The 144,179-nt window shown below is 38.7% G+C and overlaps 4 protein-coding genes across 8 annotated transcripts in view; 2 read left to right on the forward strand and 2 right to left on the reverse strand.

Annotated features, from left to right (window-relative positions):
- Nucleotides 1-8,908: 8,908 nt before the first annotated feature.
- Nucleotides 8,909-50,872, reverse strand: MRPL22 (mitochondrial ribosomal protein L22). Its single transcript, XM_081285433.1, has 7 exons — nucleotides 50,808-50,872; nucleotides 50,679-50,727; nucleotides 26,309-26,444; nucleotides 19,905-19,970; nucleotides 19,111-19,188; nucleotides 17,664-17,733; nucleotides 8,909-9,202 (listed from the first exon to the last, which is right to left on the reverse strand). Exons 1-7 carry the CDS (start codon nucleotides 50,833-50,835, stop codon nucleotides 8,991-8,993), a joined length of 639 nt encoding a protein of 212 aa, XP_081141559.1. The 5' UTR covers nucleotides 50,836-50,872; the 3' UTR covers nucleotides 8,909-8,990.
- A 1,502-nt stretch (nucleotides 50,873-52,374) lies between these two features.
- Nucleotides 52,375-96,823, forward strand: GEMIN5 (gem nuclear organelle associated protein 5). 2 transcript variants are annotated; one of them, XM_081304323.1, is made up of 28 exons: nucleotides 52,375-52,634; nucleotides 53,442-53,602; nucleotides 54,304-54,485; nucleotides 57,367-57,518; nucleotides 57,730-57,849; nucleotides 59,035-59,167; nucleotides 61,353-61,518; nucleotides 62,342-62,554; nucleotides 63,569-63,654; nucleotides 65,168-65,250; nucleotides 66,154-66,290; nucleotides 68,072-68,145; nucleotides 69,169-69,350; nucleotides 72,169-72,308; nucleotides 73,300-73,471; nucleotides 75,669-75,896; nucleotides 77,712-77,825; nucleotides 78,445-78,567; nucleotides 79,963-80,058; nucleotides 80,901-81,038; nucleotides 83,053-83,200; nucleotides 86,292-86,411; nucleotides 86,926-87,136; nucleotides 89,126-89,377; nucleotides 91,381-91,543; nucleotides 92,117-92,615; nucleotides 95,532-95,628; nucleotides 96,168-96,823. In XM_081304323.1, exons 1-28 carry the CDS (start codon nucleotides 52,469-52,471, stop codon nucleotides 96,333-96,335), a joined length of 4,524 nt encoding a protein of 1,507 aa, XP_081160449.1. In that variant the 5' UTR covers nucleotides 52,375-52,468; the 3' UTR covers nucleotides 96,336-96,823. The 2 variants fall into 2 exon arrangements, with proteins under 2 accessions (XP_081160449.1, XP_081160450.1); XM_081304324.1 differs by lacking the exon at nucleotides 89,126-89,377.
- Nucleotides 96,824-99,902: 3,079 nt separating this feature from the next.
- Nucleotides 99,903-116,806, reverse strand: CNOT8 (CCR4-NOT transcription complex subunit 8). Of its 3 annotated transcripts, none has more exons than XM_081304391.1 (7): nucleotides 116,687-116,806; nucleotides 111,236-111,354; nucleotides 109,567-109,760; nucleotides 106,948-107,109; nucleotides 105,778-105,922; nucleotides 104,726-104,836; nucleotides 99,903-101,085 (listed from the first exon to the last, which is right to left on the reverse strand). In XM_081304391.1, the coding sequence occupies exons 2-7, from the start codon at nucleotides 111,350-111,352 to the stop codon at nucleotides 100,936-100,938; spliced, it is 879 nt and encodes a 292-aa protein (XP_081160517.1). In that variant the 5' UTR covers nucleotides 111,353-111,354; nucleotides 116,687-116,806; the 3' UTR covers nucleotides 99,903-100,935. The 3 variants fall into 3 exon arrangements, with proteins under 3 accessions (XP_081160517.1, XP_081160516.1, XP_081160518.1); XM_081304390.1 differs by having other exon boundaries at nucleotides 111,236-111,381; nucleotides 116,682-116,764; XM_081304392.1 differs by lacking the exon at nucleotides 116,687-116,806 and adding an exon at nucleotides 110,796-110,917 and having other exon boundaries at nucleotides 111,236-111,367.
- A 9,240-nt stretch (nucleotides 116,807-126,046) lies between these two features.
- FAXDC2 (fatty acid hydroxylase domain containing 2) overlaps nucleotides 126,047-144,179 on the forward strand; it is a 35,470-nt gene continuing 17,337 nt past the window's right edge. For both annotated transcript variants that reach the window (XM_081285965.1, XM_081285966.1), the window contains exon 1: nucleotides 126,047-126,179. The gene's annotated coding sequence lies outside the window, so the exon portion shown is untranslated. The remainder of the gene's footprint in view (nucleotides 126,180-144,179) is intronic.

Raw genomic sequence — 144,179 nt, forward strand, 5'->3', positions numbered from 1 at the left:
CAGCTCCTCTCTGTCCTTAGAGGAGTTTGTCTCTTGAGGTGACATGGTTGCCTCACAACTTCATCTATCTCATGGGCTCAACAAAATTAACGATTTTACTATTTGTCATTTTTCTTGTAGTTGGGGTGGGAGTAGTGCATTCTTTAGTTTCCTATATCCTCAGCAGAGTGTGAGTACATTTAAATTCTGCCTTTATCCTATACCAGTTGTATTGACTTAAGCCTGTCTTGGGGCTATTGTTATTCAATAGCCCCAAATTATGCTACTTTATAATAAATCTTCCCTTCCAGCTGTGTAAATCACTCCTTAACCTTCCAAAATTTCTTCATCCTTCTGGGATGACCTTAGAATTATGCTGTCTAGATGGTGCACGCCTGTAATCCCAGCATCCCAGGAGGCTGAGGCAGGCAGATCATGAGTTCAAAGCCAGGCTCAGCAACTTAGCAAGGTCCTAAGCAACTCAGTGAGACCCTGTTCCAAAATATAATACAAAAAGGGATGGGGGTGTGGCTCAGTGGTTAGGCGCACCTGGTTCAATTCCTGGTACCAAAAAAAATATATATATATATATATATATATATATATATATATAGAATATGCCATCTAACCAGAAGCAGTGATACCTGCCTGTAATCCCAATGACTCAGGAAGCTGAGGTAGGAGGATCACAAGTTCAAGACCAGCCTCAGAAACTTAGTGCATTCCTGTCTCAAAATTAAAAATAAAAAGGGCCGGGGATGTGGCTCAGTAGTTAAGTGTCCCTGGGTTCAATCCCTGGTACAAAAATAAATAAATAAATAAACACACACACATACATACACACATATAGAGGTTTTTATTACACCTGAAATGACATAATTACTGAGTTATCCCACCCACAAGTGCCCTACACCTTATCATATAGTCAAGCTTTCCTTCAAGCTCCCCGATAAGGCTTTACAGTTTTACTTATACGGGCCTTCACTTATGTTTGTTTATTCCTAGATATTTTCATCTCTTATTTTAATGCCTTCTTAAAATTGTGCTTTTTGCTGATTATTGATTTTAAAAGATAAGCATCAATTTCTACACACTGATTTTATAACTAATTGTCCTACTAAATTCTCCTTCTAATAATTTTTCTGTTGGTTTTCGTGGGTTGCTAGGTAGACAATTATATGCAAGTAAAAACTTGTTTCTTCCTTTCCAAAGATTTTTTTTTCCTTATTTTTTTTGCTTTACTGCTTTGACTGAACTTTCAGAAAATATTAAATGATTGTGGACGGCGGGCACACTGTACCTGACTTCAGCGTAACACCAGAGCTTCTCCATTAAATGTAATGTGACTTGCAGTAGATAGGATAAATTAGCTTATTCAACAAGCCCCTTCAATTTGAAATAAGTCAATAGATTTGCCCCATTTTTTGACAGCATGCAATCCAGAATGAACCCCTGCTTCCTTAGACTCTCCACAAATCACCCAAACAATGTCCAAATCTGGCCATCGGTTCTAATGCCCTCTCAATAAGATACCCCAAACCCCAACTCCTCATGATGTATATTCTCCCCACCACAAAAGCAATAAAGCAAACTGGCTCAACTACAGTTGAATTCATGCAGAAGGATATCCCTGGCTGGAGGATACTGGCATGCTTATAAAACTAAAATACTAGCCAGGCACAGTGGTGATGCATGCGTGTAATCCCAGCAACTTGTGAGGCTGAAGCAGGATTTGAGTTCAAAGCCAGCCTCAGCAACTTAGCAAGGCCCTAAGCAACTCAATGAGACCTTGTCTCTAAATAAAATACAAAAAGGGCTGGGGCAAGGCCCTAAGCAACTCAATGAGACCTTGTCTCTAAATAAAATACAAAAAGGACTGGGGATTGGCTCAGTGGTTGAACACCTGTGAGTTCAATCCCCGGTACAAAAAAAAAAAAAAGACTAAAAAACTAAAAGGTACTTTCTAGACTCCTTACAGCTAAGGTTCAGCCATAGGTGATATATAACAATTACTTATCCAAGTTTCAAACATGGGAGGAGAACAGAATGAGGTCATCACAGACCAGGAGACAGTACATTCCAGCAAGACAATGCAGGGGTCCTTTTGTGCAGCTATGGCAGAATCCTGGTATCAAGTCCACAGCATCATGGGTGACATTTTCTCTAGAACTGTCCCGTTGTGGGGAGGGAGGGTTGTGCTCCTGGCTATGCAGCTTTAAAGCCAAGTTCTTGGGCCCTCTCATCAATTCTTTGAGCTATTTATTATTCCTTATTAATTCACTTTATCTTAGATTACTCTTAGAAGATACTGGAATGGGATGCTGTGTCACCCCTAAAACAAAGGGGGACAGTGTAACATCATGTCCCTGAATGCTCCCTTTCTGTTCTCCAAAACCCAGCCAAGTTAAGGGAACAATGAGAGCAAGCCTGTGCTTAAGTCCAAGCACCTGTAATGTTAAAGGACAATGGCTTTCTCTTATGCTGGTAACTAGGGCAAATTAGTGTCATCTGTAGGAAGAGATTTTCTTGCTCCTTGGAAGCTGTCAAAAAAGCAAACTGAAGTAATACCAAAGGGTACCATGTGCCAAGTGATTGCACCCTAGCTCCATTACTTTAAAAATGGGGTACACAGTGACTTCTGAGCTCATCATTGAGTCAGTCATCATTTAGTTTTCTTGGGGATGGAAATACATGTATACACATACATATATGAGTATATGTGTGTCTAGGTCTTATATATAAAACCTTATCTACTTTTTATATATAAAATTTATATATACACATATATCTGTATATACATGTGCATATATTTTCTATATTTGCATATATAGGTAGAGCTCAAGTGTTTAAATGTAGACGTTGATATTATGGGTTGGGATTAATGGGAGAGTTGATAAAGTCTATAAGAATAATCTGAGGCTGCCAATTTTGCAAAGCCAAAGAAACCTTGGGAAAGGAGGAAGAATAAAAAATAAAATAAAAAGCAAACGGAGGTCTGGGGTTGTGACTCAGTGGTAGAGTGCTTGCCTAGCATGTGTGAGGCACTGGGTTCAAGCCTCGGCACCACATAAAAATAAATACATAAAATAAAAGTATTGTATCTATCTACAACTAAAAATTAAAAAAGCAAACCGAGCAAGATAATGCTGATGATGCCACGTCTTCTGAGGCCTAACAAATAAAACTCCTGGGGACAGTTGTAAAACTGAGGGCACTGTGGAAAGGACATGTGACACTCATCCAGTCAGCTGCCACTGATCAGAGCACAATGAGGGAGAAGCGGTGGTGCCTGGCAGAGCTCAGATGCTGTCAGCCTCTGCACTGAACTCCCACTGGAGCAGTCGCTGGTCTCTTGTAAGCTTACCTCTCCAGGGTAATTCCCATACTGTCTCTGGGCACTTTCTTTGGCTTGTCTGTGACCTACCCACTGCCCTGGCATAACCGGGCTGAAGGACACAGACTCTTGCTGCTTTGGGGTCTTTGAGGCACCACTATATTACATAGCAGGATGCCACAGCGACAGCTAGAGCATTACTTCCAACTGCTCGCTCTTACTCCAGTTCATCTTTTGGCCAACTCTAATCCAAAACCAAATAGGAAAGGGGGTTCTGGGAAATGTACTTCCAGGTCAGCCAAGCTGACAATAATGATCCAGCACATTCCAACACAGGAGTCATAATCTTTTCTGTATACCCTTTTCCCACTCCTAATTTTTTCATTTGTATTTCTTGATTGGTTTCACAAGTCTGGGCATTTCAATGATTATCCTCCAAAGAACAAAGAGTAAGGAGAGTTCTATTATCCAATAGCCTGAATAATGTTTAAACTTTATTAAAACAGAACAACTTAATATTTTTAGGACAATATAAATTTTAAAAGTTGTCTACCTAAATTTGGATGACTCTCTGTGTGATAAGCTTTGGATCAATTTTATAGACTCTTACAGTCATTTGAAAAGGACAGACTATTTCTGTAGGGTACAAACTTTGAAATATTTACCAGAGCAATTACTGTTTAACAAACCACCTCAAATCTCTGCAGCTTAAACGATAAGCTGTTACTATTGTTCATGAGTCTATCATCAGTGGCGGGGGGTAGGAGAGTTCTAGCCTCAACTGGGATTTTCATGTTTCTGTAGTCAATTCTGGTCCCATAGGCCGGCTTCTCTGCCACTGAGGGACTGGCTGGCTCTCAGCCAGGGGCCCACGATTCTCTTCCATGTGGTCTCCCATCCTCTAGCAGGGGAGCCTGGGCATATTTACACAGCAGAAACAGAGATCCAAGAAAGAAAAAGGAAACAAGCAAAGTCTCTTAAGCCAAGACTTAAAATTGGCAATAGTCACTCCTAATGCAAAGCTAAAGAAGTCACAAAGCCAGCCCAGATTCAAAGACTCTTTCCTCCAGAGCAGCTGAAAAGTCAGTGCAAAGAGCAAGGACATAGGGAGGAGTGAAGAACTATGGCTAGACACACTTAAATCATTAAAATCACAACTACTTACTGTAGGGTCCACCACGGGCACCTGGAATTTATAAATGATCTTTTATTTATATATGACAGTGGAAAGCATTACAATATTTATTACACATATAGAGCAAAATTTTCATCTCTCTGGTTGTATACAAAGTATATCTTCATACCTGTACTTTGGATAATAATGATCACCACATTCCACCATCATTCATAACCCCATGCTCCCTCCCTTCCCCTCCTACCCCTCTGCCCTATCTAGAGTTCCTCTATTCCTCCCATGCTCCCTCTTCCTACCCCACTATGAATCAGCCTCCTTATATCAGAGAAAACACTCGGCATTTGTTTTTTGTGGGGATTGGTTAACTTAAGTTGGCATTATCTTCTCTAACTCCATCCATTTACCTACAAATGCCATGATTTTATTCTCTTTTATTGCTGAGTAATAGTCCATTGTGTATATATACCACATTTTTTAATCCATTCATCTACTGAAGGACATCTAGGGTGGTTCCACAGTTTAGCTATTGTGAATTGTGCTGCTATAAACACTGACTTGGCTGTGTGCCTGTAGTATGCTCTTTTTAAGTCCTTTGGGTGACCTTTAAGAGGTTTAGAAATTTTCTCAAATTGATTGCAGAATATATTCCTCCACATTTACATTAAATAACAGTCAGTTCATTTAACAATTTTTCTTTAGATTTTCCATGTTGCCATCCCTTGCTTTCCAAAGTGGAATAACAATGATTTGTTCATTCAAATCTCTAATGAAGAAGCAATAAAAGAAAAAAAATTAGTATACAAGTAAAATTCATCTACCAGTATTTCCTCTTTTATTCAAACTATTTACACCACTGTAATAGACATATCCTAAAATTATACTTTCCCCCCTCATGACTGGAGATTGATGCCAGGGCCTCCCACACCAACACTGAACTATAAAGCTCAGTGCTCACTTCTTTTCATTTTTTGAGACAAGTTCTCACTAAATCACCAAGGCTGGCCTAGAAATTGCAATTCTCCTGCCTCAGTAGCTGAGATTATGGGCGTGCACCATTGCACCTGGCTCTAAATTATACATTAAGAGAATTCACACTAGGTTGGTTTAATATAAGAATAAAGCATAGACCTTTCAAAAAGAAATCTGATCCTGGACAGTTACACCAGGAACAGAGGCCTAAGAGGTGCCAGTTTTCTTAATGTCATGTCACCTGTGTCCCTTCTCCTGCTTAGGAATCTGTCTAGATACTCACATGCTCCAAAAACATTTCATCTTAAAACTACATGTGATTGAGGCCCTTGTAAACAACTAAACTGTTTTTGCAGCCTGGGTTAAAACAAAATGAATGGAAAAGATCTAATTTATCTTAACTGTCAGATAAACACATTCATTTTACTTGCAATGTTTGTGGTACATTTCACCTGACTTTCTCTGGGATTTAAACCTTATAAAATTTGCTGAATCCAACTAAGCTACAAAAATAGTATATATACCATACTATATCCTATATCTTGTGAAGGAAAGAAATGAGCCTTATGTTCATACTCTGAACAGCAAAATCTTTCCAGTCAATATAACTCTTCACTGATTCATACATTGGCTGTTTTGACCCTTGCCTCTTATTGCATCTCTTCAAGTAACAAACGAACAACAAAAAACTGTTTTCCAGATCACCAGTTAAGTCTGCTCCCCTGTCTCTGATCCCTTCATATTCGTATGCAACACAGCAAACACTTGCTATGACTGATTTACAGTCTTTTCCATCACAGTGTGAGCTCCACTTGGCAGTGGTCAGCTTTACTCTGTTCACTGGCTATACCTCAGCACAACAGGTATGATGATTTTCCAATGAATTTTGCCAAGTTGAAGAAAAAAAAAAGCTGACAACTCAGAAAAATATACATACCAGGTTAGAATAATGGTTACCTTTGGGGAGCAGAGAGTGGGCAGTGCCTAGAGGGGGCAGGAAGGGTATCAGAGTCGCTATGAATGTTCTTTTCTGACCTAGTGGAGGTTACATGGGCACCTTCCTTCACCAGCTGATCACTGGTTGAATTGTATGCTTGTGGGGTCTGTGTGCTTCTGAATGTGACCCACTCAAGCAACAAAAGTTTAAGTCTGTCAAAATTTTTTGATAAAGGAAATTACAAGGATTCAGTGACTGACATTAATCAAGAATATTGGGCATCAGTTCTGAAAACTAAAGTTAAACTTCGACTGGGGACCACAACGCTATTTTATGTCAGTCAGTACATGCTCAGCCATGGAAACTCACCAGATGTTTTCTACCACATCACAGTCACAATGGGAAAAGTCCACTGAGACAATACACATAAGGTGCTTAAAATGGCACCACATACATGGTAAATGCTACGTTAGCTATAAATACTTCAAAACACACCACAGTAGTTCCAAAATCTAAAGCTTTAACCTTAGATCACAAACAAATTTTCTTCATTAGAATCCAGGGTGAGAGGTCTGGGAGTGAAGCTCAGTGGTAGAGCATGTGCTTATCATGCAATCCCTAGCACCAAAAAAAAAAAAAAAAAAAAAAGCTCAATTTTTCCCCTACCTTTTTCAAAACAGCTTTCATAGCCTGACTGAAGCAGTACTTTAATTTACATAATTTACAGTTATGGCATTCACACCACCATCTGGTTTATTTCAGTCAAATCTGAGGAACTCTAAGCTCCAAGGCTGAGAATCATGGAGTACCTATGCTGAAACAGAACAGGGATCCTCTGGCCCAGTCTTTCAACAAGCAAATCACTGGGACAGGTGTTTCCTGGTCTCCCACACCAGAGATTCTGATTCACTTAGTTTCAGAGCAGAACCCAGGAATTTGCATTTTTTAACAAATTCTTCAAGTAATTCCTCAGAGAACACTAAGTTTCGTTTTATAGATGAGCAAAATGGAGACCAGCAGGGAAAGGACTTGCTGAGGGTCTTCTTTGTAGGTAAGGAACACCCAAGGACTAGAATGAAGACTGGCCTTTACACACCAGTGTTATTTTCATGACTCCATACTGTAAGGCTCAGGATCCAGAGGGAGTCCACCCTAAACTTTGGCTTCTTCCATTGAGCCCTGAAGCCTTTTACTTTAACTGGAGAGAAACAAAAACCCAGCTTTTGTTAGGAATGCAGAGCCAGGTTCTTTGGAAACCTAATTTAAGTCACAGCACCTATATATATATAGGTGCTCTGACTTAAATTATATATATACATACATACATATACATACATATATATACATACATACATACACACACACACACACACACACACACACACAATACACACACTGTGTGACTCTGATAGTTATTTGTATGCTTTGGTTTCTTCCTTTATAAAGTGGCAAAACAATATTTAGGTTTGCAGGATGTTGTGAAGAGTTACTACAAAACTAGCACAGAGCTTGGCCAATAAAGGGATTGCAGTAAGTACTGGCTAGTACTGATTCCAAATGGCACTAAACTACATTCTTCGTTCTCCTGCAGGAGTGTTCTCAGAACGTAGTCCCCTAAAACAGAATTGCCTGGAAGTGCCTGTTTAAAACATAGATTTTTGGAACTAGCCCCTCCATAAGACCTAATGAATCAGAATCACTGGAGTAGGGCCCACAAGTCTGCATTAACAAGCAAGCACCTTAGAACCTTTCTCTGCCTACAAAAGTATGAGATACATTATCCACATAGCTATGGACAAAGAGTGACTCTTGTCAATGAAAACATGCATATCAAAGGAAACCAGGTAGTGCTGAACATTTTAATCTGATAAGATCAATTTTCTGCTAAAAAGGAGATGAGTGAGTGCCACCTACTGTTTCATTTTAGAATGCAATGCTGAGGTTGGTTCAAGTCCCCTCTCGGCAATTGAATTCACCTTGAAAAATAAATCAGTCTTGAACAAGATATCCAAAGTACTGTTGCTAGGAGAGGAAAATGGGCTTTATTTAAACAAGCTTGAAATTTGAAGAGTTTATGGAGTTTTTGATTAGTATACTTAACTCCTCTAATTTAAAGTTACTGCTAGAACAGTAAAGGAATATATAATCATTCCCACACCAGTCTACACTGAGGGTGAAAGGAAAACAGAACTGCTGAAAGTGCCCTAAAATACTGTAAAGAAGCAACATGCAGCCACACTTACCCCACGACACCCTCCTCTGGCCCCAAGGGGAAATCAAGTGAATTAGGACGAGCTTCTTAGAACATTCTATTCAATCCCTGTACAGAAACTGCCATCTGCAGGACACTGGTTGAAAAGCTAATATTCCCTTCAAAAGACACTCAGAAACCCTTATGAAATACAGTCTGCGACTGAAGTTGAAAGCCAACTTCCCCTTCGAGCTTCCAAATGCACAAAACATACCCAGAGGCTCAAGAGAGATGGGCAAGACCTTATAAATATTCATATAAAATATGCAGTTATATACCACGTTTCAATAATTCCACGACAAATCGTAAAAAGCAGTTGTCTTTAATTTTTATTTTTAAAAAATAAATGACAAAATATATACACTGTGGAGTCTGAATTTCACCATCACAGAGTGTGAATGATGGTCCGGTTGCGAAGCTCCTGAATGTACTCCTTGGCATGGGCGACTGCTGTCTTCGGTGCCTCAGGTGGAGGTGGGGGTCCTTCCACCAGCTTCACAAAATAATGGCAATAAACCTTCTCCATGATCCCACAGCGACCCCTGCCATGGTAACGGATGCGTTTCAGGCACTGGCCTCGCCCTGAGGTGGACTGAGCTACAAGGGAGGAAAGAGAGTTAGAGGAAATGACTGCTCCCCACAAGACCACAGCTTGATCAGTGGAGCAACCCGTGACCTTTCCTCACCTAGATCCTAGCATTCATTACATGAGCCTCACTGGCTGGCTGAAGTAGGCTCATCTCTACACAAGTACTTCCTGAGCACCAAGGGCCAAGCACTATTCTAGGTGCTGAAGAAACAAGATAAGGTAAGGCCCCTACCTCCACACCACTCACATTCTGGAGGGGGAAAACACAGTCATTCTGGTTGGTGGCAAGTACAATGAATTAATTAAATCAGAGATGTGACAGAGACTGATGCGATGGTGGGGGCAACTTCACATTGAGGATGTCAAGAGGCATCCCTGAGGAAGAAACATTTGATCTAAGGTGAGAATGAGTCATTCCAGCAAATGTCTAAGGAGAAAGTATTCCAGGCAGAGGGAACATTTGGAAGGAATGTACTTGGCTTGTTTCAGGAAGAAAAAAAGACCAGCATGCTAAACTATATTAAGCAAGGGTAAGTGTGGCACAAAAAAGAGAAAGGAATCCGAGATGAAGACAGGGACAGGTTACACAGGGCCCTACAGGCTGGGGTCAAGAGTTCTAATTGATTCTTCTATACTTGTGATGACAAGCCACTGGAGCCAGGGGTTCCCAAATTTGCCCCTAAGACTACACCAGACTAACCTAGGGAACACATTTAAAATATGACACTGATACCCCCATCTCTGGGGATTCTAATTTAGTATATTTAAAGTGGGTCTTCGAAATCAAATCCCTAGCAAATACTCCCATCTGAAATTTTGATTCACAGCCAGTTTTAGGAATGTGGATAGCACCTCACCCTCAGCTCCCCTCTGTCATGTGGCCTATCAAAGTCTAACCTCGGAATTCTGAAGAAATCTTTTAAATAGTTCGTAAGAGACTGATCACTTGTTCACTCTTAGTAGTAGCCACCTTCTACTATTTCCTAAATATATTTAGTCAGTTACTTTTTGAGTTAATAAGCCTTTTAAGAAAGTAAATTTTACAGAATGTATATCAACCCATCCATTTCAACACTTGGTATTCCTACATTCTTACTGTAATCTAACTTTATAAATACAAGGACGATATCTAAGTAATATGGACAACCCTGTAACCACAACACCCTGTTCTGGAGTGGGTTCCAGCAGAAGCTCCTCCAAGCTTTGCCAGAGAGAAAGCTAAGGATGAAAGTGATTAAGAAAGCTGCCTAGGGTCTCAGTGAAGTGTCACTCGCCTTTACACTAACTCCATCTACTCAGAACTGAAAACATTAGTAAGAATTTTCAGAAAGAAAACAGCTTCATGAAATTCATTTGGAAAAATAAGAGACTCAAAGAGCCAAAGAAATCCTTTGCAAGATGAGTGAAGCAGGAGGCATAACAACACCAGACTTGGGCTGGGGATGTGGCTCAAGTGGTAGCGCGCTCGCCTGGCATGCGTGCAGCCCGGGTTCGATCCTCAGCACCACATACAAACAAAGATATTGTGTCCGCCGAAAACTAAAAAATAAATATTAAAATTCTCTTTCTCCCTCTCTTCTCTCACTCTCTCTTAAAAAAAAAAAAAAAAAAAAAAAAAACACCAGACTTTACACTACGCTACAGAGCCATAATGACAAAAACGGCATGGTACTGGCACCAAAACTGACACTTGGCCAATGGTACAGAATGGAAGACACAGAAACAAACCCACATAAACACAGTTATCTCATACTAGACAAAGGTGCCAAAAATATACATTGCAGAAAAGACAGCCTCTTCAACAACTGGTGATGGGAAAACTGGAAATCCACATGTAGCAAAATGAAATTAAACCCCTATCTCTTACCATGCACAATCAAAACTTAAAGTAGATCAAAGACTCAGGCACGAGAACAGAGACCCTGCACCTAATAGTAGAAAAAGTAGGTCCAAATCTTCACCATACCAGCTTAGGAACTGATTTCCTTAACAAGACTCCTAAAGTGCGAGAAATAAAATCAAAATTCAATAAATGGGATGGAATCAAACAAAGAAGCTTCTTCTCAGCAAAGGAAACAATCAACAACCTGAAGAGAGAGCCTACAGAATGGGAGAAAATCTTTACCACATGCACCTCAGATAAGAGCATTAATCTCCAGGATATATAAAGAACTCAAAAAACTTAAGACCAAAAAATTTTTTTAAATAACCCAATCAGAGGGCTGGGGTTGTGGCTCATGGGTAGAGCACTCGCCTCTCACATGTGAGACCCTGGGTTCGATCCTCAGCACCACATAAAAATAAATAAACAAAATAAAGACAAAAAAAAAAGAAATAACCCAATCAATAAATGAGCTAAGGAACTGAATGGGCACTTTACAGAAGAAGAAATACAATCAGTCAATAAGTATATGAAAAAATGTTCCACATCTCTAGCAATTAGAGAAATTCAAATCAAAACTACTCTAAGACTTCATCATCTCACTCCACTCATCATCTCACTCCAAAAATACAAGCAACAATAAGTGTTGGCAAGGATGTGGGGGAAAAGGTACATTCATACCTTGCTGATAGGACTGCAAATTAGTGCAGCCACTCTGGAAAGCAATATGGAGATTCCTCAGAAAACTTGAAATGGACCCACCATTTGACCCAGCTATTCCACTCCTCAGTTTATACCCAAAGAATATAAAATGAGCATACCTACAGTGATAACAGCCTCATCAATGTTTATAGGACGGACCTCAATTCAACAATAGCTGAACTGTGGAACCAACCAAGGTGCCCTTCAACATATGAATGGATAAAGTGTGGTATGTATACACAATGGAGTATTACTCAGCCTTAAAAAAAAAGAATGAAATTACAGCATTTGCCAGTAAATGGATGGAGCTGGAGAATATCATTCTACACGAAAAAAAAAAGCCAACCCCAAAAAACTAAAAGCCAAATGTTTTCTCTGATAAGTGGATGCTAACTCACAATAAGGGTGTGAGGGACTAGGGAAGAATAGAGGTACTTTGGATTAGACAGAGGGAGTAAAGGGAGAAGGGGTATGGCGGTAGGAAGAACAGTAGAATAAATTGGACATTATTACTGTATGTACATATATAACTATATGATCGGTGTGATTCTACATCATGTACAACCAGAAGAATAAGAAGTTGTACTCCATTTATGTAGGACATGTCAAAGTGCATTTTCTACTGTCATGTGTAATTAATTAGAACGTATTTAAAAACAAACAACAGCCTTACACACTTTGAGTAAGCACTAGGTTCCCTGGATCAACCTGCCTGGTGGAAACCTACAAATAAGAATGGTGAAACAGAAGTGAGCAGGAGATTTCTAAAAAGCATTTTACAAACAAGATGGCTACTTCTATCTAAAACTGCTACTGCACCCTACAAGAGCACCAATCTCCAAATACACTGAAGATAAGGAACACAACTCTATCGAAGAAGCACTGAAACTAGTCAACTGCACACACTATACGATCCATCAAAATACAATGATCAACCCTACAGATGTTTAAACTCCCATTTTCCTTCCATCTCCCCACAAGCACAAACTTCAGAGCGGGTCTGCACAAGAACAAAAACACAATACCTGCCAAGTACCAGCCATGATTCCATCACAAAGCCATGAAAGGTCACCTACCCATCTTTCACCACACAATGCCATCATTTCTTTGTGTCAAAACAAATTCTTCTGAAAAGCCAATATTCTTTATTATCCAGTAACAGGAATGCTCACAACAGCCACTGCTATGGTTTAGATCTGGAATGTCCCCCAAAAGCCCATGCATGTTTAAGGATTAGTCCCCAGTTTGGTGCTCTTGGGAGGTGACAGAAACTTTGGGAGATGAAGCCTAGAGGGAGGTTTTCCCGTCGTTGGGGGCGTGCCCTTGAAGGTACTGCAGGAACCTGTCTCATCCTTTCTTTACCTCCAGCCCTGAGGTAAAAGGTTTCACCACATGCTGCTACCATGATGTTGCAGGTTTACAAGTGGCCAAAAAGCAATAGGGTCATGGCCTGATGACCATGGCCTAAAACCTCCAAAACTATAGCTAAAATTAAACTCTCCTCTTTTTAAACTGACTGGTCTCAGATGTTTCTTACAGTAATGAAAAGTTGACTAATCTCTCCTCTACTAATCCTCTATGTTAGGGGGTTTCAAACTGCCTTTGTTATGGAACCACTGCAACTAAAATGGCACAATATAGAGATAGACACCACTGTCATGTGAATCTGTTCTCATTGAAACAAGTGGGGAAAGACTCACAATGGTGCCACTCCACTTGACAAATATTTACTGAGTACCCACTGGGTACCAGGCTCAATAATGGGCTCCAAGGGTATAACATGACCAAGATATCATGGGCCCTATCCCAAAGGCCCCTCTGAGGACAATTTCAAAACCACTGCTTATAGTTAACAGTCTCAGTGAACTTAACTTTAATAACATAAATCTCTTGCCCAAAAACTTCCTGTGATTCCTCTTCAATGTAGCTTCAAGCAAATGCCACAACCTACCATGTTCAGCCCCCTAGAAACCTGGGCCTAGCCTACTCTACTCTTCCAATTACATCTACTCCACCTCCTTCACTTTGTCCCACTCATAGTTATATCACACAATTTCTGCTCCTTCTAGTCTATGTGCCTTTGCTTAAATGGTTACCCCACTTAAAAAATATGCTCTTCTCCTAGACCCTACTCCAGTTTCCCAAAACCTACCCACAAAGGCCAAACTTTCCTGGAAAATATCCATGACTACTCTAACCCATACTGATAGCATGTCTCTGTATTACTCTTTTAGGTCCCAAATCAAACACTATCTTTATAAATGCTTATTTTTCATATGTAGAAATCTCTTCCTCAACCACTTACATTCCTTTTGTACTACCGCCAAAAAATCCACAAAGAACAGAAATTATTGTGAAAATCATCCTCTGCTAATTAATATCATTATTAAATAATTATATCCTATAGATGAATGGATAAAAAAAAGTGGCATCTATATACAATGGAGTATTATGCAGCACTAAGAAATGACAAAATCATAGAATTTGCAGGGAAATGGATGGCATTAGAGCAGATTATGCTAAGTGAAGCTAGCCAAGCCCTAAAAAACAAATACCAAATGTCTTCTTTGATATAAAGAGAGCAACTAAGAACAGAACAGGAAGGAAGAGCATGAGGAAAAGACTAACAGTAAACAAAGACAAATGGGGGGAGAGAAAGGGAGAGAGAAGGGAAAGCATATGGAAATGGTAGGAGACCTTCAATGATACACAAAATTATAAGAGGTTATGAGGGGCAAGGGGGAGGAGGGAAAAGGGGAGAGAATTGAACAACAGCAGAGGAGGTAGAGAGGGAAGATGGGATGGGAGGGGAGGGGAGGGGGGATAGTAGGGGATAGGAAAGGTAGCAGAATACAACAGTCACTAATATGCCATTATGTAATAATGTGAGTATGTAACAGATGTGATTCTGCAATCTGTATTTGGAGTAAAAATGGGAGTTCAAAACCCAATTGAGTCTAATGTATGAAAGATGATACATCATGAGCTCTGTAATGTTTTGAACAATCAATTAAAAATAAATAAATAAATAAATATATCCTTAGAAATTTACTCAAATTCTGATACAAGTTTCAAAGTTTTCCAAAATACATATAATGCTAATGGTATATATGGTTTTGTTCCAACTTAGAACTTATGTATCCTTCCGAAAGAATATTACTGTAAAAGAACAAAATTACATGTGCTAGATGTTTTAAACTGATATATAAGGTTTATCATTACTAATTATGTAGGTGGTATGCACAGTTTAAGTATTCAAATAATTTTTAAATGAAAGAAAACATTAAAACATCACAAAAATGGGAATGACCTATGCTTCTAAGATAATACCCAATAGGTATCATATATTTAAAATATTGTCAATGTTTTGATTGTATGTGAATCTAAACATTTTAACATTAGAAGCCCTCCCAACTCCCATTTCATCACTCTAATCCCAGAAGACTGATGTACAAAGGCAGCTGATCACTTTCTCTAAAGTGAATCATTTTAGATGCCATGAATCACTACACAGTGACATCAGTCCACTTGTTAAGTTCTGTTCACAATGTCGTCAGTCATCATTATAAGTTTGAAAAGGAAATGAACTTTCTAAATCTGTAGTTGTGCAACACCAGATATCAGCTTTAGAACAATGACAGACATCTGAAGGAATCACCTTATAACGAGAACCAAAAAAGCATTTTCCTTTAAATATGTACACTTATTTCAGGGCCCTGAAAGAGCACTAATAAACCAAAATGGCAGCCAATAAGTAATTAGTCTTTCAAAATTCTAAGAGAAGTCTATGAAATGAAATGACTATACCTTTCCAAGAACAAAATGAAATAACTGGTTTCCCACATTTTATAAGAATCACTAGGGTGCTTATTAAAGTTTCCCAGGTCTGCCCCCTAGGGTTTCTGGTTCAGTAGGATTGGGGCAAGGTCTGAGTATGTAAGAACCTCATAGGATTCTTATTAATAAGTTTGGCAAAAAATAGTGATAGAATGTCTACATGACATGGAAAAAAGATATTTCATCTGCCTGAGGGTATTCATCTCTTGATTATGGAAGTAGGCATATCAAAAGACTTAATAATTTTTTAAAATTTTAAGACAAATCCAAACTTCTTAGTCCTAATGAAGAAAAATTATTTATACACAAAACTCAACAGACTGTAGGTGGGGCAGAGATTTTCAGCAGAATTAAAGGCCCATCTGTATAGGACTAGTAAAGTATATTTTTGCTTAAAGGCAACACTGGACTTTGCTCTTTCACTTAAGCTCCTCAGCGCACCCCTCTCTCCCCTGCCTATCTTTTCCCCTCCCTCCCTCTCTCTCTCTTTACCATAATTATTGAGACTCTCTTCACTATAATTATTGAAAAGGATTTAAAGAAAGTTTGTGAAAAAGATTTAAAGACAATCCCAATTTCATTTGTATCTGAATCCATTACAAAGTCTAACTGCTAAGTATCTCATATCCCTATGAAATTGAATAAAATTAATTAAATTTGATTTGATATTCAGAATCATAGAGCAGGAAAGGTCAGTCACCAAGGTTTTAAGCAAATGGGTTGACTCCTTATCCTTTTCATCCCATCTAATGATTCTGGGCTCTTTCCTAGTATTTATGCACGCTGCTTCCAGAAGAAAATGCTCATGATTTTGAACTATTGTGGCCCTGCATCTTCTGAGTTGCCAATTTGATTTCCCTCTACATTTGTGCATGTATCAGAATAAAATTAGTTATAAAGAAGTCAGCTTTAAAGTAAGACATTTCAATTGAAAACCATAACTAATTTGAATTTAAGGAGGAGGTGTGGTTGCTAGCATTAATTCTAGGGTAAGCAGAGATGAGATTTTTTAACTTAAGCAAAATATCTCCAGTAGGGCAGAGATTATGTGACATAGTACATTTTAGATTATTTCTTTTTAATCTAATTGCTGGAAAAATTAAAAGTACAACTAATTCCACCTGTAATGTATCAGCCCTCCAATTTCTAAAGAATAACAGTTCCCAGGATCTGAATTAGAATATCTTTAGATAAAATAATCCTTCTTTAATATGTAGGTTTGACAGATGAAGAAAATTCTGCCTCAAGAGCAACATATTTGATCAGAAAACTGCTGATGTTAGGAGTAACTGCTGCTGAACTGAAAGGAAAAAAATAAGTCCAGCTAGTGTCCATTTTACCAAGGCTCTGTCATAACTGTTGATCTCCTCATAAGACAAGAGCTATGTGAAGGTATGCTGCAAAGAATCCCCTACATTTATTTGTATAGCACATCACGCTTCCCAAACATTTCCATCTACACTTATCGAATCTGATGTGGAACAAACACATAAAAGCAGAGATAATGGTTTAGGACATAATAACAAAGGGATACAAACATCTGGGTCAAGTGAACCTTCCAAGTTCCCTTGGCTTTGACAGTTCAAGAGATTTTCCATCCTGATAACTTGAAGGTTAAATTATAGACACTTTTATGGCTTAGGAACCTGGCATGGTACATATAAAGATATTTTAAGTCCACATGTGATTACTCACTGCCTTCCAGTCGACAAAGAATTTAATGGTTTTTTTTTTAATCACCTATGTTCTTTCTTAGTTTTTGTATGATTAAAGGATCATGCTAGTACCCATCTTGAAATGGGTTATTTAATAATTATTGGCAAGAGATTTCATGATCTAGTCTCATTCAGAACAAGAATAAAATAGTAGTTAATATTACTTATAACAGATTAGCATCGATATGTTTAAGGTTGAAGAATAAGCCACTGGCAGCAATTTTCACTGTCAAAGCAACCTAAGTAGTTAGATATCAAATACTGTCGTTAGATAGGGAATATGGCATCAGCACTGAAAGACACTTTTAATGCTAAGATTATTAAAAATCTTACCTATATATAAATTGGATCTGAATTCCACATTGTGGTCTCTCACTGCCATATCTTGTGCTTCTAAAAGAACCTTAAACAAGGAAAAGAAAGGCATTCTCATATGGCTAATCCTGAACTAAAACAGAATTAAATTTCTCATCTCTTGTTATCTCTGTTAATATGACTGCTAATCACAGGCCTCCATTTTATAGTCAGTTTTAAAAAGAGAAAATCAAATGATGAAAGTACTAAGGATAAGGGATACAGTGAGCTTTCCCTCCTCAGATAAGAATAGCTATTGCAGGAATGCAGTCTATCCTGCTGGATTTTAAGTGATATGTGTAAGCCATAAAGGAACACGGCAGTGCTTGTAAGCAGTGCTCGTGACAAGGCACACGATGCCTTTCAGTCAGGAACTCGTCAAAAAGTCCAAGAAATTCAAGAGCTACATCTTATTGAAAATTCTAAACTTTGGATCCAAAGTAAGTATAAACAACATCAGTTCACAAAATCAAAAAGCTAAAATTATTTTTCAAAAAAAAACTAAAATTATAAATTGATGCTCCATAGATATTTTCAAATAAGTTAACTTCCTCACATTTTTTAAAAAATAGGACAATTTGTCAGAAATAACAGAAACTAGATCTTTTACTCCTTTAAAGAATGAGGTCCAATGCTGAGCAACAGACACTTGGCGAATGCATTTTGAACTGGTTCACGCAAGACCAAGCTCTACATGGGAGGCCTGAATCCACCAATCTCAACTAGTCAACTACAACCTGAAAAGTAAGAACTGACTTTAGAGGCGAATTAACTGAAGAGAGAAAAAATAATGCTGAAATACCTATATAAGGGATAATGGTGACTCAGCTTTTTGAAAAAGGAACATCAGGGCCTAGAATGAGTCAGCACCACTGCCATTGGCACATTTGTACCTAGTGAATCAGCTACACTAGGAGTTGGCATGATCCGTATAAACCACCAGATCCAATTCCACTTAGTGTACACAGGCAAAACAAAACTGGACAGGATAAATGTCTTGTCCAAGGTCACAGGAAAAATATAAGAGAAAGGACGAGATTCCAATTCTCCACAGTTCCATTCCACTGCTCCTTCTATTCAGCTAGTTATAAAATCATAGGCTCTCTCTTGGAATTGGTCCCCTCTCCCAAAAGAATCTTCTAAAAAAATCACACCAAATCATTAAAAATAAGGTAATCACTTCATAGACTAAAAATAAATAAATGTATGGTGCAAATAAAAGCATCTTAAGAAAAAAAATGCTTAAAGCATACCACATTCCTGAGGAAAAAATTAATAAAACTAAGTTTAAATCTAAATCTGTATTATATAGAGTGAATACTTACACGAGAAGATTCAGGAAATTCTGGACTTGAGCTGAGTTTACTAACACCTGAAAGATAGCTGCATGTCCTTATCTCCTCCATTCCCAGCCTGACAAGCTTACCTCTTTAATTATTTGGGCCCCTTTTTTATCACTAAATTCCAACTGAGCCAAAGCTTGGTCAATGGACATTCCTCGTATCTAGAATTAAAGGGTGACAGACCAGAGAGAATAAATAAATTAGTTTATAAAATCAATGTTCCCTTTTCAGTGAAAAGCAGAAAGGCTTACAATAATCTGAATAACTTCTAGAAACAGTGAATTAAATCCACATAACAAGAAAACAAGTGTGAAGAGGGATACCACCCATCTTTAAATCAAAAGTGAACTTAAACACCTTAACTGTAAGGCCTGGGATGTAATAGTTTTAAGTACATTAAAAGAGAATGGCATGACAAAAAGATCACAAATTGGCAACAACTGCAATTAGCATTAAATGCATCTCTTCCATCTGCAGGATAAATTGCAACTACATTTGCTGCTTTTCTCTCATTTATAAATTTCATGTCTTGGGGAAAAAAAACTTAAAATCAACAGTATTAAAACGGATCAAATCAACTTTTACAGATAAGCAAGTAAGCTTCCTGTATGCTCTGGTTACAGCCAGCTCCTGGTGCCTTTGAAAACTAAATCAATGCGATTTAGTTTCTCAGAAAAAAGATTAAAACATGCAAAAATCATACTTCTCTGAACAATCACTTTTTAAATTATCTTCTTATTATCTGAACATGTATTATGCAGCTATATTCCTCACTGTTGGGGAAAATCAGGACAGGTATGTATTTATTGTTCAAATAATGGGGGGGATTCATGGCTTTGTTATTAAGCATTATATAGTAATAGTTATTTTAGCTTACCAATTTTGCCAAATACCACATCTTGTCTTTGCTATATTTTATTTGTCTTCGACAGTGGTAGACTTCCTTAGGGAAGAAAAAAAAAAAAAAACTGTAACAAGTTTATCAAAATGACATAAACTGTAGCAAGTTTATCAAAATAACAGTGATATACGCTGATCAAGTTTCTGCTTTCTATGCCCAATACAAATGCTGCCATTAAGAAATAATACATTCTAAAAATTTGGAGATTCTTTCTCCCTACAAAGTTGGATTTTTCTTAAATCACACTATGTTAAAAGATTAAAGAAACCAGGATGATGGTGGACACCTGTAATCCTAGCAACTCAAGAGGCTGAGGCAGGAGGATGGCAAATTCAAAGCCAGCCTCAGCAACTTAGCAAGGCCCTAAGCAACTCAGGGAAACTCTGTCTCAAAATAAAAATAAAAAAGGCTCAATGGTTAAGTACCCTTGGGTTCAATCCCCAGTCCCAAAAAAATAAAATAAAATAAAATTACTAAATAAGAAGTAGAAACTCTAAAAATGGTTAGTATGTGCCAACATTTGCAACATCTCTGTTCAGAAGGACAGTAAAAGGTTTGAATGAAAGTATCTTGAAACATTTTGCTGGTCAGCTTTTTTAATTTTCTGTTTCAAGTAGTGGACATACCTCGTTTCTTTTCTTTTAATCAATCTCTGTTAAACAATTTCTAGTTCATAAAGCACTCCCAGTATTTCATTTAGTCTAACTCTATGACTTGGGAAAGGAAACATTTTATAATCCTTTTGTAAATTGAAAATTTGAGAAATCAAATGACTTCTCTAAGAACACAAAACTTATAAGAGAAAAACAAAGTAAAAAACAGGGAAGTAACTCGAATGTGTACCTTCTGAAGTTTCCCTTCTGACTCTAATATTCACTTTCTTTCCACTATTTTCCCTACTAGCTTTTATATATATATATCAGAAAAGATTTAAGGCATACAAGAGTGAGAAGATCTCACAATTTTTTAACATTCTGACTCCTGCTGGAAATTTTCAAATGCCTTAGAAATAGCAGTTTTCTCAAGTAGTCATCTTTTAATATCGTTATGGTTTAGATATTAGGTGTCCCCCAAAGCTCATGTGTGAGATAATGCAAGAAGGTTTAGAGGAGAAATGATTGGGTGATGAGAGTCTTAACCCAATCAGTGAATTAATCCCTGATGGAATTAATTAAGTGGTAGCTGAAGGTGAGTAGGGTGTGGTTGGAGAACTGGATCACTGGGGGCATGCCTTTGGGGTATATTTTGTATCTGGCAAGTAAAGTCTCTTTCTCTCCTTCTGATCATCATATGAGCTGTTTCCCTCCACCATACTCTTCCACCATGTTCAGCATCACCACAGCCATGAGGAATTGAGTCAGCTGTCTATGGATTGAGACCTCTAAAATCTGAGCCCTGAAATAAACTTTTCCTCCTCTAAAATTGTTCTTGTCAGGTCTTTTAGTCACAGCCAGCAGAAAAAGCTGACTGAAACAAATATATAGCAAATTTCATTTCAGTTGCAATAGAAGCTGACAAGTTGAAAACTATACCAATAGCCTAATGACATTTTCAGCAATAAAGTATCCTAGGGGTGGCATGCAAGAGAAGTGTCACGACTGATAATACTAATCTGCAAAAATTAATCCACCTGATAAAATCTTTTCTATAAAAGCTTTTCAATTAATGGATTCCCATGATAGGATATTTTAAACCTGAATTTTATGTTATTGTCCTTAAATTTTTCAAAAATAAAATATAATAATAATAATAATATAATAATATACACACGTGTCTTTAAAACTAATCTAAAATATATCTTATTTTCAATTATATATATATTTTTAATTAATTATCAATAATTAGTTTAGGGGCTGAGGTTGTGGCTCAGTGGTAGAGCACTTGCCTTGCACATGTGAGGCACCGGGTTTGATCGTCAGCATCACATAAAATAAATAAATAAATAAAACAAAGGTATTGTGCCCATGTTCAATGAAAAAAAATTAAAAATTAAAAAAAATTAGTTTAAAAATAATCTAAACATAAAGATAGTAATCCTAGCAAGAGCAAACATGTACTCTACATGTACTTTGTAAAAGTGAAATGACTAATATTCCCCCCCTCCTTTGTTTGGTGCTGGTGAGATTGAACTCAAGACCTTTGACATGCTAGATAAGCACTCAATCTCTCAGCTACACCCCCAGTCTAAAGAACACTTTCTAAATATAACAAGACAAAGTCGCAATATATACATCTATCATAGCAAAAAGAGAACGTGACAAAGTTGGAGTCAGAAGACACAGTTATAGGTCACTGCATATACACTATATACTAGATAAATATAGTATACATATATACTAGATATAGTTGAGTGAGGATAGATGCACAAAACAGTTATTCAAATTAAGTAAAAGGAAGTCCAAACCATGAACTATCTAAACCAATAGCTTTTTCAAAAATCAATCAATCTATCTATCTATCTATCTATTTATTGTATGTGTGCGCATGTATATGTATCTTGCCAAGAATCAAACCCAGGACTTCATGTATGCTAGACATCCTACTACTGAGCTATACTTTACCCCCAACCCCAAAATCAATTTATTTTTAAATGCATATAATGATTCAAATAAAAAGTGCCACATAGTCCTTACAAAAAAGTTTTATGGTATTCACATGTGGCTTATTATCAGTATAGTGATTAATCCATACATTAAAATCATGTCTGTTAAAGAGGCTGTTCAGTTTTGATATACTCTCACTATAGTTTTAATTTATTTCACATGGATCTTTTCTAAATTCTGCAAAAGAAAACTCAAATCCAAGTAATGTATGACTCTCATGAACAAAGCCCTTTTAATTTCTCTCTTATTTTCTTTACCATAATGAAGCCACATATAAGTCTAAATAAGAATCTACTTTGTTTGAAAATTGGTACTAGCCATATTAGGAACAGTCCTCTTAAAAATATTGAGAGTGGCCTAAAACATGCCTACATAGGTGACATTCATTTAATTTACAGCTGCAGAATTTATTTACTACCCCTATTTATCAGCTATTAACTAAGTATTCCAAAGCAGAATATCAGAATTAAGTAGAGTAGTAGATATTATCTCTTTTAAACCAAGACAGAATTAATTTTTACAATGTTTACAGCAAGGTGCAATGGCACATGTCTGTAATCCCAGCTACTCAGGAAGTTGAGGCAGGAGGATCACAAGCTCAAATCCATCCGATAATTCAGCAAAACCCTATCTCAAAATAAAATAAAAAAGGTTGGGATGTACTTCTTGACTAGCACACAGAGGCTCTGAATCAAATCCTCAACAGAAAAAATTTGTAAAGTTTTCAACTAGCGGGCTGGGGATGTGGCTCAAGCGGTAGCGCACTCGCCTGGCATGCGTGCGGCCCAGGTTCGATCCTCAGCACCACATACAAACAAAGATGTTGTGTCCGCTGAAAACTAATAAATAAATAAATAAATAAATATTTTAAAAATTCTAAAAAAAAAATAGTTTTCAACTAGCACCTGAGCAAGTCTAAGGAACACTATGCATAATGGTACAGTATTATAAAATTTGTAGCTAGGCACTATAGTGCACACATGTAATCTCAGTGACTCACGAGGCTAAGGCAGGGGGATCGTGAGTCCAAACCCAGCCTCAGCAACTTAGCAAAGCCCAAAGAAACTCAGTGAGACCCTTTCTCTCTAATAAAATATAAAAAAGGGCTGAGGATGTGACTCAGTGATTAAGCACTCCTGGGTTCAATCCTCAGTATCAAATAATAAATAAGTAAGTGTATGTATGTGTGTATATGTGTAAGTGTGTGTGTGTGTGTGTGTGTGTGTGTGTATACCTGGGTGAGTAAATAATTCCTTGTAAGTAAGCTAGGTAATAACAAAAGATATTAATATTTTATAGTCATAATAAATGTAATTGATGCACAGGTTTAACTGGTACATCAACATCAATTTACCAAACATTATTTTTCTAAAGTCATAATTTGTCTCCAAAAGGATTATGGAATCAAATCAAATATGTTCACACTGGCACTTATATAAAGGACATGTGGGGGCAGGGTGCATGTAAGCATGTGTGGTGAAATATAAATACAAAACAAATGACTAGCCTGACATTGTTCTTCATTTCCTGCAGTTAAGCAGATTAAATACTATATCAACTATCTGAATTTTGACATTTGGGATTTATGCTGAAGTACTATTTTTTAGTAACCAAAAAGAATGGCACTGCACAGTACAAAATTCGGCTCAGACTCTGGACCTGATGATAGATACTATTATCATGATATAGTTCCAATTAATGTCTAAGTTCAAAGAACTCAGGTAAGAAGTAAAGAAAGTACATTAATTACATAATATTTTATGTACAATATTTATCAAATATGTAACTGTCTAAATTTTGCTTAATTATAAAATGAAGTCAATACTTTATAGCTCAGATTCTGTAACAAATCCAACCTTCAAATTCTGCTATCATGATAAAATATGAAAGTTTAAAAGTTATTTGTTTAAATTATTAGCATCTTTTTTCTGATTTCTTAACCAAGAGAGAGCTCTTTTAAAAGTCAATAAAGTAACTCTACCAGATTAAAAAAAAAAAAAGTATATAAAGCAGTACTAATGCAGACCAACACTTAGCAACTCAGTCTGTCTTTATTAAACATATGCTGTCTAGAGTCCAGTGCACTGGCACACACCTGTAATTCCAGCAACTCAGGAGCTGGAGGATCACCATTTCTAGGCCAGCCTACACAACATAGCGAGACCCTGTCTCAAAACAAAATAACGAAAAGTCTGGAGATGCAGGCTCAGTGGTAGGGCATCCCTGGGTTCAATCTCCATTACAAATAAATAAATAAATTTTTATGTTTTCAAGTCCATATAAAAACTAAGCTCCTTAATAACAGATATCTACTAAACTGAATAATCTATAATTAATACAACAATTCTATTTCTAAAGTACTTATCACAGCTTATTGTCTTAAGGATTTAAATGTTCTCATCTTGTTTATGCTTAGACTTTTTAGCAGCTGTGTATGTACGCCACAATAAATACACATTAAGATGTTAAGTTAGTGTTTTATCTCAAACTAGAATAATCTCTAGCAGTTTGGAGAGGGTAAAATTATTCTGAACAGCTAAAAATAGGATAAATCTCTGGTAGGAATCCAATGATTAATTCAACATTAAGTTCAAAGGTTTGTGTACTACAAAAAGAAAAAAAAAAGCATGTCTAGTCAAATATATAACATTAGAAAGCCATATATATTTAAATATTGGCCATTGGTTTAAGTCTTTTTTTTTTTTTTTTTGTACTAGGGATTGAACTCAGGGGCACTCAACCACTGAGCCACATCCCCAGTGCCGCAGTCTGGCTGGGCACAATTCAGGAGCCACTTGTCAAAAGAAACTAACTTTATTTTTAGAACTACAAACGCCAAACAAAACCGCTCCTCAGGAAAAACCCCTCAGAGCCCAACTGCCACCACCGGCTTCCCACAAGCCTCTCACCCCCACACAACCCTCACCACCTCCCACAATCCTCCTGTTCTTGAGGCTGATTTGCTGGGTAGCGTGGGCGAAGCCAAAGAAGTCCCCCAATCAGCAGCTCCGTGGAGGAGCCAATCAGCTAGATGTTGCTGGGGCCTCTGTGAGCCAATCATCAGCTGGCAGTCTGAAGGGCAGGGAAACAGCCCAATGAACATCACCGCAGAGGAGCCAATCAGCTAGATGTTGCTGGGCCGCTGTGAACCAATCATCAGCTGGCAGTCTGAAGGGTGGGGAAACAGCCCAATGAACATCACAGCAGAGGAGCCAATCAGCTAGATGTTGCTGGGGCGCTGTGAGCCAATCATCAGCTGGCAGCTGGTTGCTGGCAGCTGGAAGTTTGCTGGGGCCCCTTTGGCTGTGGCTCTCAACACCCCAGCCCTATTTTGTATTGTTTTTTAGAGACAGGGTTTCCCTGAGTTGCTTAGTGCCTCGCTTTTGCTGAGGCTCGCTATGAACTCATGATCATCCTGCCTCAGCCTCCAAGGTGCTGGGATTAAAGGCATGAGCCACCGTGCCCAGCTGGTTTAAGTCATTCTTGCCAATTCATCATGCTCCATCAAGAATTCATCAGCAAACCTCCTGGAATCAAAATCAGTGTGTCTTAAACTTTCTGCTTAGTTTTAGAGCTAAGGGCCTATCAAGAGGTTTATTAAAGGCAAACAAACAAGTAAAGCAGTGATGACCTTTGTAAATTACAGAGAGAAATCTGATATATTAAAGATCTTGCAAATTGTTGTATAATTTTTTCTTTTCTTGTCATGGAAGAATAAATCTTGTCATGGAATAATTTTATCAAAATTTAAGAGATTAGTTCTACCCACAAACTTACTGCTGGTCTCCGAGGTTCTCCAGGCAGTTGTGGAGGATAAACTATTTTATTCTTCTTCTCCCATTTTCGAGAAATGTCAAGTGAAGCACTTATGTGGATGGAAGACTGGGGTAACACACTGTGAGATGAAAGCAGCCTGCAAGACAAGAGAAACTTAGAACCTTTCTGCAGAGTTTATACATCTTCTTTACTACTTTAGCTAGCTCCATTTTGTTGAAAACGATTTAAGGATCACAAATGGAAACATTCTAGAAGTAATCACTAATAGAGACCACTTTTACAAAAAACATCACAAAGATCTGGTTTGTGTGAGGCTACTTTTCTTTCACTCTTCCTTTAAGTTTTTACTTCTATTTTTTCTCCTCTCTCATAACCAACACATTCTACATCACCATTACACCCGCCCTATTCACCCCTCAAAATTGCAAACACTTTTCTACCCTCTTTTCTCTTCTTTCCTCTTGATCAACTCTATCCTTAACACCTCTTAACACTAATTGGTTTATATACTGCCAATCCCCACTACTGCCAATGCTATAGCAATAATTAATATGGCAGAAATCAAATACAACACCTACTATTTGGTTTTATACCAGACATAATCTATGATTATTTACTGTTTTTACTGATGGAAGTTGCTGACCCTACTATTTGGCACTGCTTATTGTGCCAATTAATATTGTAGACAACAAAATAGGAACAAAGTACCTAGGCTACTGCTATATATTACTTGCACAGGTTGTTGCTATTATTGGATTCATCCCTAATCTGAGAGGCATGAGAAACCTACAAAGATACTATAAGCATGTAGGGTAAAAATTCCACTGCTTCAGATCCATCTGGATAGATAGGTAGACATACAAACAATATGAAAAAGCAAGGGAACAGATCATCACAAACAACACAGAATACCTCAACAACAGATCCACTGATAACACATCGGAGGAAATGTCAGAGATGGGATTTAGAAAGTTTATAGTTAAACTGATTTATGAGGTAAAAGATGATGTAAGGAGTGAAATCAGAGAGAAAAAATAAGTGAAAGAACAGGAGATAGAGATTCTGAAGTAGAATCTATAGGAAATCCTCAAAATGAAGGAATCAATAAACCAAGTTAAAAAGTCAATGAAAAGCATCACCAATAGACTAGAGCGTTTGGAAAAAAAAAGAGTTTCCAGCAATGAAGACAAAACAAGTAATCTTAAAAATAAAGTTGAATGTAGAGAAAAGATATTAAAATACCATGAACACAATTTTCAAGAAATATGGGATAATATAAAAGACCAAATTTGAGATTCATTAGGATAGATGAAGGCTCTGAAATACAAACTAAAGGAACACACAATCTTTTCAATGAAATAATATCAGAAAATTCCCCAAACCTTAAGAATGAAGTGGAAAACCTAATACAGGAGGCGTACAGGACTCCAAATATACAACAGTCATTCCAAGACATACTATTATGAAAATGCCTAACACAGAATAAGGATAGAATTTTTAAAGCAGCTAAAGAAAATGACTGATCAAATTTAGAGGGAAACCAATCCAGCTCTCAATTGATTTTTTCAACCCAGAACTTTTTTTTTTTTATTGGTTGTTCAAAACATTACATAGTTCTTGATATATCATATTTCACACTTTGATTCAAGTGGGTTATGAACTCCCATTTTTACCCCGTATACAGATTGCAGAGTCATATCAGTTACACTTCCACTGATTTACATATTGACATACTCATGTCTGTTGTATTCAGCTGCCTTTCCTATCCTCTACTATCCCCCCTCCCCTCCCCTCCCCTCCCCTCTTCTTTCTTTACCCCCTCTACTGTAATTCATTTCTCCCCCTTGTATTATTTTTCCCTTTCCCCTCACTTCCTCTTGTATGTAATTTTGTATAACCCTAAGGGTCTCCTTCCATTTCCAAGCAATTTCAACCCAGAACTTAAAAGCTAGGTGGTCATGGAATAATTTATACCAAAGTCTGAAAGAAAATGATGCCAAGCAAGAATACTATAATCAGTAAAATTAAGCTTCAGATTTTAAGGTGAAGTAAAAACTTCCATGAAAAACAAAAGTTAAAAGAATTTGCAACTAGATAGCCAGCACTATGAAACACACTTAATAAAATATTTCACTGGGTTGGGTTGTGGCTCAATGATAGAGTGCTTGCCCAGCATGTGTGAGGCTCTGGATTCGATTCTCAGCACCACAAATAAATAAATAAATAAATATCTAGCAACAACTAAAATAAGTATTTAAAAATAAATAAATAAAATATTCATGAAGAAGAAATGGAGAATAAAAATTAAAACCAGCAAAGGGTGAAGCTACACTAGAAGCACAGTCAATCAAAGAAGAATCTAATTCAACCAAAAAACTAGTAATAAATCAAAATGATAGAAAATGAAAAGTATCTCTAAATAATAACATTGAATGTAATGGTCTAAATTCAGCCTGCAGACTGAATTAAAAAAACAAGAATCAACAATGTGCTTTCTCCATGAGACTCACCTCGAAGGCAAAGACATCCACAGACTGAAAGTGAAAGAATGAGAAAAAACATACCACTCACATGGATCTTGTAAACAAGCAAGGGTTTTCCATCCTTATATTAGATAAAATGAACTTCAAGCCAAAATTAATAAGAAGGGACCAAGAAGGTCATTCACAGTGCTTAAGGGAATCATACAACAGTAATATTTATTTATGAAACAAATAATGGAGCATCTACAAACAATAAAGAATCAAATAGATCACAACACAATAATACTGGATAACTTTAACCCTCCTTTCTCAACACTAGATAAATAATCCAAACAAGAACTAAATAAAGAAGATACAAAACTAAAAAGAAGCACAGTCTAGATCTAATGGATATACATACAATATTTCATTTATCAATGACTGAATACAACTTCTCTGAGCAATATATATGGAACATTTTCTAAACTAGACCATATTTTAGGCCACAAAGCAAAGTGCAAAAAAAGAAAAAAGAGAGAGAGAGAGAGAGAGAAAATGCCCTGCATTCTGTAAGATCGTAATACATTAGAAATTGAAATTAGAAAGCAACAATTAGTCAAAAAGTAGAAACTAATACCTAGAGACTAAATAATTCACAATTGAGTGATGAATGAATACATAAATTAGGAGTGAAATTAAAAGTGAATGAGGATAGTGAACGCTATGAAGGCAGTTCTAAAAGGAAAGTTCACAGCATTAAACTCATTCATAAAAGAATAGAAAGATGCCAAATAAATAATCTAACATTACATTTCAAGAGCCTAGAAAAAGAAGAAGAAATCAACAACAAAATCAATAGATGACAGGAAATAATTAAAATCAGAGCCAAACTCAATGAAATGTAACATAATTAGAATGGAATATAAATAATAATATAAATGTAACATAATTAAATAAATAAATAAATTTATAAATATATAAATTTATATTTATAAATATAAATAAATTTATAAATAATAATATAAATGTAACATAATTAGAATGGATATACATCACATAAAGAACCATATGATTATCTCAATAGATGCAGAAAAAAATTTGAGAAAATACAACAGCCATTCATGTTTAGAACACTAGAAAAAAACAGGGATAGAAGGAATATTCCTCAAAATCCATAAAAGCTATATACAACAAAGCCAATGCCACATCATTCTAAATGGACAAAAAAACTGAAAACATTCCCTCTAAACTCAGAAACAAGACAGGAATGCCCACTTTCACCACCTCTATTCAACATAGTTCCTGAAACCCTAACCAGAGCAGTTAGGCAAAAGAAAGAAATTAAAGGGATACAAAGAGGAAAAGGAAAACTCAATCTATCTCTGTTTGCTGAAAACATGGTACCCTATTTAGAAGACCCAAAACACTCCACCAGTAAACTTCTAAAACTCATAAATATTCAACAAAGTAGTAGAATATAAAATTGACACCCATAAATCAATTGCATTCCTATATGAGCCAAGCACAGTGGTGCACGCCTGTAATCCCAGCCTCAGCAATTTAGCAAGGTCCTAACAACTCAGTGAGACCCTGTCTCTTAAAGGGAAAAAAAAAAAAAAAAAAAAAGATCTGGGAATGGCTCAGTGGTTAAGGAGCCCTGAGTTCAATGCGCGGTACCTGACCCACCCAAAAGAAAAAAAAAAAAAAAACACGATATTCCAATGAATTAGCTGAAAGAGAAATTAGGAAAAACATCCCATTCATAATAGCCTCGAAAAAACAATCAAACTTAGGAATCAACCTAACAAAAAACTACACAACACTAAAGAAAGGAATTGAAGGAGACCTTACAAGATGAAAAGATCTTCCATGTTCTTGGATAGGCAGAATTAATATTGTCAAAATGGCCATACTACCAAAAGTGCTATATAGATTCAATGCAATTCCCATCAAAATTCCAATGATATTCTTCATAGAAATAGAATAAGCTGTTTTGAAATTCATTTGGAAAAATAGGAAACCCCAAAGAGCCAAGAAATCCTTTGTAAGAAAAATGAAGCAGGAAACATCACAATACCACACCTCAAATTATACTAAAGAGTTGGAATAACAAAAACAGGCAAGAGGACCAATGGAACAGAAGAGAAGATACAGAGACAAACCCAAAATACAGTTAACTTATACTAGACAAAGGAGCCAAAAACATACACTGGAAAAAAGATAGCCTCTTCAACAAATGGTGGTGGAAAAAAGGGAAATCCATATTTAACAGAATGAAGTGAACCCCTATCTCTCACTCTGCACAAAAACCAACTCTAAATGCATCAAAGACTTAGGAATGACCAAAACCCTGCACCACTAGAAAGAAGGCAGGCCCAATGCTCTAACATATTGACTCAGAAACTGACTTCCTTAACAAGACTCCTAAAGCACAAGAAATAAAATCAAAAATCACTAAATGGGATGACATCGAACTAAAAAGATTCTTCACAGCAATGGAAACAATCCAGAGCATGAAAAGAGAGCCTACAGTTGGGAGAAAATCTTTTCCACCTGCCCCTCAGATAGGGCATTAATTTCTAGGAATCCAAGAAATTTAAAACTAAAAAAAATAAATAACCCAGTCGATAAATAGACAAAGGAAATGAACAGACCCTTCTCAAAAGAAGAAATACGAATGGTCAACAAATATATGAAGGGCTGGGGATATAGCTCAGTTAGTAGAGCACTTGCCTCACAAATATATGAAAAAATGTTCAGTATCTCTAGCAATTAAAGAAACACAAATTAAAATTACACTGAAATTTCATCTCATTCCAATCAGAATGGCAACTATCAAGAATACAAGCAACAATAAACATTGGCTAGGATGTGAGGGAAAGGGTATGCTCATACATTGTTGGTGCGAGTGCAAACTGGTGAAACCACTTTGGAAAGCATTATGGAGATTCCTCAGAAGACTTGGAATAGAAACACCATTTGACCCAGTTATGTAACTCCTCGGCTTTAAAATCAGCATTCTATAGTGATGCAGCCATATCATTGTTATTTTTTTTCCTGTCAAACAGCTAAGATTTATTATAAATTTGTTCATTGCCTTATAATTTTTGAATTACTTAAACATTTGTCATGACAAATACTCATGATTCAATATAAAAAAATTAAAATGTTCTATGAAGATGTAACATCCTAATTATTTTCAAAATACAATGATTAACCCCCTGAAATTTGGAATAATTGAGGGAGTATTTGAAATAAACTTAATTTATATGCATGATTTTTATTTTTAAATGAAATTTAACATTTTAATCAAGCATATGGAGAAATCTTAACTCATGGCTAAGTGATTGTTAGAAGTTTATAAGTGGAAAAAAAAATCCTGTTTCCAAATATCAGTCAAATCAGCTTGTTACTTCAACATCTGCTTTAAAAAAGACACAAATGAAATATCATCAGAAAAATTACATTTGAGGGCTGGGGATGTGGCTCAAGCGGTAACGCTCTTGCCTGGCATGAGCGAGGTGCTGGGTTTGATCCTCAGCACCACATAAAGATGTTGTGGAAAACTGGAGAATAAATATTTTTAAAAAAAGAAAAATTACATTTGAGTATTTGATGTTAGTGTTCTGAGGAGATTGTCCTGAAAATAATAGTGTCATAGTCTTTTATTTATTTATGGAATAAAGAAGATATTTTTCCAACATACTGAATATATGGTCAAAATAATGTCAGCATTAATTTTTTTTCTTTTTAAAGTCATGTTTGTTGAGCTATAATTTATACATGGTACAATTTTCCTTATTTAATTTTATAGTTATATGAATTTTGACAACACAAATATAAAAAATGATAACATATATATGTATATATAATACTACAGTCAAGATACAGAATGTTACTTTGTTCTTCTTTAAAAGAAAATTATTTAAGAAATTAATTTTATACATTTTCATTTAATCCAATGGATTACGAACACATAATTTGCAAAGAAAATAATTGTTAATAAGATATTTCATGTTCATTTTGTTTGTCCTAGTAATTCTTTGGAATCTAATGTCTATTTAACACATACAACACCTCAATTCAGACTAGACACATTTCAACGCAGTAGCCTCATGTAACCAATGGCTCCTTTCTCCATCTTTCACCTTTTGGTGAGACATATGCTATAGGCTGCATGATAAGTCCCCTTGTTATGTGGTTTCTTGTTGAGTTCCATCAGAAAGGAACACCAAAGAGATGAACTTAGAATATACAAGAATAGAGCGAGGTGCTTTATTCATCCCTATCAGACCCTATTAGACTGTGAATTGGTTTCTTCATGCTTTTGGAGGGAATAACTTCAGTTAGGTCGCCTTCTCCTAGGAGGTTTTCATAATGGCTCTCTCTTCTTCCACCTCCTCCTGCTCCAAGTCTATGGAAGAAAAGGTGCTTCATAAAATTTGTTGGTTTCCCTCAATCTTGCCCTTACCTTTATAATTACCTTATTAAACAATTTTTACCCTGACTGGTCTTTTTCATTCTTGAATCTTGAATAATTTTTTTTTAATTATAAGAAAGTAAAATATACTTCATCTCATATCACAGGCAATGTATATATACACACACCAGATTAATTATATATTAAAATATAACATATAAAATGCTAAAACTTTTAAAGAAAATATTTGTGTAATTTTGTGAAAAGAAATGGAAAATTTAAAAAATACGAAATAAACAAAAACCTGAAAAATTAGATATTGTAGTTAAAATTTTTATGTGTAAAAATTTATCAAAACAGGTTGAAAGAGACATGAATTGCATTACCAGTCATTTTTGTTTATTTTTGGTATTTAGCTTGACTTGGTTTCTCCTTTGGTTGGCTTTTCCTTTATTGTAGTTCTTCCCTTTGGAGATTTTCATTGTTTTTCACTTCCTCCTTGTGGAACATTTTGCCAAGAATGTTCTGTAGTGCAGGCTTTCTTGCTGTAAATTCTTTTAGCTTTTGTTTATCATGGAAGGTTTTCATTTCATCGTCAATTTTGAAGCTTAATTTCCCTGGATATAAGATTCTTGGTTGGCATCCATTATCTTTTGGAGCTTGGTATATGTTATGTTGTTCCATGATCTCCTGGCTTTGAGAGTCTGGGTTGAAAAATCTGCTGAGATCCGAACTGGTCTTCCCTTATAGGTAATCTGATTTTTCTCTCTTGCAGCCTTTACAATTCTATCCTTATTCTGTATGCTAGACATTTTCATTATAAAGTGTCTTGGTGTAGATCTGCTGTAACTTTGTACATTTGGTGTCCCATAGGCCTCTTGCATTTGATTTTCCAGTTCTTCCTTCATGCTTGGGAAATTTTCTGATATTATTTCATTGAAAAGATTGTGCATTCCTTTGATTTCAATCTCTGAACCTTCCTCAACCCAATAAATCTTAAATTTGGTCCTTTGATGGTGTCCCATAATTCTTGGATATTCTGTTCATGGTTTCTTACCATCTTCACTGTGAGGTCAACTTTATTTTCAAGATTGTGCATTTTTGTCTTTATTGTCTGAGGTCCTGTTATCCAAGTGATCTAGTCTATTGGTGATACTATCTGTTGAGTTTTTAAAATTGGCTTATTGTTTCTTTCATTTCAAGGATTTCTGTTTGGTTTTGTTTGTTTGCTTACTTGTTTTTTAGTATCTCTCTTTCTTGAAGTAATCTTTTGCAACCTGCATTTGTTCTCTTATCTCTTTGTTGGTGTGATCAATGGTCACCTGTATTTGTTCTCTTCTCTTTGTTGGAGTGATTGATTTTTGCCTGTATTTGCTCACTTAGGTTGTTGTTAATTCCCAAATCACTTCAGTTATGTATATTCTGAACTCCTTCTCTGACATTTCACCATCTGCGCTATCGATGGATCCTATTGTTGTAGTGTCTTGGTTTGTTAAGGGCACTTTCCTCCCTTGTTTTTTTTTATAATGTCTATGTGTCTTCTTCTCTTGCAGTGTATTACATGGTATTACAGCTTCTGCCCTATTATCTTATAGAGTCCCTATAGATTACCTCATTTTTAAGAGAGAGATCAATATTACAACACTCAATGTACCCAACATGCAGCCATATATGAGTTAGCTTCTATTTTTACATTTACAGTTTTGTCACTATAATTAGAAATGATGAGTTCAGTTATCTTCTACCATATAGTCAATAGGTTTGCTTAATGGTTTACAGTTTCTAATGGTGGAAGGGGGTTTCGGGAGTTGGATGTGAGAATATGGAAGTATTAAATTATATGACTAGTGAGAAGGTAATCCTAAGAAGTTGGCTGTTGGGGCTGGGATTGTGGCTCAGCAGTAGAGCGCTCATCTAGCATGTACGGGGCCCTGGGTTTGATCCTCAGCACCACATAAAAATAAATAAAAATAAAGATATTGTGTCCAGTTACAACTAAAAAATAAATATATAAAAAAAAAGAAGTTGGCTGTTAGTATGAAAAACAAGAGATAGGCAACTCCATGCAAGACTCCTTGTTACCACATCTACTAGAGATCCTCTGGTGCAGCCAGGCCCACAGGGACGTTTTATCAGGTCGTCATTGCTGTCCCTTGATAGAAGTATCGATATTCCAGTTTTGTGGTGGTGGCAGTCTCAAGCCTATATGTACCCTGACATTGGGCTGTGGAGCCATGCTTTGGTGAATAAGGAACGCCAGCGCAGGTTGGCTCTCCACAGGGCGCAGGGTGGGCTGCTCTCCGGATCTCTGGATGTGGTACAGTCAGGCCTCTCCTCCAGATCTCTAGGCCCCAGTGTGGTGGGATAAGGTGAGCAGTCCTCCCACATCATTGTTTATAGCAGCACAATTTACAATAGTAAGCTATGGAGCCAACCTAGGTGCCCTTCAACAGATGAATGAGTCAATCAAGAAACTGTGGTGCATATACACAATGGAATATTACTCAGCCATAAAGAAGAATGACTTTATGACATTTGCCAATAAATGGATGGATCTGGAGACTGTAATGCTAAGTGAAATAAGCCAATCCTAAAAAACCAAAGGTTGAATGTTTTCACTGATATATGGAAGCTAAACCATAATAAAGGCAAGTAGGAGAAGAAAAGAAGTTCAGTAGAATAAACATTACGAAAATACGTAAGTGAATCCGACCATCATGTACATCCACAGGAATAGGTCCTAATTAAAATAAGATATAATCCATGCTTATATAATTTTATCAAAATTGTCATGTAAAACTAAAAAGAATCAATAAGGGTTGGGGTTGTGGCTCAGTGGTAAGCGCATTTGCCTAGCATGTGGGAGGTACTGGGTTCGATCCTCAGAAACACATAAAAAAATAAATAAAGTTATGTCCATCTACTACTAAAAATATTTTTTTAAAAAAAGAACCAATAACTCATTTGAGCCAAATAATAAAAATGTATTAACCCAAGATCTTTTGCCCTGACTGGCCAATAAATGTTGACTCTCTACTGTAAATCAGCTCAGACCCAAGTAAGATTGAAAAAGGCATAATGAGTTCCTGACTGAACCTGTGAAGTTGCCCAGCTTTGTTGAATCCACAAGACAAATAAACAAGACAATTAAAGGTCAACATAAAACCATACATAACTATAACACAGGGAATAGAGGTAGAGGATTTCATGTGGCTTCAGGTTAATCTCAAACAAGACTGCAACAAGCAGAGGACATACATTCCCAACAATGGCAAAGGCATGTATCACCTATGCAGAAGTACAGAGATGAGAAATAACAGAAGTCTAAATAAATCAGAGAATCTTGTTAGGTACTGGAAAATATCAAAAAAGGTAGCCAAGGGTAAAGTCTCAGTCAAACTAATATACTGAGAGACTTGATAACGAAGGCCGTAAGTTCACTATTCCTTGATCTCCCCAACTCCAAATGCTCATCCACCTCACCCATCTTGCAGCACCTTCTGCCCCTCCAAACCACTACATGGAATTATTCTTGAATGGTCCCCTATCTTCAACTTCCCAAACATTATCCTACCAGAGCCACCAAGTCTTACAGATGTTTCTCATGAAATTTCTCAAATGCTTTCTCTCTTCTCCAATCCTGCCACCACCCTGGCTCAGGACCTCTTCTCTTTCAGAACTACAGCTATAGCCTCTACATTGCTCCCTCTTCCATCAACTAACCTATTCCATACCATCTTCCTTTGCCTGAGCACAAAATTAGTTACCCTTCTATAAAATAGAGCTGTTCGTGTCATTCTTCAGCATAGACACCTTTGTTGGGATAAAGCAAATGCTAATTATGTAATATACTAACTCTAACATTTTTTTCAGTGCCACTGAGAACTGAGATTCTTGGTGTGGGAGCAAGTAGATACACAAACATATATAAAAAAATGAAAGGTTCAAAATGCTCTCCAAGATCTAAGCGTTAGATCTCTCCACTGAAGAGGTCTAGAAACAATGACCAACCTAGTGAAGCCACATTTAAAGATTTCAGACCTTCACACCTTTACTCAAGCTGCTTTCTCCTCTCTCATTACCTCCAGAATGAAATGCTTGTCCTATGTTAACTATGCTGTAGTTAGTGTCGTTAAGTAAATCAGATCTAATATCGAGTAAGATAAAGAAAATGGAGTCCAGAAAACCAGAACAACACCAGGGGAAATTGAAATGTTAATGTCCCCAGGCCCCAATCCATCCTAAGGAACTCTTAATGAAGTAGCTCCCAGCAAAGGGTGGGGGGGGGGGTGCTAATCAAACCACCCCAGGCCCTTCTGGCCCAGACTACTCTGCTCCAGTCCCCCATCTCCCACCTTTTGGCCTTCCCACCTACATTCTTGCAGGATAGAGGGAAACAAAGGACAGAAATGTGGGGGGACATTAAATATAAAAAAAGAAAGACCTCCCCCTTCCACAGATCCCACCTTTCCCCTTCTTCCTCTGGGAGGAAGTCTTTTCTGCTGTCCTTTAATAAAGCCTTCCACTTTCCGCTCTCCACTTGCCTGGGAGTGCTTCTCTGGTGTTATACTTCAGCACTGGGGATGCAAGGACTCCTCACCGGTAAACAGCGGTAACACTAAGAACAATGAGCACCTCTAGTATCCAGATTATGACTCTGAAATCTCATTTCCCATTGAAAAGAACTAAACTTCTGGGAGAAATAGCTGATTGCAGATCTTGGACAGAAAATGTATAAGATGAGCAAGGAACAACTCATCACACCAGAAAGCAAGGAAGCTACCAGACTACCAGGAGTATGTCAAAGCCACTCAGGAGCTAATTTGTGCCAAAAATGGGATAATCTAAGCATTAATAAGAATAATAACTACAGCAAGTTAAAATACAGCAAATGTACTCAAAGCCATGAGATCATAATAGAGCTTAAAAAAAAATAGTTACCATCAGAAGATGCTAGTGAGTCAATATGTTTTAAAAACTGGTGAATGAAGAGACAGAATCAAGCATTTATCCTTTTCTCTAATCAAACTATATCACTAAGTGGCCAAGCAATATATGTAGAAAAGTCTGATTTCTATGGAGTTAATAATGAAAAAGTAGAATAATTATAATAGCATTTTTTAATAATCCTTAGTAGTGAATTAATGGATAATGGAGGCATAAGTGCCTCCTGACAGAAGAACACACCAGGAACTCTCCCTGACTTTGTCATTCCCACAAAATATGAACCTGTATTGATCAAGACTCAAGATTCAATACAGAAAATACAGAGAAAAGAGACCATGTTAAATAATACAGTACAGAGACACACAGCAAAATCCAGCCAACAGAAAACTCTTTAAAAGACAAACCATCCATTGTCTTCTACAAATAAATTACATGAGAAAAACAGAGAGTGGAATAAAAAACATACAGATTAAAAGACTCAAGAAAAATGTCAATTTTAATGTGTGAACTATCACAGTTTCAAAAGTATGACAGTTAAGCCAATGGAAATTTAAATATCAACAAGATATTTTATACTTTTTTTAAAGAGACACACAGTTAAATATTTATGGATGAAATCATATAGTATGGGTAATTACTTTAAAAATATGATGAGGAAGAGTAAAAATTACAGACAAGGTCGGTCATAAGTAATTATTGAAGCTGGATGTTGGGTACATGGAAGTTCATCATATTGTCTACTTCTGTGTATGTCTGAGTGTATACAAGTAAAAAGTTAACAAACACTTTGACAGTTCCATACTATCTGAAATACAGAGTCCAAATTCCTTAGCAAGACACAGAAGACCCTTTATAATCTGGCCCCAATCTGTCCTTCCCAGCCTTATTCACTTTATGGCTCATCACACAGATGTTCACTGTTTCCTAAATAAGCCGCATACTTTCAGACCTTCACACCTTTACTCAAGCTGCTTTCTCCTCTCTCATTACCTCCAGAATGAAATGCTTGTCCTATGTTAAGTTCCAGCTCAAAAGTCATGCTACATGAAGCTCACTTGATCCCTTCCCCCAGGGAGATTCCTGTCATTGTTTTAATATTTCATTCTTGCTAGCCATGCAACAGTGACTTGACCACTGTACTGTATGCAGCCTAGTACAGCCACTTGGATCATACACTCAAATAAAAACAAATACTCATGTACTAGAATCGTATGCTAGAATGAGAGTGCAGATGTTGAGCAACTTGAGGCAAGTCTAACATTCTTGTATTCTACCACCAAGGACTCTGTCTGGCACACAGACGCTGAATAAACATTTAACCCAGTTGTGTACTGGCAGATTCTCACTCTACGACTTGGATGATACATTTGTCAAAGTTGGTTTTTTTTGTTTTGTTTTGTTTTATTTATTTGTTTGTTTGCTTGATCCTCAAACCATTCAGACTTAAAAATCAAACAAATCTGTTCTGTTCCTGTAGATCATTTCTTCTACTTCACCTCAAGTTTGCCATCTCATAGCCTAATGTCAAAATTAGTGCCAGCAAAATACCTACTAAAATGTGTACTTTTGCCATCCACATTTAGATTCCACTGTTTTAACTAAAAAAGTTCAAAATAAGAATACATGATTCTGGGGGCTGGGGATGTGGCTCAAGCAGTAGCGCGCTCGCCTGGCATGAGTGCGGCCCGGGTTCGATCCTCAGCACCACATACCAACAAAGATGTTGTGTCCGCCGAGAACTAAAAAAATAAATAAATAAATATTAAAAATTCTCTCTCTCCTCTCACTCTCTTAAAAAAAAAAAAAAAACCGCAGCTCCTCCACTCTGGCTGGGATTTAACCCATTATATTTAAAAAAAAAAAAAAAAAAAAAAAAAAAGAATACATGATTCTGCAGTGCAGAAATATCCTAATGAATCTATAAGGTGATGAGGGCAGAGGCTAGATCAGGGCCTTAAATCCTAACTCTAATGCACTTGGAAAATGACCTTGGGGAAGTCATATAAATTTATAGATCTCAATTTTCCCATCAGTAAGTTACCTCAAATGAAATATTGCAAGTAAAATACTTAATCTGATACTTTAAAGGACTCAATAAATTTTAAATATAATTATTTACAAAATGAGAAATAAAACCTACCTCCTTGTGAAATTGATGGATATGATGCATCTTATGGTGTCTAGCATGATAAACAGTAATAGCTAGTATATTTTAAAATTAAGCACTATGAATACTTCTCTCTCCATCACCCCCAGAATAAATCCTCTCAAGTGTGAGATTTACATTACACAATTTCAAGCTTTCTTCTTTAATTTGTAATCATGAGAATTTATATTTTTATGTAGTTGCAATTAGTGGGTACACTATGTTTGTCACCTCCTGGAGCCTGGTTTCTTTGTTTGTAAAAACAATGTATCATTTCTAGTTCTCTCCTAACCTTACTTCTATCTCATTACTGACAGCATGATGGCAGAAATACAAATCTTGGCTTTGATTTCAATTCTTCAGTGACACCATGACTATACTAATCAGAGATTTCTTGAGGGCAAGGTCCTTGCGTTCTGAACCCCAACCTGTATAGCAGCAGAGTGCCTTGCACTCCTTAAATCTTCAATACATATTTGGTGAATTAAGTATGACGCTTAATAAATTTAATGTTATGAATTAAAAATAAGAAATTTTCTTTCAAGGTTCAAATGTTCATAAACTGAACTATCAAGTAAATGCTAATATACTGCCATCAAATTAAAATATTATTCCAAATAATAATTAATGTGTATTGAATCAAAAGTTCCTATGTGCCCTCTCCTGGCCAATTATTAGAATAACACCAAATTAAAGCATATAAAATGAAACAAAAAAAAAATTAAATAAAAATGAAGCAACCTCAAACTTAAAAGATACAAACCAATTCAAAATTGTAGTTCTGACAGATAGGCATGGTAGTGCATGTCAGTAATCCCAGCTACCAGGGAGGCTTAGACAGGAGAATCACAAGTTCAAGGCCAGCCTGGGCCACTTAGCCACCTGTCTCAAAATAAAAATAAAAATGGATGGGGATGTAGTTCAGTGGTAGAGTACCCCAATCTCCAGTGCTAAAAAAACAAATCAACCAAAAAGTAAAGATCTTATAAGACATTTTACATGAGTGAGCCTGAGAAGAGTCAGTACAGAAAACAAACTCAAGAAAAGGAAGCTGGTGGAATTAAATTTGATGGCAGGGATTACTGTGATTTTTTTCAAACAAAACTTCCAACCAAGTTTTAAGTCTGCCCATAGCTCTAGTTCACTGCTACTATTCTAACAAAACAAACAAGTGAAAGTTAAAAAAAGAAAAAAGAAAGAAAATAAAAAAGAGAAAGAAAAAAGTACCAAAAGACAACTTCATAAAACACCCAGGATCAACTTGGATCATTTTAAAATTCAAATATCGTTATCATAGCCACTAACCTTTCATTCACTAGGAAACTCAGGTCCTTGAGTTTCACACTATCTTTGTAAATTGGGTTTAAAAAAAAGAATCAGGTCTCCAGGATGACTGTAACACAGCACACACACACACACACACACACACAGCGGCCAACAGCAGTCAGGATGCCAGAGCACCTGCCAAGACAGTGGTACCTGTGAACTCCTATCTGGATTTCCACTCTCAGTATCCGGGTGTTTCCCACCTGCCCACACGGATAAACTTAAGTATCATTTTTTAAGTTCTGCCTGCAGTCATCAGGCAATGAAGAATAGCAGATAAATCAAATTTTAAGACTAATAGTTAATTCAGATAGGACAGTGTATCTGAGGACTTTCTAAAGTCACAATTTGAGAAAGAGAAATAATACCTCCTATATATTGCTGAAAGTTTCATTTTGAAATTCACTACAAGGTATGCCCAAGCCCCAAGTGAAGACAGTAAGGGCCTCAGGCTCAATCTTAAGAATACCGTGCTATTACACTCATCAAAGTAAAAGGTTCTTTGTTCTGTATTTACTTATCAGAACAATAAGTGAATCATACACTTGAGACTGAATAAAAAGAACATCCTCCCTCTTGTCTCAATTAAAATCTGAAATAAAGAGACTGAAGCAATATGTATATTCTCATAGCTCAATATAATTTTACTTTGGGATAGTCAAGGACAAACAAGGAAATAACTGTTTAGCAAACTTTCATAAAAATGAAACTCCAGAAACTTTGAACAAAAATACACTCAGAGTTTCTCAACCTCTGAGGTATTGACAGTTGGGGCAACATAGGATATTTAGCACTTACATTTACTAGATACCAAAAGTATTACTGCCTGACCAAGTCGTGACAACAAACATGTGTCCAGACATTTTCAAATGTTCCCTGCATGAGGAGGGGCAAAATTGCCCCCAGATGAAAGTCCCTATTAGCAATAGTAACACTAAAATAAATAAAGTGGTGCTGTGTTGCAGAATGAGAAGCACAACCTCTCTGTTCCAAAAGGTAGACATCATCATGTGGTATTCATATGAATGGTTAATAAGTCATATTTCCTCAATGGGTAGGCCAAGGATAGATAAATGCTTAAATTTTACAATTGTGTTCATAAAGCCAAATGGTCCTTAAGGCTGCCCAGCAGTCCTACTATATTTTATTTCCCTAGGCCATTTATTTTCCTAGCTCCTACAGTCTAGGAAAATAAATTCCACCAAAACTGCTTCATCAAGCTCCCTGAAGATATCTGTTGCAAAACCCATTGGTTAATTCTCAGTCCTCAGCTGAGAGAAATCTAAATATCTCTGGTCATTCTCCCTTCCTTAAAACTTTATCTTTAGATGGGTTCCAGGACACTGTGGGTTTTCCTCTCACTTCTCTGGCCACTACCCCACAGTCTCCTCTGTTTTTTCCTCATTTCTCTGACCTATCATAACATTGATGTCCCAGGCAAGAATCAGCCCTTGGACTCTTCTGTTTCCCATCTACCCTCACTACCCATCGCAAAGCTTTAAGTACTATTCATGCACTGATGACACCCAAATTTACATCCCTTCCAGAATTCCAAACTCCTATACCCAACTGCTAACTAGACATCTCAGAACTAACAAGCCCCAAAGTAAGCTCCTGATATTCTCCCTAAGACCTGCTCCTCTGGCAGTCTTCCCACCTCAGTAAATGATAACTCCATCCCTCCAGTTGTTCAGGTCATAAAGTCTGGGGTCACTATGCTTTCTCATATTCCACCAGCAAGTCCCACCAGCTTCTGTTAACATACTGCCAGAACATAGCCATGTACCCAATCTATACCTAAAACATCCGATGATCTCTCCTCTTATCCTTGCTCCCTGTCCCCACCCTAATCTTAACACAGCAGCAAAAAGACCCCTCATAATCCTAATTCAGATCATATTACTCCTATATGAATTTTCTCATCCCGCTCAGAATAACCAAAAGTATTCTCAATGACTCCCCAAGGATCTCCAGGATATCCTACTCTTTCCTCCTATCCCAGAACTCACCTCCCACAACTATCCCCAGCCTTGCACTCCCTGTTTTTGACCACCAGACATGGCTCCTCTAAGCTGTTGCACTTATGGTCTCCTCTGTCTAGAATGCTTTCTGCTCAGATGTTGGCACAGCTTCCTCCCTTACACCCTGCAGATCTGTTCCCAAACATTATCTTCTTAGTGAGGCTTCTCTATCCAAACCTTCATACTCGGGCTAGGGATATAGCTCAGTTAGTAGAGTGCTTGCCTCGCAAGCACAAGGCCCTCGGTTCAATCCCCAGCACCATTTAAAAAAACAAACAAAAAAACCCTGCATAATCCTATCCCCACATTTCCAAACTCAGCATGCATGTTCTCCTAAGCAGGTGTCACTAATATATACTATACTGTACTTATCATTTGCACCTCTCACAAGATTCTATGCTCTATATGCTGCTCTAGGGATTTCTGTCCAGTGCTAGGATATCATTTCTGGCAGACAACAGACAACAATACATATGTGTAAAATGAATGAAAGAATATAGGCAGCCGCAGGTAAAGTAGGAAGGCTAGGTATGAGTAACGACAAAAAATTTATACATGGCAGAAAAACTGTGGAAAACCAAAGGGTACATGACCCATATGAAGGCAGCATATCCTTCAACTATATAAAATTGTTGCCATGCCTTGCAATGGATAAAAGAATCTAGAAACCTCATTTTTTATGGAAAATTTGCCTTTTTTCTTTCTTTCATTCTTTCTTTTTTTTTGGGGGGGGGTGGGTACTAGGGATTCAACCCAAGGGCACTTAACCACTGAGCCACATCCCCAGCCCTTTTAATTTTTATTCTGAGACAGAGTCTCACTGAGTTGCTTAGGGCCTTGCTAAGTTGCAAGCTGGCTTTGAACTTGTGATCCTCCCGCCTCAGCCTCCTCAGTCACTGGGATGACAAGCAGAGCCACCACATCTCATTTGACAAAACTGCCCATTTTTAATGTCAATTTAAAAAGAAGATTTTGGGCTTGGATTGTGGCTCAGCAGTAGAGTGCTTGCCTAGCACGTGTGAGGCCCTGGGTTCAATCCTCAGCACCACATGAAAATAAAATAAAGATATTGTGTCCAACTACAACTAAAAAAAATAAATATTAAAAAAAATTAAGGGGCTGGGGATGTGGCTCAAGCGGTAGCGCGCTCGCCTGGCATGCATGCGGCCCGGGTTCGATCCTCAGCACCACATACAAACCAAGATGTTGTGTCCGCCAAAAACTAAAAAATAAATATTAAAAAAAAATTCTCTCTCTCTCTCTCTCCTCTCTCACTCTCTCTTTAAAAAAAATTAAAAATAAAAAGAAGATTTTATACGGTGCAGAGCAAACTACACATATCTGCAAGCGTGATTTGTCACACAGATCTTCAGTCTGTTACTTCTTGAGACAAATCAGCATAGCCCTAAAGCAACAGTTTAAAGAATGTCCCATTCTTTCCTGCCCCTATGTTACTTTCCTTTTCCATGATATAACGTATATACCAGGGATTTTGGACCACCATAGAGGATTAAGAACAAATCATAAAAATCAGTATCAACAGAACAATATTAAGAAATAATCTGAGGGGGCTGGGGATGTGGCTCAAGCGGTAGCGCGCTCGCCTGGCATGCGTGCAGCCCGGGTTCGATCCTCAGCACCACATACAAACAAAGATGTTGTGCCTGCCGATAACTAAAAAATAAATATTAAAAAATTCTCTCTCTCTCTTTCTCTCTCTCTCACTCTCTCTTTAAAAAAAAAGAAATAATCTGAGACTAAATCAACAAGCACATACATATATTCTTTTTTTCTTTTTTCAAGCACATACATATATTCTTTTTTTCATTTTTTTCTTTACATATTAGCCTCTTCATTCTCAGTAGTGGAGATTGAACCCAGGTGTGCTATCTCACAGAGCTATATCCCCAGTCCTTTTCATTGTTTATTTTGAGATAGGGACTTGCTAAATTGCCCAGGCTGGCTTTGAACTTGTGATCCTCCTGCCTCAGCTTCTTGAGTAGCTGGGACTATACACAGGTGCCATCATGCCTGGAGATACATATATTCTTGATCAACTTCCTATTTCACAGACCCACAATATAAACAAAGAGAAGGCTTTGGTGTCAAATATCATTTGGCAATAAGACATTATCTCTTTCAGATCACTGGTATATTATTCAGAGTATTAAGTCATTTTCTAATCAGAAACTTATAGCGTGGGTAGACAGAACTTCTAAAGGCCTCATTTAGTTCTAAAGAATAGTTGAAACAGTGAAAACCATTTGGAAAAGCACACAAGCTATGCTATTACATAAAGCTGAAAATCTGTACTAGGCTGAATTTGCAATTAATATTCCTTTTTGGCAATGGAAAAGAAAAACATGAATCCCAATTTCTGGTAACCTTCCAGAGTAAAACTTGGATCTCTTCAGGATGGCTTACATTTTATCAACTTATACATATACTTCTATTTCTTATTATACTATAGGTACTATTCTAGGTGATAAGAATGCAGAGAGATAAAACATTTGCAACCCGCAAGTGATTTAAGATTCAGTTAATCAACCACATATGTACATTTGGCATTCAGATGCCAGAAAAAGAAAAACATAAGGGCTGAAATTAGGAAGACTTTAAGGAAATGGGACTCAAGCTGAGTGTTGAACAAACCACAGACTTGCACAGAGACCAAGTGAAGTACACTCTAGGCTGGGGTAGTAGCAGAAGTAAAGGTGTGACTACAGGGCATCTTTCTGTGGGGGGAAAAAAAATGCTTTAAGATGATCCATAGGACCTCTTTTGAAAGAGAATGCAGTTGGGGCCGGGGATGTGGCTCAAGCGGTAGCGCGCTCGCCTGGCATGCGTGCGGCCCGGGTTCGATCCTCAGCACCACATACCAACAAAGATGTTGTGTCCGCCGAGAACTAAAAAATAAATATTAAAAATTCTCTCTCTCACACTCTCTCTCCTCTCTCACTAAAAAAAAAAGACAAAAAAAAGAAAGAGAATGCAGTGGGCAAAATGATGTGGCCCTAAAGACATGTGAACATCCTGACCCCTGGGATCTGAATGGCAAAAGATGTGACCCCATTTGGGATCTTAAAAGCAAGGAGCTTATCCTGGGTTGTTATTTTGCCCTAAACACAACTACATGAGCCTTTATGCAAGAAGCAAAGGAACTTTTGAGACAGACACAAAGAAAAAGACAACATAAAGATAGCAGATAAAGATTGGAACACAATCCATGATGTCTACATGGAAGATTATGAAATTATAAGCAAAACTAGAAATGCAATTATCACAAAGATGTTTCGTCGATTTCCTTACACTTTTAAAGAAGTGTATGACTCATATTTAAGCACCATTTTCCTATACAACTCATCAGGTCATGAGGTAAGATTTAATTAAGAGGACACAAAATCATTGTAACTGTCAAAATTCATTGATCATGGCAATCAAAATACTAAAAGCACAGATAAATGAAAACTAAAGGTAAACTTCTACCCTCTACTTCAGAAAAGTCTTTGAAGAGTAACTTGGCTCAACAGAAAAGTAGACTAATTTATGTCCCAGTTCTTATCATCTTGCTAACTGTTCTATGTAAATAGGGCTAATAAAGACATGCAATCTCTTGTAAAAGAGTACAGAGTAGCTATTGATGGCTTCAGCATAAAGTCTGGTTCCTTTAAAGAACTTCATAGCAGTATCATCCCCATACCACATCTCTACAGGGCCAGATACTACAGTAGACATCTTTACATATTAGCCTCTTCATTCTCATTCTCACAATATTCTCTAAGGTAGATACTATTTCATTCTTTTTTATTTTTGAGATAAGGAAACTGAGCCTCAGAGAAGTTAAGCAAATTACCCAAGGCCACAACATATGTCCTAGGCATACATATGAAATCCAGACCTACCTCCTGCAGCCCAATGGTTATTCGAATATATCATACTGCTATCATCATTTTTCCAAACTTTAAATCATGTCAATTCCAACCTGGCTTTCATTGTGGAAATTTTTAACCTATACATAGCTTAGACACTAGACCCCTCACACTTTTACACCAACCCTTTTATTTTGAAACCAACAAAATATACTATTTCATTCTTTAAACTTTAAAATCACCCCTTGCAAAAAAGATCCACCTGACAAATTCCTTCTGAGCCCATCACTTTGCCATCCCTATAATGTGATGGAATACAACTTAAGGCCAGAAATTTTTTTGTTTAAATATTAACTTTGCCTAAATTAACTGTGTAATGTTCAATAAGTCACAAAACTTACTAAAAGCACCCAACGGTAAAATATTAGACTTTAAATTAAAAGACTAAAACCTGTCAGTCTGCTACTAAACACAGACTATAGAAAAGCTTTTCTTGGCCAACAATATTATTTTCTTAACCAAATAAACAAGGCTGGGGATGTAGCTCAGTGGTAAAGTGCCCCTGGGTTAAATCCCTGGTTTAAACAGTCATGTTTATTTTTTAATAATAATAAAAAAAATTTTTACACGATTAATGTGAGCATTAGTTACACCCTTTTACTTAGTTTTCATATAGTCATTTCCCTGATTAAAAAGTCCAGAATGAGGATTCATAAAATTATATAACTTCAGAACTGCAAAGACCCATACAGATTACCTAAAACATTATTGTATCATGACATGAATGGAAAAACTGAAGTCAAATTGCTCAAGTTATTTACTCAAAGTTTTAGTATAAGCTAGGTTTGGTGACACATACCAGTAATCCCAGAGACTCAGGAGGCTGAGGTGCCAGGTTTCTGTTCTCGCGACTAAAAGGCTCAGGGATCGCTCCAGTTGAACTGGGCTAACTGGGCTAACTGGGCTGCATGAAATAACTACACAAGAGACACAAATACCTTTTTCTTTGGGGTCGCTGTGACGGCTCCTCTGACCTTAAGTGTCCACAGAAAGAGAGAGAGCGAGAGCACCCTTTTTATTGAGGGAAGCTATTCAAATAAGGCAAGGGGTCAGGTTTCAGGGGGCTGAGTATCTTCATGATGTCCACTGTCAACAGGTTGACTGACACCTGGGTAGGCCACACCCAAGGGCACAGTAAGAGAAGGGGACACACACAAGGCACTTCCATGGAAGATTCCATCCTAAACAGGGCAAGGGGTTATATTATAAAGGAACAGGTGAGCGTAGCCTCACCCATGGGGCTGTAGCAAGACACACCCATGCACGAGACACTGACCCTCGAACCCAAGAAGAGTGGGGAAAGCTCTGCCACATTTCTGCAACTGAGCGCCTCAGCACCCAGCCAGGGAGTGTACTCAGTCATGTGTAAAGTTGGTCTCCCACACTGAGGCAGAAGGATCTCAAGTTTGAGGCACGCTTCTGCAACACAGTGAGGCCCTAAACAACTTAGTGAAACCCTGTTTCCAAAAATAAAAAAATTAAAAAGGGCTGGGGATTGGCTCAGTGGTAAAGCCCCCTTGGGTTCAATACCCAGTACCAAAAAAAAGTTTCCTAGTATAAGTCAGCACAAAACAATTGAAAATGACAAACATTACCAAAATATACTTTAAGATCCTATATAAGAATTACAAAGACAAACAAGTCAACTGTCCCTACCACTCTTATATACAAGTTAGTAAAGGCACAGAAATACACACACACACTTACACGTAGCCATTAAACAAGGCACACATGCTAAGAGAAAGGAAAAATTAATTTCTCCAGTTCTAGAAAGATTTGAGAAAACTTTCTGAAGGGGAAATATCTGAACAGGGATTTGAGTAATGAGTAGGCCTGCCATTATAGACAAGAAGCGAGAGCACAGCATGAAAAAGCCAAGAAGCAAGTGGATGAACAGAATATTCAGAAAATAGCATAGTTGGGGGGCAAAGTAACAGAAGTAATCTAAGAAAGCAAAGTATGGCAAATCCTAAGAGCCGGTGCTTCTTATTCGCCTTTTTTAGCTTACCTCTTCATCCACCTAGGACTCATGAGCCTAGGACAGAGTTAAATATAATAAAAACTTAATAATAACTTGTAATGACAATATTAATGGCAGCTAGGACTTAGGGTGGGATTATTACATGCACTGTACTAAAAAATTCATAAGCACTATCTCCTTTAATCCTCATTTTAAAATATTACAAGGGCTGTGGGTGTAGTTCAGTGGTGGAGAGCTTGCCTAGCATTCCAATGGCCCTAGGTTCAGGTATCCTTGGCAAGGGAAAAAAAAATGTATGCATTAGGTGATAACATCACTCATATCACATAAGAGATAATTGACACAAAGAATAAGTAACTTTTTTCCTAAATCACACAGTTAATAGGTGGATTCATACCTAATTCATACCCAATTCATCTGTCTCCAGAACCAATGAACTAATAAACATGAAAAAATGAACCAATCAGAAAATTTACAATCAAATTATCCATCTCCAATATCAATTCTGTACTGCAGAAGAGACAAGCAGAAGAGGACAGGATTCTTCCCAGCTCCCAATTCCATGACATTTCCTCACTTTTAAAGAACATTTTTGTCCTGAGGTTACAGAATGCTCTACGGAGTACAGTTCAAAGCTTCAAAATTTCCCATATCGGAGTGGCCTTGGGCAAGTTGTCACGTTTGAAAGCTTCAATTTTTTTCTCAGAAAAAATGGGTAAAGCTGTACCTACTATGTATGCAGAAAGTTAGGAGGAAGTGATAACGCATCCAACGCGTCACAGCAAGTCGGGTACCCTGAAAGCCAAGACTGTCCACAACAGAGCTCCCGCCCACGTAAGCAAGTGACCAGAGAGGTAAGCAGAAAGGTTAGTCTCTCCCATAGGTAAGAGGGGGGAAATCACATGGCGTTCAGAAAGACCCAGGCGGCCGCTAAAAACACACATTTAGAACAGCCTGGGGCAACGAGTAATCCTGGTCCCCGCGGGGCTACGGTGGAAAAACGGGGCGACAGGGCAGACTCAGTCTGTCTAGTTCACCTCTGTGGCCCGACTGCCTAAAGCACAGACTGACCCAGAAGCAGACACTGACTAGTCAAGTGGCCGTGAGCCCCAGTGAAATGCCAAGGCGATAGACTTACCCCAAGGCCAGCTTCCCCCGGCTCCTCAGGCTCTGTATCCATGATGCACCTGCAACATTAATACAAACTGTCAACTCGGACTCCCCTATTAACCCTTCTCCTGCCCCTGAACCACTAAGCAATTCTTACCAAAGTCTGCAAGGAGGGCCGCCGCCATCTTTCCCCTCCCCCGGCGAAAGCCTCCGAGTTCAAAGGCCAGCGAGGCAAGGCGCATGCGCGATACTCACCCGGAAGCAGTGTTGCCATGGAGACAGCAAAGACGCGGCCCAGGCTTAAAGTATAACCAAGCCAGCCTGACTTGAAATTGAATGACTTAATAAAGACCCAAAGCTAACGGGGCGAAGTGGCGCAAGCCTACAATCCCAACGACCGAGGCAGAAGGATCGCAAGTTCACAAGCCAGCCTCAACAACTTAGCAAAATCCTTATAACTTAAAGAGATCCTGCCTCAAAATAAAAATGGTTCGGATTGTAGAACAGTGGTAAAGCGTCCTGGGCTTTAGCTTCAGAGCCAAAAAAAAAAAAAAAAAACCCGAAACATGGTGGATTTGTAGAAACTCACCAGGATTCAGAAAAATCATGAAGCCTCATCTCACAAGTGGTCTGAAAGGAGTAAGGGTGCAGAGTCCCCGAAATAGACCTGAGTTTTCTTGTCAGAAATAACTCCCTGTGGCACAAGTTTGTAAAGGTCATTGGAAGTCGTGTAAAGCCCTTTTAAAGAACAGATACCTGAAATACGACGTATGATCTTCTAACCCCTACTAATCAGCTTGCCCTCCAAGAGATGAGTCTGTACTCTTGGGCACTTACCGCCAGATGTGCCTGGCCGCCGCTTCACTAAACCTCGTGTATTCATCTCAGCAAACCAACAAGGCAAGGATTAACATCTTCAAATGGGAAACATACTCTGGAGAGGTTAAAGTCTCGCCTAAGCACTGGCAAAGCTAGTGATCAATGTAGGGTTCTGAGCCTCCAAAGTTAGTGCCCCTAGACATCCCAATACATTTGACATCTCTATTCTGAGGATAGGTATTTCAGGTTTCTGTTTGCCACCAGGTACCCAGTGCAAACAAGCAATAAACAACACAGTTGTGGAACACAATATGAGCGTTTTGGCATGTTTGAGATGGAAGGAGTTCCATTCTTTTTCCTCCACAGAATTTAACCGCATACAATTCCCTTCAGAGTTGGCGCACAATCAAGCAAACCAAAAGAGGGACTCCATTCCTCTTTAATCTTTGAATACCAAAATCCCAGGATCAGGATCCCGACCCAGATGCAAAAACTATTCCTTCTCTTTCTGATTTCTGATCCATATTTTAATTTTTCGTTGACTACATTCTTACAGATGTCTTTAAAAATATGTCTGGAACTAGTAAAGTACCCTCGCACGGGCCAGTGATCGCACAGGGCCAAAGAATAAAGCAGGAGTGGGCGGAGGTGGCTCCAACAGTCTAAACCGTTAATTAAATGGTTTGCTATGGGAAGTGAAAATAGCTAACCTCAGGGCTGAGCTTAGGCAGGACAGAACCCTCCAACCGGATTGGGCGTACTCTTGCCTTCCTCGAGGCTGGGAGGACTAGCGCAGTGAGTGCGGCGCGGCCCCGCCCTTCCCAGCCCAGAGGTAGCGGGAAAGGAGCGCGCGATGCCGTGTGGACCTCGGCGCGCGCCGTAGCGGCGGCCCGAGGAGGCGGGGCTTGAAGTAGACCCCGCCCCCTTCCCGGCTGCGGCGTGGAACTGTGAAAGATCCATCCTTGTAGCTGCTTCCTTCTGCCTCGGCTGCCGGTGATTATGGGGCAGGAACCGCGGACGCTGCCGCCCTCTCCTAACTGGTACTGCACCCGCTGCAGCGATGCAGTGCCCGGGGGCCTCTTCGGTTTCGCGGCCCGGACCTCCGTCTTCCTTGTGCGCGTGGGCCCGGGAGCAGGCACGACCCCGGGGACTCCCGCGTTTCGAGGTAACTCCCCCCACTTCTGGGCCGCAGCCCTCCTGCTCTCCCCCGGAACACCGGCTGATCGTCTCCAGTCACCCCTTTTCCTATAGTTCCAGATAGTCTGCGACTGCGGCAGAGAGAAGGGGTCTGCCAAAGTCACTAAGATGAGTCGCGATGAGTCTCCAAGAATGATCCCCACCACGCTGTGGCCGAGCGGTCCCGCCTCCCGACGCTCGCACGTGGGACCGCTAGCTTACTGAAGTTAGCAGTGTCCAGACCCAGGCATTTAAGATGTCTTGGCTTGCCTCCCCGACCCAAGTGCGCGCTGGTCCCCTGGGAGCCTTCTAGGAGTTGGGGACTGCTTGCAGCTGCAGCCCCTATACAAGATCTGCAAAATTGTGTGACACTCTTGGTTCCGTGTGATAAATGGGTAGAGTCAGATGCTTTCAGCTCCGAACTAGGTTTTGATTATGCTTTAGAATATGACATGCCAGATATTTATTCCATTCCAAACTACCTGTAGCCAGACTGAAGTTGAATGGCTTTTATATTTCTTATTTTGAGTTGCTCCCCAGCCTGTGAACTAAGCACAGCAAGGGATATCAACATTATTTTACAGTTGAGAATACTGAAGTTCAACGGGAGAAAATGACTTGTCTGAAGAGCCAGTACAAGCACCTAGGATTCTGGTTATAAGTCTGTGGGTATTTTAAGTATACATAGATTAAGTAACTCCAAAGCATTTGCTAACTTATCATCCAACAACAGGATGATTCTGTCTGGAATTTGGGATAGCAGTTTAATTAACCTAAAGTGTAATTTTACCTGAAGTCATAGGAGAGTTGGTGGGACACACTGAAAGAGTCTCTGGCTTCACGTTTTCTCATCACCCTGGTCAGTACAACCTCTGTGCCACCAGCTCCGATGATGGGACTGTGAAAATCTGGGATGTAGAGACAAAAACAGTTGTGACAGAACATGCACTCCATCAGGTACCATGGCTTGCTGATTTCTCATAATGTTGTTTATGTATATTTTGGGAGTTCTTTTGTTTCAAATAGTCTTGGTAACTTATCATTGCAGGGTAACTTATGAATGTACTCATTAATTAAATAAGAAGCCCTATATTGTAAGTTGTCTCAAAGCTTTTTTAAAGAGGCTGCATATTTTGTTTATAAATCAGAAGTTAGCAAACTAGTATGCCACCTGTTTTTGCAAAGAACTATTAGAATACAGCCACATTTAAATCCTTTCTACGGCTGCTTTCATATAGCAAAATTCTGTTGCGAAGGAGACAGTATGACTCGTGAAGTCTAAAATATTCAATAGTTGGTTGTGCATTTAAAATAGACACCTGGTATAAACTATAAATGAGTGACTGAAACTCATTTATAAAACAGATGATTACATGATGTACCTGCCTTTTAAGAGAACAAAGGAAAGGAAAAGACCTGCTTAAACTTTGTAAGAACTTTGCATTGAAGGAAGGAAAAAAATTAATGATTCTTTAATTCCCCAGTAGTCTAAATTTTTCTACAGTTAATATAGTGTTGCTAAACAGGTAGCATTAATAAGTATTTATGAAGTACCTATATCATGCCTAACATTATGCTTATTTGTGAAACAGGTTAAAATAAGTAAAAATTGGGCATTGACAAATCAGAAACAAATATTTTGTTGTTTTGTTTTGAAGCATACAATATCAGCGTTGCATTGGTCTCCTCGAGTAAAGGACTTAATAGTATCTGGGGATGAAAAAGGAATCGTTTTCTGTTATTGGTTCAACAGAAATGACAGCCAGCACCTCTTTATAGAACCCAGGACAATTTTCTGTCTTACTTGTTCACCTCATCATGAAGATTTAGTTGCCATTGGGTAAGTGCTCTGCCATCTGTATGGATAGTTTACTTTGTTTTTGCTCATATTTTTCATTTGCATTACCTTCTCCAATGCCTTTACTCCTTGAATACAGATGTTAACTGCTCCCCTGAGCCCTTGGGATCATTTATTCCTTTGATCTCTAGGTCTTTACTATCTCTCTCCCTCCCTCTTTATTTTCTTCTTTTCTGCTGTACTCTGCTTTCCTTGTTCTTCTTATCTGATTTTTCAGTCAACCTTCAAATGTTAGAAATGTCCTCTTTCACTTTTTTCTCACTATCTTTTATGATTCCCAGAGGACTGCTGTCTCTGGTTCCAGTCATTCCCATTAGGTTGGGGAAGTGATGTGGCCTTGGGATCTGTGTTCTTCCTGATCACTGAGGTTGTTCCACATGAGCTGCCTGAGTGGGCATCCCCTTCCCTCTCCAGTCCATGTACTTCTCACACAAAGATATTTATTCCCTCCGTTTTGAAGATTTCACATAAGTATTTCCACTAGTATGTTAGAGATGAAAGTCTGAGGGAAGTGGATGTTAGAGACTTGTTTTGGGGTAGGATAAATTAATGGAAATAAATTTTTCTCAAAGTGTGAAAAATTTTATTTCTATTAACTATCCTAACACACTTGTACAAGTGTGCATGGATATGAAGGCAGAGAGGAGGTATGGAATCAAGAGAGTATTAAATGAAAGATACAAGGACATGTTGCCATAATGGGGCGGGGATGCAGCTTATTGCTGGTAAACTGATAAATACGGAAGATTGTTATGGAAAAGTTGAGATTGGATTTAGATAACAAATAGAATAAAAAACAGTTGAAAATATGGAAATAAGCTGGGTGAGGTAATGCATGCATTCCAGAGACTTGGGAGGATGAGGCAGGAAGTTATCAAGTTGGAGCCAGCCTCAGCAACTTAGTGAGGCCCCACTAAGGGCTGAAGAGGTAGTTCAGTGATAGCACGCCCCTTGGTTCAGTCTTCGGTACTGAAAGAGAAAATGAATATGGAAATAATTACAGGTAGGTTTGGAAGTAGAGAATATTCCATTCTGTGGCTTCAGATTTTCTCTGTGAAGCATAAATGAAAGAGGTAGAGTCAAGTTCAGTGTCAAGAAGAAGGCATGAACACTCCAAAGAATAGGAAAATGAACTTAGGGAAATTGGTGGTTCAGTGTTCACTGCTGAGTGGCCAAGCTAAGGACCATGGTCATGAATTTAAATTAGTCAAACCGATTGAAAAAGGAGATCTTTGGATTCAATAAGGTTTGGGGTTTTGTGGAATAAATAACCCTGAGGGAGAGAAGAAAGGGAGATTGTAGTGTTTTAAAGAGCAACTATAATTATGGATCCTGAAATCTGTTCTGCATGAAGGGAAGGGTAGGAAGATGGGTGAGGGCAAGTGGTAACGAAAATATCGGGGGTCTGTAGATGGGCAGTCTCAGGAAGTGGGAGCATTGTTGTAGTGAGGGTACTAGAGGATGAGCAGAAAGGGTAGTAGTGTCCAGGGGTCAAAGAAACTTGAATCAAATAAACCTTGAAAAAAGCAGCAATTCTTAGAAGTAAAGTCTGTAAGGAGGAGGGAACTGCATCGTCAGGCACAGAAGATTGGCTCAGAAGCATTTGTTTATAGACGATCTTTAAGACATTATTCCCAGAAAGCTTAACTCAAGATTTCAAAATAGCTAGATCTCTTGACAGGTAGTATAACTTGATGATCTTCAAAGTCCAGGTAGTCAAAAGATTGATATATTCTTGGGGTTTTTTGCTTGTTTTTTTAATCTGCAGTATTGTTTTTTCCCTGTAGAATTATCTGTTGTATAGGGAGTATAAGTAGATACAGCCACTTTGGAAAGCAGTTTTGCACTATCTAGTAAAGCAATGGTGCACATATCTTACATTCTGGCAGTCTTATTTCTAGGCATCACATGTGAAATTGTTATAGTACATTAGTAGCAGCTTTTATGTTTGTAATGCCAGAAAAAATGGAGACCCTTCAAAAGGACTCTGAGTGAGTAAACTGTGATGTAGTCGTATAATACAGGATTCATACATACAATAGTGTGAATGACTGACCACGAACTAGAATTACATGTATCAACATGGATGATTCAGAAACAGAATGAGTGGAAAAAGCAAGCTCCAAAAAAAAAAAAAAAAAATTAGTAAATAAACCTGCATGATATCTTTACTATGAGGTTTTTAGATATACAGACTACTTCTCTTTTGTATTTAAAAATATATACCCAAAAAAGGCTAGCAAAGTTAAGAAATAGTGATTTATCTCTGGGAAGGGGAAAAAGAGGTTTGATCTATGTGGTAAAGCAAAGTATTTCAGATGTTTTGGTAATTATTTTTTTTCTTATGCTAGGTAGTAGATACTCTGTTATGTGTCTGAAATAATTCATATTTTTAAAGCTCTTAGAATGTCTCTGTTTTTTTCTAGATTTATAAAATGGCAACCATGAAACATACAGATCTAGAATATTGAGTGCTTTGGCTTTTCAGTTTCCAGTTAGAAAAGTAGTGTCATTTATGAAAAGGAAACTTTTCAGAGAACTAGAATAAATTCATCTCTAATTTAGAGGAGTTGCTGGACTTCTATCAGAACTGGAACTCCTGTCAGTTCCCTTAGAATAAAAGTATGCTCCACTGCTGGAACTTTTGAAAGGCAACATGGAGAAGGGTGTTAACAAAACTAGGAAGCATCAAACACTTAGGAAAAACAACAGAAGTATTTCTTGTTCTTTCTCCTTCTCCCCTACCCCAAATGCACCTACATAACTTTTAAAAGTTCACAGTGATAAATCCTAAGCAAGAATATTTACTAGAGAGACTATCTGTCTTCATTTTTCACTAATATTTCTAACTCTTGTTTTTTAGCTATAAGGATGGCATAGTGGTTATAATTGACATCAGTAAGAAAGGAGAAGTTATTCACAGGCTTCGAGGCCACGATGATGAAATCCACTCCATAGCTTGGTGTCCCCTGCCTGGTGAAGACTGTTTATCCATAAACCAAGAGGAAAATTCAGGTAGAGATGAATGAAAGGAGAGTATTCTTTAGACCTAAAAAAACAAACTAGGTAGACTTGCATTGTCTCAATTACATTTAAAACTTGAGATTTCACATACCAGACCTATGAAAAGTGATCGCTAAGTTTTAGGAACCCTTGGAAACTAGTTTTTCTTTCACAAGTACATGTTTAATGCAAAATAAAAACAAAATTACCCTCTTTCTTTTAGAAGAGCCTGAAATCCCCAATGGGAAACTTATAGCTCAAACTCCAGTAACAAAAGGCTGTTACTTAGCGACTGGAAGCAAAGACCAGACCATTCGAATCTGGAGCTGCTCTCGAGGCCGAGGTAAAATTGATGTTGGATGTTTCTTTTGTAATATAAGCTATGTTGATCCAGTGAAATTAGCTGTTCTTTTGTTCTGTCTTCTTAGGTTCTGAGAGTGCCTCATCTGTCCGAAATTTGTTTTTTACTTTCCTGTGTATAAAATCGCTGCCCTGGTTTAGCCTGGGCTAGAACTCTGTACTCTGAAATTTTTTGAGTGTTAGTTTATGATGCATTCTAAGAGAAGGCAGGGACCCCTGCTTTATAGAAGGGTCACTATTTGCCACGGAGGGAAAGACATTTAAGGACATGAATGTTGGTACTTGGCAAGACCTGGGGCAAAGGAATGAAAAAGATCTCTACTGTATAAATGCAGAATAAATAATATATTCTGGGAATATGGCTTAGTGGTAGAGAGGTTACGTAGCTTGTGTAAGGCCCTGAGTTTGATCCCTGGTACCACCCAAATAATTAAATAAATAAGTGTGTGTGTTTGTGTGTGTGTGTGTGTGTGTGTGTGTGTATTTCCAGCATAGATATGTATTTCCATACAAACACTTTGTCCAAAGGAGCTAAAAATCCACATGTGGGTATCTGGATGGGAATCCCTCCAGCAGGGTAACCTCTAAACTTACAGCTGTGTAATACAGTAGCCTTCAGTTCTGGTTGTGCAGCAGAATGAGCTGGAGAGTTTTGGAAAAATATAGGCTCCTAGACCCCACTTCAAATCTACTGAATCAGAATCTAGGTGCTGGACCCTGACACATGTATTTTTTAAAACTATACCTGTGGTTCTAACACCCAGTACAAATTAGGAACCACCAGCTTAGTGCTGACAGAGATGCTCCCCTGTCACAATGTGTTGTCTGCCAAAGGGATTTATGACCAACAGGAGGAGGATTCCTGTTCTCTGTCCTTCCAGCTCTGAATTTGGGTTGCATTACCACTTGAGTTCTCAGTTCTAATTGGGAGCTCATTTTTCCAGACCAAAAGAAATATTCTTAATGTGTTTGGGTTGCCAAGACAGCCTGAAGATCTTGCTTGACCTAAAGGTAGGTGGGCTGGTATTAATCACCATGTATAATGTTTCCATGGGAAAATAGTGTATTCATTGTCAGTAACTAACAAACCTTTAAATCGCAGATCATGTATTGTCTTTAAGTCCGTGGTTTCAGTGTCTTTGGTGCTCACTGGCCATTTCACCTACAGGAGTGATGATTTTGAAACTACCTTTTCTGAAGAGAAGAGGAGGGGGTGTAGACCCAACCGTCAAAGAGCGCCTATGGTTGACACTCTACTGGCCCAGGGATCAGCCAACGCAGCTGGTGTCCAGTTGTTTTGGGTAAGTCTGCTTTGGTCATACTTTTTCTGATAAATTTTATTTTCTTGTGTGGCCTCAAGATTCCTAGGCCTCTCATTAGAAACACAGAAGATGGGTCTCACACACACAAGTGGTCCATTATGACCCAAGTATTGACTTGTGTTATGATGGGCCAGTTGAAATGTAAAAATCATGAGACCTGTGCCCTGCAAACAGAATTGTTTAAAACACACACACACACATAACAAACCTGGAGTTAGAGTATCTGACTCTGAAGTCAGACACATCTGAATTTCAGAATCAGCCTGCTGCTTACCTGCCTTATGTGTGCAAGAGGCAGAGAGGGTGATACTATTTTTTGTCCCTTAGTAAGGCTGTGACCACTCGGTAACAAAACTGATTGAGCACTTTCCATGGGAAAATACAAACCATTTTTCCTCTGCTTTCACACCACAATTATCAATCCAGAAGACTTCTGAGACTCCAAAAGGCGTGGGGATTTCTCCTGCCGAGGAAGCAAGTGATTAATTCTGCAGCTAGGTATCTTCCACTTCAGTTCTGGCAGAATGTCATGCCCCCCAGTTGAGAGTTTGACCCCCAGCTCTCCCACACACACTTTATATGCTAGTTGCAAGCCCCAGGTGGTTTTGCATGGACTTCTGCCCCACTAATCAGGGCCCCCCGACCCCCTCCTTTGGTTCAGTTAATTTGCACATGTTGCTCACAGTTTATTGGAAGGACATTAAAGGAAACGGATGAAGAAATGCATAGGGTGGGATATAGGAGAAGTTTACAGGCCCTTTGGGCATGCCACCCTCTAGAACCTTTCATATGTTCAGCTGTCTGGAAGCTCTCAGGGCCCTGTCTTTGTGGGTAAGGGGTTTATAGAGGCTTCATTACATAGGCATGATAATTAAATTCTTCACTATTGGTGATCAACTTAACCTTCATTCCCTTCCCTCTCCCTGGAGGTTGAGGATAGGGCTCAAAGTTCCAACCATCTAGTCCCACGTTAGTCTTTCTGGTGAGCAACTCCTAACATGAAGCTCTCCTAAAGTCTGCCAACCATTAGTCAACTTATTAGCATACAAGAACATATATTTGCCTTTGGAGATCTCAAAGCTTTTAAGAGTTATATGCCAGGAAAGAACAAAGACCAGATACATATTTCACAAATCTAGTTTGGAGCCTGAAAGCATCTGGCTCAACGTATCCAACATACTGAAACAAGAGTATCACATAATTCTGCAGGATCTGTGTAAGGCCTACAGGTGCAAGCAGCCCTCAGCCCCTGGAAGGCTCCCAGGGGACCAGTATGCACTTTGGGTGGGAGAGGCAAGCCATAGACATTTTAAATACGTAGTTGCTGAAGATGATAAATTAATTTAATAGACAAGTTCTTGCCTTTAAATGAGGTGATACAGGTAAAACACATAGAGTCCTTCCAAAATATTAACCATGACCCTACTTTCCACCAATACCCAAAAAAAGAGATTGTTTCTTGAGCTTTGAAGCTATTCAGATTATAGTGGTATTTTATAATTAAAGCTGGTAGAGAACTCTGTTCAAAAGTTAATCTAGAACATTTATATATTTCAAAGAAGAATGAAAGCATGCATAATAAAACACCCCTTCCACTTCTCGTCCATGTTACTTGCTTCTCTTTCTGTAGGCATTCATGATTTTCTATGTGTTCTCCAAGAGATATTTTGTGAATATGGCAGAAAATGCAGCTTTTCTCTCCTTAAAGGTGTGAATCAAGATCACAAACAAGGTTAAAAGAAAAGTAAAACTACTTTTATTCAGCTGCAAAACAGATTTGCAAATTGGAAATGCATGGGTTTATACTTTCTAACAAGAAGTGGGTACCTGCCACTTAGCATTGTCTGGGGGATTGAAGCAGGTCTAGCAGTTGGAAACTGTCACAGAGCAGGGTTGTCAAATGTTACCAGTCCTTTGGAATGTTCAAGTCAAGAGGCAAATAGGCAGTCAAGTATTTTCCCTCTGGCAGATTCGGTTTGTGACATTTCTGCATGGCAGCGAATCTCTTAAGGCTCAGAAAAGGAAGATGGCTCTCTTTTTGACCCTTCTGCAGCCATGTTGACTTTTATTTTATCAAAGGACCAAAAATAATTATTTTACAACTGTGAACTCAGACTCTGACTCAATAATCCTTGCTTTAGATTGCTTGTGTTCTTCTTCACAGGGGTGAACTGCTGCTTTGGGATCTCACTCAGTCTTGGAGACGGAAATATACCCTCTTTAGCACTTCATCAGAAGGACAGAATCATTCCAGAATCGTGTTTAATTTATGTCCTTTGCAAACTGAGGACAACAAGCAGCTGCTTCTTTCCACATCAATGGATAGAGATGTAAGAACTGCTTAGATTTCATCAGCTTTGTAAAATAGGGATTTGCAATCTGGGTGGGATTAGAAAGTCTTGGTCCTCATACCACCTCCCTACTTAAAGTTTTAGAGGTGCTATTGCCAGTTGGCACTCTATATATCAGCAATGCACAGAGAGGAGAAAGGTGAGGAACCACCAAGATGCTTTTCTGCTAAAGTGCCTATGATAAAGATGAGTAGAAGTGTCCTCAGAAGGGCGCATAAGATCATCATGCTTTGACTTATCCCCATCTAGTTTAAGAAGCAGAATCATCTGCTCATGGTGAAATCTCTCTGAGGGAGAATTAGCTGTATTTAGAGCCCATGACCTTGCTGTTCTGCTTCTGAGCTGGGCTCATAAACTTCATTTTCTCTCAAGTCTCTCTATTTAGGTAATAACTAAAAACTTTCTACTCCTAGACTGTAAGCCATTTTGCTTTTTAGATTGCAACTCCGATCTTTCCACATGCTGGAGCCATGTTCCTCCTTATTTAGTTTGCTGAATGAGGAGGTTACCAGGAATGGAAAGACCACTGACCTCTGGGAAATGGGAGGTCTGGGTTCTGGTTTATTCTATGACTCTGAATTCACTGGACATCTCTGGGAATAAATATATTCCAAGATCCTGTTGAGCTGTGTGATTATTGCTGATTTTTTTCCCCTAAGAGATGCTTTTCCAGTTCCTACTGAATGGTTAAATTACATTGTCCTTGCTCACTATGAGCTTATCCCATTTGGAATATTGGAGTCTTTTTTCCTATTTCTCTGCTTTTTTGAAATATTTAGACCCTAACTTTTAATCTTTCGAGGTAAAATGTTGGGACCTGGCCACACTGGAGTGCTGCTGGACCCTGCCTTCCCTCGGTGGGTTTGCCTACAGCCTAGCTTTCTCTCCTGTGGATGTGGGCTGTTTGGCTATAGGCGTTGGGGATGGCATGATCCGTGTATGGAATACTCTCTCCATAAAGAACAACTATGATGTGAAAAACTTTTGGCAGGGTGTCAAATCCAAGGTTACGGCGGTAAGGATACTTTCTTTGAATTTTTTTTTTTTTTTAAGAATATCCACTCATTTAAGTGAACTCTGTTATAAATCAAAAGTTGTTTAAAGGTATTTTTGATGAAGTTTGAAACTAGGAAAGCAGAATCCTCCAAACAAACTCACCATCCCTAGATTCAGAGTTTGAAATTATTAAGGCTTTGTTTTACTTGTCATGTTTTCTAACAGAAATAAATTGATTAAAAACAACCTAAATGTGTGTTTATGGGAGATTATTATTATAATATAACTACATATTAGAATGGTATCAAATTACTAAAAATAGTAGTGAGTTTTTTTTAACTGTGGAAGGATGTTAATCATTTATAAAAATTATAAAATGGAATGCAGGGTAGAAAACATGTTTTAATTTTTTGTTTTCTCTAAAATGATACCTCTGTGTTGGCTATTTACTCTAAACCCAATAAATATGAGTGATTTTAAAAGAACACTAAATAACGAAGTGTAGAAAGTAGACTTTCTTTTCTACAATACCCTCTACTCCATGCCCCCATTACCATGACCCAGAGAAATAGTCTTGACAATTTGAGATACATCATTCCAAATTTATTAATTATTAATTAAACTGTATTTTCTAAATTGTTTTAGAATCTTTTTCTTCTTTTTATAGTGCCAGGGATAGGTTTCTATGCATGCTCATTCTATCACTGAGCTGAATTCCCAGCCCCTATTCTAGAATCTTTTACCCTAGTCTACAATATGTCATGTTTTTTCTATCATAAGTATTTAAGTTTATTCACAAAAATGTCTGAAAAGAAAAATAACAAAATTGGCAATTATTTTTTGTTTTGCATGGTGAAATTACAGATGACTTTCACTTTGCTGTTAATCCATCTTTTTTTTTCTTTTAAACAATGAAAATTAAAAGAAATCAACAGCAAGAAAGTCTCCCACTTGAACGCTTAGATGCTTGAGATTCCCATAACAGTGTGTCCCCTTTCTCATGTATTTTCATTTGGAAACTCTTTTCTTATAGCTGTGCTGGCACCCAAACAAGGAAGGTTGCTTAGCTTTTGGAACTGATGATGGAAAAGTGGGATTGTATGACACCTACTCCAGCAAGTAAGCAATACTTGATTCTTGTTTGGCCAATTCACCAAAATGTCAGTGATGGATTTAATTTGAGTTTATACACATGATGTACAAAAAATTCTAACTTGAAGAATGAGGTTCAGAACTCAGAATCTTATTTTTAAGATTTTTTTTCAGGTGATATTGATTCAGCCCATCTGATTTGGGGGAACCACTAACATAAATCATTTGCTTTTATTTTTACAAAAGTTTTCGTGCAGACATGAAAGTTGAAAGACAAGTAGAACATCTGTGTGCCTTATCTCAGTTTTTAGCCATACCATTTATCTGTGTGTCTCTGTATTTATCTCATCTAAAACATGAAACAAAGTTTCAAACATAAAATTGTGATACTCCCCCTTCTCAAGAAACAAGGTCGCAGGTTTCGTGACACTCCTCTGCAGGTTTTTTGGTTTTGATTTTTATTTTTTTTTTTTTTTTAACCAGGGATTGAACCTAGGGGTGCTTGACAGTGGCTCACTGAGTTTCTTAGGGTCTCATTAAGTTGGTGAGGCTGGCTTTGAACTCTCAATCCTCCTGCCTCAGCCTCCTAAGCCACTAAGGATTACAGGCGTGTGAGGCAAGAAAGACCTCTACCACGGAGCTACAGCCCCAGCCCCTAGATAAATAGATTACTCCATATCTTGTACTTGTCTAGTTATTCCCTTAACGTGATTTCTAACTCATTTATGTATTCCTATCATCCCTATTATATTTGCTATCAACTGCAAGTCATAGGTGACTAGTCAGCACCAGAAAAGTGCTAAGTCCAAGTTGAGATGTGCTATAAGTGTAAAATATATTGAAGTATTAGTATTAGAAAAGAATGCAAAATATCTCAAAAATATTTTAGTTTTAAATTACCTTTTAGCCTGGTACAGCGGCATACACCTGTAATCCCAGCGACTCAGGAGGCCAAGGCAGGAGGATTGCAAGTTCAAGCCAGCCTCAGCAACATAGCAAGGCCTTAAGCAACTTAGTGAAACTGTGTCTCAAAGTAAAAAACAGGCTGGGGATGTGGCTCAGTGGTTAAGAGCCCCTGGGTTCAATCCCCAGTCCAAAAAAGAAAGAAAGCAGGAGATATGAGAAAAAGCATACCAAACTTGCCAGATGTATTGGAGTAATATTTTTTTTTTAATATTTACTTTGTAGTTGTAGTTGGGTACAATACCTTCATTTAATTCATTTATATGTGATGCTCAGGATCAAACCCAGGGCCTCGTGTGTGCTAGGCAAGTGCTATGGTAGTAACATTTTTATCTGAGTGAAATATGTTTAGGGCTTAATCGTTTTGGTTATGATGGGATATTATTATGTTGTATGTTATTTAAATGTTTGCTTTTTTTATAGTTGAATATTTGGAGAAGAGTAATGCTCAATAGTTTTTCTATAATACAGCAACTAAATTTATAAATAGGGAATTTTGAGAAAAATATGGTGTATTTTTCACCGTGACTTTTAGTTTAAATCTTTGTTTGTTCTCCACCTCTCCTTACCCGCAAAGACCTCCCCAGATTTCTAGCACATATCATAAGAAGACTGTGTACACGTTAGCTTGGGGACCACCCGTACCCCCAATGTCACTTGGTAAGTGTCTGAGCCATTCTTTAACAAATATAATTTCTTTTCTTCAGTTTAATTCTAGGATATGAAAGCAAGAAAGAGTCATAAATGTTCTAGTGCAGTGACTGCTTGGTTGTCTGCTAGTCCTAGGGGTCCATGAAAGCAGTAGTGGCAGGTTACAGATTAGAATTGCAGAAGAAAACATTTACCTATAAGTTTCCCCAGACTGCCCCCACAACTCTTAAGCATTACTGTCTTTGAACTGAACTTTTTCATTTTACGTGGTTTTCTCATGCTGGATCGTGGCCTTTGACTACTACTTTTCACCCCTTTCCTCAGTCTTGTCTTTCCCATAAGTGATGGGTCTTTCAGAATATCTTTTTGAGTATATTCAACGAAAATCTTTGATACACTTTCCTTAACTACAATGAAACGACTGTAAATTTCCATAGTAATCACCTTACTGTGGAGAGGATAAATAGTATCATCAGAACTCAAGCAGCATTGGAATTATATTCCGTTCATCCAACAAGAGGATTACTATAATACTTAGAAAATCACTCCTTTGAAGATACCTCCTTATAGCTAGTCCTGGGAAATCCTGTAGCTTCATGTATTTAAATGCCCAAAGTAAAGTACTTATTTGTAGAAGAAAATGTGAATTCTCTAAAGCTTTGAATGTTAGAAGAATGTTTCAAGTGAATGTGTTCCATCATAGAATTTAACATAGAATTAGTATACCTTTTTACTTCTCCCAATAACTCTTCAGATGGAAAGAACAGTAACTTTATTCTCATGTATTAGAATGCTTCAAATGCATAATTCTTTTTAATTCTTAATTCTCATAGTAGGGCATGGTCAAATCTGTAATAACAAATAGTTAAACTGGTGAAGTTCAAGACTGATAAGCTTTCTTATCTCATGTAGGAGGAGAAGGAGACAGACCTTCCCTCACTTTATACAGCTGTGGAGGGGAAGGAATTGTCCTACAACATAACCCTTGGAAGTTGAGTGGGGAGGCCTTTGACATCAACAAACTCATCAGGGACACCAATTCATTCAAAGTGAGTTATTGTGATCTGGAGTTTCCTGTTGGATTCCTCTGGTTTTTCCATCTTGCATACTAAATGCCATTCTTAGAGAGAGGTGCTTTGTCAAGTCAGACATTGCAGATACTGTGAAGCAGGCTGTGAGTGAACTTGTAGGTTCTAATATATATCTTAAGAGTCTTTATCCTTGAATCCCGCCCCCACCCCCCCCCAAAAAAAGTGTCTCAATTGCAATAGTGATTTATGATTTTCAGATCTCTCTCTCTTTTTTTTTTTTTTTTTTTTTGGCGAGGAGGTATTGTTGATTGAACTCAGGGGTACTCGACCACTGATCTACATCCTCAGTCCCATTTTGTATTTTATTTAGCAATAGAGTCTCACTGAGTTGCTAAGCACCTCACTCTTGCTGAGGTTGGCTTTGAACTCATGATCCTCCTGACTCAGCCTTGTGAGCCACTGGGAATACAGGTGTGCTCCACTTGGTTTTCAGATCTTGACAGTAAACATCCTTTTTATGCCAACCACTTCAACCAACATGATACTGTGGCAAAAATGGCCCTGTCATATGGTTTCTAAATGCGGCTACAGATTTTTTTTTTCTCAAGACTGAATTGGAATTTTGTTTTTAAAGGAAATAATTTCAGAATTACAAAAGCTGCAAAAACAATACAGACAATTTTCTTGTGTCCTTTTCCTAGATTCCAATATTTATAGTTTTAGGTGGACACAATATATTTTATTTTTATGTGGTTCTGAGGATCGAACCCAGTACCTCACACATGCTAGGCAAGCGCTGTACCTCTGAGCCACAACCCCAGCCCCTCAAATGAATATTCTTTTTAATCACTGCTCAATATTTTTGTATGGCTAGAATGAAAATATCACTTAATCATAAATTAATTATATTTAATTATATTCCTTCATTGTCTAAAGTGTTATCTATACATTAACCTTCAATAATGAAAATAAATTACTGTTCTGACAAGTTTTTAGTTTAGTGGCAATTGGTTATATGCACCAAAAGTTTATACAAGGAGTCTGGACTGGAAATAGAAATTTTGAATCCCTTCACATAAATGATAGATGAAAAACCTCTGGGTGTGTGTAAGATAGGATTAAAAAGAAAAATAAAGGGGCTGGGGATGTGGCTCAAGTGGTAGCGCGCTCGCCTGGCATGCGTGCGGCCTGGGTTCGATCCTCAGCACCACATACCAACAAAGATGTTGTGTCCGCCGAGAACTAAAAAAAAATAAATATTAAAAATTCTCTCTCTCTCTCTCCTCTCTCACTCTCTCTTTAAAAAAAAAAAAAAAGAAAAAAGAAAAATAAAACAGTAAGAAAAGAAGAGGACCCAAGATGTCTTAGGGACCTACAAAATATAAAGGTGGCAAGGGTGGGAATTCTGGAAAACTGAAAGGTTAAGAAGAAAACAAGAAAAGCTTTTGTTAAGGACCAAGAAACCTTCTGGGAAGACTAGTGTTCACATTTCATTCTTCACTGTGGGACAAAAGTTGCTCCAGTTAATTTTATTTCACAAGATTAAACATTGTAGATGTTTAGTTGTTACTGGCCTCTCTGTCCCATTTAGGAAGTCATAATTAGAATTTTTGTTCTTCGTAATTCTTGAACTAATTAAGAAGACTGTTTAGGAGAATGGCTGTTGTATAATTAGAACATGTTTTAACTCTGGGGACTCCCCCACACACACACACACACCATCCTGTCATCGCTGATTTATAAGATGTGTGGAGAAAAGAACAGTGTTTATAGTCAGGATTGGTTTGTTTTGCTTCTAGTACAAATTGCCTGTACACACAGAGATCAGCTGGAAAGCAGATGGCAAAATCATGGCTCTTGGCAATGAAGATGGGTATGTATTTGTTTCCTTAAAAAAGAAATAACTTTGCAGTAGTACGTATTTTGAATCACAAGCTGGCTGATGCCATCTGTAATGTTAATGAGGGAAACCCCATTGTAATTTATATTCTGATTTATCATTGATATCTTTAACTCATCCAGGAGCTCTCTGCATCTTTGAGAACAACATAATTATTTAGATTAATTTTAGTTAAAAGATAGCATTTGCCTATAGTATGTTTAGGCTATTTTATGCCTCACAAATGGTCATCTCCTTTATTAAACTGCCTTCATTACACTCCATTTTTAAGAAATAATACTAACTTGGACGCGGTGGCACATGCCTGTAATCCCAGCATCTCTGGAGGCTGAGGCAGAAGGACCTCAAGTTCAAAGCCAGCCTCAGCAAAAGTGAGGCGCTAAGCAACTCAATTAGACTGTGTCTGTAAATAAAATACAATATAGGGCTGGGGATGTGGCTCAGTGGTTGAGTGCCCCTGAGTTCAATCCTTGGTACCAAAAAAATATTTAATAATAATAAGCTGGGGCTGGGGATGTGGCTCAAGCGGTAGCGCGCTTGCCTAGCATGCGTGCGGCCCGGGTTCGATCCTCAGCACCACATACAAACTAAGATGTTGTGTCCGCCAAATACTAAAAAATAAATATTAAAAAATAATAATAATAATAATAAGCAGAAATCCTTTGTAGATCTCACTCCTTCCATTGTTAGTCACAATGACACACATAGTCCAAGTTCATACAACAGTCAGTAATTCTTTTAGCTTCCCACCACCATGTATTATTTATTAATGCCTAACAAATACAACTTTCCAGACAGTGTTAGAATTTTTAAATGCTGAATATGCTTATTTTATAAAACAACCTTTTATATCTGGTTCTCCATGAGAGAATGGCCTTTGCAGTGAGTATTATCTCATTCTATTTCACCTTTCTTAGACTGATGGATAAGGGAGCTGATTGTTTGCACTGCACTGTAATTTGATTATCCCTCTTGTCTTGGTGTTTCTTATTCCAGATCAATAGAAATATTTCAGGTTCCCAATTTAAGACTGATCTGCACCATCCAACAGCATCACAAGCTTGTGAATACCATTTCCTGGCATCACGATCATGGCAGCCAGCCTGAGCTGAGCTATCTGATGGCCTCTGGCTCCAACAATGCTGTCATTTATGTGCACAATCTGAGAACTGTCCTAGGTAACTTTGGTTTCTTCCATACTTGGGGGGGTTATATTGCTCGTTCACCTACTTTCCATTCTGTTCTTTGTATGTTTTTACTTTATTTTTGGCTTTTTTTTTTCCTTTCTTTTGTCTTTTTTCTTTTTTTCCTTTCAAATACACTGTATTCATCTTACTCTAAAAGTCTTACAATCATGACAAAAATGTTAATTTAGAGAATGAAGAATACATACACATATGTGTACACATTATATATTATTATATTTATATTGTGAATTTTCTTGTACAAATTCAATACATGAAAATTTAGTATTAGCAAATATGTATTCATTCTGTGATATGAATACACCAGAATTTATCCATTCACAGTTGATTATCGTTAAAATTATTTACATTTTTTCAGAAGTAATATTACTTCTGAAATCTTCAGGAGCATGACTAGTTTTCTTACATAAAATTTCTAGAAGTAGATGTGAAGAGATGTGGACATTAAAAACATGGTTTTTTTGGGGGGGTTGGGGTTATGGCTCAGTGGCAGAGCACTGAGTTCTCAGCACCACATATAAATAAATAAAATAAAGGTCCATTGATAACTAAAAAGATATTTTTTTAAAAAACAGTTTTTTAAATAGTTAATGCTGAAAGCTGTCCAAAAAGCTGCCAGTTTATACTCCCTTCAGCAGGGCTGCTGTGTTATATACACCTTCGACACACAGCCCATTCCCATCTTTGATGACATCTAAAGCTCATAATCTTGTGAGATGGCTGTTGTTCTCCTCACTTCACTCATGTAGAATCTGAGGTCCAGTCCAGAGAGGTTAGCTAACTTCTTCCACAGCTAGTATACGACAGAATCGAGACCCAAGCTCACAGCCTCATCCCAGGGTCTGCATGTGTTCTAGGAAATACTGTTCCTGCCTGGTAGTTTAACTTTTTCATGAGTGATTTACCTCTGAAGGAACCTTAAACAGCTTTGAGCCCCTTTCAGCACCTACTGATAACCACAGTTCAGAAGGTCAGAAGGGCTTTTGCTTTTCGTTGTTATTGTTTTATTTTGTTTGTTTTTGCAGTATTGGTAATTAAACAAAACCCAGGAGCACCCTCACTGACTTACATATCCAGCCATTTTTAGACAGGATCTTGCTAAATTGACCAGTCTGGCCTTGAATTTGGGATCCTCCTGGCTCAGGTTCCCAAGTCACTGGGATTACAGGCGTGAGCCACCACACCTAATGGATCTTTCTTTATTTTTTTCTTTTTAGTTATCTTTATTTATTTATCTTTAATTTATTTGTTTTTAATTAATTTAATTTTATTTATTTATATATGGTGCTAAGAATCGAACCCAGTGCCTCACATATGCCAGACAAGTGGTCTGCCACTGAGCCACAACCCCAGCCCCAATGGACCTTTCTTTTTAATATCAGGGAAATGGGATTACATTTTCCCTAAATATATAGAAATTACCTATCACTAAACTGTTCATAGTGTTGCAGAGTGATTTCTTTCAGCAATAGTGAAAACAGTTGATTTTTAATTTCTGTTGAACTAATTTTTGTTTTCTGAAACAAAAACAAAAAAAATTTTTTTATTCTAACAGTCACTCTCCTGAATTAAAAGCAATGTGGGAAAAGTATTAAAGTTTAGACACATTAGGGTTGTAATAATACATAGTAGATACACTATAACTAAGGAGCATTGTTAAAGAGCCAATCCTATCCTTGTGATTATCCACTTTGGCAAAGGACATTAACTTATTTTTCATAGCAGCACAGATCTTTGTTTTTTAATTATTTATTTATTTATTCATTCATTCATTTTGGGTACCAGGAATTGAACTTAGGGACCCTTACCACTGAGCTACATCCACAGCCCTATTTTGTATTTTATTAGAGACAGGGTCTCACTGAGTTGCTTAGGGCCTCACTCTTGCTGAGGCTGGCTTTGACTCATGACCCTCCTGTCTCAGCCTCCTGAGCTATTGGATTTATAGGAGTGCACCACCACACCCACACACCCAGCTACCATCCTAGTTTTGATATTTTTATCTTTTTTTTTTTTTTTTTTTTTTAAAGAGAGAGAGAGAGAGGAGAGAGAGAGAGAGAATTTTTAATATTTATTTTTTAGTTCTCGGCGGACACAACATCTTTGTTGGTATGTGGTGCTGAAGATCAAACCTGGGTCACACGCATGCCAGGCGAGCGCGCCACCGCTTGAGCCACATCCCCAGCCCCTTCTTTTTTTTTTAAATAATTCAGTTTTTAAAGGAAGTTGCAATAAGAATTCAAAGATTTTCATCTACCTTTTGCCAGATTCATTTAGCATTTTTGCTATGTTTGATGAATACTGAACTTTTTTTTTTTTTCTTTTTGTGGTGCTGGGGATTAGAACCCAGGGCCTTATGCATGTGAGGCAATCAATCTACCATCTGAGCTATATTCCCAGCTCAAAACAGTTGTTTTTTACAAGTTCCTACAATTTGGTTTTATCTGGGATTTTCTCATAATTAGCTTGAGATTATACATTTTTATCTAGAATACTATACCATTAAGGATATGTACTTCATAGGATTACATCTAAAAGGCATCATTTTCATTATGATGGCTTCTGGAAGAAAATAATAATAGCTAACACTTTTTGTGTTAAACCTGTATTTGCCCAAACCCTGTTAATAGGCCCATATACTTAGCCACTAACAGTATTATCTGCTAAAAATCAGATCTGACAAAATCTTGACTCGTGCATTAACAAGTGTTAACACCTTCATCTAGTCTGTTTTATTTTGTTTTGTTATTGCTAGTAACGGTAGCAGTAACATCTTTCTCTTACCTTTTAGAGAGCAATCCTGAGGCTCCAGTGACCATTACAGAGCCCTACCGGACCCTCTCTGGACATACAGCCAAGATCACTAGTCTGGCATGGAGCCCACATCATGATGGAAGGCTGGTGTCTGCTTCCTATGATGGTACAGCCCAGGTACTGTTTTGTCCTGGCCCCTTGGGTTCTCACTAATTTAAACTCTGTCCTCTTCCCCCTCCCCCTCCAGTTGTGAACATGTTTTCCATCTCCACTGTCACCCTCTACAGAAAGAGATTATCTGAACTCTAGAAGGCATTTTAGTTTTATCTGGACCCTTAGCAGGCCAAGCCGGGTGACATACCATGAATATGGTAGGATAAATTGATGTGAAAAGTTCTCTTTCTTCAAACCCAAAAATGAAAATAAAGATGAGCTGCCAGGCCAGAGCTATGTTGAAGGAGTTTAGGTGTTAAAACCAGAATTGACCATAGCAGCTAGGGAACTAACATCTGTGATTAGTGTCTGTCTCAGTATTGAATTGTAATTCAGTTGTTTGCACAAACTGGGAGCCATGAAGACAGGCCTGCTTTCTGTGAACTGGACAGAAAGATAACTAAAGAAATAACACAGCAGCTAATCATTTGTCCAAGGACTTGGGAACAAAAGAATTACCTATGGGAAATTAGAACTCCAATTTCTAATGTAGGTATGGATTATTTTTTTCATGATGCCAGAAGCCCCAGGCCAAATATTAGCAGATGGATCCGGTTTGGAACAGTGTGATCCATGGTGCATCAGTAAAAGCCCATTCAGAATCTCCTTAGGAATACCTAAACTCACTGGAGCATATAAGCCTCCCACGTGAAATAGTACTGTGAAATTGAACTCCTAAGAGAGAAATTACAAACCACATGAGGAAATAAAGAGCCCACAGGTTTTTGTTTTTGTTTTTTTGTTTTTTAGTTGTTGATAGACCTTTATTTACCTAGTTATATACGGTGCTGAAAATCGAACCCAGTGCCTCACACATGCTAGGCAAGTGCTCTACCACTCAGCCACAACTCTAGCCACCCCCCCACCAACAGATTTTTTAATTGAATAAATTATGCCCCCCAAACAATAGAATAACCAGAAAATTTATTGTCATGTATGTGACTTCTGGTTTCAGGTATGGGATATTCTCCGAGAAGAGCCTCTTTATAATTTCCGAGGACATCGAGGCCGACTGCTTTGTGTGGCATGGTCTCCTTTGGATCCGGATTGCATCTACTCAGGGGCAGATGACTTCTGTGTATACAAATGGCTAACTTCCATGCAAGTTCATTCCCGGCCTCCTCAAGGTCAGTAAGAACATGGAACCCATACAATGCTTGCCTAATTCCCTCTCTCTTGCTCTCTTAATTGAGTTTATAAGAGACAAGCAAGGAAGACATTCATGCAGGGAAGGAGCACAGGATAGTAGGGGTCTGCAGCCCACGCAAAGCAGGCAGGCTTTGGGGGCTGAGAACAACACCCTCAGACAGTAGCAAGTGTGCCTAGGGGTCAGATCTTGGTTGCTAAATATGAACCTAGAACCTTCCTTTATGCCAGAAAGGAAAGATGAACTCAAAGAATTAAGGAGACACATCAGAAGGACACAGAAGGGGCTGGGGATGTGGCTCAAGTGGTAGCGCGCTCGCCTGGCATGCGTGCAGCCCGGGTTCGATCCTCAGCACCACATACAAACAAAGATGTTGTGTCCGCCGATAACTAAAAAATAAATATTAAAAAATTCTCTCTCTCTCTCTCTCTCCTCTCACTCTATCTTTAAAAAAAAAAAAAAAAAAAAAAAAGAAGGACACAGAAGCCAGCTTGACCAAATCTGAGAGGATTTGAACTTGAAAATAAGTAAAAGGAAAATTCCACTCTGGCCATAAGCAACTGGAAAAATTAGAATATATTAAGCAACTAGAAATTTCTCCAAAGGAAATGAAATTATGTGTTCACATAAAGACTTTAAGAATGCTCATAGCAGCATTATCTGTGGTTGCCAAAAACTAAAAACAGCTCAAATGCTGATCAGTAGATAAATGAGTAAATCGTGTAGTATCCCTGCAATGGAATTCCACTTGGTCATAAAAGAGAAAGTAACAGGCGAGATACAGCTTAGTGGTAGAGCATGTGCTTAGCACGAGACCCAGAGTTCAGTCCCCAAATCAAAGAATAGAAAGGTACTGATAAACAACAAAATTAGTGAATCTCAAAAAAATTATGCTAAGCATAAGAAATTGAACACAGAAGACTACATACTATATAATTCTAATTATATGAAGCTCTACACAAGGCAAAACGAGTAATAACAGGTCAGTGATAGCTTGGGGCAGGGATGCATTTCATAGTGGTGGGTTACACAATTATGATCTGTCACAGGTGATTTTTAAAATAAGAATAAAAACTTAAAAAATGAGTAACACTAACAAATTATAATCTAACGAAGAAATTCATGCTGATGTAAATAAATGAGTGCCTAAATAAGTGGGAGGCAAGACTTCCTTATGCCACCTGATGACTTTAGAGTGAATCATGGGATCTTGAAAAGAAGCCATCCCCACAGGAATGCCTGCACACCCCAAAGCACAGCATCCTCCCACAGGACGTTGCACCTTCTGAAATTGAACTCCTCAGAGAAAAAATGCAGATTGATATTCAGCAGTCATTGTAACAATTTTTAGTCAAGAAACATCAGCGGGCTTGTAGTTCAGTGGCAGTGTTTGACCTTAGGTTTGATTCCTAACACTGGGGAAAGAAAAAAGAAGAAAAAAAAATCCATGGATGCTTAATAATAAGCAGGAGTAGTTTACTTTTTCAGTGGGTAACCTACAGTATGCCCTATTAATCTAAAGTGATTAAACCAAAGAATGGAACAAATAAAAATTATATGCTACCTCATAGGTTGCCCTGAAATGAACACAGCTTCACTTCTGTGTATTCCTGCTGAAAATGAATAACCTGAATCTTTAAAAAACAGCAGGCAGACCCAAATTGAGGGGAAATTAACAAAATTACTCTTCTGTAATCTTCAAATTTCAAGTCATAAAAGTCAAAGAAAAGCTAAGCAACTCTTCCAGGTTGAAGGCATGGACGGTCCAATGCAGTGGGTGGTCCTGGTTCATTTGCTTTTGCTGTAAAGATATCATTGGTGCAGTTGGAAAAAGTTGATTAATGAGAGTGGGGAGTAGATAGTGATAGTGTAGCAGCATTGATTTCCTGACCTCAGCGGCTGTGGCATGGTGATGTTGGAAAATGTCTTTCTTAGCAGGACACACACTGACTTATTCAGGGGTAATCAGGCATTATATTTATGATTTAATGAAATCTCAAAAGGCTTGGTTTACATTGTGATAATAACACTATAAAACTTCATTGGGAAGAAAAGAAAGTAAGGCGAGTAAGGCTGTCAGAGCAAAGAGTAATATAATGATGTACTAGAGATGACCACCAGGGCACTTTTAACCATGAATGTGTAGTTCAGCCTATGTTTTTTTGTGATTTTTGTAGGCAAAAAAAGTATTGAATTAGAGAAAAAACGGCTCTCTCAACCTAAGCCAAAGGCCAAAAAGAAGAAAAAGCCCACCTTCCGAGTGCCGGTAAAGCAAGAGTCATTTGACGGGAACGAAGAAGAGGGCATAAAGGAGAACTCAGGACCTGTTGAAAATGGAGTGTCAGACCAGGAAGGGGAGGAGGAAGCACAGGAGCCAGAGTCACCCTGTGGCCTTGCTTTAGTGGGTGTGTGTAGATCTGGGTGCCACTAACTCTTAAGATTTTGTCATATCTAGGGAACTAATCTGGATTCTTACTCAGTCTGAAATTTCTGTCTCTGACTTGCCTTATTTCCCAACTACTTTCTTTCCTCATTTCCCAACTCCCCAGCAAGCAACCTTGGTTGGTGTCTTTGTGGTTGGTGTCTTTGGTGCCTTTGGAAACTATTAGTTTTCTTCAAATCTTTTAAAGTCTCTAAAATAAACATCTTTGATGAAGGAATAAAGGAAATAGAACCCTGTAGAGGATACCAGGAAAAGGTCTTAACAGTATGACGTTATTGGTCATATCTATTCAAAGAAGCCACTGTCCTTTAAAAATCTGACTATACAAGCCACTACCTCTCTGGGAACTTAGGAGTTCCCACCCATCCTCCCTGGAGCTCATTCCTACCTTTCTGCCTATCAGAGGGAAACTGAAGATCAATTGTTAAGTTCTTCCATCCAGTTAAGTTATATGGCAGTTCTCAGATTTTTCACACACAAAAAAAAATTCTATCACTAATTTTCAATAATGTATTCTAGTTCATGTTTGAAGAGAAGTAGTTGTTAAGGATAAGTAAATTGTTGTGGGTAAGTAAAGTGTTAACACTTTTATCCTTTTATATACAACCTTAAATATCGGATGCCTGTTACCAACTAAAAAATATGATTAGGTAGAAGACAGTATAAATAGAACTGATGATTTATGTTTAATTCTAAAACACTACTTTTAATGTGGCAGAATCGGTGCAACCAAAATATATAGTATAGAGGCATCCCTGAGTCATTGTGTCCCAAAGAATGGCTGCTGGACCCGTAGTTTGGGTTAAAAAAAAAAAAAAACTAAAAACGTAATTTGTATTTTAGGTTCATCAGAATGTCTTCATATCACCTAATGGCTATACAAAATGTTCTTTACTCCTATAGGTCAACAGGATTTTTTGGTTTTGTTTGTTTTGGTATCAGAGATTGAGCCTAGGGGTCCCAACCACTGAGCCACATCCCCAGCTCTTATTTTTTATTTTGAAACAGGATCTCATTGAGTTGCTTGGGGCCTTGCTAAATTGCCAAGGCTGCCTTTCAACTTAGGATCCTCCTGCCTCAGCCTCTTGTGCCATTGGGATTAGAGGCTTGTGCCACCCTGTCCAGCAAGTTTTGTTTTGTTGTTGTTTTTGGATTTTTTGGTTTTTAAATATTTATTTTTTTTGGAATAGTTGGACACAATACTTTCATTTTATTTATTTTTTATTTGGTGCTGAGGATCGAACCCAGGGCCTTGCACATGCTAGTCATAACCCCAGCCCTGGTTTTTTTTTGTATGTTGGTTTTGTTTTTTGGTTTTGCTTGTTTTTTAAGGAAAAAAAATATATGTTCAGGATTATGGGTTGTGATTCTGTAACATGTATACTTAATATTCTCTAATAGTTAAGTTATTCCTTGTTTACATAATAAATGTTATTACTATTTAGTGACCTAAATATATGGAAAGCAACTTATCACCTGAGTAGAGTTTGAGGATAACGTAGTTAAAGAGGCTAGAAGTCTTTTTCTTAGCCAAAAGTTCTGAATAATAAACGTACAGGTTTCTGAAATAGCCAGTTGGTGAGGCTGAGGAGAGACCACCCATACGTCCTTTCCAAAGCATGTTTTGGTAATAGATAAAATTACATTGCTAGGCCTAATAAAGCTCTTAATCAAATATATATATATATATATATATATATATATATATATATATATATACTGAATTCTACATTATTCTTATCCCAAACATTTTTCCTGTTTTTCCCTTGTGGTGCAGTTTCTAAAGAACCAGTTATTAGTACTCCAGTTTCCTCAGGCTTTGAAAAGTCAAAAGTCACTATTAATAACAAAGTCACTTTACCGAAAAAGGAGCCACCTAAAGAGAAGCCAGGTCAGTATCTAATAATTGAAATACTTTGTTAGACCATCCTAAGATATTACATGCAACTGAGAACTCAAAAAAGTATTTGAGGTTGATTGGTTTGTTGAGTTTTTAAATATTTGTGGGTATTCTGATTGTGTTTCCATCGGGTTCATTCTTTTTATTTTTTTATTTTTTTTTATTTTTTTTTTTTTTTAAAGAGAGAGTGAGAGAGGAGAGAGAGAGAGAGAGAGAGAGAGAGAATTTTTAATATTTATTTTTTAGTTTTCGGCGGACACAACATCTTTGTTGGTATGTGGTGCTGAGGATCGAACCCGGGCCGCACGCATGCCAGGCAAGCGCACTACCGCTTGAGCCACATCCCCAGCCCGGGTTCATTCTTTTTAAATATTATTTTAGCACTTGATGAAACGTTTTGGAGTTGATAGTTGATACATTGCTTCATAAATGTTACCAAGGGCATTTTATACATGGTATGCACATTAAATATGAAAGTTTGTTTATAGGAGTAAGAACTTGTGTGTCCAGTAGTATCCCTCTAGCTAAGGTTGCAATCCCATAAGAGGTAATCATTCTGTTGTGTTTCTGATCTGCTCTTGAGACGGTCTGTACTTTGATTACATTTCAGAAGCCTTAATCAAAAAGAGGAAAGCTCGTTCCATGCTTCCTCTGAGCACAAGCCTGGACCATAGGTCCAAAGAAGAGCTTCATCACGACTGTTTGGTGCTAGCAACTGCAAAGCACTGCAGAGGTACAGAAATACATTTCCTTGACCCATGTGTAGTCTTCTGGGAACTGGCATGTATCGGGTGCTTACTATTTGTTAAATTAATGAGCACACAGATTCTAAAGTTGTTTTCTGTGTTTCTGCATTCTTTGGCATCCTTTGCACCCACTTTCACCCCCATATCCTGCTGTCAGACTCCCTGTTCAGTTCCTTTTATATGTAGTGCTGTGCTTTAATTATTCTCATCTAGCTGCTACCAGCCATCTCTGTGCCCAAACCAGGATTTTGGCTTTAATATCTCAGCATAAGTCAACTCCTTCCACCATTTTCCCCGATTGAACAGTATCTTAGGTGCCATTTTTCCTTATTGGAAATACACTCATAATGTGGCAGTTCCTTTATTTTATTTTTGGTTTTTTTATTTTTGGAAAAATGAGAAATTACACCTTATTTGATTCAAATGTATGGTATGTCAAGATCATTGTATTGTCATGAGCAACTAATAATTTAAAAAAAGCCCTCATTTAATGCCCATTATTTTGATATCTGAGCAACTTTATTTTTTTTTTATTTTCAATTTGTTGAGTTGTAAGAGATGTACATGATAAAATGAGACTCTAATAGTCTAAAAAGAAAGTAAATCTTCCCCCAAAACCCAATTCTCCTCTTTTCCTCCCTAGAGGCGACATTATCATCAGTTTCCTATGTCTTGCCAGAGATATTTTATGCTCTTTTTTACTATACGTAGCCTTTGGATCTTTGCAAAGACTTCCATTAATTAATTAATGATATAGTTTTACATTGTTTCCCTTATTGAAAATCAGAGAATGAACCTTTGCAGTAGGTCCCAGTGTATAGTTTTGTTTATTTTGGTACTAGGGATTGAATCCAGAGCTACTCTACCACTGAGCTATACCCTCTACCCTTTCAATTTTTTATTTTGTGACAGGGTCTGATGAAGTTGCCAAGGCTGGCCTTGAATTTGCCTTGAATCCTCTTACCTTAGCCTCCTGAGTATAATAGGCATGCACCACCACACCCAGCTGTGTGGCAGTGAATACGAAGGACACTCTTTGCTTGTTAGTTTTGTTTTGCATGCTTTTTATTTAGATGTAGCATTTAAATGTTGAATTTTAGGTTTCCTTTAACATTTTTTCACCAAAAATTTTGTTCTGAGCAAACTACGTTGTCTCTGGATTTTGCCCACCTGAGCTAAAAATTTTAGATATATTTTCATATTTTACTACCTTCACAATGAGCTAGGGTCCCTTTTGGAGTAAATTAAGGTCACAGATCTGTTTTGTTCACTGTCTAAAGTGGGTGTTTTGAAAAACATTCAGAAGTTATTGGATAGGAAACAGTAAACTATGTGATGATTTAATCTTATTTTTTTTTCCTCTATTTATTTTGTATTAACAGAGCTAAATGAGGATGTGTCTGCTGATCTTGAGGAAAGATTTCACCTGGGGCTTTTCACAGATAGGGCTACCTTGTACAGAATGATTGAAACTGAAGGTGAGGCAAATCCAGTCAACGTAATCCCTTCCATATTCATCCTTCCCTAACATTTATATGCACCTCTTTTTGTGACTGCTATTCTCTGTTGTTGTCATTGTACGCGCAAAATGAGGGTTGCACACCTCAGCAGATTCATGGAAGCCTCAGCAGATTGAGAGAAGCCGTTTATTCATTCGAGGATTCAAGCACTCGGGCACTGTAGGGGCTCATTTAATGGATGCAACAGTGGTCTTCAGTTATAGGGAAGATTTGGGGTTTATAGGATACAATTAGTGTGGTTTCATCATTGGAACTTGTGGGTATGCCGGTCGGATAGTCAGGGGCTAGTTATTAAAAGATCAAAAGGCTGAAACTCATTGTTACTTAGAGAGATAGGAACCCAGATTGTGAGGAATGGGTATTTTTGCCTCCTTCCTTCAGTGCCTGTTGTAATTGGAAAAGGATTCCCAGGGACATTGATGCTTGGCTAACTTCCCTCCCTCCTCCAAAGCAGCATTTGCTTCATTTTCCTTTGGGGGCTATTTTGTAAAAATATTATTTTCCATAACTCCATGCTTTTACATATTTGCAAATATGCCCCTGACTTGGATATTTGTATCCATCCCCTGCATTATCATAATGCCCTAAACATGTTCATTTTGGGTGAGAGGATGCACGTGAAAATGGTTGAGTGGGCAACTCATCACACTGGTTCCAGGCCCCCTTAAAATCATTCTGGTAGGTGACTAATTCATAAGTGAGTGACTGTTTAATTTCCTCTTTTATTCTGCCTGTTTTTAGAAATCAATGAAGACAGATTTTCTGAAACATCTTTCAAATACTGTCTCTCTTCCATACAGGAAAAGGTCACTTGGAAAATGGCCACCCAGAATTATTTCACCAGCTTATGCTTTGGAAAGGAGATTTAAAGGGTGTTCTCCAAACAGCAGCAGAAAGAGGGGAGCTGACAGATAATCTTGTGGCTATGGCACCAGTAGGTATGTTCTTTCTGACAAAAGTACTATCATCTAGTATATAACCACTAAAAATGGCTCACCAGGGCTGGGGTTGCAATATTGCAATATTCATTTGTATTTACACAGTAATGTAGCACTCAATGGTAGAGCGCTCGCCTAGCATGCATGAGGCACTGGGTTCGATCCTCAGCACCACATAAACATAAAATAAAGATATTGTGTTCACCTAAAACTTAAGAATAAATATTTTTTTAAAAAAATGGCTCACCAGTGTCAACCTTAAAATCACTTATAAATGCAGTTAAATACAATATGGTACAATTCCCTACAATACAATAGGCTAATACCTCAACTCAGATCCCACAAAAGGGCAGGAAATTGACACATTAATGCCAAAAGCATAATTGGTGACACATTAGTCCATTCTGTGTGACTGTAACAAAACACCTAAAGAAAAGGAGCTTATGTAGCTCATAGGATAGAGATTCAAAAGCATGATGCCAGTGTCTCTTTAGCTCTGGTGAGAACTTTCTGGTCAAAAGCATCATAGTGGTAGCACTGTAAGCAGAACAGAGGCAGACAGTAAGCCAGAGATCAGGGGAGGGTCAAGCAGCTTCTTGAGGATTTTTTGGTTTTGGTTTTGGATTTTGTTTTTTCAGCACACACACTGAAGATTAAACCCAGGACTTTACACATATTGAATATACATACGAGCTATATCACCAGCCCAAGGTTTGCTCTTCTCTAAGAACCCACTGTCATAGGAATCAGTCCATTCTATACAATCAACATCTTTTCCAAGTGTGGCCCCCCTCTTAAAGGTTCTAACACCTCTTACCACTGCCACAGTATAGACCAAGCCTCTAGTACATGAACAGGTACAAAACATATCTAAACCATAGCCAGTGAAAACTTCTTGAAGGACAGTTTGACCATTAATTAAAATACACACAACCTTTGGCTCAGCAATTCTAATTATAGGAATTTAAGTATATTCAGATACATGAATGACTTTCATCAAAGTGATGTTTATAATAGCAGAGATTGCAAGAACCTCTGTGTCTATCAGCATCAGTAAGAGACTGATTACAGCAGGTATATCCATACATTAAGTCTATGTACATACTAAAAGAATGAGGCAGCTATATGCATTCTGTCATGGAATGGACATCCAAAATACAGACAGAAAAGAATCAGGGTATAGGTCCACAACGGAATATTGCAGTATTCATTTGTATTTACACAGTAATGTAGTTACATATTCATAGACTGTTCCTAAGTTTTGGTAATGGATATTGCCTAAAGGGAAAGGAATTTGGGCAAGACATGATAGAAAGGTTCCAAGATAAAAAAGAAACCTTTTATGCCATCCTATATAGTTTTGTTTTATACTTTTTATCCAGTTATGCTATATATGTAGAGCAAGAATCTTGAGTATACAATAAATTTCACAAATTGAATGTACTCTCATAAGCAGCACCCACATCAAGAAATATATCCTTACAACGAGGCATGATGGTTCATGCCTATAATCCCAGCGACTCCAGAAGCTGAGGCAGGAGGATCACAAGTTCAAGGCAAGCCTCAACAACTTAGGGAGATCCTGTCTTAAAAATAAAAAAAGTGTTGGGGATATAGCTTAGTGGTTGAGCCCCCCTGGGTTCAAACCTCAGTACCAAAAAAAGAAAGAGAAAAAAGAAGAAAATATACCACTAGATAAACTCTGGAAGTTACCCCATGGTACCTTCCAGTTGCTCTTTCCCTTAACCCCAAAGGGGGTAACCACTTTCCGGAACTTAATACTTTTTTGTGTCTCTTGAATATTATAAGCAAAGGAACTATTTATGTTTTGAACATGGAAGTGAAAAGAGGCAAAAGAAGCAACTGATCTGTAATGGCAGTTGAATCAACATCTGAATGTTCTGCTTAATGCATTATCTGGGGAAACAAAATTTTCAGCCCAAATGTACCTGCTCCCTCCTCCCCTTCCATAAACCTTTTTTTTTTTTTAACCACTATCTTTCCTTTTTTTCAGCTGGCTACCATGTATGGCTATGGGCTGTGGAAGCCTTTGCCAAACAGTTGTGTTTCCAGGATCAGTATGTCAAAGCTGCCTCTCATCTGCTTTCTATTCACAAAGTATATGAAGCTGTGGAGCTGCTCAAGTCACACCACTTTTACAGGTTTGTATGGTCCTAGAATTTATCCAGTAGTTGTACATAATATAATCTAAACTTCTTTAAAGCAATATAAAATGAAGAAACTACACAAAACAGGTAATAGATGAACAAGTTATTACAGTGGGAACTCCCTTTTGAAGCCCACCTGTGAAACGAAACAGGATCTTGTGAGCCACTACAGAAGTTCTCCTGACACCCCCCCCTTTTTTTTTTTAATAAAAATCTAACATTCCACATTTAGTTGAAATGCCTTTCCTCTATTCTCTCCTAATTCCCTCTTCTCTAGAAGTAACAACATTCCTGAGAATGATACAAATCTTTCCCATATATATTATGTTTCACTATAATACTTATGTAATTACCAAAAACAATATGAGAAAAAAATAGTTCTTGTACATAGCATACAATTGGGTCTTGTTTTTTTCCAGTCTGATATCACTGCCATTTAGTTGGAAGATTAGACCATTTATATTTAAAGTAAATATTGATGTGGTTGATTTAAATTTACTGCCCTGCTATTTGTTTTCTATTTGTCCCATTCTTTTTTTTTTTTTTCTTCTTTTCCAGCTTTCTTTTGGATGAACTGAGTGTTTTTAATTTCTAAGTATTTTTTTAATTTATTTTTTAGTTGTAGTTGGACACAATACCCCCATTTTTTATTTATTTTTAAATGCAGTGCTAAGGATTGAACCTAGGGTCTCACGCATGCAAGGCAAGTGCTCTACCGCTGAGCCACAACTCCAGCCCCTTAATTTCTAATTTAAAACTGTAATACTGACTTATTAGCTGTATATTCTTTATTTTTTAGTGGTTGCTTTGGAGTTTGTATTGAGCATTTTTAATTTATGACAATTTATTTTCAAGTAATATTATACTATTTCATGTGTATCATTGTACTTCCTTCTTCCCATCCTGTCTGCTATTTTCATATGATATTTAATGTTGTACACGTAATAACCCCACATTACACTATGAATATTTTGCTTTAAATAATTCTTTACCTTTTAGTGATTTATTTCCTAGCATTTTTCTTTCTTCTATGTAGATCCAAGTTTCCATTTGCTGTCAATGTCTTCACTTGAAGAACTTCCAACACTTTTTTATACTATGTTCTGCCAGCAACAAATTCTGTGTTTTTGTTGTTGTTGTTGTTGTTTGTTTGTTTGTCTTATCACTGCTTCAGCAGTTCTATTTTTCTCCTTTTTTGAATTGTTCTTTACTTGACTGCTGAATTTATTTCTCTCTTTGCAGGAACTGTGGGTTTTTCTCATTTTAGGACTTTCCTCTCTCATTAATTTGCAGCAATTTGATATAATGTGCTTTGGTGAGATTTTCTTTTGCTTATCCTGGTTGGGTTTTGCTCTCTTCCTTCAGAGAGTGTTGAAGTTTGTTTTGGCAAGTTGAAGACATCTAGATTTTTTTCATGACATGGTCTAAGCTTTTTTAGGGCAGGATTAGAGAAATCCATAACCCAGAAGTACTTTAGCTCTTCTACCTTCTGAAGTCTTCACTGAATTGCCTTGTGTTATTCAGCAACTCACAAATCTGATGTCTCCAAGCTCTGAATGAGCTCTGGGATCACTCAGCTTATGGTTCTTCCCTAAATGTCCTTTGTTCAGCCTTAAGGAATGTCCTACACATCATGGCTTTGTATTTAGCCAGAGACTAAACAGAACCCCATGCAGAATTTTGGCAGTCTTTCTCTGGACAGCTTCTTCCTTTCTAGTATCCTGTCCCTCAAATTCCATTTGTTCTGTTTCTCCTCAACTCTTGAGTCTGCTGAATCTCCACTAAGATTCCACTTAGAAAGTGCTTTAGATAGGAAGTCGTTGTCACAATAGGGCTCACATTATCCTTTTCTCTTAGAAATGACAGCTTTTCACTGTTGAAAACAATTGTTTAGGGCTGGGGATGTGGCTTAAGCGGTAGCGCGCTCACCTGGCATGCATGCGGCGCAGGTTTGATCCTCAGCACCATATACAAAGAAAGATGTTGTGTCTGCCGAAAACTAAAAATAAATATTAAAAAAAATTCTCTCTCTTAAAAAAGAAAACAAAACAATTGTTTCATACAAATTCTACTCAGTGTTTAAAAACGTTTTATGGCAAGGGAGTAATTCTGGTCCCAATGCTCCATTTCAACTATAAATAGAAGTCCCGAAATACTTCTTAAATATTTATATCATTTAATCTAAAACACTTTTATTCCAGCTATAACTTTATTTTGCCGCAACTCAGAATTTGTACGCCATTTAGAAAATATTAGTTTGCTGAGTTATACAGATCTTCCAAATGTTGGCACAGTTCATTATAAAAATATTTTTTTTAATCACATTTCTCTGTAATCACCATCAATCTCATAAGAAAAGTCTTTATCTTTTGGGAAGCTATCAGGTTCCCAGTGTTTTCTAAAATTTGAATCTTCACTAGCAAGCTTAGATTTTATCATTGGCAATGGATACTGTTGATTTCCCTACAGTAATAGGCTTGCTTTGTTCTTTTTTAAGAAAACATCTTTCAGATACCCAACTTTAAAGAAATGGGGTGCCATGAAGAAAGCAGCTTGTTCAACTTGCAGTTCAGGTTTTTATTAGAGACAGTCATTCTTTGGAATACAGCAAAGAACATAAAATGTTCTTCCCATTTTGTCACATGAATTTTAAAATGTTGACTTGAGGGGTTTAGTAAAATTAGTAATGTTTAATTAATATCACTTTCTTGATTCCTGATCACATGACACCGGTTTATCCACCATAACTTTTCACAATCAGTGCAAATGTCAGCACACTTTTTAAGAGGCACATAACCTCTTTGCACTATTATGAAAATAGTTTTGACCTCATGAACCCTCAAAAGGGCCTTGAACCCCTAAGAAATCCATAGACCATTCTGTAAGAACTTCTGGCTTGATGAAGATTGAACAAAATCATGTGTTTTTAACTTGCTAGTGTAATGGAGGAGTTCGGTTTTTTTATAGGAAGTTGGAACATTACAGACAACATAAAAGGGACAGTTTATTCTTCCCTGTGTCCCTCCTAGGACTTCCTAGAAAGAAACCTTTTGGTGTTGGCTAAAGTATCTCTTCTTGCCTTTAGGGAAGCTATTGCAGTTGCCAAGGCTCGGTTGCGCCCAGAGGACCCAGTCCTGAAGGACCTGTACCTCACCTGGGGAACCATCCTAGAAAGAGATGGGCATTATGCCATAGCAGCCAAATGGTAAGCTCGAGGGAAGCATGGGTGACCCAGGAACAGCCTCCACCGGCAAGAGCAGGACAGAATTAAAGTACAAGTCTAGAAGTGGAAGCAAAGTAGCTAGAAAATGTTTAAAAATGTGTATTAAACCCAACTTCACAAGATTTAGAAGGATCTGCCTATTTGGTATTATATAAGTCATCATAACATCTGTAAACCTCAATAGCAGGCCCAGAGATTCTGCCATTTTCTAGTGATGTTTTATACTTTTCCCAATAAGGAGAATGGAGAGAATGACCCCTCTGTTTGATTCAGATTGGCTGTCATCCAGGTTCCCTATATTCTTAACTCAAGCTATTGTCTGTCACACACCATGCTGAGTTACACTGGCCTGAACCTTCACAAAAACAACCAGACGCAGTGGCACCTGAGGCCATAGCAAAGTGGACAGAAGGAAGTAATGCTACTACCCTGGGGGGGGGCGGGGATAGGTGCTCTGATGACAATGCCCTGTTTGGGGTTTGCCTTCACATTACAGCTATTTAGGAGCCACTTCCCCTTATGATGCTGCCAAAGTTTTGGCCAAAAAAGGGGATGCAGCATCACTTAAAACAGCGGCAGAGCTGGCTGCGATCGTAGGAGAAGATGAGTTGTCTGCTTCTCTGGCTCTCAGATGTGCCCAAGAGCTGCTTCTAGCCAAAAACTGGGTGGGAGCCCAGGAAGCCTTGCAGCTGCATGAAAGCCTACAGGTCAGTTTTATTTTCTCCTGGGATTAAGAGGGATGAGTCTCAAATCCTTTTCTAGTCAAATGCAAGTGAATAACCCCAATTGCACAAACTCAATTTTATCCTTAGAAGTGTCTAGCAAGCCCTGGCCATTTTATCCCACTGAAGTACCATGTCTTCTCAGTTACTGTACTTACAAGAGGTAATGTGGACATTCATAATAATTCCCTTGCTCATCAGTTTAAACAAAACATCTGTGAAACCGGGCACAGTGGCACACACCTGTAATCCCAGCAGTTTGGGAGACTGAGACAGGAGAATCGTGAGTTCAAAGCCAGCTTCAGCAACGCGCTAAGCAACTCAGTGAGACCCTGTCTCTAAATAAAATACAACATAGGGCTGGGGATGTGGCTCAGTGGTCGAGTGCCCCTGAGTTCAATCCCTGGTACCCCCCAAAAAAATCTGTGAATAGCCTTTAGGCCCCAGCCTCTGGGTTATAGTCTAGTGTTTCTGCGTTGATGTAATCAGCAGGGTCATCCTGGAAGGGAGAGCATGGTTGGCCTCCAACAAAACTCATGGTGCTCTTCCTGTAACACCTCTCGTCAGCTATAGGCTGTAAAAATAAATTATAAAAATATGTAGGGAAATAGAAGTGTTTTATTTCTTAAATGCTTATTTGTCCCTATGTAGCTAAAAATTAATAATTTGGTAGAAGATGTAATTCAGTGGTGGAGCACTTCCTAGTGTGCCTGAAGGCCTGGGTTTGATCTGCAGCAATAAAAAAATAATGATGAGTAACGTACCAATGTCTTTTTTAACACATCAAAACTGAGATGATATTTAAAGCATTGGCACTCTTCACCCAATTTCCAAATAATATACACATTTGGTCCCTTTTAGAAGTCTGCTTGTCAGATACTAAAGAGGTTGTTTTTAGTGTTGATTTTCTATTTCTTTGTTTTTGGGGATTTTTGTTGTTGTTGTTTGTTTGTTTGTTTGTTTGTACCGGTGACTGAACTCAAGTACTCAACCACTAAGCCACATCCCCAGCCCTGTGTTGTATTTTATTTAGAGACAGGGTCTCACTGAGTTGCTTAGTTCCTCATTGTTGCTGAGGCTGGCTTTGAACTCACAATCCTCCTGCCTCAGCCTCTGGAGCTGCTGGGATTACAGACATGCACCACCACACCCAGCCAGTAATGAGTTTTTTAAATTCCTTTTCCCTAGCAATAGTAAATAGGCTTAAGACAGTTCCTAGCTGAGTATTTAAAGTCCAAAGAAAATGCTACATGGGGAGTAGCTTTCTAGAAAGAGCAAATAAAAAATGGATGCACAAATGGTATATCTTGAAAAAGAGTGCCACAGAGTTTATTTTTTATAAAATGACCAAAATCTGAAGAGACTTTAATTTACAACAAAAAAAAAGTCAGAACAGTTATTTCACCTATCAGCTGTACTAAATATTCTGAAGAGTGCATTTTGACTGTATGGTCTTGGCTTTTGTTCTGCATCAAATGATTCCTTTATAAACCTGCTTGGAGATGGTCTGTGCTCCATGCCCCTCCCTCAGATCTGCAAAGCTTGTATGTCCCAATACTTTCAGCCTTTATGCATTACATCTGTATTCTTCATTCTGGGGTTTGGGAAGGTAGAAGGAACCTGATAAGCCCAGCCCATCTTTTCTCAAACTGGGCCACAAGTTTTAGGTGGCTGGCCTTATATGCAGCTTAAATTATAGTAAAAGATACTATAGTTGAGGATTTGTTGTAAAAATGGTTTCTTGGGCTCCAAGGACCAAAGGATAGAATTCCCCCAAAAGGCCCCTGGAAAATATCTATTAGACTCTGCCTCTTTTTCCCACTCATATATTACTTGACTTGAACAGGCAGTTCACAATGATGGGACTTGGTTGCTGCAGATGCAAAGGGGAATACTTTCAAGAACGGGGAAAACTCTCTAGGGAATCAATTGCTTTTCTGTGTAATGCTTCTCCTCTTTGTTGTTGGATCCCAGAGTCAGAGACTCGTGTTTTGCCTGCTTGAGCTACTGTGCAGGCATCTTGAGGAAAAACAGCTTCCAGAAGGCAAAGGCTTCTCTTCTTACCACGCTTGGGCCACAGGCACCGAAGGGCCGTTTGTCCAGAGAGTGACTGAAGTATGGAAGAGCATTTTCAACCTGGACACCCCAGAGCAGTATCAGGCTGTCTTTCAGAAGCTGCAAAACGTCCAGTATCCATCTGCCACAAATAACACTCCCTCCAAACAGGTACCTGGGTATCTATGCCAGCACTTGATATTAATCACTCGGTTACAAGGCTTCCTTAATTCATGTCAGTATAATAGGGAAGCAGGTAAAATAAAGTTTGCATTTCAGAAAAAAAAACAAGGCAGGTCCAGAACCCCTCAGATTACTTAAAGCCCTTTAGCTTTGAAGTAGTCTTGGATCAGTATTTTTTTTCTAAGTCTGAATAGTATAGAGAAAAACAGAATAATGTAAATACACATATTCATTTGGGGTTTTTTGTTTGGTTCAAAAGTAGGAAAAAATTGAAATCGCTATTGTTCCTTTTCTCAGCCCCATCCCCATTTCCTGGCTCATCAAAAGCAGTTTCTGTGTTGTACCATATATATTATTTTGTGACTTGTTTATTTCAGTGGCCACTGTAAAATTACCCATTTTGATACAAAGAGATCAAGTTTATTTATTTTGATTGCCTATGTCCATTTTGTGAATATGCCTTGATCTATCTACATTTTCTTAAGTACTTTTTTAGTTGTAGATGAACACAATATCTTTCTTTCTTTCTTTCTTTTCTTTGGTACTGAGGATCGAACCTAGTGCCTCACACGTGCGAGGCAGGTACTTTACCACTGAGCCCCAGCCCCTACATTTTTATATATATATATATTTTTTTTTAATTGGTTGTTGATGGATCTTTATTTTTATTTTATTTATTTATTTACATGTGGTGCGGAGGATCAAACCCAGTGCCTCACACATGCTAGGCAAGTACTCCACCACTGAGCCACAACTCCAGCCCCCTACATTTTAAAATGAAAGGATCCTTTTAAATTTTTAAGGGGGGGAAAAAAAACTTTGGAAAACAGTCTGGAAGGGTTTTTTGTTGTTATTTTTATCTTTTGCAGTTCTGGGTACTAAATGACAGGATTTCGTGTTGTTATACAGGCTGCAGTCCTTCACCTCTGTCTCCCAACTAGCTGGGATTACAAGCATGTTTCACCAAGGCTGCCTTAGTTTTTTCTAAAGTTAAATATACATGTACCGTGTGACCCAGCAATTCCATTGCTTAGATATTTCACTATAAGAAATGAAATCAGGTATCTATACGAATACTTGCATGCAGTCATTTGTACCAGCTTAGTTCACAATAGCCCAAACTAGAAACAACCCAAATATTCATCCACTGGTAAATCCATATGCAGACAGAGGTGCATTTGGGCCAGGTGCAATGGCACACACCTGTCATCCCAGCAGTTCCAGAGGCTGAGGCAGGAGGATCATGAGTTCAAAGCCAGCCTCAGCAACTTAAGCAAATCCCTAAGCTACTTGGCAAGACCCTGTCTCTAAATAAAATACAGAAACGGACTGGGGATGTAGCCCAGTGGGTACGCAAGCCCCCACCTGGGTTCCTGGGTCAGTCCCCAGTACCTCAAAAAAAAAAAAAAAAAACTGGTTCATTCATATAATTAAATATTTTACCAGAAAACAAAAGGAACACATTTCTGCTGCACAAATAATGTCAGTGAATCTTGAAAACATGCTAATTAAAAGAAACAAAAGACTGTAAGATTCTATGGTCCCATTTATCTAAATTCTAAAAACAACAAAACTGAAGTGGCAGGAAACAGATCAGTGTTTTCCAGGGGCTAGAGTGAGGAGCACAGAATAGTTTTCATTGATGAAGGTATTCTATCTTGATTTTGGTGATACGGTACCAAACTATACATTTGCCAGAATTCATCAGACTATGTATCTAAAACTGGTTGATTTGTATCTTAATTATACTGTGAGCTTTGATTTTTATTATAGCTTTTATTTAAAGGAAATGAAAACGTAAAGGCATTTTCTCAGTGTGACACTTTAATTGCAGACATTGTATGTTGCTATGAAAGTAGATATGAAAGTTTCTTATGGGGAAGCAAAGATGGGTTGTGAAAATAGGACCTTTCAGAATTGTGACTTGAGTGTACCTACGTGCAATGCCTGCCACAAAAGGAGGTTTAACTGAAACTCTGGCCCCTCTCCAGCTCCTGCTTCATATTTGCCATGACTTGACCTTGGCAGTGCTGAGCCAACAGGTGGCCTCCTGGGATGAGGCTGTGCAAGCACTGCTTCGGGCTGTGATCCGGAGCTACGACTCTGGGAACTTCACCATCATGCAAGAAGTCTACTCGGCCTTTCTCCCTGATGGTAAGTGACCCCCATCTCTGCCTCTGGGGCACACCCATTAATGGACAACCTATACACAACTATGTATTACCAGGAGTATCAGGGTTATTAAAAGATGAAGATTGGCCAAGTTGTGTCATTTGATAGCAAGTTTGAATTCTCTGATTCAAGCTCCTAAGAGGTAACCAGGATGTCTACACTATTTTCCTTTACCTACCCACCTTACTGCCTTCCCACTTTCTACACCCAGTTTAAGAGGAACAGAAATGTTAATGCGACACAAGCTAGTAAGATTAGAAAAGCGCAGTAAAAGACCTTCCTTGAGCTGCGCAGTTCATCACTGAACTAAATCATTGTGATTTTTTTCAGAGCACATTGTGATCTTACCTCAGTCACTGTGCCCCAGAGCCTATAGTAAGACAGATGGCATACTGTCCCATGCCAGGAAGTACTTAGCTTCAGTTGGCTTTGGGGAGAAGCGTGCGATCCCTGCTGTCCTTTTCCTTGGGGTGTTCCTCTTGGGTAACAGGGCAAGATGCCAGATTTCTGGCAAATAGAGAAACGTACAACTCGGTACTCTCCTTCTTCTCCTAGGCTGTGACTACCTAAGAGACAAACTGGGACAAACTGACCATCAATCCCCAGCCATACCAGCTTTCAAAAGTTTGGAGGCCTTTTTTATTTACGGGCGTCTGTATGAAATCTGGTGGTCTCTCTCCAGGCCTTGCCCTGAGTCCAGTGACTCGGCAAGGGCTGGTCACGGGAGGACTCTCTCTGTTGAGCAGCTGGACAGTGCCAGGGATGAAGAGACTGACCCTGAAGCTGCTCCTCAGCCAGAGCCAAGCAGACCTGCAGAACTACTATTGAGACTCACAGAAGAAAGTAAGCGAGTGCTGAGTGCTTGTAAGGAGCTCTTTTCAGAAAAGCATGCCAGTCTCCAAAACTCACGCAGAACTGTTGCTGAAGTCCAAGAGACTTTGGCAGAAATGATCCGTCAACACCAGAAAAGTCAGCTCTGTAAATCCACAGCCAATGGTCCCAATAAGAATGAACCTGAACAGGAAGAAGAACTTGCTAGTCCTCAGAGCCAGTGGTAAGTACTGAGTTGAGCACAACACAGAATGAAAATTATCCTCCTAGACTCTCATGTCATTATGTCTCAAGTACATGATGTAAATGATTGGAGTCATTTGGAAACAGTATATACAGTATTTAAGTTAAATTCCAAAGGCACCGACTTCGAAATGAGATGTGAGTTCTAGGGTCTGGCCCCACCAAATAACCTCAGGCAAGCCTCTTAATGTCTCAGCTTTAGTTTCCCCACCAAGGATATACCAGAGCCTGGCATAGGCACAGTCGTATAATCCCAGCTACTCAAGAAGCTGATGAGGCAGGAGGATCTCAAGTTCAAGGCCAGCCTGGCTAACTGAGAAAGACCTTTTCTCAAAATAAAATTTTAAAAAGAGCTGGGGATGTAGCTCAGAGGCAGAAGTTCCTAGCTTTAGTACCACCAAAAATAATAATAATAATAATGAGGCTACCAACTCCTACCTCCCCCACAAAAAATCAGTCATATAAAATGTGGAGTCACATGACTGCATCATTAATGAAAAACAATTCTATTATTCTATGCTATTAAAAAACACACACACACACACACACACAAAGAGTAGTGTATAAAACTGCACACTTAGCTGACAAAATCTAAATGATGGGATGCTGTCACTTCCTAATCATGTCCAGTGAAAACAGGCCAGTGGAGGACGGGAGCCAATCACTGACCACTACAGAGCTTTGCTGGAAGCTTCACAGTGTCCGATAATTTCTGCTTGGTTATTATGCTAAGTACCTTTTACCTTCATTATGTTCCCTAGCACAAAGCCCAGAAAATACTAGAACAATCAATAAACATAGCTATTATTACTACCTTAAAAAAAATAAACTTTGAAGCCTTAAATCCTTTCAAAATGCTCCCATGAAAACATGGGTTAGGGCTAAAGTTGTAGCTCAGTGGTAAAGTGCTGCCCAGCCTACACAAGGCCTGGGTGGACTCTAATCTGTGGCTTAGTGTTGAATCACAGGACCCCTTTAAGAAGCTTAAGAAACACTCTGCGCAGAAAAAAAATAATGCATCCACACATCTCTGTAGTTAGGAGCCCTGGCTCAGTTAACCATCTTCTAGAGAAACCTAGGCCTACATTTGACTTCAGTCAAATGCAGAAAAGTCCTAAATTATTATTATTGGAGCTGTGTGTCTGAAGGATTTGGAAAATGGTGAAGAACAATAGTACATTTTGAAAATTTTATGTCTGGGTTTGTGGTGTATCTCAGTAGTGGAGCGCTTACCAGGAATGCATGAGACCCTCCCTGCCTTTGAGTAAATCACCTCAAATTAAATTGCCCTCTCTTGATCTCAGTTATTTGTAAGATAAGTTACCCAGGCACACCAGGTTCAGTGGCACTGTGATCCCAGTGACTCAGGAAGCTGAGGCCAGCCCAGGCAACTTAGGGAGAACCTGTCTCAAAATGAAAAAAAAAAAAAATGAAAGGTCTGGGGAGGTAGCCCAGTGTCATGGAGGGTGGAGGGAGACTACCCATGCATAGCAGATAACCCAGTTCAAAATAAGTAAAGGACTTGAATAGACATTCCTCCAAAGAGATATACAAATGTCCAGTAAGCACATGAAATAGACTCAACATCAGTAATCATTAGGGAATGTAAATCAAGACTTCAGTGAAACACAAGGCACATCATATCCATTATGATGGTTACTATAAAAAGAAAAATAGCAAGATATAATCAGGCATGGTGGCATTACATACTTATATTCACAGCAGCTCAGGAGGCTGAGGCAGGAGGATGGCAGGTTCAAAGGCAGCCTCAGCAAAAGTGAGATGCTAAGTAATTCAGTGAGACCCTGTTTCAAAATAAAATACAAAACAGGGCTGGGGTTGTGGCTCAGCAGTAGAGCGCACACCTAGCATGTGCAAGGCTCTGGGTTTAATCCTCACCACCACATATAAATACATAAATAAAATAAAGATATTGTGTCCAACTACAACTATAAAAAATAAATATTTTTTCAAAAAATAGGACTGGAGATGTGGCTCAGTGGTCAAGTGTCCCTGAGTTCAGTCCCCAATACCCCACCCCCTGTCAAAAAAAAAGTAGCAAGTGATGATGAGGGTATAGAGAAATTAGAACCTTTTGCAGAAAGGTAGGAATATAAACGAGACAACCACTATAGAAAACAATAGGCAGTTCATCCAATTAAAGACAGAATTACCATATGATCTAGCAATTTTACTTCTGGATATACAGCCAAAGAATTAAAAAGCAAGGTCTCAGAATTGTACAGCCATGTTTATAGCAGAGCCATTCAAAGGAGCTAAAACAAGGAAACAACCTAAATATCCAGAGAGAGAGAATGTCAAAATTTCCCTCCTTGCTTATCTACAGCTCTTGAGAATGAATCTTGAGGATATTATGCCAAGTGAAATAAGCCAGTCACAAAAAGATAGAGACTATGATTCCAACTGTATGACAGAGTAGAGTGGTGGCTGCCAAGAGGGGGGAAGCAGAGAATGGAGAGTTATCATTTAATGTATGTAGAATTTCAATCTTACAAGATAAAAAGAAACAGATTTCTGGGTGTGGATGGTAATGATGATTTTACAACATCAGGGGAAAGTGTTCAATACTACAGAACAAGTGCACTTAAAAATGTTCAAGATAGTGAATTTTGGGCTGGGGATGTGGCTCAAGCGGTAGCGCGCTCGCCTCGCCTGCGTGCGGCCCAGGTTCGATCCTCAGCACCACATACCAACAAAGATGTTGTGTCCGCCGAGAACTAAAAAATAAATATTAAAAATTCTCTCTCTCCTCTCTCACTCTCTCTAAAAAAAAAGATAGTGAATTTTATGATATGTGTATTTTACCGTAATAAAAATAATTAAGGGGGAAAGTTAAAGGCAAGACACCTGACTTGTACTTTATTATTATTACTAGTAAAGAAGAAAAAAATGAGATGGTCTCTCTACCTGAATTAACCAAAAGGCTTACGGAGGCAAACAAAAGAATGGCTGACTTTCCTGAGAGCATTAAGGTAAGCTCTATAGCAGTTCTTCTGATAAGACACTACTTTTTGTGTTATCACCTGACTCTACAGATTTTTAAAGGTAATCTACTTCTCTCTTCAGTCTTTAAAATCTAAATATTTATGTACTTAAAAATTTAAGATCCAGTTGTTTCTGGTTAGCTAAAATGTTTTGTGGAAATGGAACTAGAATTATTGATCACACAAGATAGTCTGAAAACTGAGTCCAAAGAGAAATCAAACATTTTACAATTGGAAGTAAGAAGTAAAATGTAAATGGTGCCACATATTTGATAGCTTACAAATATGTAAGAAAATTGGCTGTGGCTCTAGAAGAAGAGCAGCAGCATTTTTTGAGTTGATTTTAGTAGGCCACTAGAAAAATGATCACTTGACAAGGAAATCTAGTAACCACCCTAGTTTTGCATGTCATTTATGAGAGAAATGGCTCAGTCCAGCCTGAGAAGAATGATTAGATGAATCTAGATTAGTAGTGTCGTCTGTGGCTCTTTTGCAAATATGTCTTTATTCATCCTTACATCTTTCAGACCTGGCCCTTCCCAGATGTGCTGGAGTGCTGCCTCGTCCTGCTTCATATTGGGTCCCGGTACCCTGGTTGTGTGACCCAAGAAATGCAGCAACAGGCCCAAGAACTCCTTCAGAAATACAGCAACACTAAAGCTTACAAAAGACACTGCCAGACCTTCTGCACGTGAACTTTCAGGGACCTTGCAGAAACTGTGCCACAGAATTATTGACATCTTTCAACTCTGCAGTTACATCTCGCCAGGCATTCACTCTGATCCCTAGATGTGTTTGCAGTAATCCAGACTAATACAGTGAGGGTTAAGCTTGAATCAACTGTCTACCCTTAGACACAGTGGAGTCTGACTTGGAACTCAAGATCACGGGAAGCCAGCAATAGTTGCTCAGAACTAATACCTGCAGAGTGATTATGTCATCTCTAAAGCCTTATGCAGGTTTCACCCAAAGAGGAGAAACTTTTGTAACCACCCAAAGTGTTATGTTCTTGAACACAGCTACCTTTATAAATACTTCACCTGATCATAAACATCTCATTTTTGTTGAAGGTGGAATTGCCACATTTTATGACTATTGGTATAGTTTTGTTTTTAATTATTTTTATTAACCTAGGCTCTCCCACATATACTCTTTCCAAGACTCAAGTTTGAATGTGATATAGGCGTTTCTCATCATGTTGACTCTTGATCCTTCATCTGAACTTTAGGTTGAAAGTTTGATTTTATTGTTTTACAGAATTGCTTATTTGGACAAATCAGTTACTAAAGCTTTACAGGAACAAATAATTATCTCAAATGTGTGTTATCCCTTCAGTTTTATGACAAATGATTGATGGTGATCAATTAGCTCAGGAAGAAATTATTTTAGTGATTCTTAATCTTTTGTGGTCACAGAACCCTTTTGAGAATTAAAACCACAAATACTCTTTGGAGAAAAATGCATATTCTTAATTTTATGTATATAAGTTTTGGATCATTGGACATTGGACATTCCACAAAGGAACCCTAATACTATTTAATTACAAATTGGTTTTTTCTTAGGATTCATTGTGAAGGCTTTTTTGCTTGGGTATCTAGTTTTTCAATTAATTCCTAAGGTTGGAGTTGTAAAAACAGCAAGAATGAAATTAACAGGGACTCTCAGATAAGAAAAAGGCTTGAGAGACAGTTTTGTTTAAAAGACATTTGTAAGTGCCTAGCTTTAATGTTTAAAAAAATGCTAAATCACAAAAAGGAAATACAGTAAAATTTAAATCCTCATAGTCCTTTACATAGTAACTGAACTTATTAATAAGAAGATGCAGTGGTCCTAAGGGTAGAGAATCTTTTTGAATGCAAAGATAAATGGGTGTGGCTAACTGCAGACTAGATGGCAGGTTCCACAACAAATTTAAAAAAAAAAATGTATTCCCTTCCACTTGAGTAATGAGCAGTTATTAAACTAGAAATTCCAAACTCCTGTGTGATTCACTAAAACATTATCTGTGGGAGGAGGAACTCTGCACAAATACAAATACTGCTTGGTAAGATCCAAGAATTGCTACTTGAAAACTGCAATAAAAACAAGGCTGTCTCCTATCAACGGTCCACATTTCTCCCTTGAATGTGTACTTCTAACTTAACCCCCAAAGATGTCTCTCCCTTGAGATATCCCTTCTCCCTTAAATGTGCATCTGCTTTCCTCTCTGAAAAGGGAAAAAAAAAAAACAATAGCAGAAGTATAACAAAAACAACTCATCTTCCTCTTAAACTCCTTCCCTAGTCTAATACTGTATAGTATGTTTATTATAATTTGAGTAAATAATTATCATTTATATCTCCCTAATTATCAGAACCATAATAAGCCAGAGCACCAAGCAGATGACTCAGGTACTTAAGTGGCAAAGATATATCACCAAGTAATCTTTTTGGTTCTTCATCTCTAATCTCCCCCTACCCCTACAACATCCAGATCAACATCTGGTTACCACCACCTAGTTACCTGGATGATTGCAGTGGCCTTCCAGAGTTTCTCTGAATGCACGCTTATTACTAATTCTCCATTCTTCCTCTAGCTTTGTGAGTTCCCTTCTTAACAACCTTTCCCATGAGTCTTGGGGGGGGGGGGGCGCGCGGGGATATAAATCTTCAATGTAGTTTACATGGGCAAGCCTGTTCCCATGCCACCTCTTGGCCACTATCATCCTGCTCCTAGATTCCAGCCACAGTAGTCTCTATTGCTGGAACACACCAACTTTAATTCTGTCACCTCTGGGGGTTTACCTATGTTGTTCCCCTGGATGACTTAACGCATTTTTAATTCTCAGCCTAAATGCCCTTTCTCTGAAAATACTCCCTCAATGTCAACCCCAGTGACTCATACGTTAAACTGTATTTGTGTGAATTATTTACTGTCTGACAACACAGGGAAATTGTAAACTCCAGGGAGGGTAGAGAACTTAGCAAGTGTCCAGTACTTTGTAGGTGCTCAATGAGAATTCACTGACTTGAATAAATGAGAAAATTAATTCACTGGTAGCTTGGACTTAAAAGAGCTCTAAAGTGACTTCATTCATTCCAGCAGTGGCTTGTGGCTGACAGTCCACCTTACCAGAACAACAGAACACAGGAATTCAAAATATTGGGCAGTATATATAGGATTGAACTATACCCAAAGTTGACCCTTCTACGCCATGCTTTTCTGAAAATGACTACTTACACACTATGCAGAGTTCTGGCCAGTTCTTTAGTTAAAACCACTTTAATAATCTCATGCCTCTCCCGTGCAGTGACCAGACCTCTACTCAACTTTTGGGTTCCTCAACCCTTCATCTCAGCATTTCTCCTGACATGTAATTCTGTTCTCAGTTGTAGAAAAGATAAATCCCTACTATAATCCAAATTTGGAAGGACACCTGTAAGAGACTCATTAGTGCCAGGGTTCCTTGACTGCTGAGTGCAGCTTTCCAAATCTTACAGTAATAAATAGCCCTTATACACGACCTCCCTCCCAGCCAAAATTAGATCTGCTGGGCACAGTGGTACATGCCTGTAGTCCCAGCTGTACAGGAGGCTAAGGCAGTAGGACAGCTTGAGCCCAGGTGTTCAGGGTTGGCCTGGGCAACAGCAAAACCCAGACTGGATACAAATTTTTAAATACTAGCTCTGTTTTGGATTTATAATTACACATTTTTATGCAGTAGAATAGAAAAAGACAGAAACAATACCTTGAGCCAAGTCTAACATACCTCACATTCATACATCCTAAAGAATTCCATTAATTAACAACAAGCTAATCCACCAAAGATGATGAGTGGCCCCAGAAAATAAAATTGGTTTCGTAGCAAGGCTTGACAGCAGGGTAAGAAGCAGACAATTCTGTCCACCGGTGCTCCTTAGCAAGTTCCTACCAGATGAAATGTTTTGAACATAACATAATAAAGGCAAGACCCTTCCGCGTCATTCCATCTTCCAAAGACCAAACCTTCATGCCAGTGGTTAAAAAAATCTTTATTTTACAAAATTAAAAACATAAATAATATTTACAAGCATCTTAAATACCAGCTTATAATACTTGACATTTTTTAATCATTTCAAATTGAGTTTTCCATAAGCTTTTAAAATGCAAGACTATTCATCCACTTCAGCGAATTACTGGTTTTTATTTCCACCATTCCAAAGAGGTTTTTGGTTTTTCAAAACTCCATTCTGTAGTCATTCAAAAAATCACAGTGTACTTTTTAAATGATTAGTTTTAAAAACAAACAAAAAAAAAAGTCCTGAGCTTTCTATCCCCATTTGTGGGATATTACTCCAAGAGATCTCTCTAAACCAAGTTCCTTTACTGTCCTGTTTATAAGTTACTGTAACTCGAGTCTCGTTCCTGGTACTCATTAATCCATCTAATTCCTGGAGTTTGCTGAAAGTTAAACAGGGAAAATGGAGAAGAGGTGGGAGAATACAGACAACCATCTGAAAGCACATTATTAAAAATACAATATGCATAAGACCCTAAAATCTGAACTTACTCATTTCCTTCAGGATCGAATTCATTATATGAAAACTTAAAATGACCTCAGATGATGCCTGAGTGATACCAGATCTCAGTGGCACAGTGGAACAGACTTCAAGGTACTTTAGTGGTCAACTTAATATCCATCCTGGAGTTGATCATGAATGAAGGGTAGACAGATGATGTAAAATTGTCTTCAAATTTCAGCAGTGGGCAATTCATTTCCATGTAACAGTACATAAAGGACTACCATAGTATGAGGAAAGTAAATGTCCTCAAGAAGGGTCAAAAAAGGAAAGGGAAAAACCCCAAAATGTATAACCCATTTCCCAAGAACACCATTTTGTACCATTTTCCCTGGAAGCGCTCAGCTCAGCTGAGAACCATAGCAAGAATCTTTCATTAGAGATCAGCAACAAATTTAAAATAAAAAGAATGACAACAGGTAAGAGTTATATACATTTTACTAGTTTGTTTCAGACCTGTCCTGGATATTTTAAAAGGTGTCAAATGAGCCCTGGATGCTGATGGTAAGAGGCAACTGGAGAGGAGAGGCGTGGGGATGAGGAACAGGGAAGACTTGTTTACAAATTCAGAGCAAATTCCCCTCTTCTGGATCTAAAATAAAGACATCTTCTGTCTTCAGTAAAACAAGTCTTTCTGCTCGATGCAGATGGCAGGTACAGTTTGCTCAAAAGTGTTCTCTCTTGGGGAAGATGAGTACACAGTCAGCACAGGAAGCACCACTCTGGGATCGGGCCCACCCAGCAGAGCCTGCCACCATCACTGCTGCATGTTGTTGATAATCGCCAGGATGCTCATCTTCTCCTGGGCAGAGTCCACATCCTCATTCTGTTTCTGGGCCACTCCCGTGCCTAGGCCATAGAGCCGGCCACAGTACTTGGCATCATCAATACTGTCCTCAAAAAATAACTGCAGAGTAGGACAGAGAACTGCAGTGAGAATCAGTCCAGGAGTCACACCAGTCTAAACACTGCCACATCACCCCTCTCAGCTCTCTAAAAACCCTGAAAATTTAGCAAATTAGAAACTAATTTTAAAGGGCTCCACACCTTTCCTGTACATAGTCTTTTCATTCTTAGCAAACTCAGAACTCCCAGGAATTTGCTTACTGCAGGATCCCTGTACTGTTTAGTACCCCTGCCCCTTCTCTTTCACAGGCGAGTCAGCAGTTAAGACTTTGGGCTCTGGACTCAGACTGACTCACCTTGTAACACTGGCAATGTCATTTCAAGTATTTTTAAGCCATGGTTCTTATGTGTAAGATGGGATAACAAAATTGTTACAAGGCATGAGTTATGGACATTGAGCACTTAGAGCAGGGTATTTCAACAATGTCACTACTGGGCAAGATAATTCTTTATTTGGCAGTCCAGGATGTTTAGCAGTGTTCCTGCCCAGCAGCACACCATCCTCCCCCACCAAGTTATGGTGACTCCCAAAATGTCCCCAGACATTACTGGGAGAAGCAAAATCATTCCCAGTTAAGAACCACCGACCCAAAACACTTCTGTTATGGTTTGGATCTTAAATGTTTTCCCCAAAGGCCATAATGAAGCTTGGTCACAAGCCTGTGGTACTACTGGGAGGTGGCAGAACATTTAGGAGGTGGGGCCTGGTGTGAGGAAGGAGGTCATTAGGGGTATTCCCTTAAGGGGCTATTTATTGGAACCCTGCCCCTTCCCTTCTCTCTACTTCCTAGCAGCCATGAAGTGAACAAATATCCTCTTCCACACATTCCCAGTCATGCTGGTCTGCCATCGGTCCAAAAACAATACTCAACCAACAATAAACTCAAACCTCTGAAATTATAAGCCAAAATAAAGTTTTCATCCTTTTGATTGTCTTGGGTATTTTGTCACAGCAATCAAAAGCTAACAGAAAACTGGTGACTGTTCCTCACAATATGGCTCAGAAGTCTTTAGAACTGGTTTGCAGGAAGAAGTTGGAAAAGTGTGGAAAAAGAGGCGAGAGAAAGCCTGAATTTGCTAGAGTGGAGATTAATGGGCAATTCTGATAGGAGCCCAAATCAAAATGCTGATAGGAATGCAGACAGTAAAGGCTGTGCTAATGAGGTTTCAGAGAAATAGGACTCTGTTGGGAAATGGATTCAAGTCCATTTTTGTTACATTCTGGCTAAGAACTTGTCTACATTTTGTTCATGCCCTGAAACTTTGTAGGAAGCTGAGTTTAAAAATGAAAGACAAGTTTATGTGGCAGAGGAAATTGCAAGAAAGCAGAGCATTCAGGCAACAGCATGGATACTGCTAGCTTCTTTTAGCCAGATTTATAGTGAAACTAGGAGCAAAAATCAGAGCAGAAAGATCTGGAAAACATGCAATTTGATCAGAAAAGAAGTCTATTTAAAGTTGGGGCAAAAAAAAAAATTAGTGCCATGAAAATCATTAAAAGGAAGCAAAGCACTTTATACAAGAACAACAGGAAAGATGCCTTGAGGACACCTCAGGGATCAGCAAGACCCCACCTAAGGCAGGCTCAAAGATTTAGGGAAAAAACCCCACCACCACTATCCTTGTGTTCCCTGCTCACAAAAGTATGTATAGAATTGTTTTTCTTGTTTCCTTTGTTCAGCTATCAAGGCACTAAGGCTGTTGCAGCTAGGATTCAAATGGACCCAGGAATAGCTCAGGCCAGCCACAAACCAGTCCATTTGATGCTGACTTTGCAGGCAGAATGCCAAGAATTATGGGGTCCCAAAGGCTTCCACCAAGATTTCATAGGAAAGCCAGGGAACCAAGCAGTATATGTCAGGGTCAAATGCCTGTAAGCAGCCCCTGACAGGGTGACACATAAAGCTGTGATACATGAATTCATGACAGTAAAGCCAAAGCTGCACTGGAGACCCCAGGAAGTTAGATGCCCAAAACAAAAAACATCTGCTCAAGGAAGCCACAAAATGTCTGGGCAAGGGAAGCCACAACACAAGCAGAACCAGCCCAAAAGTGGCCACATGGTCTCTAGCCATGAAGGCAGAGCTGTCCAAGTCCTTTGGAATTCACATCATGCCACCGTGTACACAGGATGCTGGATAAAACTATAGGATTTAATGTTAGCCCTGCTTGTTTTCAGTCTTGCTTTGGCTCAATCCTTCCTTTCCTAGGCCCTGTTTCTCCCTTCTGGAATGGGAATGTTTACCCTACGCCATTTTATCTTGGAAATATGTAATTGAAAATTAGTTTTGTTTTGTTTTTTTTATTTTTACTGGAGCTAAAAGCTGTTTGCTTTAAGTCTCAGGAGAGTTTGAACACTGACTTTGGAGGAATGCTGTAACTATAACAATCTGAAAATTCTTGGAGATGGACTCAATGTATTTTGCACTGTGAGATGGACATGAGCCTTTGGTGGTCAAAGGCCGAATGTTACAGATAAGATCTCCAATGTCCCCCAAAGGCCCTGTGTTGAAGGCCTCCAGTATGTGGCATTACTGGGAGGTGGTGCACCTTTAGGAGGTAAGGTCTAGTGGAAGTAAGTTAGATCACTGAGGGGGCGCCCTTGAAGGGGTACTGGGACTCCAGCGCCTCCTTCTCCCTACTTCCCAGCCATCATGAGGTGAACAGGCCTCCTCCACCACCCACTCTCAGACATGATTTTTTGCCTCACCACAGCCCCAAGACTACAAAGCCAATAACAACTGTGAGCCAAAACTGACTTCTGAAACTGTGAGCCAAAACTGACTTCTCCACCTTAAGTTGAATATCTCTGGCTCCTTTCTTTTCTACATTTTTAATGTAGAAATGGGTTAAATAAATGATAAATGCCAATCCAGTTCTAGACAACAAACCTCTTATGCCAACAATTCATTAGGGTAGTGACTTCTTGAACTTTTATGGTTAAGAACCCCTCTGAGAATCAGACACAACACAGAGCCCATTTTAGGTATTTTATCACAGTGATGGAATGTGGACTAACATAATTTCCCAGAACATGGCTAACAGTGTGGTTTGTGACTAGGAATAACACAAGGAAACGTATCAATTAATCTAATTCACTTCTCAAAGGTTTCAATAAAATCATTTTAATTTTTCAAAGCAGTTTTTCACTCTTCTATCTCTTCATATACATTTTAAAACTTAGAATTAAGTAAGAAATCAAAGGAAATATTCAGTGTTCATTAATGAGTTAGAGTAAACTCCATGTATTTAACAATTAACAGAATTCAGCAATACATAAATGAGTGGCCTAACAAATGTGTTCCTGTTCTTAAAATAAGAAAAATAAACAACTTAAAGGATTAAAGCAGCTAGGAACACCAAATATACTCTGGACTTGAGTATGCTCAAGAATACTTGAGTATTCTGAAGTGGTTCACTTCAGAATGCTTCTGCCTCTCAAACTACATTTGATTATGTACCATAATAAACAAAAACAACTGCTCTTAGAGTGGCCACTAACTTCCAGCAGAAACTATAAAGGTTTGAGAAACTGAGCCCACAAAGATCACCAACCTCCTTATCCTTCAGCAAGTTAGTTGCCAATCCGTTTCTAAATAGCAAATCCCTTCAGAGAGGTCCTCATAGTCAATGGAGTTTACCTCTTTCATCCTGAAGAATGCCATTCCCGTCAGTAGTGAGTCTGAGCCTGCCTGGTGCTGCCTTCCAATTCTCTGCAAATCCAACTGATCAGCAACTTCCTGAAGACCTCCCTGGAGATGTCCAGAGAACAGACAATATTATAGACCCAACACTACCCTACTGGATTCAACTAAGTCCACTTGTGAGTTTGTTTTATTGTGGTGGCAAAAAGTGAGGCCATTTACTTAATATGCCTCCCAATCCTCTTTTTGGTGTTTAACTCTACTTCACTCCAACTGATACATTGTGTAACATTCTGTTTCTGGCTCCTTTCTTTTCTACATTTTTAATATAGAAATGGGTTAAATAAATGATAAACACCAATCCAGTTCTAGATAGCAAATCTCTAACCCCTCTGAGAATCAGACACAACACAGAGCCCATCCCTAACACACTGAACATACACCTCATGTTACCAGATATTTCCCTGGTTTTGTGGGCCTCAGGTGAAGAACATTGCCTTAGAATGAGAGAAACAGAGAACTCCCTTCATGCCCAGGTCATGCCGCATGGACAACTGCCAAACAAAATCCCATATCAGGGCTGGGACTGGGGCTCAGCGGTAGCGCACTTGCCTGGCATGTGTGAGGCACTGGGTTCAATTCTCAGCACCACGAATCAATAAACAAAATAAAGGTCTATCAACAACTAAAAAAAATAATAATAAAAAAATCCTAAATCAATCAGTCCTATGTGACACCCTATATAGCAGAATTCTGGCACCCAGCAGAAACTCAAGAATGATTCAGGGGCCAGGCTTGGTAGCACATGCCTGTAATCCCAGCAGCTCAGGAGGCTGAGGCGCTAAGCAACTCAGTGAGCCCCTGTCTCTAAATAAAATACAAAATGGGGCTGGGGATGTGGTTCAGTGGCCAAGTGGCCCTGAGTTCAATCCCCAATACCAAAAAAAAAAAAAAAAAAGAATGCATGCAGAACACACAGGGATAAAGCAAAATGACAAGTCTGCTTTTCTGTTTTTCTCTTTGCTAATATTAAGAAAAATATTCTGTACCTTAAGATTTTTGCAACTCTTCATCAGGTATTTCACATCATAAATAGATGGAAAGAAAAGATTCAAAATATGAAAGAATTCATGTTCTTCTTCTGGCAAACGAGAATCTGTAAGCAACTTTACCATGTAGCCAAAATCATAGCCACTATAAGAGAGAATAAAGCAAGGAAATTAAAAAAAAAAATAAAACAGCAGTTACCAGATCCCAATGTTCAACCACTTTATTTCTTAAACTTTATAATGCTACCTCATGTTAGGAGCTTTCAATCTTCCAAATAGTATACTCTACTATAATGTGAACTTTCTACTAAGTAACATATAACAGGCTATCATGCAAGAAATACAAGAGAACCCAAGGATTTATAAATGTGGGTTTGATTCATCAAAAATTTAAGTGCCAGGTGCGGTGATGCATACCTATAATCCCAATGGCTTGGGAAGCTGAAGCAGGAGGATCACAAGTTCAAAGCCAGCCTCAGCAATTTAGCGAGGTCCTAAGCAACTTAGGGAGACCCACTCTCTAAATTAAAAAAAGGGCTGGGGATGTGGCTCAGTGGTTGAGGACCTCTGGGTTCAATCCCCAGTACCAAAAAAAAAAAAAAAAAAAAAAAAAAATCCAAAAGTACTGAAAAGACTAACAGGAATCTGCATTTTGAATAACTGGGAAATTCCAGAGTAAGTACAAAGACAACCAAGTGTGTAATCCTTTCCAACCTCCATCTTTCCACTTGGAAACACAGCCACTGATGGCCAAATGATGGGTCCAATACTATGTAACATAAACCAATATAAGCACCAACATGTTCAAAGTGTTTTCTGAAAAACTGAAGCTTGTAAGTAAGTACCATTTGAGTTTTGTTTTTTTTTTTTTCTTCAGTACTAAGGTTTGAAGCCAGGGGTTCAATCACTGAACTACATCTCCAGCCCTTTTTATTTTTTATTGTTGAGGCAGGGTCTAAGTTGCTCAGGTTAGCCTTGAACTTTCAATCCCCCCGCCTCAGCCGCCAGAGGTAGCTGGGATTACAGGAACGCACCACTGTGCCCAGTTACGATTTTCAACTTCTAACTGCTGCTGATGAATAGAACAGAGCCAACAGAACTGCAAAAATAACTAAGAATTAAATTCTTGCTAAAGGGTAGCAAGAGAGATACTCATTCTCTAGAACTGACCTGTGAAATGAAAGCCATTTGACATTGTCACAGAGAACCACTCCTGATGTCATAAGCAGCTCCGCAAAGTGCAGCGTGTCAATCCCTTCCTCTTCATGCTTCTGAAACTGTAGTCCTGAGTTAGCAAGGAGGTCTATGGAATCCTGAGAGTACATGTCCTCTCTGAAAAACAAAGTGTTCTCTTAATTAGCTGGTGGATCACAAAACAAGTAGGAGGCAACTATAGTACCATCAACTTGTATTTATAGTACAAATATTCTTGAAATACTTTTCATAATTTAAAAATAGAGATATACAAATAAATGTTTATTTTTAATAGCACATATAATTAAAAAAATAGAGATATAGCTTAGTTGGTAGAGTGCTTGCCTCACATGAACAAGGCCCTAGGTTCAATCCCCCAGCACCACCACAACCAAAAAAAAAATCTTTCATTTCATTAATTTCTTCCAGTATTTCAGCAAGCATATAAAGCAAAAAAAAAAACCTTATTTCTGTGATAGATGGAAAAATGAGATTTTTGCCCCAGCTAAATATCCTAATTACAAAAGATGCAAATTTCCTGTGTGTAAAAATATATATATATATAGAGAGAGAGAGAGAAAGAGAGAGAGATAATTATATTATTAATGTTCATATAATGCTACCCTACAGAAATAACTATTTATTTTTATAGTACTATTTTCTCTACCTACACAAATATAATTGCATCCCTGTATCTGTGTACCATAGATTACCTTTTGAAATCAATACTCAATAACATCCTTTTTAACTCTGGCATAATATTTCACTGTAAAGATATTCTCATCAATTTAAATGGAGTAATATTTATAATACCACAAAATACAAAAATAGGAAAATATATTAAGCTAAATAACTCCTTTTCCACTAGATTTCACAAATTTTTTTTACATATTTATTTTTTAGTTGCAGTTGGACATAATACCCTTATTTTATTTACTTATTTTTATGTGGTGCTAAGGGGCCTTGCAGGTGCTAGGCAAGCGCTCTACGGCTGAGCCACAACCCCAACACCTAGATTTCACAATTTTGTTTCCAGATATAATTGCATGAAATAATCATAAAGAAAACCATTACAGGGCTAGGGTTATGGCTCAGTAGGAGAGTACTTGCCTGGCAAAGTGTGAGGCCCTGGGTTCAATCCTCAGTACCGCAAATAAATTAATTAATTAATAAAATATCCATTGATATCTAAAAAATATTTAAACAAAAAAAACCACTATGATCTTGAAAGATTCAATCACTTCCTAAAATTATCTGAACCTCAAAGAGATTTCCAAAACACATGAATAACAGTCAAAAAATTATTCTTAAAAAACAGACAATGCTTCAAGTTTCCTCTATGTGCACCATGAATCATAACTTCACTCCTTTTCATAAGGATCATGAGTTCAAAGCCAGCCTCAGCAAGAGCGAGGCACTAAGCAACTCAGTATGACCCTGTCTCTAAATAAAATACAAAATAGGACTGGGATGTGGCTCAGTGGTTGAGTGAGTTCAATCCTCAGTAACCCACAAAAAATAAAATAAAATAACATTATTTCACACGGACAAACCACATTTTATTATCCATTCCAAGTCATAGACATTTGGATCATTTCCTTTTTTGGGCTCTTCTGAATAATGTGCTATGAACTTATGTACAGTTTTTAAATAAGTAAAGCTTTCTTTTTTTTTTTTTTTTATAAGTAAAGCTTTCACTTCTCCTGTGCATAAGCCCAGCAGTGGAACTGCTGGGTCATGTGGCAACTCTTTAACTTTTTGAGAAACTGTCAAACTATTATCCAAAATAGCTCAAAGAATTCTACCTTTCCCAACAGCAATGTATAAGGATTTCAATATATTCACACCTTCACCAACACTCAATTACATTATGCTAAATTCTGTTAATTATTAAATATTATTCTAAGTCATTATATCTTTTTTGACTATAGCTACTCCAGTAGATGTGAAGTAGTGGGAGGTTTTTTAATATTTATTTTTTAGTTTCAGGTGGACACAATATATTTATTTTACATTTATGTGGTTCTGAGGATCAAACCCAGTGTCTCATGCATGCTAGGTGAGCACTCTACCACTGAGCCACAACCCCAGGCCCAGTAGTGTGGCTTTATTTGACTAATTATTGAGCATCTTCTCACCAGCTGGCCATTTCTGTATCTTCTCTGGCAAAACCCCTATTGCCATTTCCTTTTTTTTTTTTTTTTTTTTTTTTTTGATACTAGGACTGAACCCAGGGGTGCTTAGCTACTGAGCCACATCCCTAGCCCTTTTCATTTTTTATTTTGAGACAGGATTTCACTAAGTTGCTAGGGTATTGCTAATTTGTGATCCTTATGTCTCAGCCTCCCCAGTAGCTTGGCAAGCTCCAGAATGACCAGCACCAATTTTTAACTGAGTTGTCTTTTTTCTTTTTTTTTTTTTAAGAATTCTTTAAGTGGGTTTCTAAGGTTCCCTATTCCATTCTCTGTTTGACTATATTATGTTCAACATCTAGCTGGGTTCAGTAGAAACAAAACTTAAAATCAGTAGAAATCACAGTTTGCACTGATATAGCAGGATCAACAAGTAACACAGAGAAGTGTCTCAGAAACTTACGTAAGATTAAATTTGAAATTGAACTGCCAAGTATTAATTCCAGAAGGATATTCTCCCTTCTCATTTGTGAATGTCAGGCCCAGCTGGATAATTTTTAAAAGGTCAACATTGCACCGCAGAAGCTGATACTGGTAATCTATGGAACTACGAAATTCACCAATTGGTCGGACCACAACACCGGGAAATTCTGTGTCCTAGAAAAGGAAAAAGTCTCTCATTAGGTTTCACAAATTGATAATTCAGAAATACAAATTTACATCAATAAAATTTTGCTTCAATATATAAAAGTTATGAGATAAACCCCACACTTGGGCACAAAAAAATCTATTTTAGAATAGTGATCTTTTTATATCTACTGAAGAAGCACTAGAATCATAAAGCTTTGCACAACTATTTAAAAATCCTAAGCAGCTGGATGCAGTAGTCCATGCCTGAATCCCAGTTACTCCAGAGGCTGAGGCATAAGGATTACAAATCAAGGTCAGCTTAGCAACTTAGTGACGCTCTATCTCAAAATAAAAAACAAAAGGGCTAGAGATATAGCTCACTTGTAGAGCACCCCTGGGTTCAATTCCCAGTAGTGCAAAATAGATAGATAGATAGATAGATAGATAGATAGATAGATAGATAGATAGATAACCAACCAACCAAGGCAGGATGTAAGTAGAAGTAGTTGTTGGATAACTACAGAGAGTTAATCAATTAAGAACATTCTTTTAAAAAAATTCTAGATTGATAGTTAACACATGAATTAAAATAGAAATACAGGGAAGTGACATAGCCCCTCAGAAAAAAATAACAACACCACATTTATCTTGAATAAAAAGATTGAACAGAAATCACAGAGTTCTGAATACCAGGCTAAAGACTTAACCATATTACCTTTAAAACAGGAGTCACAAACTCCAGGTAATTTACATAAAAGAATAAACCAAGCTAGCTATGAAAACAGTAAGGACTCAGCCAAGTGCGGTGGCGCACACCTATAGTCCCAGCAGCTTGGGAGACCAAAGCAGGAGGATCCCCAAGTTCAAAGCCAGCCTCAGCAAAAGCAAAGCTCTAGGCAACTCAGTGAGACCCTGTCTCTAAATAAAATACGAAATAGGGCTGGGGATATGGCTCAGTGGTCAAGTGCCCCTGAGTTCAAACCTCAGTACCAAAAAAAAAAAAAAAGAAAGAAAGAAACAACAACAAACCATGGGCCCTGGAGTAAAATAGAGAGCACATGCCTCTCTACAAGAGGAATTGCCAAGATACCCTGTCCTCTCCAGCCGCTGGATGTCAGGCAGGAATGTGTACATATCATCTATTTCCAAATCTTCATTTTTTTTTTTCCAGAGATGCCAGAAATCTGGAATTTAAGTGAGGGCTCATGATTTTTAAATTCTAGAAACAAACCTTCAGAGACACTATAGTCAAATTCACCATATCACTGGAACAGTGATATGGGCTGATACAATTTCTGCTTTAACTTTTCAGTTATATTACAGAGTACACCCTCCTCAGAGACCCACTGGTCACTCTCATGTTTCATAAAAACAATACAAAACTCTATGAAGTTTAACTTACCAGGGCTTTACAGAAATATAATAATTTCTTCTCAAAATATCACGTTAAACATTCTTGAGTCCACACAAGAAAGTCAATCAAATAGAATAGTGCTCCTTACCATTGCAATGTAACTGTAACTGAGCACAATTTCTCGGATCTTCCTCATCTCTTCTTCTAGATTGTTGGCCCAGACTTCGCAGATAACCTGGCTATTCTCCACAAGTGCTGCAGGCATCCTGAGGAAACCTGAGAAGTCACTTTTAGCTAACTAAGTGAGAAAGTAATCCAATGCTTGATCTGATCTAGATTTAAAAACATATTTTGAAATCAAGTAAGTTAGTACAGTAGTATGTCAACAAAAATAAAAACATCAAAACAACATTTTGCCATAACTTCATTAGTTTAAGCTAAAAGGATAAAATAAGCATATTTATTTTCCATCTTATATGACAGGAAAGCTTGCCTTCGTCAAGACAGACAAACATGAGCACAGGCACACACAAAATTTCTTTAACCTGAAGAAACTAAAGTTATTGAAGGACATATGCCCAAATTGTCCTTTAGCACAAAATTGAAAACACTACTTTAAACCAGTTTTTCAGCACTCTGCAGACTACTAAAGATTAATTATTCCCTTGGTCCACAAATATGCCCCTTTCCATGACTTTGACGTCACTTTGCACAAAGAGCAAATCATGGAAATATTTCTTAAGGAATCACTTTAGCCCTTTAAATGTACTTGCAATCTCTGAAAGCCTAAAATAACAAAGGGAGACCTAAACTCTCTCACTCAAGTGTCCACACTCCTGTCTTTACACTCCTGATGAATAAGAAGGACATGGGACTCCTTTCATTCTCCAAAAAAGGAAATTATTTTTCCCCACAATCCAAGTCAAATACGACTGGAGACAATGAAATCTTTAAATTTATGCAACTACATTATAAAAGGTAGGCTGTAAACAGTAAAAATCAATTCTACTTGCTAATTTGAAACCTTAAAAAACCACAATGAAAATCAAAATTTAAGTTACTGTCTAGTTTTAAATACATAATATTGTTTTAAAAAAAAACTAAATAGCAATTCAACAGTAAGAAGAGAGGAAGGCAGGTATACATAATTTATGGTATGCCTCCAGGATGAAACTAGGGAAGAGAAATATTCTAAAGACAAAATTAAAAATCATGTAGCCTCAGGGTAATGCTATTATTGCAATAAATGCCACATGAGAGGGTTCAGTGATAGAGCTCATGTTTAACATGTTCAAGGTCCTGGATCAATCCCAGCAACACAAAAAAACTCAAAAAGCATAGTATGGCCAGGTACAGTGGACCACACCTGTAACCCCAGCTACTCAGAAGGCTGAGGCCAGAGGATCACTAGTTTGAGATTAACAGACAGGAAACATACAGACATGAATAGCGGGAACATGGGGTTAAAGGAATAATTCTGTAAAATGACCCCTATGTGCTTTCTTTTCCAAAAAGCAATTTATCCATAGACCCATCTGGCTAAACGGGACAGAATATATCACATTCCTCAGCAAACTACCTGTTATGTGCAGGAGAAATGAAGGCCCAAAATAATGTCATTAAGAAGAACTCTAATTACTTTGAAGATGGGGGAAGGACTTTTGTGACCCTTTCACAGACAAGACTCCAGAATTCAGGAAAATAAGGATAATACCCCCTAACCATAAAATCTGTAAGAACAGGTTCCAATTAGAACTGGTCAGCATGGGTCAAAGTGACCTACAGTGGTCATGGCAGTAGAAACTTAAACGTATGATGTCATTTCGCTGTCAGTCAAAAGAGAGTCCTAGGCAGGACCCTCTGGAAACTTCTCTGAGATCTCAATAAATGTGGAAAGCTGTTGTCTGAAAGGAAGCACTCTCTCCCTTGAGAGTATCCCCGTTCTCTTTTTCTATCCCTACAATAAATTCATGCCTGTTACTCTGACCTGTCTGAAATCTTTCTGACTTGATCACAAGAACCAGGATTTGAAAGGAGGCCTTCTTGCTGCCTCAGTATCCCAGAAGGCCCCAGTCCTATAACAAGACCATCCTGAGCAACATACAAGGTCTCATCTTAAGGGGAAAAAAAAAAAAAAAAGACCAAGTAAGAAGCTTATTCTGGGGCTGGGGATGTGGCTCAAGTGGTAGCGCGCTCGCCTGGTGTGCGTGCGGCCCGGGTTAGATCCTCAGCACCACATACCAACAAAGATGTTGTGTCTGCCAATAACTGAAAAATAAATATTGAAATTCTCTCTCTCTCCTCTCTCTCTCCCTCTCTCTTTAAAAAAAAAAAAAAAAGAAGCAGCAGCAGCTTATTCTAAGGGCCTTTGCTTTTTTTAATTTATATATTTTATTAGTTGTTGATAGACCTTTATTTTATTTATTTATTTATTTATTTGTTTGTTTATATGAGTGCTGAGAATCAAACCCATTGCCTCACACATGCCAGTCAAGTGCGCTACTGCTGAGCCTGAGCCTGAGCCCCAGCCCCTTTACTTTTAAGGCAAGCCCATCACATGAATCCAAGAACACAATATAATAGTGGGTTCTAGTGTATATATATTCAGGGCAATTTCCTTGAAACAGCAAAATGAATGTGAATGGTTTCCAAAGGACAGAGCAAGAAAAATCTTTGCTGTCTTCTATAAGACTGGCAGATGGAACTATGAGAATCTGGAACCAAACAAAATGGCACTGTCAAACATCAAGAAACCAATCTACTACTTTGTCAACCATCTTTTAAGAACATTTATTCAGGGGCTGGGGATGTGGCTCAAGCGGTAGCGCGCTCGCCTGGCATGCGTGCGGCCCGGGTTCGATCCTCAGCACCACATACCAACAAAGATGTTGTGTCCACTGAGAACTAAAAAATAAATATTAAAAAATTCTCTCTCTCTCTCTCTCCTCTCTCACTCTCTCTTTAAAAAAAAAAAAAAAAGAACATTTATTCAAGGTATCCTACACTTATACACGTTTTTCCAAAATTACACTTATTAAATGTAAGTAGACTATATGATATCTCCCCAACAAATATAGAGAGAAACTTCTTAGATGAGAATCCATTTATTCTTGTTTTTGTTTTATTAAAAGCTAATAAATTAACTGATAAAGACAAAAAGAAAGAAGTTAAAACTGAATGTGAAGGAATTCCACTATCTGACCATAATTAAGAACATGCTCGGAATTTTAGATTTCTAACCATGCTTATGATTTTCCCCTGCAAAAGGAGTTAAAACCATTTTCCATCCCCATTTAATGTTCAATCAGTACCACTTCCTATTTCCCTCACTGAAAAGTATACTTCCTTTCTGGTGTCATTTCAAAGACAACTTATTTAGGGGAAGTGGGTATCAGTATAGGGTTTGTTTAGTTTTTGTTTTTGTTTTTGTTTTTTCCAGTCTGGAGTTTTTGAGAGATGTTTCCACCCAAGCAAAAAGCAAAAGCAACAAAAGAGAAAGAGGCCAAAAAATTTAAAAAAAAAAAAAAAAAAAACAGAAAAAGAAAAAAATTTGGCCTTCATTTTATCAATTTGTTATTAAAATGCTATGCTAACCACTGTTTTAAAAAATGCCATTATTATACATATATGACAAATGGGGACTACACAAGAGAACACTGGCAAAGGCAAGACAAGAGGATCAAAAGGATCACAAATTTGAGACCAGCCTCAGCAACTTAGCAAGGTTCTCAGCAACCTAGGGAGACAGGAGACCCTATCTCAAAATAAAAAATAAGGACTGGGGATGCAGCTCAATGGTAAAATGCCCCTGGGAAATCCCCAATACCCCCACCCCCCAATCGAATCTGTAAGACACTCTTGCATCAAATCTTTAGCTAGAAAATCTGTGGGGAAATAAATGATAGCTTCCAAGTCCCTAAATGTACCACTAAAAAATAAGACATGTCACTCAATGGACATTTAACTTAGCAAGTCAAATTATTGAATGTAATGTAATGTAAAAAGGTGAGAGAAAGAGCAACTGAATACCAGCAACTGGCCTGCCACTTTCCACTCAGTGAACATCTGCTCCAAAATGAGTCTGAGATAGGAACTACAAACATGCTGTTTTGGGGGGTTTATCTTCCTCATTTTAAGCGTCTCAATGCCAGCATTTCACAGGCAGAATGACTCCATGCCTTTCAAATATTTGTAGAGCACAACCCCTTAAAGGTAACCTAAATACTTTTCTGGGTTACAACCAAAGAAACAGTAACAAGTTTCAAAACAGAAGAAAAAAATCTGACAGCGCTGGATATACTCAGAAATAAAATGGCAATTACAAACTTTGCACTTTCCTAAGGAATTTTTAAAGAAAATGATTTTGATCCCTAAGCAATGTTTGCCTTACAAGCTAACATCAAAACCTGACTCCCACGTGAGCTACATATGAAACTTAAAAAAAAAAAAAAAAAAAAGTTCACAAGCAGACACAAACATGCACACACAAAATCAATCACCAAGATCCCTGCCTTGTGCTGACCCGCACAGTCATCTGCTCAGGTCGCTCCTGATGAAGTGTAATGTAAACTCCTAAACACGAGTTTCTTGCTCATCCAGGAAACCTCTGAAGAGCAACTCATGATAAAGCCAGCAGCCAGTTTCCCCTGCAAGTAGTCCGGAGTACCAGGCTTGCTTGGGAAAAGGACATATATATGTGCAAGGAAAAAAAAATAAACATCACTTCGCTAGACTGAACCTCCCCAGAGAGCACTGAACAAAGGTTTTGCAGTGCGTAGACAGATGAAAAAGGAAGTGGCAGACGCACGGTACAAAGAGCGGCACCAAGGGCTGCCGCTGACCTCCGTCTTCTCACTGCATCTCCCAAAACAGTGTCCGAAGACACAGCCCTGAAAACCGCAGTTCAGTTCTTAAAACGGCCGAGGGCTCCAAATCTGTGCACTGGCGTCTCCAAAATGGCTCTGATTCACAAAGCCAAAGAACAGCAAAGAAAAGTGAGGCCGCAAGAACTAAAGAGGAGGGGCAGCGAGTTAGAAGGGGGAGGCCCGCAAAGTTCCAAACTCGGGTCAGTTCCCCTACTCCCGCCGTCATTCTCTTCCAGTTCAGGGTCACCCTTCCACTTCGAACCATACTCTCCCACTCACCCCGCCCTGCCCACCGCGCTTCTAGCACCTCATTCCTTTTTGTCTCCCTTGGTAAGGCAAAGATTTAAACATTACAGGCCTTAGGGCCAGACAAGCCCAAATTCAAAGCCTGACCGTACTAGCAGTGTGGCCCGGAATAAACTACTTAACCTCTTATTCCTCAGTTTTCCCATCTTGTACAATGGGTCTGAAAGCAGCATGCACTCGGAAGACTGCATTAGTGGCTACATAGAATGAAGGATATAAGGGTACTCCGTAAAGTCCTGGTATATATCACTAGAACATGACTATTGTGCTGGCCATTACTACTACTATTCGACGGGCTTCTGCCCCTTCTCAGGAACCTTGCCCCACACACACGCCCCCACTCTGCTCCCACCCACAAGGCCCCTGACCTCCCACACTGCTTCATCTTTACGGTCATCCGTCCAGTAAGGGGTTCCGACTTACCCTGACTGTCAGTGCCCGCTAAGCGCGGGCAGCAGTAGCGGCAGCGGCAGCAAGCCCTAACCCTGCGCTCTCCTCCCTCTGCCCCGGATCTGTTCCTAGAACCTAGCGGGCCAGTGAGATAGGCGCACTCGTTCCCAGAGCGGCCTTACGTACCGCCCAACCAACAACCTGGTTGTGTCACTCTATCCGCCCGATCCTCCCGACTCGCCTGCTCTCTTGCGTCACTCCAGGAGCGCGCGCGCGCCGGATCACGCCGGCTCCTCCCTTTTTGCGCGCCCCAGTGATTCCGTGCATGTTCTTTCAGCTCGTGAACTAGCGGGTAGAACTGCGCAGGCGCTGGAACAGCCGCGCGCCGTGAAAAAGGTGGGGTGGAAGACGCATGCGGAGGACGGCCGGCTCTAGTCCGCGCGATTAGCGGCCCAGGTTCTTCGATTCCTACTCTATTTAGCTTGTCCTTCCGCGCGCCTAAGGAAGAGGCGTGGCCTACAACTAGTCCCCACCAGTGGGCGTGGCCTAGGGAGACCTTAGGCCTAGTGACGGGTGTGTCCCCTCCGACTACATCCCCCAGGTTACAACGCCCCCTCCTCCCTGCTTTAAAGTACCGTTAAAATCCTTGGCAGGAGGGGACTTAGGGAAGTTTGCGGGTGTAGCCCGGTCGCGCCCTCTGTATTAACGCAGCCCCCAGGCCCCTCACAAAACCTCTACCTCACGGATTCTTTCTGGCAAACGGTTGGGGGTGGGGCCCAAACCGAGTCTGGGCGACTGCCAAGGCCCACCTCCTGCGAGGAGCGTTCCCATAGCAACCGGCTCGCCCCGGCCCGCCGGAGCACAAAGACGACTACGCCTTCGGGATCAGGCATCGCCCCGGCTTCTGAGGCGCCCCAAGGTGGGCGCGACGCCGAGCAGACGCACTGAGCTTGGTTGCTAGAGCTGCGAGGCCCAAGCGGACCTAGGAGGTCTCACCCTCGACCCCCTTTCAGTCCTGGCTGGAGAAAGGTCTTTTTGCCAGCCCTGCCCTTGGCAGCGTTTGGCCAGGCTGGGTCGCACCACTGCGTGGAGCTTGGTGGAAAAGAATACAAAGCACCGACTCGGCGCACGCAGCTGTCTACAGCCGACCGCCCTCACAGTCCCTCCTGCAAGACCCCGCCCCTGTCCGCGAGAGGGGGCGGGGCGCCCCTCCACACACGCTGTCTAGTCTTAGTCCCAGGTGCCTCAAAAGGGACGTTGGTATGCCTGCAGCAACAGTACCCCTAGTGCCTGCCTCCCGCTCACTCCTGCACATTGCACAGTTCTCCCTGGTTTGATTCTCCAAAATCCTAATTCTTTTGCCCATGCTGGATGCCAGCTTGGCCTTAAGCAGCAAATGGCTTCCCTAAAGCTATTCTCTGGGGAAAAGAGCCCCACCCCCCAACCTCCTGGATAAGAGCGTCACAAGCATCACAAGATCACATGTTCTTGCTTTTCATTCTTTCTTGATTTTTGTTTGTTTGTTGCTGGGGATTGAACCCAGGGGTACTTTAACCACTGAGCCACATCCTCGGCCCCTTTCTATTTTTTATTTTGAGACAGGCTCCCTAAGTCGCTGGGGGCCTTGCTAAATTGCTGAGTCTGGCTTTGAACTTGGGATCCTTCTGCTCAGCCTCCGAAGATATTGGGATTACAGGCATCTGCCACCACCCCAAGTGTCACATGCAATTTCCGAACTGAACTCCTTCCCTCCAAATGAGTGTCATGTTCCTTAACTATAAAATAGGGACAAAAATGACTCTCTCCCAAAGTTGTGGTGAAGATTAATAAATGGAGGGAGACACCCTGCACAAAGGAAGAAAAATAAATAATGGTATCTGGCCTGTCTCAGTCTGTTCTCTGAAACAGTCAATGTTCATTAGCTCAGCTGCAAGGCACAGTCATTCTGTTGAGGCATGTTAGGGTGGAGAAGGCAAACAAGACAGCTGCCCACTGTCAGTTCTATGGGTTTCTAATGTCCTTTTCACCCACTTGTAATTAGATTCGGTAAAGAGTAGCCCTATCAGGCAGGGCAATCCTAGGCCTGATACGCACTGAAACAGTCAAAACAGGAAACACCATCTCCATCCCCTCCACCACCTCTCTCCTAGAAATGAGTGTTCCTTTTTCGTTATTGGAGAAAAGTATAAACCAAACCTAGATGGATTATATTTTAGGAGGCATTGTAGAATTACATTATAGACAATGGTTTTTATATTATACTCATGCTATGGCAAAATTAGAACATTTGTGGCTGAATAGCTAATAAAAATAAATAAATAAAAATTATCAGGGGCTGGGGATGTGGCTCAAGCGGTGGCGCGCTCGCCTGGCGTGCGTGCGGCCCGGGTTGGATCCTCAGCACCACATACCAACAAAGATGTTGTGTCCGCCGAGAACTAAAAAATAAATATTAAAAATTCTCAAAAAAAAATTATCAAAAAAAAATCATTTGTGGAAATCAGTGATTCTTAATGGAAGAAAGGCCCCAAACCACTGAGAGTAGTTGGAAATGAAATTAAATAATTTCATACGTGGCGGGGGGGGGGGGGGAGTATTGTTTTTGAACTACAAACTACATAGTAAGGTATGACAATAATAAATGCTGGAGAGGTTGTGGGAAAAAAAGGAACACTTTTGGGCTAGGGTTGTGGCTCACAGCTTACCTAGCAGGCATGAGGCACTGGGTTAGATCCTCAGCACCACATAAAAAAAAATGATAATAAAGGTATTATGTCCACATATAACTAAAAAAATAAATATATTCTTTTAAAGAGAGAGAGAGAGAGAGAATTTTTAATATTTATTTTTTAGTTCTCGGTGGACACAACATCTTTGTTGGTATGTGGTGCTGAGGATCGAACCCGGGCCTCACGCATGCCAGGCGAGCGCGCTACCGCTTGAGCCACATCCCCAGACCATAGATTTTTTTTTTAAAGGGAGCACTTTTACGCTGTTGGAAGTATTGTAAATTAGTAAAACCACTATGGAAATAAGTATAGAAGTTCCTCAAAAGACTAGGCATGGAACCACCATATGACTCAGCTATAATACCTCTCGGTATTTTTCTGAAGAATTAAAGTCATACATGCATACCACATTTATAACGGCATAATTCACAATATGGAACCAGCCTAGGTGTCCATCAACAGATAGATAGATAAAGAAATTGTAGTATACATATTGAGCCATAAATAAAAAAGAAATTGGGCTGGGATTGTAGCTCAGTGGTAGAGCCCTTGCCTAGCATGTATGAGGACCTGGGTTCAATTCTGAGTACCACATGTAAATAAATAAAGATCAATTGACAACTAAAAAAAAAAAGAAAGAAAAGTGAAATTGCTGGACTCAGTGGCACACATTTGTAATCCCAGTAGCTTGGGAGCCTGAGACAGAAGGATCGAAAGTTCAAAGCCAGCCTTGGCAACAGTGAGGAACTAAACATGCTATACATGCACTTTACCACTGAGCCAAACTCAGTGAGACCCTGTCTCTAAATAAAATACAAAATAGGGCTGGGGATGTGGCTCAGTGGTCGAGTGCCCCTGAGTTTAATTCCTGGTAAAATAAAAAAATTAAAAGTACTGTGTCTCTCTACAACTAAAATAAATTTTTTTAAAAAAATGGGTCTTCTTAAAAACCAGTCATGGGCTGGGGTTGTAGCTCAGTGGTAAAGTGCTTGCCTAGCATGCGTGAGGCATAAATTAAAGGTTAATTGAGGGGCTGAGGCTATGGCTCAGCGGTAGAACACTTGCCTAGCATGTGTGAGGCACTGGGTTTGATTCTCAGCACCACATATAAATAAATGAATAAAAATAAAGGTCCATGCATCTAAAAAAAAAATTAAAAAGAAAAAAAAAAGGTTAATTGACATCTAAAAAAATATTTTTTAAATAACCAGTCAGGTGATATTCTTGGTCAGCCAAGCCTTCCTATTATTCCCAATTCTAAATAAACCTAGCAGGATGAACTTCTCCATATATATATATATATTGGTGGGCCTTTATTTTATTTTATTTTATTTATTTATTTATATGAGATGCTAAGAATCAAACCCAGTGTCTCATGTATGCTAGGCAGGCGCTCTACCACTGAGCCACAATCCCAGCCCGTGATGAACTTCTCAAAAGTACAATATATAGGAAGATAAATATAAATATAGGGAATTACATATGTTTGTGTGATTAAGTACAGGAAAACAAATATTTAGAACATTTATTTGAGTTTGAAATATTTTGAAAATGGGGCAGAAGGCAAATGATTTCAGGTTAATAACAAAAAAGAAGTCATTCTCTGTGCCCACATTTCAAAAACCTGTTGATTCATTCCATTTTTTTTTCTTTTTTGGGGGGGTGCGGGGGAGTGTACCAGGTATTGAACTCAGGGGCACTCGGCCACTGAGCCACATCTCCAGCCCTATTTTGTATTTTATTTAGAGATAGGGTCTCACTGAGTTGCTTCGTGCCTAGCTGTTGCTGAGGCTGGCTTTGAACTTGTGATCCTTCTTCCTCAGCCTCCCGAGCCACTGGAATTACAGCTGTGTGCCACAGCACCCGGCTACTTTTTTTTTCTTTTAATTTAAATTCCTGCCCCCTCCTCTCCTCTCCTCCCCTGGCATAGACAAATCTGTCACTTTTTATAAAGCTGTCTTTCAATAGATTTTATTTTATTTTTTTAATGTGATGCTGAGAATTGAGCCCAGTGAATCAAGTATGCTAGACCCCAGCCCCTCAATAGATTTTATATTTGTCTTACAATAGAACTGTGGAAGTCCCCAGTGGCTTTTTTTTTTTTTTTTTTGGTAGTTCCTGCTTTTGAAAGTGTGTGTTCCTGTTTTTCCTACATAATAGAAAAAAGAAAAGCTCTTCTGGCTCTTGGAAATTATCCACAGACCATCAAAATTCCCCTAAAAATAGGGCAAATGTTATGTTTCATAATTAAGCATTTGAGCATTATTTTGATTACAATCAAAAACACTTTCTGATCTCTAATGATTTCATGCCTTTGAAGAGTTTTTCTAATCCATTGTTGTTTGGTTTTCGGGTTGGTTGTAGGGAATGAACCCAGGACCTCCTGCATGCTATAGATGCACTTTACCTCTAAGCCAAACCCCCAGCCCCCAGCACCCCCAGCACCCAATCATAGAGAAACAGATAAGGACTTCAAAGTAGTAAATTGTGCCAGAGGATATATATATATATATATGCTAGGAGCCACAACCAAATAATATGATGCATGGCACTTTCGGTTGTAAGGTGCCAGCTAGCCATTGAGATGATATGATTATGTTAAGATTTACATTCATATGGAAATTGGACTCCTGCTGTTCACCTTGGACTCAAGTTATGGGACTCCTGGAAAGTTCCCATTGGTTGGGGAAGGATAGTAGGAGGGAATTCCGGGGGAGGTCCTGGGCTCCGGTTCCGGTAGACGGGATCGAGTGGGTGGACCGGCTTGCTTGCCGGACGTGTATGTAGTATTGGCGGCATTTTCAAAAATAAAGTTTTGTTCCTGCTTGAGTGGCTCGTGATTCTGTGTCCAGCCAGACTGCGGGGAAACTAATGAGATTATGTGACTGAGAATATCTGGATTAGGGGAAATCACTTCCATGCAGGTCAAAGAAGGCCTCACTGAAGAGGTGACTTATAGGCAGGGATGAAGACAGGAAGCACCCAATCATAGAGAAACAGATAAGGACTTCAAAGTAGTAAATTGTGCCAGAGGATAAGAAACAAGTTTTTCAGGTTAGAAGTAGTGATAAGATGGGCTGGGGATGTGGCTCAAGCGGTAGCGCGCTCGCCTGGCATGCGTGCGCCCCGGGTTCGATCCTCAGCACCACATACTAACAAAGATGTTGTGTCCGCCGAGAACTAAAAACTAAATACAAAAAAAAAAAAAAGAAGAAGTAGTGATAAGAGGCCCTGGCAGCTGCGTGGGGTGGACCAGAGGCAGAGAGGCTGGACCCCAGGCTGCAGAGCACAGTCTTCGAAAAGACTGTATTCCAAGTGCAGTGGAAACCCTGGAAGATTTTTTTCTAAGTGGAATGACCTGATCCTGCTTTATGTTTTTCAAGTTACCTTGACTTCATGGACATAGAATAAAGATAGTTTGTTTTTTTGTTTCGTTTTGTTTTGTTTAATTCTACTAAACATGGTAAGAAGAAAAAGACAGCTAGTTTCTCCAGGCATAGAAAGTATGTTGCCTATGGAAATATAAGGTGACAACTTAGGAAATTTTACTAGAAAACTGAGAATTAGTTGTCATTACATACTTTTGATTATTGTTCTTATGAAAATCTTTTTTTTTATTTTTTTAAAGAGAGAGAGTTTTAATATTTATTTTTTGGCGGACACAACATCTTTATTTTGTATGTGGTGCTGAGTATCGAACCCTGGGCTGCACGCATGCCAGGTGAGCGCGCTACCGCTTGAGCCACATCCCTAGCCTCCCTCAGGAAAATCTTTGAGACTGCTAACTGAACACTTGGTACTTTGCAAAGAAAGATGATCTTTGTCTTTACAGAGCTAGGCGGTTGGAAATATAGGCCAATGGAAAGAAGGCAAGAGAGTACATTATTACAGGTAAGAGTAAAATTTGTCTTTTGGAATTCTCTAGTTCTAAAACTCTCTCTCTGCTCTGTGTGCATACAACACCCATAGTCTTCAATATTACAGCCCAATCACAAAAACTTCTGTGATTTTTTATATGAACAGCATTAAGAATCTTGTCTCAAAATTTCTGTAACATTCTATAATGTCCTAGTAGCAAAGGGACCCCAAAGGCTTCAGAGTTTCTCTGAAGTTGCTAACCTGATGTGTGTTGGTAGAAAGGGCCACAAGGAACATATTCCAGAGAAATTGATAAACATGATTATAAATCTCAATTCCAGATCTTCAGACATGATAATCAGGAGAGGCCTAAGAGATCCACTAATCCGCTTCGTTCACTTTACAGATGAAAGATTGAGACTCAGTGAGGTGGAGGTCACAATAGCTGATTGGTGACAGGGCTCTGAGCTCAGACAGGCTCCTATCTCCAGGAGCACTTCCATTCAAGAAGATCATCCAGGAGGGGGTGTCTCACATCCCATGAGACAAGGAAAGCTGAGCAGCCTTCCAAAGACAGCTCTATAGAGATACTCTCACTGGAAAGAGAGTCTTCCCTGTAATTCTTGTCCAGCCATCAGCTATTTACTGAGGATTTACTATGTACCAAAGTTATTAGTGCCATGGAAATACATAAAGGTCCTAAATGAAATGATTATAGGAAAACAGTTCCTGCTACTCTGCATGTTGTTCTCATAAGCTAAAAAAAAAAAAAAAAAGTTCAGAAAGAAAAGCACTGGCATAGAAGAGTGGACAGGAACAGGAACGATGTTCCAAGCGGGAGGATCAGCATCAGCGATGATATTCAGGTAGGGGTAATAGAAAAGAAAAGAAAAACAGTTTCTGTGCATTGTCATCAGTGAACAACAATTGTGAATGACAAGGACGTTTGAGCATTAGTAAGGAGAAAGGAGTGGAAATAATCTTACATGAAGGGAGCCAGACTAAGGAGAGCCTCGGAAGTCAGGTAGTCAGGTTAGATCAGTGAACAAGATAGATTTGGCCTGCCAGGGGATGAAAACATAAGCATCTAGAATGTTGAAAAAAAAGATTGGTATTCTAGCCGGGCAGGGTGGTTCATGCCTATCTATACTCCTAGCGGCTCAGGAGGCTGAAGCAGGAGGAATGCAAGGTCGAGGCTAGCCTCAGCAATTTATAGGGAGTCCTTAAGCAACTTAGCAAGACCCTGGCTGAGGATGTGGCTCAGCGGTAAAACACTTCTGTGTTCAATCCCCAGTACCAAAAGAGAGAGAGAGAGAGAGAAAGTATTAATATTCTAAGAAGAGAAGTGAGCAAAAACATAAACTGTATAAAACGTAATAAATTTGTGAGTAAGCATTGAATGTTTACTGAGCCCTGGCTTTGTAGAAGGAATTAGGCAGGGTAAGATGTCCACGACATGGTCTTTTTTTTTTTTAATATTTATTTTTTAGTTGTAGTTGGACACAATACCTTTACTTATTTTTATGTGGTGCTGAGGATCGAACCCAGGGCCTTGCACATGCTAGGTGAGCACTCTACCCCTGAGCCCCAGCCCCAGCCCCCAAGACATGGTCTTTTATTGGTCAAATAAAGTATGACACATCCATACAGTGGCACAGCATACCACCACTAAAAAGAACATGGAAGCCAGGAGTGGTGGTTCACACCTGTAATCCCAGTGGCTAGGGAGGCTAAGGGAGGATTGCAAGTTTGAGACTAGCCTTAGCAATTTATAGTGAGGCCCTAAGTAACTTAGAAAGACCCTGTCTCAAAATAAAAAATTAAAAGGGCTAGGGGTATGGCTCAATGGTAAAGTCCCCCTGGGTTCAATCCCCAGTACATAAATAAATAAATAAACAGGGCAACAGGGCACAGTGGTACACACCTGTAATTCCAGCTACTAGAGAGGCTGAGGCAGGAGGACTGCAAGTTCAAGGCCAGCCTAACCAATTTAGCAAGACTGTCTTAAAAGAAAAATTAAAAGCTGTATACAGGGTAAAAATGGGAGTTCATAATCTGCTTGAATCAAATGTATGAAATATGATATGTCAAGAGCTTTGTAATGTTTTGAACAACTAATAATAAAATTAAATTTAAAAAAAAAGCTGGGGATGTATCTTAGTGGTAGAGCACCCCTGGACTGACTCCTTTGTGTTTTATATCATATGCATATATTGCCTGTTTTAAAATGATTTTTTAGAAATTTTAAAATAACTCAGTTCTTTTACAAAGGCATTCCCCATTCCGTGATGTGCCTCCTGTTTGCTAACTTCCCCTGTGAAATACACAGGCCCTCTATAGCTTTGCCTTTCCTACATCTAGAGTCTCTAGTAACAACAGCCCATGTGCAGCTCTCCCTGCCGTCCCTGCCTGCCTGCCTCCGAAGGAAAAGAAACAATAAAAAAAGAAGAAAGGTATGTCTTCCGGTCTCTAACTCTTTTTATTAACGCAGACTGCCTTCCATCATCTGATTCCCAAGTCTTTTATTAACCTGTCCCCTACAAGATGGGGACATTTTCTTAAGTGTAGAAGAGGAAGGGAGTTTTTTAAAAGAAAAAAGAAAAGAAAAGAAAAAGGAACCCAGACCAGTGTCTAAATGCACTTTTTTCAGGCTCTTGTTTGAAGTGTGTGTGTCCTCTCAGTTTTAAGGACATGCCTTTTAGGAAAAAAAGGGCATTTTGTCTTCAGTCCAAACAGACCCAAACTTTTTCTCTCATCACGTGCCTGGCTGGAGCCAGTGGGAGGCTTTGTAATGTGATCAGATCTCTAGGGCCAGCCTCCCGACCCACCCAAATAACAACAGGGTTAGCCGGCAACAGACACTTGAGCACTTTTAAAGGGAAGAGATCCAGGCTTGACCTCTCACCAGGACCTTGGAGAAGCTTGGGAACAGCCCACCGCAGAGGTAAGTGGGAGCTACTGGGGAGGAGAGCTGTTTGGGAAGGTCAGGACACATTCAAGTTCACCTACAGAAGGGCAAAATGTACTCTTCCCACCTCTGCCACCATCCTGTCCTCCTTACTTACACCACAGGTGAGGTCTGCCTCCGAATAATGTCCTGGGACATTTTCCTACCTGTTTCTCACGGATGTCTGAATCCTCTGCCTACGTGTGTACCATCCATCTCCTCTGTAGTTTTGTTTTCCTGGCAGTTGACAAGTAATTCGAATGGACTGGGTTTGGCTTCAGATTCATGCACAGGAGCAATTCCCAAGAGGCAAATCAAACTGGAAGACTGTTGGGAAGCTACTGTTGACTGCTGCTTATCTCTAATCTGACATCACCTGGAGGGAATGGGGCAATAATAACAGTTTTTAAATCTCTGAAAGGATGTGTGGGCTTTGAGCTGGACAGCCAGATCAAAACTGTTTCCCGAAACATTCTAAGATATATCAATAGTGGTTCCAGGTGAGGAATTGTTAGTGGTCTGATGGGACCTACAGGACTCCCACCAGGGTTATGGAGTGAGAAGCATGCCCTCAGATGGAGAGAAATCAGAGGCCAGTATTTTCAGGGTACCCCTACAGGCCCTTTGGAGCCTCAGATCAGCAAGACAAGATGCTGACTTTTGGGTTGTGTCAGTTTCATATGGAAGTTCAACTACATTTCTCTGGTTGGAGCACAGAGATGTGATTCAGTTTGCTAGAACAGAAATGCACTGAGCATAAGCTTCTGATATTGGACCATAGTAGGTAGCACAAGGGAAAGTCACTGAAATGCTCAACAGCAAACGTTGGACACATTCTCAGGACAAAAAACAATGCTTTTTGTTCCTTTTTCTCATCTTTCACTTATTCAGCAAACACTTCCTGAGTGTCTGCTCCATGCCAGGTGCAGTCCTGTGATCTCATAGTAAACAAGACAGGCAGGCTCTCTGAGTCCCCTCCCAGGAGTGCAGTCAAGTGGGGCAGTAAATGCAAGGTCCTTGCTAGCACTGCAAAGATCATGCAGCAAAAGGAGTAAAACAGCCCAAAGGGAGTTGTTTCTGTCTTGGAGGCTAAACTTTACCTGGAAGCATTTCTCTTCCTGAATCAATACCTATGGCTCTTCCTTCTGTAGGAGCCTCACACTTGAACAGACCTTGGGTCATAGCAGCTCTCAGAACCTTCACCAGAGGTGTTAGGCTGTTTTCCAGCATTTCAGCTCAATTTCCCAGCTCTGGAGGAAGAAAGCTCGGTTCTTTTTTAGAATACAAATAGCCTAAGAACAAAGGCATAAGGGGCGTTCCTCCGGTGCCTTCTCCCTGTGTCTCTCCATTTCCCCACTTATTTGTGCTATTCCAAAACCACACGTAGCACCAGGCAAAGTGTTAGGAAACCTGTAATTTTTTTTTTCCCTTTGCTGTACTGGAGATTGAGCCCAGATGTGCTTTACCACTGAGCCACATCCCCAGCCCTATTTTTTTTTTCTATTTTTTAATTTCAAGACAGGGACTCCTTAAATTGCTGAGGCTGGCCTTGAACTTGCAATCCTCCTGCCTCAGCCTCCAGAGTTGTTGGGATTACAGACATGTTCCACTACACCCAGCTGGAAACCTGGATTTTGCCAGAAACTGTGTGGAGTTTGGAGTGGGTCCCCTCTGCTATTAAGTTTCATGTCCTTATCTCTAAGATGGAAAAGGTAGACCAGGTGATCATGAGGGCTTTTTGTGGTTTTTTTGTTTTCGTTTGTCCTCTAAGGGTAAATTTTTAAAATAATTATGTTTATAAAGAAACAATACATCTTCCCATGAAGATGATATATAACATACCTATGAAAAAGGAATAGGTGACCATGCAGACAGTCAAGCCAGGAACCTAGAATCTGAAAGACTGGATACAGAAAAACCTCAAAATTCAACTGTCTCTACTCCTCCCACCCTTACCCTATTTTTCCGACCTGTGTTCAAATTCTTACAATCATGAACTCCAGCTATGATTTTGTTGTATCATTGATCTAAATTGGAGATTTTTCAATAAAAAAACTTGCACAGCCAGAATCATCCACTTTCAATAAGAACCCACAGAGATTATTTAATTTGGATACTCTCATAATTTATATCAGATTGCCTTTGAGGAGCTATAAAATTTATAGCTATCCATAGCTATAAAATATTAGAAACTTTACTTTTAGTGAATTTTATTTCTTTATCTTCCCTGACTGCATTTTCTTCTTAAATCACTATTTCATGTTTTCCTCTTCAATACTTTATCATTGGAAAATCAAATTATATAATATTATTTTATAAAATAAGGCAAAAAAATCTTATCTTATTTATCCTCGTATCCCACATGTCTAGCATTGTGTCTGGCACATAATAAATATCTCCTGAAAGAATGATTAATATTTTAGAGAAAATGTGTACTTTAGGGGCTGGGGATACAGCTCAGTTGGTAGAGTATTTGCCTCGAATGTACAAGGCCCTGGGTCCAATCCCCAGCACCATAAGTAAATAAATAGTCTTTGATTTAAAAACAAAAACAGAAACATGTACTTTAGTAGCAGCTCCATTATTCATGGCTGGTCTTATCCATTGTGGACTTTTCAATCTCTGACATCCTGCATTCATCAACCTCAACACATTCTATATATTCTACAGTCTTAGATGTGATAGTGAATACTAAATTCAAATTCTGCCTCTAACTATGTCAAATTTGAAGCCAAACACTGAACATTTCTATGCCTCCATTTCTTCAGAAGGGAAATGGGGGCATCAGAAGAAACAAGCTCTAGAGAACTTCTTAGATTACGGAGATTTCAAAAAGAGGAGGAAGAGGAGGAAGAGGAGGAGGAGGAGGAGGAGGAGGAGGATGACAAGACAGAGAAAGAAAACCCAATTAAAATATAGTGATTATAGGCTGGGGTTGTGGCTCAGTGGCAGAGTGCTTATCTAGCACTTCTGAGGCACTGGGTTCGATTCTCAGCACCACATAAAAAGAAAGAAATAGGGCTGGGGTTGTGGCTCAGCAGTAGAGTCCTCACCTAGCACATGCGAGGCCCTGGGTTCAATCCTCAGCACCACAAAAAATAAATAAGTAAATAAAATAAAGGTAGTGTGTCCAACTACAACTAAAAAATAAATATTTAAAAAAGAAATGAATAAAGGTATTGTGTCAACCTATAAAAATATTTTTTTAAAAAATAATGATTGTAGTACTTAAATATTTTAAATATTTACAAAATTGCTTTGAATTTTACTTACCAAATTTTCTTCCTCCTTCTTTTTTTTTATTTTGCACTTAAGATTGAACCCAAGATCACTCTACCACTGAACCACATCCCTAGCCCTTTTAATTAATTAATTAATTAATTAATTTTGGTACCAGGAATTGAATCCAAGAGCACTTACCTACTGAGCCACATCTCCCAGCCCTTTTTTGGTATTTTATTCAGAGACAGGGTTTCACTGAGTCGATTAGGGCCTTGCTAAATTGCTGGGGCTGACTTTGAATTTGCAATCCTCCTGCCTCAGTCTCCCAAGTTGCTGTGATTACAGGTGTGCTCCATCAAATCCAGCCCCAGCTCTTTTTATTTTATTTTGAGACAGAATCTCCTAGGTTGTCTGGAACTGTCCTCCGGCCTCAGCTTCCTGAGTAACTAGGATTACAGGTGAACCCTGCCCAGCTTTTACTTGGCAAATTTTCTAACTTAAACACTATGATTGGGAAAGAATGCTTTTTTGGGTAAAGACCCACCTGCACCCCCATTTTTGAGGTCTCCCCCAGAAACTTTCTTACTGTGTTCACATAAAAACTGAAAATGTGTCAACAGGAAGGCAGAGAGGCTCAGAAAGCAAGTTGATTTGGTATAAAATATTCAGCAGAATGATACTGTTGTGAATCTTAGAGGACTCAGACACCTAGATAAGTATCTCAGGAGTTGGCTACAGGCGTTCTGGCAAAGCTGAAGAATAAAGGGCAAGTTAGAAAATGTTTTGGTTGTGCTAATAAAATCAGATGTCCTTAGATAAATGCTGCTACTCCTACACGTACTCCTACAGACTTTCTTTTCTTTTTTTTTTTTTAAAGAGAGAGAGAGAGAGAGAGAACTTTTTAATATTTATTTTTTAGTTATCAGCGGACACAACATCTTTGTTGGTATGTGGGGCTGAGGATCGAACCCAGGCGGAATGCCAGTCGAGCGCGCTACCGCTTGAGCCACATCCCCAGCCCCTCCTACAGACTTTCTCACCACAAGAAGATAAAGTCATTCTCCCTTTGGCCAGAGATGTTGTGGAACCTCACGGTCAGAGGTTGAACTTGGATATCAGTCCCTAATCACTCAGTTGTATCAATGCCCAGTTTCCACAGACACAGTGACCTGAAGTGCACCAGGCCTGCCTCATTCCAGGGTCAAGGTCTTATGATTGTACTGAGAGCCTGGTCTCTACGGACTTCTGCTTTTGATTTTAATGTCTGATTCTGTTTACTTATACTTTATTCCCAGGTTCATCTCATGAGTTTGAGGTAGCTTCCAATATAAGGATATAGCTACAGTGAAAAAAAAACTGATTTTAAAACCATCAAACACTAAATATCTTTTATATTGTTTTGAGGGGAGGGTGTGATCCATAGAGAAAAGAGCCAGGTGCTTGAACTGCTATCGCTTTGATTTTGGACAACATAAAATTATTAATGAGAAGAGGTCTGGGGGTGGGGGGAGCAGTTGCAGTCACCACAACTTGGGCACTGGATTTTAACCGTAAGTGTCCTTAACAATCTCCTGAAAGCTACGGATCCTTCTACTCTGAAAAATAAACTTGGGAAAAGTAGCACAGATTTCAGTGTAGTCAAAGACTCCTCAAATCCCTTCAAGAACTAAAAACATCTGGCTTCCAGTAAAGGGGGGCAAGATAATTAAAGGAAAAGCTAATTATTCCAGGAGGCTTCAAGGCCTGCAAGAGGACAATGAATTCATTTTAAAATTTTTCAATGTTTCTGTCATTTTCTAAATGAGCAAAATATGCTCATGTTACAAACTTCAAAAGGCAGAAAATGGTACCTGGTGAAAAGATAGTCTTCCTCTTCCCTTGTCCCCACCCTCCCAGGAGCTGCCACTATAACGAGTTTCTTCTTAGATATTCTTCCAGAGATAGCCACGTCCTATGTGTTATCCTGCACGTACGTAAAACAGCACCCACACACCCACAGGACTTTCGCATGTTGCTTTCTTTACCTAACACCTCTGGAGATCCACACAAAGCTACCTTGTTCCTTTAATGACTGCAAAGTGTTTCATTTCTGGATGTACTATAATTTATTACCTATTTTTTAAAATTAAATTGATTTTTAGCTGTGCATGGTGGCACACACCAGTAATCCCAGCATCTCGGGAGGCTGAGGCAGGAGGATCTAGAGTTCAAAGCCAACCTCACAAAAGTGAGACACTAAGCAACTCAGTGAGACCCTGTCCCTAAATAAAATACAACATAGGGCTGGGGATGTGACTCAGTAGCCAAATGCCCCTGAGTTCAATCCCTGGTGCCCACCACACACACACACACACACACAAAATGATTTTTAACTGATACATAAAATATAAACATTGAATATATGTGTGTGATGTTTCTATACATGTATACATTGTGTAATGTTTAAATTAGGCTAAACATATCTACCTCCTCAAATCTTTCCTTCTTTTGCTTTACTGAGCATCAAATCCAGGGATGATCTACTACAGAGCTATATTCTCAGCCCTTTTTAAATTTTTTTTTTTTTATTTTGAGACAGGATCTTGCTAAATTGTTGAGGCTGGCCACAAACTTGCAATCCTCTTGCCTCAGCCTCCCTAGAAGCTGGAATTGTAAGTGTGCATCACTTGGCCCAGCTCATTAATTGTTTCTTTAGGGTGAAAATTCTCAAAATCCTTTCTTCTAGCCTTAATTTTAAAATATACTGTAAATCGTCATTATCTACAGTTGCCCTACTATGCAACAGAACACCAGAACTTCTTATTGCCATCTAACTAACTTAGTACCCACTCATCAACCTCTCCCCAGTTCTCCCTCCCGGCTTCTCTCCCCAGCCTCTTTGAGTTTCGGTGAAATCCACTCACTTATATTTCACATGAGTGAGATCATGCAGTACTTATCTGTCTCTTTCTCTTTCATGGGTGCTAGGGACAGAACCCAGGACCTGGTGCATGCTAGGCAAGTGCTATTGCTGAGCAGCATCCCCAGCCCAGTACTTGTCTTTCTGAATCTGGTTTATTTCACTTAAAATGATGATCTCCAGTTCCATTCATATTATTGTAAGTGACAGGATTTCATTCTTTTTATGGCGGAATAGTATTCCATTGTGTATATGTGCCACGGTTTTTCTTTATCCATTCATCAGTTGATAGGCACTTGGGTTGTAACCTTCTCCCCCCTTTTTTTGGCAATTGTGGATAGTGCTGTAATAAAAGAGGAGTACAGATGTTTTGTGGACATACTGTTTTCATTTTTTCTAGCTATATACCTAGTGGAGGGATTCCTGGATCATGATAGTTACATTTTTATTCTTTGGTACCCAGGGTTGAGCCCAGGGGCACTTAACCACTGAGCCACATCCCCAGCCCTTTTTTATTTATTATTTAGAGACAGGGTCTTGCTGAGTTGCTTTGAGCCTCACTAAATTCCAGCTTTGAACTTTCGATCCTCCTGCCTCAGCCTCCCATGTCCCTGGAATTACAGGTGTGCGCTGCCACATCTGGCTCGTTACATTTGTAACTTCCTGAGTAACCTGCATACTGCTTTTCATAATGTGCAAGGGTTCTCTTTTGCCCCACATCCAAGCACTTGGTTTTTTTTTTTTTTTTTTTTTTTTGGTATCAGGGATTGAACCCAGGGGCACTAACCACTGAGCAACATCCCCAGCCATATTTTGTATTTTATTTAGAGACAGAATCTCACTGATTTACTTAGCACCTCACTTTTGCTGAGGCTGCCTTTGAACTTGGGGATCCTCCTGCCTTAACCTCCTGAGCTGCTAGGATTATAGGCATGTGCCACTGCTCCCGGCAACTTGTTATCTTCTGTTTTGTTTTGATAATAGCCATTCTTACTAAGGTGAGGTAATATCTCATTGTGGTAAACTGCACTATAATTTATTTATCCAGTCCTTTTTCAAATATATATTATATATACATATATATACATATTATATATATTAGACAGACACAATACTTTATATTTTTTATTTATTTTTATGTGGTGCTTAGGATCAAAACCAGTGCCTCACACATGCTAGGCAAATGCTCTGCCAACTGAGCTACAAACCCAGCCCATATCCAGTCCTTTATTGGTGGTCATCTAGATTGTTCCCAGTCTTTAGCTATTAAAAGCAATGTCATAATGAACATCCTTATAGATATGTCATTGTTTTTTTAAATTTGTTTTAATTAGTTATATATGACAGTAGAATGCATTTATGCACTTTGATATATCATATATAATTTCTAATTTTTCTGAGTGTACATGTTGCAGAATCACATTGGTCATGCAGTCACATATATATACAGTAATAATGTCTGTTTCATTCTACTGTCTTTCCTATCCCCATATCCCCTCCCCTCCCCTTCCACCTTCCCTCTGCCTAATTTAAGGTAATGCTATTCTTCCCTAGTGCCCCCTGCCTTATTGTGAATTAGCATCCGAATATTAGAGAAAACATTTGACTTTTGGTCTTGTGGCATTGGCTTATTTTGCTTAGCATGACATTCTCCAATTCCAACCATTTACTGGCAAATGCCATAATTTCACTCTTCTTTAAAGCTGAGTAATATTCCATTGGATATAAAAACCACATTTTCTTTATCCATTCATCTACTGAGGGACACCTAGGTTGGTTCCATAGTCTAGCTATTGTGAATCAAGCTGCTAAAACATTGTTGAGGCTGCGTTAGTATAGTATGCTGATTTTAAGTCCTTTGAGTATAAAGGAGGGAGTGGGATTCATGGTTCTATTCCCAATTGTCGGGGGCCAGAAGATTTCTGAGGAATCTTCATACTGCTTTCTATAGTGGTTGCACAATTTGCAGTCCCACCAGAAATGTAGTGTACCTTTTTCACCACATCCTCACCAACATTTATTGTTACTGTATTCTTTTTTTTTTTTAGAGAGAGAGAGAGAGAGAGAGAGAGAGAGAGAATTTTATTTATTTTTTAGTTTTTTCTTTTTCTTTTATTTTTTTTAGAGAGAGTGAGAGAGGAGAGAGAGAGAGAGAGAGAGAGAGAGAGAGAGAGAGAGAGAGAGAGAATTTTTAATATTTATTTTTTAGTTCTCGGTGGACACAACATCTTTGTTGGTATGTGGTGCTGAGGATCGAACCCGGGTCGCACGCATGCCAGGCGAGCGCGCTACTGCTTGAGCCACATCCCCAGCCCCTGTTGCTGTATTCTTGATGATTGCCATTCTGACAGGAATGAGATGAAACCTTAGAGTGGTTTTGATTTGCATTTCTCTAATTGCTAGGGATGTTGAACACTTCTTCATATATTTGTTAACTGATTATATTTCTTCTTCTGAGAAGTGTCTGTTCAGTTCCTTAGCCCATTTATCAATTGGGTTATTATTATTATTATTTTTTGGTGTTAAGTTTGTTGAGTTCTTTATATATCCTAGAGATTAATGCTTTATTGGAGGTGCATATGGTAAAGATGTTCTCCCATTTTGTAGGCTCTCTCTCCTTACATTACTGATTGTTTCCTTTACTGAGAAGAAGCTTTTTAATTTGAATCCATCCTATTTATCGATTCTTGATTTTACTCCTTGTGCTTTAGGAGTCTTATTAAGGAAATCAGATCCTAGGTCAACATGGTGAAGATTTGGACCTATTTTTTCTTCTATTAGGTGCAGGGTCTCTGTTCTAGTGCCTAAGTCTTTGATCTACTTTGAGTTGATTTTTTTTTCAGGGTGAGAGATAGCGGTTTAATTTCATTTTGCTACATACGGATTTCCAGTTTTGCCGGCACCATTTGTTAAATAGGTTATCTTTTCTCCAGGGAATGTTTTTGGCACCCTTGTCTAGCATGAGACAACCGTATTTATGTGGATTTGTCTCTGTGTCTTCTATTCTGTACCATTGGTCTACAAGTCTATTTTGGTGCCAATACCATGCCATTGTTGTTATTATATCTCTGTAGTATAGTTTAAGGTCTGGTATTCTGATGTCTTCTGCTTCACTTTTCTTGCTAAGGATTGCTTTATCTATTCTGGGTCTCTTATTTTTCCAAATAAATTTCATGATTTGCTTTTTCTATTTCTATGAAGAATGTCATTGGGATTTTAACAGGAATTGCATTAAATCTGTATAACACTTTTGGTAGTATGGCCATTTTGACAATATTAATTCTGCCTATCCAGAAGCATAGGAGATCTTTCTTCTGAGGTTTTCTTCAATTTCTTTCTTTAGTGTTCTGTCATTTTCATTGTAGAGGCCTTTCACCACTTTTATTAGATTGATTCCTAGGTTTTTGTTTTGGTTTGGTTTTGGTTTGGTTTTTTTGAGGCTATTATGAATGGAGTAGTTTTCCTAATTTCTCTTTCAGTGGATTCATTGCTGATATATAGGAGTGCATTTGATTTATGGATATTGATTTTATATCCTGCTACTTTGCTGAATTCATTTGTTAGTTCTAGAAGTTTTCTGGTGAAATTTTTTGGATCTTCTAGGTACAGAATCATGTCATCAGCAAATAGTGATAGTTTGAGTTCTTCTTTACCTATTTGTAACTATTTAATTTCTTTCTTTCGTCTAATTGCTCTGGCTAGAGTTTCAAGGATGATGTTGAATAGAAGTGGTGAAAGAGGACATCCTTGTCTTGTTCCAGTTTTTAGTGAGAATGCTTTTTTTTTTTTTTTTCATTTAGAATGATGCTGGCCTTGGGTTTAGCATAGATAGCTTTTACGATGTTGAGGTATGTTCCTACTATCCCTAGTTTTTCCTAGTGTTTTGAACATGAATGGGTGCTGTATTTTGTCAAATGCTTTTTCTGCATCTATTGAGATGATCATATGATTCTTATTTTTAAGTATATAAATATGATGAATTACGTTTATTGATTTCTGTCTATTGAACCAATCCTGCATCCCTGGGATGAATCCCACTTTATCATGGTGCACTATCTTTTAAATATGTTTTTGTATGCAATTTGCCAGAATCTTATTGAGAATTTTTGCATCTATGTTAATCAGGGATATTGGTCTGAAGTTTTCTTTCCTCGATGTGTCTTTGGTTTTGGTATCAAGGTGATATTAGCCTTATAGAATGAGTCTGGAAGGTTTCCCTCCTTTTTCTATTTCATGGAATACTTTGAGAGGAGTATTGATGTTAATTTTTTTTTTTTAATCTTGTAGAACTTGGCTGAGAATCCATCTGGTCCTGGGCTTTTCTTGGTTGGTAGGCTTTTTTTTTTTATTTTTTATTTTATTGTTTGATGGCGTTTTCTATTTCATCACTTGAAATTGATTAGTTTAAATCATGTGTGACCTCCTCATTCAATTTTGGGTAGGTCGTATGGCTCCAGAAATTTGTTGATTGTCTTTGATATTTTCTATTTTATTGGAGTATAAATTTTCAAAATAGTTTCTAATTATCTTCTGTATTTCAGACATGTTTGTTGTGATATTTCCTTCTTCATCTTGTATTTTAGTAATCTGAGTTTTCTCTCTTTTTCTGTTCATTAGCATGACCAGAGGTTTACCTATTTTATTTATTTTTTCAAAGAGAACCAACTTTTTGTTTTGTCAGTTTTTTCAATTATTTCTTTTGTTTCAATTTCATTGATTACAGCTCTGATTTTAATTATTTCCTATCTTCTACTGCTTTTGGTGTTGATTTGTTCTTCTTTTCCTAGGACTTTGAGATGTTGTGTTAGGTCATTTATTTGTTAACTTTTTATTCTTTTAATGAATGTGTTAAGTGCAATAATTTTTCCTCTTAATACTGCCTTCATAGTGTCCCAGAATTTTGATATGTTGTATCAGTGTTCTCATTTACCTCTAAGAATTTTTTATTTCATCCTTGATTTGTTCTACTGTCCATTCATCATTCAATTGTATATTATTTAGTCTCCACTTGTTACAGTAGCTTCTATTTTTTATTTTATCATTGATTTCTAATTTCATTCCATTGTGCTCTGATGCAGGGTATTTTCTGTTTTTTTGTATTTACTAAGAGTTGCTTGGGGCTGGGGATGTGGCTCAAGCGGTAGCGCGCTCGCCTGGCATGCGTGCGGCCCGGGTTCGATCCTCAGCACCACATACCAACAAAGATGTTGTGTCCGCCGAGAACTAGAAAATAAATATTAAAAAATTCTCTCTCTCTCTCTCTCTCCTCTCTCACTCTCTCTTAAAAAAAAAAAGAGTTGCTTAGTGGCGTAAGATATGGTCTATTTTAGGGAAGGAGCCATGTGCTGCTGAGAAGAAAGTATATTTGCTCATTGATGGATGAAATAGTCTATATATAACTGTTAAGTCTTAATTATTGATTGTATTATTTAGTTCTATAGTTTCCTTATTTAGTTTTGGTTTGGAAGATCTGTCCAGTAGTGAGAAAGGTGTATTAAAGTCACCCAGTATTATTGTATTGTGGTCTATTTGACTCTTGAAGGATCAAATTGAGAAGGGTTTGTTTGATGTTCATAGATGTTCCATTGTTTGGGGCATAAATATTTACAATTTATGTCCTATTTATATATACTTCCCTTGAGAAGTATGAAATGGCCTTTTTTTGTCTCTTCTGATTAACTTTGGTTTGAAGTCTACTTTATCTGAAATGAGAATGGAAACTCCTTGTTTACACATCCATATGAGTGATAAGTTTTTTCGCATCCTTTCACCTTCAGCCTGTGGATGTCTTTGCCCATGAGGTGAGTCTCTTGAAGACAGCATATTGTTAGATCTTGTTTTTTAATCTAATCTGCCAGTCTATGTCTTTTGATTGATGAGTTTAGGCCATTAACATTCACAGTTATTATTATTGTATTCCCTGTCATTTTGATTTATTTCTGGTTTTTGATTTGTCTTATTTTCTCATTTTGGTTGAATGAACACACAAGAGTATGTATCAGAAAAATAATCCCAAGAAGTATAATGGAGCATTAAATTTAACTCTGAGCTTATTGGTAGAAAAATGAAAAAGAAAGGGAAAAATGATTTGTCCAGTTGACTTTGCACTCCACAGGAAAGTGTACCACTTCTTTCAGAAAGAAGAACTTATGTGCACTAATTTATTTATTGGAATTTATCATATACATCCTCATAAAAATTGTACAGCTGCTTCTCTGGTACTCAGTAATGAAATAAAGATTATCTTTAATGGCAGTTTTAATACTCATATTTCTGAATATTACATCTATTTTGATTTTAAAATATAGGTGTGGGGCTGGGGTTGTAGCTCAGTGGTAGAACACTTGCCTAGCATGTGTGAGGCCCTGGGTTTGAGTCTCAACACCACATATAAATAAATAAAGTAAAAGTCCATTAACAACTAAAAAATATTTTATTTTATTTTTTAAATTTTTTTTAGAGAGAGTGAGAGAGGAGAGAGAGAGAAAGAGAGAGAGAGAATTTTTTTAATATTTATTATTATTTTTTTTTTAGTTCTCGGCGGACACAACATCTTTGTTGGTATGTGGTGCTGAGGATCGAATCCGGGCCGCACGCATGCCAGGCGAGCGCGCTACCGCTTGAGCTACATCCCCAGCCCAAAAATATTTTAAAAAATATATGTGTGATGCACAACTATCATCTCAGGAACTGAAGTAGCTGAGGCAAGAGGATTGCAAGTTTAGGTCAGCTTCAGCAACTTAGCGAGGTATTCAGCAACTCAGCAAGACCCTGTCTCAAATAAAAATAAAAAGGACTGAAGATGTAGCTCAGTGGTAAAATGTCGCTGGGTTCAATCCTCAGTGTGATATATATATATATATATATATATATATATATATATATATATATATGTATTATGACTAAAAATAGCATTCCTTGGATAAGCTAGAATCAATCTGGGAGGAAAAGGTTTATTTGGGGTTGGACTACAGTGTATCCATGAGCAGGGAGAATGCCTGGGCACTGTCCTCTCAGAGTTTCTTGGGTGTGCCAGGTCTGTGTTTTACTCAGAAATTTCCTATCTGTGGCCCTGACCTCTAGCTCAGTACTTCTGAGAGAGACTTTTGGATGGTGGATTTGTGCATCTAGACCTTAAGTTTCTCATTCACCTGTGCATCTCCAGGGCTTCCCCCAGCTCCACGCACATAGTGAGTTCTTCACAAACATTTCTGGGGATCAGGAGTTCCCCCAAGATCAAAGGCCATGTCCCAAGAGTTCTTGGCAAAGATGCTGAGGTTGATGAGACAGGGCAGACGCCCTGAGGAGACTCTGAGTCGAGAGTGAAGTTCCTTGTGGCATGTGACATGACATCAGAGTCCTGGACATGTTAAAAACAAACAGACCCCAACCCCCCTCAGCTTCCTTCCCAAACAAGATGGCTAACTTGAGAGTCAATGGTCCTTCTCACAGTTTCTAACAAGCCAGGAAGAGGAAAACCCCTGTTGATAACGAAGGCTCTGCCTGTCTGCAAATGTTTTTTTTTTTTTCTTTTTTTTTTTTTTTTTTAAGAGAGGGAGAGAGAGAGAGGAGAGAGACTTTTAATATTTATTTTTTAGTTTTAGGCGGACACAACATCTTTGTTGGTATGTGGTGCTGAGGATCGAACCCAGGCTGCACGCATGCCAGGCAAGTGTGCTACCGCTTGAGCCACATCCCCAGCCCATGCAAATGGTTTGAGGACATTCAGATTTCCAACTATTTCCCCACTTTGTTTCCTTTGACATTTGTTTCGTGTCTGAAAACATTTGATTGGCTTAGCCTTAAAAACAAAACAAAACAAAACAACTAGCACATCTCCCTTGTGCATAAGGCACCCGGTTTTCAAGGACCCCAGATAGCAAGCTGACCACCAGATTAAAAATCGCATCACCTCACCCCAGAATCCTAGCCTGATGGGAAGGGTAGCTTCTCCGACAGACCCCTTTCCACCTGGGGATGTGAGCCGAACTCAGGATGAAGCCCTAGGAACTTCTCAGGACAAGGAAATCAGAGAAATTTGTTGTTTAAAGGAGTATGCTTCCAAGTCCTCATAAACCCGGTGGTGGAGAAGTGTTTGCCGCAAGTTGGAGCTGAATGGTGAAATGCTTCGCGCCCATCCTTCTGGAAGGCTTAGTCGGTGCAGAACAGGATGGCACGCAGGTGCACAGAGGAGCTGCTACCCCAGCAGAACTGGGAGCCAAGGCCACAGCTTCACTCTCCTGCTTCTCTTTTGTTGGATTTCATAAGAGCTCCTGTTGAGGCAGATGCGGCACATGGACAAGCCACAGCAGGTTGCTGTCAGCCAGGCAATGGTGTGGAATGGTGTAGGAGGAGAGAGCAGGGAGCAGGCTCAGGGGTAGGGACAGAGCCCTGTCCTATGGCGTGGCTGAAATCCATTGTCCTGGCTCCAAATGGGAGTCAGACCCACACACCAAGTATCCAGAGACTTTTCCTGAGTCAGAGGCTGCCTCCCTGAGTGGGTTTAGAGGGATCAGCAGTTCTCCCCTGGAAGCCTCTTGGCTGACAGGATGTGCCTCCTGGAATTCAGCTTGCTTGGCGCCTCCTTCTGATGTCCCAACTCCTCACACACTGGAAAGCTACTTTCCCTTCTCTCTGCCTTTTCCCCCAGACTAAGCAGTCAATAAGGATGGTGGATCAAGGGGAGCAGTATTCCCCACAGTCACAACTGGTCGTTATGCCTCTTGCCGGGGTCCTGCCCTAGCGGGGTCCAAGGAGTCCTGAAGGATGAGTGGCGTCAGCGAAAAGATGAGACAGGAGTCGTTCTGTTGGAGCAATCTCCAGAGAGAGAGCTAATGCAGCTTTCTCTGGGTCATCTTTTATTACAATTTTTCTCATCATTATAGATTCAGAATACGTCATTGATTATATAATTTAAAACTTTGCCAAGACATGACATTTCCTTAACCATGATTGGGGGTACAAAAAATGTAACATTAATTTACATTTTTCCAGGATATGACCTTCAGTTATGTAATTATTAAAAGTACAGAATCATTAATAAAATGTCACTAATTTACATTTTTCAGATTTTCCCAAGATTTACTATTTTTCCCAAGATATGTTATTTTCTTACTAACTAATGCCAAACTACGTAACCAGACTCTAAGTCTCCTAACCAATCATTAACCTAAAGTACACTTGTACTTTATTTCTAATCTAAAATTCACATCTAAAAAAGTCCCTTTAAATCTTATATTTAAAACATCCTAAAGTTTATAAATCATTCTTAAAACATACCAGAAACCTATACAACTACAAAGTTCAGAATTTCTAAACTTAAGAATCTAAATAAAATAATATTTCTAACATTATTCTAAAACTGTGTCTTATAAAGCTGTTTTAATTAATTCCTAAATTTATTCTCATAAAACTGATTGAGCTGATTTCTCAAAGAGTTCCTTTGTTTCTCAGTCAAGGTGCACTAGTTCTCATATCTTTATAATCTTTCTCAATAGAAAGTAAGTTCTAAAAATCAATCCACTTTCCACCAATATTAACTATGCTCATCATATATCCCTATGTAAAGTAAGAAAGGGTTTATAAAAAGAGAAGAATATATCTTTATATGTTTTAATTTTCCTAAGTGTATAATATAACTTTCGTTAATCAAAAATGAGACTGCATGTGGTGAACTTTGTAAAATAAGCATAATGATTAGGTTTTCTAAGAGGCCGGAAATATGGGCTTGGGTTCTAGTTGATATAATCAATGTAGTGCCTAAAATTCTCATGCCCTTTCAAAGGATGATTGTTGTCCGTTATCAGGTTTGTCCACAATGTACTGAGATAGAAGAACAGCCTTCTACTTTGTCCTTGATATGCTGAGGGGTAGTAGAACAGCCTCCAAGGCATGAACTACCTGTTATGTTCTAGCCATCTGAAATTTAATTTGTTTGGCATTTAACATACTCATGCCTCCTGTCAGAAACATAAGCATGAAAATGCAAAGTCCCAATTACATAAAAAAGGGTCTCATGGTTTCGGTTTCCCACCAACCAGAGTGGCTTTGCCAGCACTTTTTCTCACTGTGACCCTGTCAAGACAGTGAGTGGGGGATCGCCTTCACCAGCCTCTGAAATAATAAAACCAAGAACAATACATACCTGTAGAAAGGAAAATAAGGGGCACGAAGTCCCACGTGGAAGCTAGGCCTGATCCTGGCTCTCTGGCACGTCACCTATAGACTCTGGGAGCTCACCTGGTCTCCCTTAGTCTGGGCTCTGTCATCCCTGCCCCCTGATGAGCTGTAACGCTCCTCTTCAGCCACCTGATGACCCTAAGCACCAGGGGTGCCACGGGGTTAACCTGGGCCACCTCCTCTGGACTGACATGCCTGTCCTGGCTGTGGCTGTGCCTGTGAGCTTTGTCCAGGCTCAGGTGACAGATGCTGGGTGATGTCTGCCAAGATGACAGAATGATGGAGGAGAAAGTGCCTTCTGATTATCAATCATAATTTTTAAAATTAGAATTGGAAGTTTTGACCAGTTAACACATTCATATGGCCCCACATTTCAACCACATAGAAACACTCTTGTTGCCAATAGACATTTTAATGACAATTCAATTCAGTGTGACAGGGTGGGGAGGTGGACACGGACACAATTCAATGACAGAGAATGGTTTTCAACAAATGGAGTGGGAACAACTGGATATTCACATTCAAAAGAATGAAGATGGACCCCTTCCTTACACCACATACAAAAAGTGACTCAAAGTGGGGCACAGTGGAGCACGCCTATAAACCTATAATCCCAGCGCTGAGGCAAGAAGATAGCAAGTTCAAAGCCAGCCTCAGCAAAAAAAAAAAAAAAAAAAAAAAAAAAAAAAAATGAGGCATTAAGCAACTCAGTGAGACCCTGTCTCTAAGTGAAATACAAAATAGGGCTGTCGGGCTGGGGATGTGGCTCAAGCAGTAAGGCGCTCGCCTGGCACTCGTGCGGCCCAGGGTTCGATCCTCAGCACCACATAGGAACAAGGATGTTGTGTCCACCGAAAACTAAAAAATAAATGTTGGCATTCTCTCTCTGTATCTCTCTCTGTCTCTATCTTAAAAAAAAAAAAAGAATTAAAAAAAATAGGGCTGGGGATGTGGCCCAGTGGTCAAGTGCCCCTGAGTTCAACACCTGATACCCCCGACCAAAATAAATACTAGCACTTCGCTTTTATTTTTTTAAAAAAGAGAGAGAGAGAGAGAGAATTTTTAATATTTATTTTTTAGTTCTCGGCAGACACAACATCTTTGTTTGTATGTGGTGCTGAGGATCAAACCCGGGCTGCACGCATGCCAGGCGAGCGCGCTACCGCTTGAGCCACATCCCCAGCCCCAAGAACTTCGCTTTTAGTTATTAAAGCTTTTTTTCCCAAACTGTGGTATAAAACATAAAATTAATTGTCAGTATTTATTTATTTATCTATTTATGGTACCAAGGATTTAACCCAGGCATACTCTCTACCTCTGAGCTACTTCCCCAGCCCTATTTTTAATTTTATTTTGAAACAAGTTTTTACTAAGCTGAGGCTGACTTTGAACTTACGAAACTCCTCCCTCAGCCTACCAAATCGCTAGGATTACAGGCATGCACCACCTCCGCTGCCTGGCACCATCTTGGCCATTTTTTTTTTTTTTTAAAGAGAGAGAGAGAGAGAATGAGAGAGAATTTATATATATATATATATATATATATATATATATATATATATATATATATATATATATATATATATATTTTTTTTTTTTTTTTTTTTTTTTAGTTCTCGGTGGATACAACATCTTTGTATGTGGTGCTGAGGATCGAACCCGGGCTGCACGCATTCCAGGCGGGCGCGCTACCGCTT

Source organism: Spermophilus citellus, assembly GCF_964194105.1.
Source record: "Spermophilus citellus genome assembly, chromosome: 1".
NCBI lineage: Eukaryota > Metazoa > Chordata > Mammalia > Rodentia > Sciuridae > Spermophilus > Spermophilus citellus.

Excerpts from the sequence above, each read along its gene's own strand:
- MRPL22 (XM_081285433.1), bottom strand. The coding sequence starts at position 50,835 with ATGGCGGCGGCCCTCCTTGCAGACTTTG. Across the intron at positions 19,971-26,308 it reads GAGAACCTCGGAGACCAGCA|GAAGTCTACCACTGTCGAAG; the intron begins GTAAGTTTGTGG and ends TTCTTCCCTAAG. Across the intron at positions 9,203-17,663 it reads CAGATCCAATTTATATATAG|CTCAGTCCACCTCAGGGCGA; the intron begins GTAAGATTTTTA and ends CCTCCCTTGTAG.
- GEMIN5 (XM_081304323.1), top strand. The coding sequence starts at position 52,469 with ATGGGGCAGGAACCGCGGACGCTGCCGCCCTCTCCTAACTGGTACTGC. Across the intron at positions 78,568-79,962 it reads AACTGCAAAGCACTGCAGAG|AGCTAAATGAGGATGTGTCT; the intron begins GTACAGAAATAC and ends TTGTATTAACAG. Across the intron at positions 86,412-86,925 it reads TATGCCATAGCAGCCAAATG|CTATTTAGGAGCCACTTCCC; the intron begins GTAAGCTCGAGG and ends TTCACATTACAG.
- CNOT8 (XM_081304391.1), bottom strand. The coding sequence starts at position 111,352 with ATGCCTGCAGCACTTGTGGAGAATAGCCAGGTTATCTGCGAAGTCTGG. Across the intron at positions 109,761-111,235 it reads GTTACAGTTACATTGCAATG|GACACAGAATTTCCCGGTGT; the intron begins GTAAGGAGCACT and ends TTCCTTTTCTAG. Across the intron at positions 101,086-104,725 it reads CATTCTTCAGGATGAAAGAG|TTATTTTTTGAGGACAGTAT; the intron begins GTAAACTCCATT and ends CCTACTCTGCAG.